The 144,179-nt window shown below is 37.1% G+C and overlaps 7 protein-coding genes across 18 annotated transcripts; 2 read left to right on the forward strand and 5 right to left on the reverse strand.

The window, feature by feature from the left end:
* Positions 1–7,791: 7,791 nt before the first annotated feature.
* Positions 7,792–13,404, reverse strand: LOC135783504 (uncharacterized). 7 transcript variants are annotated; one of them, XM_065294249.2, is made up of 5 exons: positions 13,025–13,404; positions 12,397–12,555; positions 11,821–12,106; positions 9,994–10,180; positions 7,792–9,697 (listed from the first exon to the last, which is right to left on the reverse strand). In XM_065294249.2, exons 3-5 carry the CDS (start codon positions 11,929–11,931, stop codon positions 8,502–8,504), a joined length of 1,494 nt encoding a protein of 497 aa, XP_065150321.1. In that variant the 5' UTR covers positions 11,932–12,106; positions 12,397–12,555; positions 13,025–13,404; the 3' UTR covers positions 7,792–8,501. The 7 variants fall into 7 exon arrangements, with proteins under 7 accessions (XP_065150321.1, XP_073667984.1, XP_073667983.1 ...); XM_073811883.1 differs by lacking the exon at positions 13,025–13,404 and adding an exon at positions 12,789–12,829; XM_073811882.1 differs by lacking the exon at positions 13,025–13,404 and adding an exon at positions 12,712–12,817.
* Positions 13,405–14,438: 1,034 nt separating this feature from the next.
* On the reverse strand, positions 14,439–16,264 carry saa (serum amyloid A). Of its 3 annotated transcripts, none has more exons than XM_073813512.1 (4): positions 16,157–16,264; positions 15,962–16,059; positions 15,724–15,862; positions 14,439–14,798 (listed from the first exon to the last, which is right to left on the reverse strand). In XM_073813512.1, exons 2-4 carry the CDS (start codon positions 16,047–16,049, stop codon positions 14,651–14,653), a joined length of 375 nt encoding a protein of 124 aa, XP_073669613.1. In that variant the 5' UTR covers positions 16,050–16,059; positions 16,157–16,264; the 3' UTR covers positions 14,439–14,650. The 3 variants fall into 3 exon arrangements, with proteins under 3 accessions (XP_073669613.1, XP_065105414.2, XP_073669614.1); XM_065249342.2 differs by having other exon boundaries at positions 16,138–16,245; XM_073813513.1 differs by having other exon boundaries at positions 15,962–16,064; positions 16,137–16,157.
* Positions 16,265–20,118: 3,854 nt separating this feature from the next.
* fth1a (ferritin, heavy polypeptide 1a) lies at positions 20,119–23,193 on the reverse strand. Its single transcript, XM_065249462.2, has 5 exons — positions 22,950–23,193; positions 21,282–21,387; positions 20,965–21,111; positions 20,618–20,743; positions 20,119–20,534 (listed from the first exon to the last, which is right to left on the reverse strand). The coding sequence occupies exons 2-5, from the start codon at positions 21,381–21,383 to the stop codon at positions 20,376–20,378; spliced, it is 534 nt and encodes a 177-aa protein (XP_065105534.1). The 5' UTR covers positions 21,384–21,387; positions 22,950–23,193; the 3' UTR covers positions 20,119–20,375.
* A 16,657-nt stretch (positions 23,194–39,850) lies between these two features.
* On the forward strand, positions 39,851–116,402 carry sh3gl3a (SH3-domain GRB2-like 3a). Of its 2 annotated transcripts, XM_065294255.2 has the most exons (11): positions 39,852–40,090; positions 100,965–101,033; positions 101,123–101,195; positions 101,470–101,613; positions 105,018–105,151; positions 110,606–110,764; positions 110,861–110,964; positions 111,182–111,306; positions 111,569–111,601; positions 111,839–111,913; positions 112,312–116,402. In XM_065294255.2, the coding sequence occupies exons 1-11, from the start codon at positions 40,046–40,048 to the stop codon at positions 112,515–112,517; spliced, it is 1,167 nt and encodes a 388-aa protein (XP_065150327.1). In that variant the 5' UTR covers positions 39,852–40,045; the 3' UTR covers positions 112,518–116,402. The 2 variants fall into 2 exon arrangements, with proteins under 2 accessions (XP_065150328.1, XP_065150327.1); XM_065294256.2 differs by lacking the exons at positions 111,569–111,601; positions 111,839–111,913 and having other exon boundaries at positions 39,851–40,090.
* On the reverse strand, positions 54,715–57,141 carry LOC135783713 (zinc finger BED domain-containing protein 4-like). Its single transcript, XM_065294461.2, has 2 exons — positions 56,076–57,141; positions 54,715–55,738 (listed from the first exon to the last, which is right to left on the reverse strand). Exons 1-2 carry the CDS (start codon positions 57,074–57,076, stop codon positions 55,237–55,239), a joined length of 1,503 nt encoding a protein of 500 aa, XP_065150533.1. The 5' UTR covers positions 57,077–57,141; the 3' UTR covers positions 54,715–55,236.
* Positions 116,403–116,542: 140 nt separating the features above from the next.
* On the reverse strand, positions 116,543–119,343 carry gjd6 (gap junction protein delta 6). Its single transcript, XM_065249341.2, has one exon. The coding sequence runs from the start codon at positions 118,893–118,895 to the stop codon at positions 117,729–117,731; it is 1,167 nt and encodes a 388-aa protein (XP_065105413.2). The 5' UTR covers positions 118,896–119,343; the 3' UTR covers positions 116,543–117,728.
* A 1,287-nt stretch (positions 119,344–120,630) lies between these two features.
* LOC135731466 (E3 ubiquitin-protein ligase MARCHF3) lies at positions 120,631–136,019 on the forward strand. 3 transcript variants are annotated; one of them, XM_073811885.1, is made up of 5 exons: positions 120,631–124,381; positions 126,295–126,484; positions 128,501–128,705; positions 132,795–133,001; positions 133,149–136,019. In XM_073811885.1, the coding sequence occupies exons 2-5, from the start codon at positions 126,315–126,317 to the stop codon at positions 133,302–133,304; spliced, it is 738 nt and encodes a 245-aa protein (XP_073667986.1). In that variant the 5' UTR covers positions 120,631–124,381; positions 126,295–126,314; the 3' UTR covers positions 133,305–136,019. The 3 variants fall into 3 exon arrangements, with proteins under 3 accessions (XP_073667986.1, XP_065105530.2, XP_073667987.1); XM_065249458.2 differs by having other exon boundaries at positions 120,635–124,381; positions 126,295–126,469; XM_073811886.1 differs by lacking the exon at positions 120,631–124,381 and having other exon boundaries at positions 125,720–126,484.
* The last annotated feature ends 8,160 nt before the right edge of the window (positions 136,020–144,179 follow it).

The following is a 144,179-nucleotide window of genomic DNA, read 5'->3' on the forward strand; positions in this document are numbered from 1 at the left end:
AATCTCAATTTAAACAAAATTTACCTTTGACAAATTAGGAATTAAAATGTGTAGTCTATATTTAGTGAATTGTTCTTTGATAGAGTCTGTAAACTACAATGGCTTTAATGTAGTGGCACCACAGCAAGTCTCTTTAAGCTATGCAAACAATTAATTATTGCTTAACATTTTTACAGCATGTTTCTACATACGCATTTAATCGCGCATATTAGCATGTAAATGGAAAATTTAGATAACAAAGTGCTTTTCATGTTCTTTCAAGTTGGTCCATGGTTTAAGGTACAGAATTAAAATGTGCTTTGATTTATTTGACAAAGAGTGTAACACAATAAGGTGAAAAAATAACTTATTTCATTGTGGACCTCAATGCAATAAATTAATACAATTTAAGTAAATGTAAAATGATACGGCATAAACTATAAAAAAAAAGTAAAATGATACGGGCTGCAACGCGTCTATACGCGTGAAATCATACTATAACAATATTTGATGTCGGGGTGCGTTTAAAATATTTCTATCAAATGCTGCGTTCACGCCTTATCATAATTAACGTTATTTTATGATGACAACACGTGACCTTCAACTCAAAGCTGTCCACGTCCTCAAACTGGGTAAAAAACATATAACATGAAGTTACATTTTAATCTTCTACTAAATATTATGGAACACAGAAAGTGCGTCAAGTAACAATAATAACATTCTGGAATTGTTTGCGCGTGAGTTTGCAGAGGTCAGGATGTACAAGCAGAGGCGGAAGCTGTAGGTTTGTTCGACTACATGGGGCGCCTTAAGAAATGACAGGTGGATGACGTCAAAGTAACGCGAGAGCGATTCAGGAAACCTTATGGAGAAGTCCAATTTTGACTCGTTCTCGCGGTACTTGACGTCTTCCGCCTGTCAGTTCCGTGGATACATTAAGGAATATTACATTTAAATAGTAAGTAGACGGTGGGCCTTTCCTGTCTAGCAATGTGCGTTTATATTAAAACTAAAACAAACTTTATTCTTTATGAAAGTTCTGTCGGATTTCATAAAGTGTATTGAATATTCGGTGGGAGAGCTTCAGAAAGGGTCACGTGATTTCCGGTAAGGGACATTTTTTTATTATATTATATATTGTACGGTGAACATAAAATGTCAAATATAATAATAAAGATAAAAAGTAAAAAGTCTTACAAAATTAGTCAACGGCAGCATAATGTAAAGTCTCTTTTGCTTTGTTATTTCTTTTAAGGTGTACAGGTAGTGATTTAAAATAGGTAAAATAGCTTTTTTAACAGCTCATTTACATTTATGGATAAAGAAATTTCTATATATAATTAATAAATTCATAAGGTACCAACTTTTGAAATCAGTAGAACTCTCATAAAAAAATAAAACATCATTTTCTTAAAATTGTATATTAAAGGGATGCTCCCCTTAATGTTGTTACAAACATGTATAAATTTTGTTGTTCTGGTAAACACAAAGGAAGATATTTTGAGAAATGTTTGTAACCAAAGCATTCATGGACCTCATTTACTTACTACGGAAGTGAAAGGTGTCCACAAACAGTTAGGTTACAAATATTTCTCAAAATATCTTCCTTTGTGTTCATCAGAACAAAGAAATGTATACAGGTTTGTAACAACATTAGGGTGAGTAAATAATGACAGAATAAAAATTTTTGGGTGAACTATCCCTTTAATGTTAGACCTATTTTATAAATGGGGTGTTCTGGTTTTGGGCCTAAAGCCGAGCCCGGAGCCCAAGCGAAATACACATTTCAATGACTCTATCCAACTTATCTGTAAGTGTGAACTCGTAAACAGTGTGACAGTACAAATCTTGCCTTTGATCGTTTTCTGCTATCATTTTAAACTTTTTTTCATGCAAATCAACTTGTTTTTTTTAGAAATTGCTAGCCATATAAACCATAAATTAATTTGCTAAATTCATTTATTTATTTTATGTACTGTATTTATATGTACCTTCTGGGAGATGGTCTAATGTTATTATATTATTAATATAGGTGCTGGTGGTCCACCTGTCTGGGTTCAAGAGGGGATTCTGCATGCTGTGAATTTGAGAGACCTCTCAGAGTTTATTCAGCTGATTGTTTTTGTAACATGTACAATGTTTGCCATTTTCCATAAAATAACATATACAAATTGCTTTGTTTATCATTGATAATTGATGGTTCAGTATGAAATAAATTTATAACATGTAGTAAATAAAACTAATTTATTTTAGTTAAATAATATTCACAAAATTTTCATCTACATCTAAGTAACATTTTTAATGATATCAACTCAATTTTTTGGTAGACTGAACTAGGATTTTTTATTGATTTGCTTTAATATTTTGATTCCATTTACTCAATTTAACTTGTGATAGGAAATTAATGTAATTACTGAAATCTACTCTATTTCACAGCTTTCAAATTTACTCAATTTTTTTAAGTGTAAAATGCTTCACCAAAAATATTGAGTAGATCTTAGTAATAGTTTTTACAGTGTAGCTAGATATTTACCTGATTTGTTTTTATGGTTAAAACGAGTGTATCTTAGACATTGTTTTTAAATTCTAACAGTTTATTTATTATTGCTTCATAATCATCTTTAGCTTTATTAATCTCTATGAAAGTCTGTTTATCCGGATTTTGAGAGTAACTATTATGCAGTATGTGTATTTTATTTTCTAAGTCTTTTGTGTTTATATGTAGAGTATGATATAATTTTTTCCCAAAGGGTTATTGCAGAGGTGCCGGGTATATTATTTGTTTCCATGAAGAATTCCCAATCTTTTTTTAAAGTATTCATTAAAGTCTTTGGGCTCTATCTTACACCCGGCGCAATGCACGACGCAAGTGTCTTTTGCTAGTTTCCACCCTGCGCAATGATCATTTTCACGTTTAGCGCCACGTTGTTTAAATAGCAAATGCATTTGCGCCTCCTTTTGCGCCCATAGGCGTTCTGGTCTGAAAACGAGGTGAGTTCAGGCACATTGTTGGTGTGTTGCTATTTTGAGGCAACTAAAATAGACTACGCCATTGACAAACTAAAACCTGGTCTAAAGTCTAAAGTCAATGGCGCAATATGTTTTTTGTTATTTAAAGAGTGCATTACGAATATGCGCCTATAAACGGGACGACAACGTGGGTTTGCTTATCACATACATGAATGCGCAGCAGCACAAAAACACTTTTAAATGTGAAAGATTAAAGGATTGAATGTAAAAGATTATTATTGAGTCTCTTGGACATAAATGAGGACTAATTATGAGACGTTAGAAAACGTAAAGAGCTGCTTCACCTGTAGCCTGGTAAGTAAATAAATGCTTTGCTTTAAACAAATGCATCTGTTTTTAAATGTTTTTTTAAATGCTACCTCAGGGATTTATTGTATATGATGACTCTGTACCCGTGGATATGGTGAGATGAGCAACTTTTTTAAGTAATGCTTAAAATAAACTGACGCTGTCCAAGTGCTGAAACGTGCGGAGAGACGTTTTTAAATTCTTTATCTCCTGTTTGTTACAAATAAAGTATTTTTAGAGTACAAACCTTTTCTTACATACTTATATAACTGTTAGAATCTAATTCTAAGCAGGTCTAGGAGTATGAGATTTTCTTTCAAGTTCGGTACCTAGGTTGTTAGGTGAGGATCTGAGGTGAGCAGCAGAGAAATCTGATATCAGAGGACCATGAAAGACACTGACACCGAGATGCAGTTTCAATCATAGACCAAATTTTATTAGACATCCTTCACATTATATAGGATGCAAAAAGGAAACGTTAGTCACCTGAATACAGTCTGGCACACTTCTCGTGATCAAAACATTGACGAATCCGTCTAGCCAATAATTGTATGATTAATTTACCAAACAAACATAAGGGGAAGTGATACTAAAAACAGGGAAGTAGGGTCTGACACATATTCCCAAAATATCCAACCTGCAGTTAACCAAAGGATATTTTCCAAACATAGCAAATGTAAGATCATTAATCACTGGGGAAAACTTTAACTGAACAGGCCAGAAAACAAACAGTGTGTTATACAATGGAAAAACCAGACACATTGCATTTCTATAATATGCATTGTATATATTTAACCTTAAAGACAGGATGAGCTTGTCATCAAAATATATGATTAGAGAAAATGACACCCTGAAAAGGATTATCAAAACCATGTGAACATATAATGTGAATTAAACAGGATATATAGATATATATTTGGTTTGCTTACAAGTTAACTAGTGGGTGTGGGAAAGGTACATCTTTTAGATTCTTACAATAACTAAATAATTTTTTGATGATATTGGATAGCCATACTTTTAAAGCAATTAAAAGCCTGCTTTTTTACTTCCATGACTAAAAGAAAACGGTTTTAAAGGTTTTAATAAAAAAATATCAATTTCAATACAAGTGAAAAACAACACAATTATTTAACATTAATCTTAAACTGGGGATCTTCTTCCTCCGCTTAGTTTTTCAGTTTACAAAGTCCGTCATCTAATTAGACATAGCGCCAGCGCAACTGGCTTTTAAAGGGGATGAGAGCTGAGACTCTCATTGGTTTATTGCACGTTACGCCCAAAATACTCCCATTACTCATTAAAAAAGGACCTACCCTTTTCGTCCCACAAACCATTTTTCCTGTCGTTAAATTAGCAAAAGTGGATTCGAACACGCCCATTTATAAGTTGCGCTGTGCGCTTTAGACAATGCGCTAAGATCGTTAAAATAGGGCACTTAGTCTTTAAAGCAGGGGTTCTCAAAGTCCGGACTAAAAGTAATTTTAAACCTCAACTTCTCATCTTGCATCTTCTCATCTGTTTGACGCGCCAGCAGTAAACAATTGACTAACACAAGGACATTAATTAATAGCATTCCACATACAACAATGTCAGAACGGTCCTCTTTTCCACACTTGTAAACACTGGAGCGTTAGTTTTGCATACGTCAAGCTTGACCTTTTGATGTCATAACGCATTACGTGAGGTCGCGCTGGCGCGTCACACGATTATTTGTAATTTTATTTTTCTGGGCGAAAATGACAATCGTTCGACTTATTACTAGATAAGTCCTTATTCCTCGTTTGGGATTGTTTAAAGCCCTTTGAAGCTGTGCTTAAACTGCAATTTTAAACTGCATTTAAATTGTAAAGTGTTGGGTTCCAATAAAGTCTATTAAACTGAGAAAAATCCTGGAATGTCTTTCTTAAAAAACTTAATTTCTTCTCAACTGATCAAAGAAAGACATCAACATTTTAGAAGACATGTGGTTGAGTAAATAATTGGGATTGTTTTAAAGAAAGTGGAGTAATCCTTTAATCTCAGATAAATGTATCTTCACAGAATGTGTTTGCCTTGTCTCTCCCCTAAGCTTCTTCATCTGGTTAAAAATAAAAAGATGTATAAGTATTTCGCTTCCTCGTCTTATTATTGGGTCAGTGAAAAAAACAAATGAATAATCTGTGTATCACAAACATATGATACAAAAGGGAAAATGTTTTGGCTAAGGCAATGATGAATTGAAATAACATTATACTTCCCTTTCTTTTCAGAATTTATTGTCAGATATTAATAAATATATAATTCCTAATGAGGTCAAAACATCCTGATAGCAATCATTGTCTAAATGTATTTTTATAAATATACTAGGTGTGTAACGATTAACCGTGCAAATTTAATGAATTACCGCACATCCAAAAGCCAGAGGGCGCTCTCGTGCAGAAACTCCCTTTGTGCCACAGAAGAAGTAGCATTACAAACGCTATTCCAGGAATTGTCTACATGAATATTTATATCGCTGTTCTTCAAACTGTTTCAGGCATTTTCATAATAATAAAGAATATTTGTAATTATTTTGTTTAACGAATTATTTTGCTTTTAAAATGCACATTATAAACGACTCCGACTCATAATGATTTTAGATTGATAAGGACTTCCTACTGACCAAATGCGGTAGTACACGCACAAGCTGTGCATGAAAGACATAATCGCAGCCTTGCAATTCTTGTTACAGCCCTAAAATATACACAGATCAGCCATAACATTATAACCACCTGCCTAATATTGTGTAGGTCCCCCTTTTGCCACCAAAATCAAGGCATAGACTCACTAGACCTCTGAAGATGTGCTGTGGTGATGTTAGCAGCAGATCTTGCTGCAATTTTATGCTGCCTTTTAATTTTTAAAGGTCACATAACACACACAGTTTCTGCCAATATCATGCTAATCTTGGGTACCTGTAATGTATTGAAGACAGGAAACTTCATGTGGTTGAACTGAACTGGCTTTTACTCATGTCTGCCTAATAACGCCTCACAGAGTTCACTCAATTACATTACAACATGTACACATACATGACATCTCCCTTTAATTTATTTATTTTATTAAACATTATTAGCCTCCTAAGACCCGAGCTTTGGTTTGTCTTTTTTTTTCAGATTTCTTCCAGCTATTTTGGGGGTTAGGAAGAACCAATTAATATAATAACCAATTTTTTTTCTTTGAACGTGAAGCAGTGTAATTATCCATGTTTGTGTACAACAGGTTCCAGTTACACAGAATTTAGTATTATGGTGCAAAAAAAAATTTTTTTGATAATACTTAATTCTGGTACCTGTAAGCCTGTCTGCATACCGAGCGTATTATCCTGCCTATCTGTGTCTTTCTGTTTTTGACCCGTGCCTGTTTATTGTATTTTGATTGTTTGCTGCCTGCCTCGACCCTTGGATATTAACAGTGGTGTATAGTAAAGAATTAAAAATACTCTCGTTATTATAATTAAGTAGTTTTTCTCAAGAATTGTAATTTATTAAGTAGTTTAAAGGGGCCATGGCATGAAAATCTGACTTTTTCCATGTTTAAGTGCTATGATTGGGTCCCCAGTGCTTCTATCAATCTAGAAAATGTGAAAAAGATCAACCCAGTAACTCAGTTTTGGTAAACCATTCTCTGCGAAATAGGTCGTTGAAATTTGGCTCTCCTTATGATGTCATAAGGAGCTCTTATTATAATAATACCGCCCCATAATCTGCACTATCCAACCACAGCACTGCCATTTAGTGCAGAGAGAAAAAGAGAGAGAGAAAAAATAATTCACAGCACAATTGAATTTCAATTTCAACAAACCACCATCATTGTGATCAGTGTTTGCATTTCATCAGCTCATTTGCATTTTAAAGGACACACCCTAAACGGCACATTTTTGCTCACACCTACAAAGTGGCAATTTTAACATGCTAACACAAATTATTGATATGGTATTTTGAGCTAAAACTTCACATATGTGCTTTGGGGACACCAAATATTTATTTGACATCTTAAAAAAGTCTTGTGACATGGCCCCTTTAAAAACAGTTTACTTTAACTTGTACTTTAGTAAATTTTTAGGGCTGTGTCTGTACTTTTACTGCGCTATTTTCACCTCATCGATATTAAGACGCCCTTATTGACTAGACAGGCAAACATCTGGTGTTCATAGACAAGATATGAAATGTTTTATACTACATTTTTGGAGCATCTATTGGCCGAAGTGATGAAAAACACAAATACATTTACGAAATACAGTATTCATAAATATTTTTATTTTATTTCAAAACAGGTTCACTTATAAGACTTTAGTGGACATAAGCCCATTCTCACCAAAATGCGTACAAATGACACGCAGTGTGATTATCGTGCAATAGATACGCCAATTTACGCTTTTGCGTGCATATGATACGCCAGTCCTTCTCGTTCACTTATATGGCGCGTCTGGTCGTTTTATTTATTGGTTTCTCATTTGTTTTCTGTTTTTTTTACCATTGTCGCTTGGGTTTTGGGTAAGAACAACTTTTTGTAACATCAAATGACATCCTAACACAAACCCCGATTCTAACCCCAGCTCCAAGCGACCATGATTTAAAAATAGACAAAACATGGAGAAACTTATATATTAAATTACATCCTAAAGCAAAACCCAAATCTAACCCTAAACCCAGGCGAAAATGGTTTAAAAAACAGAAAACAAATGAGAAACCAATAAATAAAACGACACGACGTGCTATATAAGTGAACAGGAAGGACTGGCGTATCATATGCACGCAAAAGCGGAATTTGGCGTATACACTGCACGATAATCACACTGCGTGTATGCACTTTGGTGAAAATGGGTTGACATGAAAGATTTACAGCTACAGGCAGTTGTCAGATGATAAATCAACATATTTAAATATAGTCAATGTATAAACATCTGCACCCGAATGCCATTTTCGACTAACCCGCTGCAACTCGGACCACAATTTTTTTTAAATATTGTACCCGACCCGCTTCCTGGCCCACATTTTTTTAAAGTAGTAATTGTTCAAAATAATTAATTGGCATCTTTATTTCAAACCACCTGACCGACTGTGACCCGAATATCATTAAAAATATGTTTTGGATGACTCGTAACCGCAGGTGACCGCAGGTGACCGCAGGTACCCATTTTGGATCAACCCGCGCATCACTGATGGATAGATAGATGAAATCTGCTATTCTCCAGTGTGAATTCGCCTGTGCCTAGCAAGGCTCGACTTAATAGTGAAGCTCTGTCCACACTCGTCACAATGGTAAGGCTTTTCCTCACAGTGAATTCGCATGTGCGAATCAAGGCCGGACTTACGTGTGAAGCGCCTTCCGCACTGGTCACAACTGTACGGCTTTTCTCCGGTGTGAATCCTCTTGTGCACGTTAAGGTCGGATGGGAAAGTGAAGCTCCTTCCGCAATGGTCACACACAAAAGGCTTTACTCCGGTGTGAAACCGCAAGTGTGCATCAAGGCTGAACTTACGAGTGAAGCTCTTTCCGCACTCGTAACATCTGTACGGCTTTATTCCAGTGTGAAATCGCCTGTGCGCATTAAGGCTGAACTTGCGTACGAAGCACTTTCCGCACTCGTCGCACGCGTAAGGCCTTTCTACAACATGAGTTCTCCTGTGCGCGGTAAGGTCGAACATATTAACGAAGGTCTTTCCACACTCATCGCATCTGTAAACGTGAATTTTCCTGTGCACGTCAAGGTCGTACTCAAAAGTGAAGCTCTTTTCACACTGGTCACAACTGTAAAGCTTTATTCCCGTGTGAATTTGCATGTGAACGTTGAGAGTGCGCTTATAAGTGAAGCTCTTCTCACATTGGTTACAGCTGTAAGGTTTTATTCCAGTGTGAATTCGCATGTGTGCATTAAGCGTGCGCTTATATGTGAAGCTCTTCTTACACTGGTCACAACCGTAAGGCGCTTTTCCAGTGTGAATCCTCATGTGATCATTAAGGTCGGACTTATAAGTGAAGGACTTTCCGCAATGGTCACATACGTGAGGTTTTAATCCACTGTGACATCGCATGTGTGCATCAAGGCTATCCTTATGATTGAAGCTCTTTTCACACTGGTCACAACCGTAGGGCTTTTCTCCACTGTGAATTCGCATGTGTGTGTTAAAGCTGGACTTGCACGTAAAGGTCTTTCCGCACTGATCACAACTGTCTTTCCAAGTGTGAATTTGCATGTGCGCATTAAGTTCGGATTGACGATTGAAGATTTTTCCACACCGAGAGCACGTACAAGAATCTTCGTCTGACAAAATCGTTTCGGTCTTCAAGCGGCTTAGAGATTCTTCTTCTTGAAGTTTAAAAAGATTTTGTTTTTCCTCGATTTCGTTTGACTGTGAACTTTCCTCCTTCATCAGATCTACAACAAACAGAAAAAATCATGAGCAATATAACACAGCACAGAGCACTTCTGAAATTGGAACGATGGCTTTACTGAGCTTTAATTTTTGTGTCTTGCTCGGCAGTTTAAATAGAATTTTTGCAGAATTGGTTGTGCCTGACTTTAAAAGAGTCATCTACCCACATAATTTGGAGTCGATTGATAAACATTTTCTTATTTACAGAAAACATAGTTTTAAACAACTTATATGTTAAAAAAAACCCCGATTATGCAGTTTTGGACCCAACGGTGGATGCAGTGAGTTTGACACATACCAGGATAAATCAAATCCCCTTTATCTGTCTGTTCTCCTTCTTCTGTGATTTCTTGTTTCAGCTCCATCCCACAGTCCAGCAGATTTACTGATGTCTTTTGTACTTCTCCATTACAGACAGAAACCAGAAGTTCTGTAGATGTTTGATCATTGAAGCTACAGACAGAGACACCAGATACATCCTGGAACTAACATAAAATCAAACATAGAAAACATTGAAACTAATCTGAAGGTCTCAGGGCTCGAAATTCCGACCATTTTGTTGCGACCTCAAAATACATTTGGAGGCATTTGTGCAAGTGGGCTTCCTTATAAAATGTGGAATATTTAGCAAACATTTCATAGAGACCAATGACACTTTACATGGATGTGCTGTTTTTTGTTTATACTCAAGGCTGTAGTTCACACGGATTGTATTGTTTCATTGAGAAAACACAGTACCACAACAGCTGGCCAAAAAGTTTTAAATGATATTTTGAGTGATTTTTGTGCCTCTGGCTTTATTGATCCATCTAAAGCTTTCGACACAGTGGATCATAAAATATTGCTGCACAGACTAAAGAGTATTGGTCTATGAAATTACGTTATTCCATGGTTCAAAAATTATTTAAGTGGATGAACTCAATGTGCACATATAGAAAGTAAATTATCTGGTTCATAGGAGATTTTTAAAGGTGTCCCCCAAGGGTCTGTATTAGGACCCCTTCTATTCATTATCTATATAATTATGACATTCAAAATGCTAACCTTCACTTCTATGGTGCCTTGTAAAGTATGAAGAGGAATCAGGTCAGTTTTGGGTTTCTTTGAACTGGAGAATACCATATACCATAACAAGTTTTAAACTGGAAAGCCATGGTTTGAATTATTTCAAAGGCTGATTAAAGCTGGACACGGCTTGTTGGCCAGAAGGAGCACTACAGTACACTATGGTATGTGTACTGTAGTGCTCCTTCTGGCCAACAAGCCGTGTCCAGCTTTAATCAGCCTTTGAAATAATTCAAACCATGGCTTTCCAGTTTAAAACTTGTTATGGTATATGGTATTCTCCAGTTCAAAGAAACCCAAAACTGACCTGATTCCTCTTCATACTTTACAAGGCACCATGATTGAATTTGTTAAAAAGTATAAATATATCTGCATTATTGTCGATGGTGCTTTATCTTTTGGCTCTCATATCACCCAACTGAAGAAAATTTTGAAAGTCAAGCTTGGGTTTTATTTTAGGAACAAGCTCTGTCTGTCATTTAATGCAAGATAGAATTTAGTATCTGCAACATTTTTACCTGTAATTGATTTTGATGACATTTGTTTTTTGTTTTGACACTTAAAGATGTTTCACTATTTAAAAGCTGCAGAAACTTAATTTTTTAAGGTTTAAATTTTTTTAAAGCAAAAATATTATATTAATAAAACACTGTAGCAGTGTGTGGCTTTTTTACTTTTAAAAGTACACTTCTAAACGTTGAATACCATAATGTAGTGCCTTATTTAGCTATAATATGGAGTAATGTTTTACGATTAATCGAAAAAATAATCACCCAATTAATCGATTATGAAAATAATCGCCCGATTAATCGATTATGAAAATAATCATTCGTTGCAGCCCAACTCTGATCTCACACTGCCTTCACGTGATTTTGGAAATTTCATAATTCCCACTTCTGAAGTTTGTTCACATTCAACTTTTAACTATGCAACACTTGTTTACGATAATTCCAATGACAGCATCAGAGAATACAAAGACAACAGTAGCCTTCGCAACATCATCTTTACAGTCGGCCAACAAGCAACAAATTTGTAAAGGTTTACATCATCGAATACTTACTTGTTCTGATTTTAAGGTTTGAGCAGGAACCGTCGGTATTGACCCCTTTTCCAGAATCAACATTGTTGAATATCCAGAATTACATCTGTAATTCCTCTCTGGCACAGACATTGTAATACTCCAGCTGCTATGGGGAAGATACAACAATAATGAACTCTGTGCTTCTCACTCAGGGTTGTATCTATGCTAACAGAACAGATATGTCACATATTGTGGGCGGGGCTTCTTCCTTAGTTGATGTCATCGTAGAGGAGAATCTAAAATGGTTTGTTTGAAGACACAGCTTCTGTTTTATGGGAATAATTTGAAAAAAAAGGGGGGGTGAGTGGATTATAAACATTAAAGGTTGGTTGTTTAAACACAATGTGGACACACATCGGTGTTCAAACACCTTATAAACTGAATTTTGCATAATTGGCCCGTCGGTACTGTGCGTTCACACCAAATGTGAAGGAAGTAGTTGGACGTTTGAACATTTTGAGTTAACTTACTTAATTCGCTCGAAAAAATCAGATGCGAGTATGCTAAATTTGCCGGCTTTAGCTACCTTGTAGTCTAAAATATGTATACACTCACCTAAAGGATTATTAGGAGCACATGTTCAATTTCTCATTAATGCAATTATCTAATCATCCAATCACATGGCAGTTGCTTTAATACATTTAGGGGTGTGGTCCTGGCAAAGAGAATCTCCTGAACTCCTAACGTCGCCTCCTTTCTTCAGCCGAGAGATTTCTGTGATAAAATCATCAACATAATCCATTATAGAGAGATACTACTGATGTACAGCACATCACATACATCTGAACAGCAGCTTTATAAATCAATAAACAACACTTTCCTGACGAAATACATAGTCTGAATGTAAGTAGTAAGAAAAACTTTGCTTACCTTAGAGAAATAACAAATACAAATTTTTATCACATAAATTATGAATAGCAAACACAACAAAACACAACACACCACACCAGTGCTGGTCCTCAAGCTGTCAAATCTCTCTCTCTCTCTCTCTCTCTCTCTCTCTCTCTCTCTCTCTCTCTCTCTCTCTCTCTCTCTCTCTCTCTCTCTCTCTCTCTCTCTCTCTCTCTCTCTCTCTCTCTCTCTCTCTCTCTCTCTCTCTCTCTCTCTCTCTCTCGGTTTATTTGGCGGATGCACACCGCCACGTACTACCGGCACATGCAACCTGAGGGCTTCATATACTTACCAAAAAAGAAAAGAAAGAAAGAAAAACCCCGCAAAATTTTTATATTCTATGATATATTCCTCAAACTGTTAGCTAATCCGCTTGATCTGATCTTCTTCTTCTTTGTGCTTGTTGGCAATCTTAGGTAGAGCATCACCGCCATCTACTGTACATGGTTAATGGGACAAATAATTGAATTTCCGGTTGTGTCTAGAAGGGGTACAGCTATGGACAAAATCTCGTAAATTTTGGCCGTATGAGCGCTGTTTTTTTATCGCTAATCCTACCCCCAAACCTAACCCTAAATCTAACATTTCACGGGATGTAGGCTTTCCAGTCTGGTCAAAACGGCTGTTTTCATCCTAATCCTAACCCTTAACCAAACATCTCGCGAGATTTGGCCGTAGCTTTATCACATCTAGCCAGAACCTTGCCGTTTCTCAATCTGAAGAAGGTCGCATTTGTAGGCTTCAAGACTACAATATAAATTGCAAAAGTTTACTGTTATTCTTAGTTAATCGGAAATTGTTGAAATATGCGTATGACTTGCGAATGTAATGCTTAGTTAACTTAAATAAACCAGGATTGATGACGAATGCAGCCTGCATATTAGACCTCCGGAGGCTGCAGCCTTTGGTTGGGAAACGGCCATACAAGACCGCTCATTGGCCGCTTTGATCAGCTGCTGCGATGGGTCAGCGGCGCCGCCATATTAGCGGTGGCAAGAGCAGCATAAACAGAGGCGAGTATGGGGGAGCTGCGACTTTTTTAAATATAAAAAAAATAAAACACTTTGTAAAATAACTTTTACATTTCTAAACAGATTATTTTTTATCTGTGTACATAAATGCTTAGTCTACAGTAAAATATATCCACCCACTGCACCTATCCAGTGACAATTTGGGAATGGATGGACATACAAAATGCAACACTTTACGTTTAGATCAAACTGATGGGATTTTCCACATGAATATTATTTTGTGCAATTTTTGGAAAAACTTGGAGTCTGGTTTCATAGGATTATTATTATTTTATTATTATTATTATTTAAACTAATAATTAAACATCTTCGAAAGTATCTGTGTTAAAATGTATTATAGGTTGTTAATCTCTCCTGTGTGAACTAAAGTAAAGACATTTGTTTCAACATGAAGTGATATCTAGTATCTTATTCTTTAAAACCAATACAGGATAATCTTAAGGGTTACCTGCAGATGGCGCAATTGCAATGCTAGATAATGGATGCAAACATCATTCTTTACATTTGCTGTCATGTACACGTAAAGAGACATGATTTATAATTCACTAACATTTCAAACTTAATGACAGATATATGACTCGTTATTGATTATTAAATGAGATAGAAAATTGCCTACATTTGTATGTATCTGTGTTTTACACCAAAAAGTTCAAAGAGACATCCACTTCAGACATGTTTGATTTGGTTACATTTTGTTTTATTGACAGACATGCAACAATACAATCATCTAAAAGTTTTAATATGTAATTAAATGAAATAATACAAATAACAAATATAACAACTATATGTTTCTCATGTGCATCTTAATATTGGTGGTAAAAACAAAGAAAAGTTATTAAAGCATCACTGATGGTTAAGGTCAAAGCTGTCTTCTGTTATGTTGATGGTCATGTTTTTAGGTCAGTACCGTTGTGGAAGTCCTTTAGGTCTGTAACGGTTTGGGTTTCCGCCATTTCTCCCCCATCGATTGGCCTCCTGGTCAGCTGCTGAATCTTGGGCTCCTCGACCAATGGCACCCATGCTTCTCTTCCATCACTGCAAACATCACAAATGCTTAGCCGTTTATTTGTGATACTTTTTGATTGTCTGTTATGTATAGATATTATTGTTTGTACACAAACTTCATAAAAACAATTGGTTGTAAATACCAAATCTGAAATACATTAAACCTATACAATATGTTGGCTATTTAACATAGTTAAATGCCTTTTAGTATAGAAGGAGTTTACATCTATTCTGGGCTCTTATTGGCTGCTTTTTCTTTCTGTGTTTTTTTTTTACTTTTGTAAAATAAAATTTTAGCTTAGCAAGTAAAAAATTTAATATAATGGCACAATTATATTTATCTCTATTTTGTTTTACACATATCTACACATATGCCTTAAAATAAACATTTTTATGAAACACTCTATTCCCATAAGGCAAAATAAAATAAATCAATTTCTCTGGCAAAAAATATATTTTAAATATATGCTAAATACATTTTGTAGAAAGAAATTCTTAATTGAATATATATTTTTGAATTTGGTAATATATTTTATATATCAACATATATTTCAAAATGTATTTCATGGGCAAGTAAATACATTTCAAATTTTACATCCCATATGGCGAAAATGTATTCTTTGCCAAAATATATTTAAAATATGCTACATTCAAAATATATTTTTTAAAGCTTTAAAATGTATTTATTTTAAAAATATATTTTAAAATATACAAAAAAATGGCTAAAAATATATTAGTGAAAAATATATTTAAATGTTATATGTAAACATTTTCCAAAATATATTTTAGCATATATATATATATATATATATATATATATATATATATATATATTTTTTTTTTTTTTTTTTGCCATAGTTGTATATTTTGAAATATACTTAAAAAATATAATTTTCCCTAACCTTTGACTGGTACTGTACATTTGCCCATACTTTAGTTTTAAATGTTCATGCACCTGATGACTTTCGCTGCCCATCTGCCTCCCGGGCCTCTTTTTGCAGCATCATAGTTCCCACGTGCATGAAAATACTTGTCTGAATTCTTCCAGTTGGCCTCCCTCATATCCCTGTAGGCACGCCACATGTCCTTTGCACCTACAATAAGACAATTAAACCAGTGGTTAATATTTTCCATGGTTTGACTTCAGTGCTATCTATGTTAAACCCCATGATGTTGATAGCAAAGTAAGTGACCTCCGATGGCTTGTCCTGGGTAACGATGCCATTGTGCACGAACCTCGACCACCAAAACCAACGCCAGCGCAGCAAGAATAAGCTTCATGTTTGCAAACCTGATCATATACAAATATAAACATCATGTTAAAGATATATGAACAAAATCTCAAAATAGCAAAAGACAAGCAACTTACTATGGTTAGTTAGTCTCACCTCTCCTGTTTCTATCAGGTACACCAAAGATGTTATATATAGAGTGCTTGGATAAGGTGGGGCATGGATTTTCCCAAATGTAATGTTTTAGACTGCACCAGGAGATTAGGTCCAGATGGGTTGTCCAATGTTGTGCAACAATTTCTGGAAAGACCACACTGTAAAAAATGCCTGTAGTTATGCAGCTGTAACTTACTGTAAACTGACAACAGTTTATTTAAAGTTATGAAGTTATGAACATTGAACATAAACAAGTCTTATTTTTACGGAATATAACTATAAAATAAAAATCTCACGCAAAGCATAGCATTCTAGGAACTAAAAATCCTCATCAACCTTTTTCTGTTTTTTTCCTTCAGATTTTGTTTCCCAGAATGCTTTGCATGAGGTTATTTTAGTTTTATTCTGTAAAGACTGAACAAACGGTTGCCAGTAAATAACATACATTAAAATCTACAGTAATTACTGGCAAACAGCTGGCAGTAATACTGTAATTTCTACAGACATTTTTTACAGTGCAGTAGGGACCAATCTTTGTATTTATGTTTAAATTTGGCATACACTTTAATCCAAAGTAACTTTCAGTGCATTAAAAGTACACATTAAAATTCCCTAAAATCGAATTTTGTCTTGCTAATGGCAAGTTTTTACATTACATCTGAAGATTTTTTATTTTGCATTTAACAAACACCTAAGGAGCGGTTTTCGGGAGAGGGCCTAAGTCTAGGCGCAGGTTAAATTGCGTGTTTGAGTTGTCTTAACTGAAAGCAGCTCACACTCGCATATCTTTAAATATATCAGTGCTATAATTTTGTCTCAAGATGCAAAAAGTTATTTGTAAGGTATGCTTGTAAATGTCCTAATACAAAGGCCTAGTTCTGCCTTAATCTAAAACCTGTCTGGGAAACCGCCTCTATATTTCTTTGTATGGTTCAATGTTATGTTTACTTCCCCATAAGGGAATCTGCTTTACCACCAGCAGTTACCACACTACAAAAACACAAACAGAACAAAGCATGCACTAAAAAGCTAACCACGTATATATTTAAAGTAAAAAATACATTCTTAAATCTATTTGTCTGGCATAAACATGCAATCTCTTTCCAGGTCAAGTGAGTTTAATGAACATGGTATGTACACAAGCTTTATCTTGTTGGTGTAGAGCTTGAACATTTCCTTGTAGAATGTATTCTTATCCTCTGTAATTATAAGGAGAACCCACGTAGCAGACTTACGTAGGCATGTGGTGCTGGGGAAGGAGGGGGGCTAGGAATGATCCCATGGGGCGCTGCATTGATGAACAGGTACCAGAAATAAATAGTTAATGTTGATAGCTGCATGGAAGAGTTTTGTTAATGAGCTTGACATTTAATCAATAAATAAATAAATAAATAAATATGAAACCTGTCTGGAAGAATGAAAGTGAAACCGAACTCACGGGACTGAAACAGATTTGTCTCTGCGTTTATGACTCAGCACACCGCACATCATGGGATTCATTTCTGCTTGGCCACATATCCTGATGCCCTCATATCTGCTTTGTTGCTATAACAACTGTTTCAGGATTTTCCAGAAGTTACTGGGCCATGTTGTGCCTTGTACAGTACATTGTGCTCTTAGGGCTCTCAGATAAATGTGATTCATTGTAATGGGTCTTCTTTAATTATTAATTGTTTAACTGAATGCAGGTCATCAATATTTAGGCCTACTTTCTTTTCTGTGCCTTGCTGCATATCATTATTTCAGGCAACTGAGAATAAAATTACGTTGTAAAAGGATGAACAATCCACAACTTTATAAAATGAAACATTTTTATGAATTCTGCCACAGCGTTGTCTAAATAAGTAAGGGTACTTTAGACTAGTGGTTCTCAAACTGGGGGCCGCGAGATGCGGCCAGGGGGGCCCCAGTTTGATGACATTTTATAAAATATATTCATTTATCATGAATTCTGTGTAATTAAACCTAAAACAAAAAAGCCAACTAACCAACAGCACAACTAGGTATAATTTAATATGTTTTGTTTAAATAAAATGTTACATTTTAGAACTGTTTTTGTCCTAAATTTTTATTTCGGGGGCCGCAAAGGAATGCTCCTTACACAAGGGGGGCCGCACGCTGAAAAAGTTTGAGAACCACTGCTTTAGACTATGACAGGCTCCAGTTTTGCATCATGTACTGTGGCTATTTCAGCACAAAATCATACCAAATCAACATACATTTTTAAAAATAATAATGTTAACTTAATTTTATAAGTTGTAGCAACTCATCTCTTGTCAAGATAAATAAGTTGAACAAAAAATTAAGGCAGCAACGAATTTTTTACATGCAGGTTGAATTTAATTTTGCATTTTGTTTTACAGTGTATAATTGGTAAATAAAAAAATATTTTGAAGTGAAGTCTTACTTTTTTTGGCAATATTTTGCATACAGTTTCAAATATACTGTTTTCAGGGCTGGTGGGGAAACAAAGTCCAGTGAATTTCAAGGGGGAACAGTTCGATTTTTCGAAATGTTGGAATTGAAAAGGATTTATAGACGGTTTCATCGGACGCACGTACGGTGACGCGATAAGCGTCTGGTCAGAACTTTATTTCCGGTGCTCTTGAACAAATACCTCGTCTAAATTTACAAATGTTTTGGTTTCCTATGTAATCTACGTGTTGTTTATTTTGCTTGTTATATAAATAAACTATGTTTTAAGTACTTTGTTGTTTACCGGAAGTCACGCGTTGACCACGAAGTCCATTTGTTTACGTTGTCACTGCTGAATCTGTCTATATTTAAACAACTTAGTCGCATTTTAAAATGTCTCTCCATTATGAGATTTTTTTTGCTGCAACTGTTATTTTAGAATGCAAACTTTTATTTAAAATGTCCATTAGCTAAATATCCAAATTTTTACACCGTAAACAATTTTTTTAACCTAAGGACACATTTATTGTTAAATTCTTAAAAGTTTGTGCAAGAAAACAAAGTTAGGAGGAAACACACAATTTTTATGTTATTGTTTTTTTAAGCTGGTCAGCTGGTTTTAGCTAGTCTACCAGCTTGGTTTTTACTGGATTTTTCAGTATAGGGAAGTCATCTAAAATTGTATTTCTGCCATTTTCAGCCCTGACTGTATGTAAAAGGAAACAGCAGGTGTTTGTGGTTCTCATTTGTGTAACAGACAGAAACAAACTTCCGTCAATTGTATATATTTTGGTGCTCACACCTGTATTAAAGTTGTTACCTGTTAGTTTTCGTATCGATGTGAAAAAATATTTTATTAGTTTTAAAGACATTGCAAGAAATTGCTTCAGATTAAAATGCTTACAGTATATGAACCCATTGGGACTCTTTGATGTTTTGATTTTCAAAATGTTACAAATTACATTTGGTGATGCTGCTCTCCGTCATTATGCCACGTGCTGAAAATATAGTGTTTTAAAACTAAAAACATATTTCCTTTGGCTTTCCAGTAATTTTGGTTTAATAGCTTTTTTGTTTCCATTTAAATCAGTTGTTTTTTCTTATGTTATATTTTAAATGGTGTCTTAACTACATGTACATTTGCTACACACACACACACACAAATAAATGTAGGCTTACCATGAAAGATAATCAAAATTGAGAAGAGGAAGTATGCATATATAATTATATATTTTACGAACACCTGTTACTTATGAAAGAAGAAATGGGATTGTCTGCTCTCCATTTTGAGTTTATTTTAAGGTGTTCACAAAACTAATGTTTTTTATGTCTATTAATAATATTTGAATGAAGCCAGCCATTGGCATGGCAACTAAAAAAATTCAGTGGGTGTCTATATCTACATTGTTTACGTAACTTTGCAATTATGCATCATAAAACCTAAAATCACCCAACTTCCAAATACAAACCCGTTAAAATGCAAAAAACCTAAATAAACATTTGAAAAGCTTCTTATTTAAACACACTAGAATAAATTCAAAGTCATGTTCAGATCCCAGAGGTTTCAGTTTTATTGGTTTGGAGTGCAACTGCATCAACAAATCACACAAGTACATGCAGGCAAAGCAAATTTAAGGATGAGCTAGAGATACAGAGCGCAATGGCTTAAAATCATGTTTCTGATAAATAAAGCAAACTGGACACGCAAGTAGATTTGTCAATCAAACAGGAAATAGCATTTGATGGCATGTAGCATAATCAGCACTTATAAAAATCTACTCGGTGAAGTATAGGATGGGATGCTTTAGCTGCTCTCTTTGCCAAGTGTGAGCTTGTCGAACAGATACTCGGCCATGCCGTTCTGAGGGGCGCCCATGCGGCGCAAGTTGGTCACCCAGTCGCCCAGCTCCTTGATGGACTTCACTTGCTCATCCAAGTAGTGTGTTTCAATGAAATCGCACATCTGTGGGAAAAAACACAGGAGTTGATCAAAACCAGAAAATTACACATTTAGTCGCTTTTATACCTACAGTTAAGTGCACTTACGTGAGGATCATTGTGTTGAGATGACAGCTTATGTAACTCCAAGAGGGAATGATTGACGCTTTTCTCCAGTTTCAGGGCGCATTCAAGGGCTTCCAGGCCACTTCCCCACTCATCCCTTTCTGGTTTCTGTCAATCATTCAAACATGGTGTTAAAACTTATTCTTTTGAATTATAGTGTCTCAATTGCACAACAAAGCTAAAACACAACCCCTGTCGGTTGAAGTTATCGTCAGTGCGCATGAAAGATAAGAACCCAGCCCAATTCTGAACTTTATCGCAGGGTCCTTACATCGCCCTACTCAACTGTAACGCTATCATTGTGCTAAAGACAGCACAAACATGTGTACCTTCACGTCCTGCAGAAAGATCCTCCCTCCTCTCTGGTTCTGAAATTTCATCAGTTTCTCTGCGTGTTCGCGCTCCTCGTGAGACTGATGGCGGAAAAACTTTGCAAAGTTGGGCAGGGCCTGATCGTCTCTGTCGAAGAAGTACGACTGTAAAAAAAAGAAAAGTCACTTCAATAGGTGAATATTTCCGTGTGTATTTCACTATCAGCAAGCAAAGGTCGTCCAAATACTGGTACAAAGGAGGCACTGAGTTCAAGAACATAAAACAGGAAAGGCCTTTGGTGGTATAGATTGCAATGACGGCTCTGAACTCTTACCATGGAGAGGTAGACGTAGGACGCGTACATCTCCATGTTGACCTGACGGTTGACGGCCGCCTCGCAGGCCTCCTCAAAGTTCTGTCTCACCTGAGAGGTCATGTTTCTGTAAGAGATGTGTAGATTATAGACACGTATACGATGATCTACTGTACTTAAGGGTTACACATAAGTGGCGGTATGAGAGAAACATACATTGTGCATGTTGTGTAATTTATCCCACACGGTTAGTTTTAAACATGTGTTATGTACCACAAACCCACTAATCATAATGCCTACTAAACGTTTTGTAAAACGCATTCTCAGGACAGGTGTTTGTTTTTACATGTTAAAGGGATAGTTCATCCAAAAATGACAATTCTGTCATTTACTCACCCTCATGTTGTTACAAACCTGTATAAATTTGTTGTTCTGATGAACAAAAAGATATTTTCAGAAATGTCTGTAACCAAACCGTACCCGGGCTCCATTTACTTCCATACATTTTTTCCTACTATGAAAGTGAATGGGGTCCTTGAACAGTTTGGATACAAACATTTCTCAAAATATCGTGTTCATCAGAACAAAGAAATTTATACAGGTTTGTAACATGCCCCCATGGTTCATCAGAACAAAGGAAGATATTTTGAGGAACGTTTGTAACCAAACCAATCGGAGGCCCCATTGACTTCCATAGTACTTGTTTTCATCAGAACAAAGAAATCTATACACGTTTGTTACAACATGAGGTCAAGTACATTTTTGGGTGAACTATGCCTTTAACATTGCACGCCATTAAAGTTTTAGCATGTGCGTATGTAATCTGTGAATCTACATAACGGATTAAAAACCACCCAACTTTTGTTTGTTTAACAAAAGATCACAGGGGAATAACGGAAAACAGTTGGCACACCAGCGGCAAAAGAACGTAAAACAAATGGTCGATTAAAAACGAATAGATGACTTAAAACACTACAATCGACCAATAAGACAAATCAGTCAGTCAGATGATTCGAATTTAAAACTCGCATTTGATTTAATGCGATTAGAAGCCCCATTGACTTCCATAGTAGGAATAAAAGAATACTGTGGAAGTCAATGGGACTTCTCATAGGTTTGGTTACAACCATTACTTTAAATTTCTTCCTGTGTGTTCACTAGAACAAAGAAATTTTGATTAAAAATGAGGGTGAGTAAATGACGGCAGAATTTAATTTTTGGGTAAACAATACCTTTAATATTACACGCAATTTCCGCTTTGCGTGTGCTTATATAAAATCCAAATTTATGTAATCCACAATGATGAATAAAAAACAGCCCGAACTTATTTTTGTTTGTTTGTTAAACAAAAGATCACAGGGCGATAACCAAAAAACTGTTTCCACAACGACGTAAAAACAACGGGGGATTAAAAACGCTGATTCTGAAATTAATCTGACTTTTTTAAATACTTTAATCCACCAATAAAACTAATCATCACCTATGTGATTCGAATTTAAAAGTTGCATTTGATTTATTTCTAGTCCATAAAAACAACAACGACGCAAACAAAGATGGCGCCTTGGAAAATGCGTAACGTTACTGGGAATAGGCGCACGTTACTGTTACACATTGTTCAATATACATAATGAACAAAAACATTTAATTTAATATAAGTAAGTTAAATGTGTAATGTAATGGAAAACTTACCTTCAATTCGGTTGTTACTGCTCTTTCGACGCTATTGATACAGATGGTCAACGACGCTGGTTCGCGTAAATATGTTTAAATCAAGCGTCTTAATCTACGTTTGGAATCAAACTGATTCGGAATTATAGAAGATGAACGATAAGCGAAGCGTAAAGACAGAAGATCGGTTGCCGTTCAAGCACTGTTGAAGCAGGTAACCTTCACTCTGTCCTAGATGATGGCTGACTCGATTATGAGATCGCGTTGGGATGCGCAGGAGTTTATTCCAACGACGTGTTACGCAAGACGCAAGGATTACAAGCCCCACCCCTGCAGTTCCACTGCGGCGCTGCGCAGACGGTACGGCGTATGATAATAAATTATCGCGAGAGGATAGATTTTGATTCTCTCTCGCGGAACTTTGATGTCGATTATGGTCAGTATGCGCAGCGACGAATGGAGTCAAACACGCCTAATAATCAGATGTTTACTCTAGACAGGCGTTGGTATATTTAAGGGGTATTAATGATATACCGGGCTTAAATTGTAGTTCTTATTAAAAATATATCGTGGAAAGGCAGGAATGTCTAGACGCTTCAACTTTGTAATTGAAATCTATAATAAGCGGTTTGAATAGCTTGTTTGGTGCTACGCCCAGGATGTCAAGATAGTTGAGTATCATGCTGACACAACTGTTGTGTTCATTAGATTATAGTATTTAAGGTGGGGTTTTAGCAAACAATCTCGAAAATATTGCTTGCGTTTTTTTCTTTTGTGATATTTATATGTCTGGGCGTAATTTAAATTGATACGCAGATTACTTTTATTTGTTTGTTTATTATTTATTTATGTAACGTTAGAATGCTCGGAAAACAATACTATCATCATCAAATCATAACACAATACAACAACAAGCAATGTTAAAGACGCGAAAGTCTTAGTAAAGATTTCCATGTACACTTTAATTTCAAGTTTAACTCCCAAAAAATGTCGAATAAGAAGAGACATTTCAATAATGACGTCATTCATATTTACTGTGCGTTTCCAGTAAAAACCACTGATGTAACAATTTACGTATGAATTTATCACAACTTACACAATGTTAGGAAAAATTTTGTTGTGCAAACGTGTCACATGAGTCAGAGACACAACTAGAATGACTCAGTATATTATTATTGATTATTGTACATCAATAATGGATGTACAAGTCATTTTAAAAATCTTAAGAATTGTCATTTTAAGATAATCCAGAATAGCTCACAGAGTAAAAGTTCTTTACCACAACAATGCTGTTTAAGTTTTAAATGTACATTTATTTATCAGATGCTTAATGAAAGAGGGTCAACAGTCAATTTATGTGTACATAGAGATGAAGCTAGAATAACATAAATAACATCTCATCTAATCTACATGTGGGAGGTTAAACTTGTGTTTTATTTGTTCTAATTACCAACTAATTAAGACGTTTTTAGCAAACACAACTTGTGGGTTTAATTCAAATATATTTTGTTTTATTCATTATGCTGTTTTAAAGTAAATGCTTTAATAAAGCCCTAGGAAATTATAAGTGTTCACAAATACATTATATTATTAAAACGTTGCATGGATCATCAAAACAAAGAAGTTTCACTTAAAGTGTTACTATTTAAGATTGAATTAACCGCACTTTTATTAGGTTTTTCTAAAAAAAAAAAATGAAAACGTGGGGCACTTTGTCAGCTTTTGCAGTATATTTTGATTTTTGTTTGGTAACAATTACTATTAACTGGTGGATTTCCTAATGGGATTATAAGTAATATACTATGGCAGATAAACTAAGTTCACATGAAGTACTAAACTGTGTGTTTTTAAGGAAGATGAAATGTATGACATGTTATTGTTTGTTATTTTGTAATGTTGAAATTCAGAAGTTTTCTGTTATGTAGAAGGTTTTGAGGTTACCATAGTGGGGAAGTGTTTGTGTTTCACTTAGGTTCAGGATGAGCATGTTCACAACGTTTTTGGCATGTATGGAGTTTTACTTAATGAGTAAATAATGTGCAAATACTTAAGCAGTAATCTTACCGGTGTTTAACAAATTCAACTAAATAAGTTAAGTGAACGTAATCTATATTTACAAATCCCCTGGCTTATGTTTAGATAAATCAATTCACCTTTGTGGAAATGTGTTATTATTTTATTAAGTTAAACCAACAAGCTATTTTGTATTGTAGGTAATTGAACAGTAAATCATTAGTAAATACATTTTTAGTGTAATTGAAAATAGTTAAATAACTTTTAACAAAGAATTATAAAACAGTCTTGTTCTTTAGGAGCAATTCAGTTTTGCACGTACACAGCTGTTCCTCACCACACCTATACAGTACTAATGCCAAGAGAGGGCAGTGCTAAATGAGTAAATAGTTATTCACACGGGATGTGTTGTTGGTTTTAAAGCAGCTGGGCAGAGGTCAAAAAACGCTCATCTGCATGTGTGCACATGGACCAACAATGCAATGACAATGCTAGAAGATTGATAATGTAATGTTACAGTATGTTACAGTACATTTCATTGGCCTTTTGCCGGTACCCAAATCCTAATCCAGATTATAATTACACAGACATGGCCCAATTGTAAAAGACAAGCTACTTTTGTCAGTATGTATGTAATTTAATACTAAAGGCACATTGTAAAAAAATTGCTGTATGCAGCTGTTTGCCAGCAATTTACCATAGATTTATGTTCCGGGTCAATTTGACCCATTTTGATTTTTAAGCTGTCGGATAAACCAGTTAACCTGTGATTTTTTTTTCTTGAAATGTTGTGAGTAGTTGTAGCGGGACGGCATTCGTCAAACTTTTATGACCCCCTCCCCCACCCGGTGACAGTTGCTATCTGACAGGTCGTTTTTATGACCCTTTGACAGGGGGGCGGGACCATCAATCAAAATCTGGACAAGTTGTCAACTTTAGACAGAAAGTATTTAATGGTTTTATTGCCGGTCATTTAGAGTGATTGTTTTTCCTGAGTGTGTTTTATGTCACGCGTATGCTGTTATGTTTAATGACGGCTCGTGTTTCGACATTTGCTGTTTATTGACATTTGATGTCAGATCTCAACCATCCTCCCTCCTGTGCTCGCCCCGTGCGCTTCTCAATACTGAATGTCACACCGCGGGTGTGTTGTTGAATCTAAAGTTTTGCAACAGCATAAGTTTATTTAAAGGCAATCACTAATCATATATATATATATATATATATATATATATATATATATATATATATATATATTAGATGTACATGGCTACGCTTAAAGCCGATGTATTCTATCGAGCTATAGTTTCTGATCAGACACAAAGTCTTAACTAAATAAAATTTTAAACGGTTCACGAAGTCCGGGAATCTTTTCATGACCTGGTCTACAGTTTCACGCGTATTAAAGATCCGGCGGTGTCTGACAAAGCGTCAGGTGATTGTTCATATCTGTCATTTAAAATAAAGTTAATAAATGTAATTCTGTCCACTATGGCAAAATAGGAATTTATTTTAGATTTAGACAAATCATGAACAATGCTACGATTAAAACATTTGTTTGTAACATCACAAGTTATTTAATGAAATATTCCGTATACGTGTATAGTTTAAGCAATGATCTGAGCCATAACCTTCGGAGCCGGCAATACTATAATCTTTAGACAAAAGTCTAAACTAAATACAATTTAAACGATTCATGAGTTCCGTGAATCTTTTCATGACCTGCTCTATAGTTTCACGCGTATTAAAGATCCGGCGGTGCCTGACAAAGCGCAGGGTGAGTGTTCATATATGCCGTTTTAAATTAAAGTTAATAAATGTAATTCTGTCCACTATGGCAAAATAGGAGTTTTATTTTAGATTTAGAGGATTCTTTAATCATGTCTATGATTAAGACATGTGTATACCTGCACCGATGGTGACAGAGACCTTATATCTGACGTTAAGAAACTTTTAAAAGATTAAAGACGTGTTCATCCATCTTAGGAGGTTTTTATTTTTAATTAAATGATTCTTAAAACCATGTGTGAAAAGGTGTATATTATACAAAGAGTCTTACATTGTCTGCTCTGACAAAAATAAAATATTATTTTAGATTTTATGTCAATTGACTGCGTGTATGACAAATATAGTTTGATATATACGATTGTATTGGCAAGAGACTTCTGTAAAGTCACGCAAGAATAAATATTTTAGTTGTAACTGGTTAACCTTAAATGTACTATTATCTATTTAACTATAAGCTATATTTTACTGAACAGCCTCAAAGTTTCTGATGCTGAACTTATGACCGTATGTGATAGATATTTCACAGCAGGGTCAGTTTGTAATCTAGGTAGAGTCTTTTAAAACTGTAATGGTAAAATGTAATATGGACACTCTGTCAAAAATAAAGCATTTGTTTGTAACAAATTATTTAATGAAATATTCAGCAGTGGTATAGCGATGAACAGTGCCAAAACCACCGGGGACACCAATAACACATTCTTTAGACTAAAGGCTATTTATTTTAAACTAAATAAAAGTTTAATCTTTTCAGACATAGTATTCTGATCACACCATTAGATCGCGCTCTGGCGTTTATAATAGAGAACATACGCGGATGAGTGTTCATATCCACAGTTAAGAAACTTTTAAACGATTAAAAACACTTTCATATCATTTTCTGAGTTTGTTTTAAATTAATGACATCTTAAAATCAACTGTGAATATGTGTTTATTACACAATAAAATGTAATTCTGTCCGCTCCGGTATAATAGGGGTTTTATTTTAGATTGGGTCTTTCTTTAACCAAAGTCTCTGATTAAAACATGTGAATGCGTGTACCAACGTTGCCAGAAAACGTACGCTGATGCGCTCATATATCTGGCGTTAAGAGCCTTTTAAACGTTTTAAGACATTTCACCCTATTCTGAGTTTAATTCATTAATGTCATCTAATATCCAAGTGTACATGTCTATTTACGATAAATGTAACACGGTACACATTTGTCAAAATAAAAGGGTTCTTGAACATGTTATTCCAGTGGGGTTTCTTGTTTTGCGAGTGTTCGACATATTTATTGATGTGGAAAAAGTTTGTTGTTTGGACGAACAGTTTCAGTCTCTCTCTCTCTCTCTCTCTCTCTCTCTCTCTCTCTCTCTCTCTCTCTCTATCACCAGTCCGCTATCAACCAACAGACAACCCCCCCAGATGTCTGGACAGAGGGAGTGTTGGTAAAATAAAAGAAACTCAGCCCCCATTGACAAAAAGTAATAGGTTTATTTTAGATTTTCAGGCTTCATTACTCAGATACAGATTAAAGCATGTTATTTCTTATTCGTAATTTAAAGAAACTTAGAAGTTTTAAGACATTTTATCACACATCCTATGATGACATAAACCCTTGTGTTAGCCCTTAGAGGACAACAAAACGGGTTCAAATATTATTTATCAACGTTTGATGTTGTTATAAACCAGGTTGTCACATACGTGACAACAATCATTGCTTTAAAGACAAAACATTTAACAAATTTGACATTTTGTTAAACATGGTTGTGTGCGTCCATAAACACAACAACAGCTAGGACATGGTTCTACATAATATTAAAATCACGGGCGTACGTTAAATAGGTAAACCTTAATTTTTACTAAATAAAATAAAAATAAACTATTTGAACATATTATCTGATATTAGGTTAGGTTTAAGATCGTAACATCGTAAAACCCCCAGCGGATATCGTGCGTGCGTGTATGTGTGTATGTGTGTGTGTGTGTATGTGTGTGTGTGTGTGTGTGTGTGTGTGTGTGTGTGTGTGTGTGTGTGTGTGTGTGTGTGTGTGCGCGCAATGGCAGTTATCACGTGGTGCGGACCAAACGACCAACGCTGCGGGGGTTGTGAAGCGAAGAATGCTCTGTATAGATGAGAAGTTTTTCCTTCTGAACACAGAACCTTTACCAAAAACGTAACCCCGGATTAACACATCACAGAACAATTTGAACAACCGTGTCGGATTCGTACACACCAGAGGTCTGTTTTATGTTTTGCAGAAACTGTGGAAACTTTTGATGCTGCCAAGGTGTCCGAATTCGCAAACAAACTATCAAACGCAACGCGGCGGAAACAGTGGACACGAGCCTTTTGTTGCTGAGAAGGCGATTGAACTCAGAAACAAACAAGCAAGCAAAGTTGTCTACGAAACTACAGATTCTTGAAAAAGATGGCACAAAGATCATTCGAACGACTACGCAATGGCCAGATGGGGTATGTGTACGGGACCGACCTTTTTAAAGATATGCTTAAAAAGAACTACAAGCGCGAGATGTCCAATCTACTATGTACTGTGATATACAAAGAGGCCAATGTGTGCATGCCTCCAAACTATTGCGAATCTAACGCCGGTCGTGTAACCAGACTCAAGGAAAAAACAGATGGTGTGAAAATTATAGATGGCTCTTTCAATAACATTGTACAGACAGTTGTACAGGCCCAAGAGGAACCCCGTGTGATTATTAGAAAGGCCCTAGAGATATTTTATGAATGTGACGAGGCCGCGTTCTACATCATCAATATCATACTTATGTCGGCCTTTGTAATTGACGTATGCATTGATATCCTTGTAAAGAAACGAGAAATTAATGTGTGTGAAATCATAGAAAATGCCGTAGATTTCATGTTTGAAAAGGGTCTTGGATCATGCATGCACTATCTATGGTATCTAGATAATATCATAACGGTTAATGATGACTAAAAAACCAAACCTGTGAGCCAATGGTATATTTTACGCAAGTTTTACAGTTGTTTTTTAGTTTTCCAAAAGTTTCATTCTGTTTTATTTTTACTCAACATTATGATGGCAAGCCATGTCCGTCAACAATTGTATACTTTAACAAAAACTACGTTCTAGTAGTTTCAATGTATGGTCACTGTTGTTTTTCATCACTGATTTTGTTTACTGCTTATGTTTTTTGTATGTTTTGATGTACCGATTTCATAAAAACAAAAAATATACAAGGATTTTTGGTCTTAATGTCTGTGTTGTTACCATTAGAACATTTAGACATCTTGTTCAGACAACGTGTGACATTGCTCATTCTTCATATGTTTTTGCAAATCCACACAGAGAAATGCGAAAGATTAATAGAAATTACATGTGGCTACATCACATGTTTTTTCAGAGGCGTAAAAATAAAAGTCAACAGTGTTAGTATGGGGATCTAAAATATCACATGCACGATATGATCCTAATTTTGTTACCTGACGTCTGGCACATAGCCAAAGATCATCTACTTCATGTCTCTACGAATCCTGACAGAGCTTTAGTTTCATATACACAACACATCAAATGTAAACCACGGTAAACTAAATACATTTGACAGTCAAGATCTCTAATTTTCTGACAAGCCCAAAAAAGATGATGAGGTCATCATCAAACATCGCTCACTTTTAAGGTACCGAAAGGTTTTTTGTTTATTTTAGTATAACTCAACACTGAAATTTTAGTTAAGTACACAGAAATGCACAGATTTTACGTTTTCAGTATACATGTGTACATCACACAGCGATTTCAGTCTCAACTAGATCGATGATCTATCAATATTAGCCACAAATGTTGTTTGTATGCGTGCTCTGATTTCACAAAACATCCATTTACATTCAAAACCTTTTGGATTCAACACCTTAAAGTCATCAATGTTATTTCGTTCACATCAAACGCACCAAAATTTTGAATGTGCAAACTGTTTTACTTCGTTTTAAACATGTTTGTGCGGTTTCGGTCTAGATTTTTATAGAAAACTTCAGAACATGACACCATTTTAACATTTACAAAAGGATGAAACATTTTACTTTTAACTGGATCCCATGAGTATGTGTTGCTGTGACAAATACCTTTGATTGTTTGGAAATTATATGAATGCAGAGAAACAACGCAAAAGTTTTGAACTTTAACATAATTTATATGCGTCCTGATTTTTAAAAACAGTAAGCTGTAATGTTTCTTACACACAGATCTAAACACATCACAAGTCTCAATGTTTAATAACATAAAAACCTGTATGCAAAGGTTTGTTGGCGTATTTTTTAGACACAAGCTGTTTATTTTCATCTTTAAACAAATGTGTATGACAAAAGATGTTCTGCCTGAACTGACACTAAGGATCGATGCCGAAATGTTAAATCTAAGTATTTGCAAAACAACCTTCACCGTCATATAGATGTTTTCAATCTAATGGTACCTGTTTAAATGTGACCATACTGCTTCAAACATTACCAAGTTGTAGATGGTTGTGACTCAAGTTACAAAGGTTTTAACAAACATTACTGTTTGTCACGGTGTGTTTCATCGCATTGCTGTTGTATGCAACAGACTCTCAAGTTTTATGTTAAAAGGATTACTAAAAATAAAAAACTAAGCATTCTGTATTATGTTGGTGCTGATGATTTTACAAGTTTACAGTTTCAAACATTTTTTTGCTATATTCGCTGTGAAAGATTTAGTAAATAAATCTAAAACATAAACAGTGTTGAAGAGTTACCGCAATCTTCTAGCAACAATTTTCAAGAGATTACCAACATGTATGATGTACTAACTGTCAGGGGATCTGTGATATTATTTTCTGAAGTAATTAGCTATCTAATGGCTACTGCACAATAACTTAAGCGATAAAGAGTTTGACAAATGTTACATAAACTATAGAAACGAAACAAGATAAATTACAAAGTCACTGGCATGAGGTTTACACTTAAATAAATCACGCAGATGTTTAAAGTGGTACATTGGAACATATGCGTGATTTATTTAAGTGTAAACCTCATGCCAGTGACTTTGTAATTTATCTTGTTTCGTTTCTATAGTTTATGTAACATTTGTCAAACTCTTTATCGCTTAAGTTATTGTGCAGTAGCCATTAGATAGCTAATTACTTCAGAAAATAATATCACAGATCCCCTGACAGTTAGTACATCATACATGTTGGTAATCTCTTGAAAATTGTTGCTAGAAGATTGCGGTAACTCTTCAACACTGTTTATGTTTTAGATTTATTTACTAAATCTTTCACAGCGAATATAGCAAAAAAATGTTTGAAACTGTAAACTTGTAAAATCATCAGCACCAACATAATACAGAATGCTTAGTTTTTTATTTTTAGTAATCCTTTTAACATAAAACTTGAGAGTCTGTTGCATACAACAGCAATGCGATGAAACACACCGTGACAAACAGTAATGTTTGTTAAAACCTTTGTAACTTGAGTCACAACCATCTACAACTTGGTAATGTTTGAAGCAGTATGGTCACATTTAAACAGGTACCATTAGATTGAAAACATCTATATGACGGTGAAGGTTGTTTTGCAAATACTTAGATTTAACATTTCGGCATCGATCCTTAGTGTCAGTTCAGGCAGAACATCTTTTGTCATACACATTTGTTTAAAGATGAAAATAAACAGCTTGTGTCTAAAAAATACGCCAACAAACCTTTGCATACAGGTTTTTATGTTATTAAACATTGAGACTTGTGATGTGTTTAGATCTGTGTGTAAGAAACATTACAGCTTACTGTTTTTAAAAATCAGGACGCATATAAATTATGTTAAAGTTCAAAACTTTTGCGTTGTTTCTCTGCATTCATATAATTTCCAAACAATCAAAGGTATTTGTCACAGCAACACATACTCATGGGATCCAGTTAAAAGTAAAATGTTTCATCCTTTTGTAAATGTTAAAATGGTGTCATGTTCTGAAGTTTTCTATAAAAATCTAGACCGAAACCGCACAAACATGTTTAAAACGAAGTAAAACAGTTTGCACATTCAAAATTTTGGTGCGTTTGATGTGAACGAAATAACATTGATGACTTTAAGGTGTTGAATCCAAAAGGTTTTGAATGTAAATGGATGTTTTGTGAAATCAGAGCACGCATACAAACAACATTTGTGGCTAATATTGATAGATCATCGATCTAGTTGAGACTGAAATCGCTGTGTGATGTACACATGTATACTGAAAACGTAAAATCTGTGCATTTCTGTGTACTTAACTAAAATTTCAGTGTTGAGTTATACTAAAATAAACAAAAAACCTTTCGGTACCTTAAAAGTGAGCGATGTTTGATGATGACCTCATCATCTTTTTTGGGCTTGTCAGAAAATTAGAGATCTTGACTGTCAAATGTATTTAGTTTACCGTGGTTTACATTTGATGTGTTGTGTATATGAAACTAAAGCTCTGTCAGGATTCGTAGAGACATGAAGTAGATGATCTTTGGCTATGTGCCAGACGTCAGGTAACAAAATTAGGATCATATCGTGCATGTGATATTTTAGATCCCCATACTAACACTGTTGACTTTTATTTTTACGCCTCTGAAAAAACATGTGATGTAGCCACATGTAATTTCTATTAATCTTTCGCATTTCTCTGTGTGGATTTGCAAAAACATATGAAGAATGAGCAATGTCACACGTTGTCTGAACAAGATGTCTAAATGTTCTAATGGTAACAACACAGACATTAAGACCAAAAATCCTTGTATATTTTTTGTTTTTATGAAATCGGTACATCAAAACATACAAAAAACATAAGCAGTAAACAAAATCAGTGATGAAAAACAACAGTGACCATACATTGAAACTACTAGAACGTAGTTTTTGTTAAAGTATACAATTGTTGACGGACATGGCTTGCCATCATAATGTTGAGTAAAAATAAAACAGAATGAAACTTTTGGAAAACTAAAAAACAACTGTAAAACTTGCGTAAAATATACCATTGGCTCACAGGTTTGGTTTTTTAGTCATCATTAACCGTTATGATATTATCTAGATACCATAGATAGTGCATGCATGATCCAAGACCCTTTTCAAACATGAAATCTACGGCATTTTCTATGATTTCACACACATTAATTTCTCGTTTCTTTACAAGGATATCAATGCATACGTCAATTACAAAGGCCGACATAAGTATGATATTGATGATGTAGAACGCGGCCTCGTCACATTCATAAAATATCTCTAGGGCCTTTCTAATAATCACACGGGGTTCCTCTTGGGCCTGTACAACTGTCTGTACAATGTTATTGAAAGAGCCATCTATAATTTTCACACCATCTGTTTTTTCCTTGAGTCTGGTTACACGACCGGCGTTAGATTCGCAATAGTTTGGAGGCATGCACACATTGGCCTCTTTGTATATCACAGTACATAGTAGATTGGACATCTCGCGCTTGTAGTTCTTTTTAAGCATATCTTTAAAAAGGTCGGTCCCGTACACATACCCCATCTGGCCATTGCGTAGTCGTTCGAATGATCTTTGTGCCATCTTTTTCAAGAATCTGTAGTTTCGTAGACAACTTTGCTTGCTTGTTTGTTTCTGAGTTCAATCGCCTTCTCAGCAACAAAAGGCTCGTGTCCACTGTTTCCGCCGCGTTGCGTTTGATAGTTTGTTTGCGAATTCGGACACCTTGGCAGCATCAAAAGTTTCCACAGTTTCTGCAAAACATAAAACAGACCTCTGGTGTGTACGAATCCGACACGGTTGTTCAAATTGTTCTGTGATGTGTTAATCCGGGGTTACGTTTTTGGTAAAGGTTCTGTGTTCAGAAGGAAAAACTTCTCATCTATACAGAACATTCTTCGCTTCACAACCCCCGCAGCGTTGGTCGTTTGGTCCGCACCACGTGATAACTGCCATTGCGCGCACACACACACACACACACACACACACACACACACACACACACACACACACACACACACACACACACACATACACACACACACACATACACACATACACGCACGCACGATATCCGCTGGGGGTTTTACGATGTTACGATCTTAAACCTAACCTAATATCAGATAATATGTTCAAATAGTTTATTTTTATTTTATTTAGTAAAAATTAAGGTTTACCTATTTAACGTACGCCCGTGATTTTAATATTATGTAGAACCATGTCCTAGCTGTTGTTGTGTTTATGGACGCACACAACCATGTTTAACAAAATGTCAAATTTGTTAAATGTTTTGTCTTTAAAGCAATGATTGTTGTCACGTATGTGACAACCTGGTTTATAACAACATCAAACGTTGATAAATAATATTTGAACCCGTTTTGTTGTCCTCTAAGGGCTAACACAAGGGTTTATGTCATCATAGGATGTGTGATAAAATGTCTTAAAACTTCTAAGTTTCTTTAAATTACGAATAAGAAATAACATGCTTTAATCTGTATCTGAGTAATGAAGCCTGAAAATCTAAAATAAACCTATTACTTTTTGTCAATGGGGGCTGAGTTTCTTTTATTTTACCAACACTCCCTCTGTCCAGACATCTGGGGGGGTTGTCTGTTGGTTGATAGCGGACTGGTGATAGAGAGAGAGAGAGAGAGAGAGAGAGAGAGAGAGAGAGAGAGAGAGAGAGACTGAAACTGTTCGTCCAAACAACAAACTTTTTCCACATCAATAAATATGTCGAACACTCGCAAAACAAGAAACCCCACTGGAATAACATGTTCAAGAACCCTTTTATTTTGACAAATGTGTACCGTGTTACATTTATCGTAAATAGACATGTACACTTGGATATTAGATGACATTAATGAATTAAACTCAGAATAGGGTGAAATGTCTTAAAACGTTTAAAAGGCTCTTAACGCCAGATATATGAGCGCATCAGCGTACGTTTTCTGGCAACGTTGGTACACGCATTCACATGTTTTAATCAGAGACTTTGGTTAAAGAAAGACCCAATCTAAAATAAAACCCCTATTATACCGGAGCGGACAGAATTACATTTTATTGTGTAATAAACACATATTCACAGTTGATTTTAAGATGTCATTAATTTAAAACAAACTCAGAAAATGATATGAAAGTGTTTTTAATCGTTTAAAAGTTTCTTAACTGTGGATATGAACACTCATCCGCGTATGTTCTCTATTATAAACGCCAGAGCGCGATCTAATGGTGTGATCAGAATACTATGTCTGAAAAGATTAAACTTTTATTTAGTTTAAAATAAATAGCCTTTAGTCTAAAGAATGTGTTATTGGTGTCCCCGGTGGTTTTGGCACTGTTCATCGCTATACCACTGCTGAATATTTCATTAAATAATTTGTTACAAACAAATGCTTTATTTTTGACAGAGTGTCCATATTACATTTTACCATTACAGTTTTAAAAGACTCTACCTAGATTACAAACTGACCCTGCTGTGAAATATCTATCACATACGGTCATAAGTTCAGCATCAGAAACTTTGAGGCTGTTCAGTAAAATATAGCTTATAGTTAAATAGATAATAGTACATTTAAGGTTAACCAGTTACAACTAAAATATTTATTCTTGCGTGACTTTACAGAAGTCTCTTGCCAATACAATCGTATATATCAAACTATATTTGTCATACACGCAGTCAATTGACATAAAATCTAAAATAATATTTTATTTTTGTCAGAGCAGACAATGTAAGACTCTTTGTATAATATACACCTTTTCACACATGGTTTTAAGAATCATTTAATTAAAAATAAAAACCTCCTAAGATGGATGAACACGTCTTTAATCTTTTAAAAGTTTCTTAACGTCAGATATAAGGTCTCTGTCACCATCGGTGCAGGTATACACATGTCTTAATCATAGACATGATTAAAGAATCCTCTAAATCTAAAATAAAACTCCTATTTTGCCATAGTGGACAGAATTACATTTATTAACTTTAATTTAAAACGGCATATATGAACACTCACCCTGCGCTTTGTCAGGCACCGCCGGATCTTTAATACGCGTGAAACTATAGAGCAGGTCATGAAAAGATTCACGGAACTCATGAATCGTTTAAATTGTATTTAGTTTAGACTTTTGTCTAAAGATTATAGTATTGCCGGCTCCGAAGGTTATGGCTCAGATCATTGCTTAAACTATACACGTATACGGAATATTTCATTAAATAACTTGTGATGTTACAAACAAATGTTTTAATCGTAGCATTGTTCATGATTTGTCTAAATCTAAAATAAATTCCTATTTTGCCATAGTGGACAGAATTACATTTATTAACTTTATTTTAAATGACAGATATGAACAATCACCTGACGCTTTGTCAGACACCGCCGGATCTTTAATACGCGTGAAACTGTAGACCAGGTCATGAAAAGATTCCCGGACTTCGTGAACCGTTTAAAATTTTATTTAGTTAAGACTTTGTGTCTGATCAGAAACTATAGCTCGATAGAATACATCGGCTTTAAGCGTAGCCATGTACATCTAATATATATATATATATATATATATATATATATATATATATATATATATATGATTAGTGATTGCCTTTAAATAAACTTATGCTGTTGCAAAACTTTAGATTCAACAACACACCCGCGGTGTGACATTCAGTATTGAGAAGCGCACGGGGCGAGCACAGGAGGGAGGATGGTTGAGATCTGACATCAAATGTCAATAAACAGCAAATGTCGAAACACGAGCCGTCATTAAACATAACAGCATACGCGTGACATAAAACACACTCAGGAAAAACAATCACTCTAAATGACCGGCAATAAAACCATTAAATACTTTCTGTCTAAAGTTGACAACTTGTCCAGATTTTGATTGATGGTCCCGCCCCCCTGTCAAAGGGTCATAAAAACGACCTGTCAGATAGCAACTGTCACCGGGTGGGGGAGGGGGTCATAAAAGTTTGACGAATGCCGTCCCGCTACAACTACTGTTGTGATTTTTTTTATTTATGGCCATGAACATGCATGGAAAGTTTGGACATGCTGATTCTGTATGTTTTGAAGTGTACCAAAATAATTTTGTAACGATTTTGAGGTTCAAAAGCAACTGTATAGACCTAAATTAAATATATATTTTTAGTGTTTGTTGCTATATTGGTGTTTTATCCTGAAATGCGGGTAAAAATGCTTCTCCTTCCTTTTTCAGTACTGAATAAGACTTTAACAGACACAGATGGTAAAAGTGAGCTATCATTTCTATTTACAATGTATATGAAATACTACTTAACTTACTGTTTTCTTCCAGTCATTTTGTGACTTTTTCTCATTTAGGGCCATGAACATGCATGCAAAGTTAGGATACACTGATGTGTTTTGAAGTGGTTTTTTTAGCACAAATAATGATTTTTGTTATGATTTTGATGTTTGCGGGTCAATTTGACCCATATTTGTTTGTTCCAAGGCAAAAACATTTATTGCGTTTATGTTGGTGTTTTACTACTCTGGCAAGGGAAAAGTGAGCTTTTCCTCACTGTTTTCAGTACTGATAAAGACTTCCTCAGACACAGAAAAGTAAATGTGAACTATAATTTCTATTTTCAATGTATATGAAATACTATGTAAAGCAGATGAATTCAGACCCACAGAAGATCCAGAGGTGAATACAGGTGATGCCAGCTGTGCCCCACAAAACATGACACCAAAATAAGCACCATTTGTGTAAAATGCAAGAAGTCAGAAAGCACATGCTTGATGTGTGCACATCATGTAAACAGTGATTTCTTGAATTTGTACAATGAGCCGCAAGAACAAAAGATGAGCCTGTTTAGAAAAGAAAAGCTTCATTTCATTTCACAGCAATATTAAATTGTTTATTTAGGATGTTTTAAACATAGGTATGTTAAAAAAAAACACGTTGAATTAAAATTTAAAATGTTAAATGTTGCAACAGTTTTTGTGCAACATTTGTTAAAACAAACATGTTAAAAATTATGGTTAAATGCATTTTTTTAAATCATCTTTTTAATTTTAAGTGTTTGTAATGTGTGAGAAATACTGATATGGTCCTGTTCATACATAATTCCTTCTTGTTTTCATAATTTGTTATTTAAGGAATTGCATTGAATCCAATGCGGGTCAATTTGACCCGCTCCATCAAAATCGTCACAAAAATCGAACACAATACAAGGGTTAAATGAATGTTGTTTACATGAAGAGCTGGTTACTATTATGTAATAGCTGGAACAGTGGAAAACATGTTACTCCTTCTTTTATTTGTCTTGGACTAAATAGTTAGGCCTACTCTTTCCAGATCATTATTACCACAATTACATTTATATTCTTGTAGACATTTTCCCCTATTTTATTGGGTGTATTGCGTTCAAGTGTTGACTACAAGATATAAAAAGGACACAAGTACTAGCTTGATTTAAATATGACATGATTGATTCACCCATTGCTAAAATGATAAGTAGACCGCCATAATGAATTATACTGAATAATATAAAATGGGTTGTAAGGTCATCTAAATGTATTCGGTGTCTGTATCTGGTATCTCTGCAGTTTCAACAGTTATTGAAAGCTTTATAGCAGTGGTCTCCAACATGGTGCCAATATATGACTGGTGTGTTATTAATGACTGACATACTAAGGAAACAGTTTATTATGAAACACACACAGAATACACTACTGAGAAGAAGACACAGGCAGGAACAACTGAAACCAAACGTCAAACATCAGTTTAGGTAGGACCTCAAGTGGTGAACTGAAGAAGCTGCTGTAAACCAAATACGTCATCCTACACACGCGCGCGAGAGAGATAATAAAGTGTCACTAGGGGGCAACAAATGGCCATTAACGTCTGCAAATACTTGAAGAGAGCAAATCACGTCACATAATTTACAACAGTTAAATAAATCAGATTTTTCTCAGATTTACCCCATAGAAACCTTTTTACAAAAGTTACGGACTGGAAAATTATGACCACAATGAAAAACACAGTTTAAAGGTTTTCCAGCTGTTGCTCTGATTTGTAGTCGAAAGATTCTCACGGCGTCCAAATTTCATTTACATGACAAACACCAACAAATCGTGGCTTTTTGTTTTTTATTAAGGGGGTTCTCCGCGATGCTGCTGTGACGTATGCACCTCTCCACCAATCACGGTCGCCGGAACACACACACAGACAGACCCGACCACCGCTTGTCAGTTGAGGAAAAAATCCCGCTACGAAATGCAGGTCCATCTTCACGCTGCGGACCAAAAGCGATTGATCAAATCGTAATTTACATCTTTATGCTCTATCAAGGATTATCTGTCAGCTCTCTTAAGAATATTTCTGCGTATCCTCCTTGTTGTTTTGCATCTTATTTTGAGGATGTCGGTCGCGGGGTTTAAGAAACAGCTGCACAAAGCCAGTCAGGTAAGGCGCCCGGGATACCCATTTTTTGTTATAAACCCTCAACTTTGTGATCATATAAGGGGGGCACTGGAAAACACAATTTATTGGTGATGTGAAGTGGTCTGGCTGGATTGATGTGTTGAAACATGCACCTCAGAGAGTTGCTGAAAACACTTTACATCGGACTTTATCGCTTAACTTCATTTCAACACTATTGTTGATGTGTTCGGTTCGCAACGCTCGTCGTAAAGCAACAGTCCGTTATTGAAACAATAGGTGCGACTTCGTGCAGCACTGCGCAGACAATTCGAGTGATGACATCAAAGTACCGCGAGAACGATTCAAAAGCGGTGTTCTCTCGCGGTACTTTGATGTCGTATTCTACACGGTCTGCGCGCATTAAACCGCCTATATCTTCAACATCAGCACGGATGTTGCCTTGTTGTGAGGCCTGCTTACCTTTCATCTCTATTTATTTTTAATAATTTTATTTTTATTGTTATCAGTTGCTGTCCAATAACAGTAAATAAAGTATGACGAGCATATAACCACTTATGTTGCGTGATGTCATACTCAGTAAGATAACGGATTGCTGTGACGTCAGGCTTGACCAGGCACCACTGAGTTCACAGTTTTTTTTCTAGAAACCTCGGTGACACATTTAAATGGCGGTTTTGTTTTAAAGAGCACCTATTGCATTTTTAAAAACAACGTTATTTTGTGTTTCCGTCAACTAATACATTTTAAATCTCTGATTAACCAGTGTATTTGGTGCCCAAACATACTGTTGAAACAAATGGACAGCTATAATTGATGCTTTTGGCGATTATGTAATTGTTTCACCAGTTATTTTTTGATTAATTTAGCAGCTCCATGAGACATCTTTTAACATTTTATACTGTAACGCTTTTTTAAGCGTTTACCATCCATAGTGATGAGAGGTGTAGCGGCCCAAAAACAGTTCCTTGGATCACACCTCGATGCCAGTAAAGGACATACTGTCGTCACAAAAAAAAACTCTGTGCAAAGAATCATGAAAGCGAAAAGTCCATCAGTTTTACCCTTCGAGATTCTACATTTATAAGCGCCCCTTGAATTTGCCCGTTTTGAGCACTTTAGTTTGGAACAAACCTTTATTATGGCAGACATGATTGTTCTCACTCCATAGTGCTCGTAGGAGGTAAATTTATACCATTTGGTATGCAGCAAAAGTATGGGAAGCATATCATGAATCTTGCAACTTGATTTGAAGTAATTTTGGTCAATATAATAGATTGTTTTGACATCAAGCTTGATCACACATCAGGGTTCCCACAGTCTTTTTTTTTTAAAGAAACCTCTGACACGTTTTAAGCATTTTTATGTACAAAGAAAGGACTGCAAAGACGTTTCACTTTCAGTCTACGATTTGTTTATGACCATAATGTCAAGTAAACCCAAACATTTGTCAAAAGGCGTGGGAACCCTCCCTGAGTATGTAACGTGATTTACTTCAAGCATGCTGCGTCTTGCTTTGCCTACAATTTTAAATTCCCCTACTGTTTTTTTGATATGGGAATGTTTACTTTTTAGTTCCTAGCAAAAGTGTATTACACACATCAAAATGCTGCATTTTATCTTTTTATATATTTTTGTAAATATAAAAAAAAATTATATAGTTTAAAGAGCACCTATTTCATTGTTAAAAAACAATGTTATTTTGTGTTTTTGGTATAATACAATGTGTTTGCGTGGTTTATAGTTAAAAAACACACTATCTTTACCATACATTTTAGCTCCAGATATACTGCTTTCCTCAAACGCATTGATTCTGTACAAAACTCATCGATCTGAACAGCGCTGTGTCCCTGATTGGCCAACTAATCTCAACATTGTGATTGGCCTCAACATTGATCAGGCTGTGAGTCCAAGCGTGAAGAATTATGATAATGTCGTTCTTGTCCACGTCAACAGGACCAGGAAGTAAACCGTTGCCTATAATCCGTGTGTTTGTTGTAGTCCATGAAAAGAAATTTCGTTTAAAAAATCGTTTACTTTGGGGTTTGTACCTTTTGCATATCGTTAACATGTACTAATACACACTTACACACCAAAGGAAATTTAATATTGTGAATCGGACCACAGTTGCTCTTTAATGTATAAATTTGCATCACTTATAATGTATCTGTTGCATCTAGGGATGTTCACATTGACCGTTTAACCGTTAACCGAAGGTAAGAATTTATGACCGATTAACATTATCAGTTAAAATAAAAAAATATTTGTTAATACATGGTGTGTGTCGCCATGAGCCGACAGACATTTCGCCACTTTAATTTGTGAATGTCTTTAATTTGTGAATGTCCTGTAAATGACACAAATAATTGCTACCCTGACGGTCTGATTAAGTAATCATTTGTATGCGTGTTTGGAAGCTGAACGGAGACGCACGCGTGTCCGCGCAAGATGACGCGGTCCGTCTCACGCACATCCGGACAGACGTTCGCTGATGGCCTCTGACCCTGACCATGAACAGCTCTCTTTTTGCACAAACGGAGAAAGACGACGCAAAAGCAAAACTTTCTGAAAAGCGTCCTGCTTTAGAAATGACCACTGTGGTAGATGAAACAGAGACAATCTGCCCTCTTTGGATATTAATAATCTGGACTGATCGCGTGCTTTTTAATAAGGTAATGTTGCGTGAATATCTGATAATGTATGAGTCCTGGTTCTGTTGTTGATCTGTCACTGCTGTTTGCACGTTCAAATGAAATGTTTTGTTTTTACTAGTTCACAGACAACCGTCAACTGTATTTTTACTCAATGACAATTTCATATTAAAATCTTATAAGTTAACGGTTAATGTTCGGTTTAGAAGCTACGGTTGTCGTTCGGGAAAATTAACTGATATGAGCATCCCTAGTAGCATCACTTAACTCCTCTCTTTCTTATAATAAACTGTTGTCAATATCAGCTATTAAAGTGTGCTTGGATGTGCACTTTGAATTTTCACCAGGCTATTCACAACAAGAAGAATGTTTTACCAGAAACATCTGGGTGCTTTAAGGTTGCTTATTTTAATATACTACAATTGAGGACCAGTGGTGGGCGGTGACTTCTTTTTCGATGTATTTCGAAAAATACACAATGTATTTAGCCCACCATGTGTATGGCTCATCATGTCAAAATTAGAGCTGCACGATTAATCGTTAAAAGAGTGAGATCTTGATTCGATCCCCCAAACGATCTTAATCCAGCATTTCAACGTTTCAGGTAAATAATTATATTTCAGGGTGGAAAGACGCAGTCTTGTCAGTTCTCTCGACAACACGCAATCACAGCAGCCGCGATGACGTCTAGACGTCACATTTATTATTACTGTATAAAGCAACGTTCACAGTAAATGTAGGTCCCTTATTGTGAGGTTAGCATTCTTCTCTGCTTATACGGCATGAAGAAATTTACAGTAAATACTCGTAATGTTTTTGTTTGGGAAACATCTTAAAGTACTTCAATTAATCATTTGCCATATCTTGAGTAGAAGTGGTTCTAGATCATTATCGTCTTAATGATTCAATTTAATAAGAACTGTATTTCTCTAATTGTAGTTTTCTTATACTGTACTGTACTTTACTTTTGCAAACCGTAACTTAAGCTCTATAATAAAACAGTATTACTTGTTGTGTGTACCTGATGATTAGTGATGTAAAAGTATTATAAAGCTCAAATATATGACGTGTAATCATGATGTGCCACCCATGAGAACAGAGAATCTATGTCTATGATGCTGGGATGTTGTGGTCACTAAGGCATTGCTATGTGGTTGATAAAGAGTGTGGAGTGGTTTTGACATGTTGCTTTGTAGTTGCTTCTGTGCAGCGTGTGGGTGGTCGAAATTCAAAAGGCCATCACCATGCATTTACAATCTTCTTGATGCTAAATACGTTTTGGTTTCCTCCTAAGGTATTTTTATCGCTCATTTTGTTTTCCGCCTGGCTTTAAGTCCAGCACTTGTTAAAGTGATAGTAGTAATTGTTAAGCACACATAAGATGTCAAAGTGATGCTTGGCTTAGTTTTCACACAGGAGGAATAACTTTCATACTTTTTGTTGGCTTTGCATTGTCAACGGTCAAGGTGATTCTTGGCTTAGTTTTCACACAGCAGGAATAACTTTCATACTTTTTGTTGGCTTTGCATTGTGGTATAGTGTTAATCTGCTTTGTCAGCAAGCAAAGCCAGGTATTTTGATCATTTTTAAGCTTATCTTTTCAAACATTATGCTCAGTGTTAATATTATGATGTTGATGATGTCGATAAGGAAATCCAGGAAGCATGCTCTGTGTTATCCCACATGCTAGATAATTATTTCATCCACAAAATCGACCTTACAAAACCAGTAAATTCATGTTATCTTTTAGTCATATGTAGCTTATCTCTTAGTTTGGCACTTGTTTGCTATTTTCTTTAGTGTGTGTTTTGAAACCCCACGCTGTGCCCACCAGCAGCTCTGTACTTTGTTTTTTAAAATAATAAAAGCGAATGGCACAGTTGTTTTTAGAGGGCTTGAAGTGGGTATTTTCCACAATGGAGCACAGTAGTTTATATATTTACTTGGCCTTGCAACAAAAATAATATTCATTCTTGTTTCTAAAAATAATAAATGTTTTATAGAGAATGATAAAAATGTGACTACAGTGGGTTACTGACAACAGATTTTAGCTGGCAACAGATTTTAACCACCTACAGATATTTGGGTAATAGATATGCAACATATCCAGTGCATGCAAAACGAAACAGAAATTTAAAACAAGTGTCACCATGTTTGTTTAACTGCTAAGTGCTTTCAAAATCTGTAAAAAAAATTTAAAGCGATACTCCAGCCAAATATCAAAATGACCCCATGATTTACTCACCCTCAAGCCATTTGAGATACATATGTACATCATCTTTCAGACGAACACATTTGGAGTTATTTTAGTAAATGTCCTTGCTTTTCCAAGCTTATAACTGTAGAAAACAGGGATCAGGGAAGAACTTCTGACTTTGAGCCATGTGGATTACCTCTGTGAAGGATGAATGCACATTTTTGGCGTTTAAAGTCAAAAGTTGTTACCTAATCCCTGTTTTCTGCAATTATAAAGCTTTGAAGAGCAAGGACAATTACTAAAATAACTCAAAATGTGCTCGACTGAAAGATGATGGACATATGTATCTCGGATTGCTTGAGGGTGAGTAAATCATAAGGTAATTTTGATAATTAGCTGGTGTATCAGGGCTCAAAATTAACTTTTTTATTTGGTAGCACTGGTGCTCCCAACTTTAAAGAGTTAGGAGCACCAGCAAAAATGTAGGCGCATCCATCCAAAAATTTAAAGGCACCAAAACTACAATGTATATGTTAATAGATTTATTTTATTAAAAATAAAACGCCACCATACCCAGCATTTAAAATTTGGTCTTCTATTTATTTTATTTTTTTGCTGCATAGATTCCAAAATTAATACCCAAATGCTGTTGAAATAGTATAGCAATAATAATTTAACAATTACAGGTAAAATGATTAAGATTACCATAGGAAATCTAGCAAACACGTAAAACACCGATTAACTGGGACATTACAAAACTGACCTTAAAATAGAAGGCTAATATATTGGTATTTTAACTGCATTACCAGGATGCTATTACTACTAAATAGGCAATGTTTTAAAAAATACTATAAAAACATACCATCATTGTCGTGTTCCACATCAACATGGACCACAAGGGTGTTTGTCGGATGTCCATTCACCAGCGCATGCGCACATACATCAAACACTCTTTGACAGACAGGTCGGTGTCTCCATCAATAATGAACACATTTATCATGACACTACTTGTGTTTTTGGCACTTTCGCCATGTTTAAGCAAGGTCTGGCGCTTAAAATGTTTTGATTCCGCCACCAACGCCGTTTTACAGGATTTACAGTAAACACAGTGAGTTACATCGAGCCATTCTCATAGAGGAGACACTCGTAATCTTTAAACCACTCTCTCCGAAAGGTTTAACGTCAAGTCTTTTTTTCCAGTGGTGGAGTCGCAATTGAATCCGGATCGTCGTCATTAATTAAAGTAGTAACATTGGCTGTAATTGGCTCGTTCTCGTCACGCTCGTGGTTCGTCTTTCACATTTTCGCGCTTCACGTACCAACGTAGCACGGCAACAAGGAATGACTGACGCTCATATTAGCCAATCTGCGGTCTTCATTAAAACGTAAGAACTTAATGGTGAAATTTGATTGGTTATGTAACGTTGGAGAGAACACTGAACCTGGGACAGCAGCACGCAGCATCACAATCTAAATCAAGTCGCACCACACAACAAAAAGGGCAGTCGCACAAATGCTCCCAAATATATTTTAAGGTCGCACAGATTAAATTTCGGTCGCATATGCGACCAAAATAGTCGCAATTTCGAGCCCTGTGTATCCCTTTGAAAAACATCCTCACAGATTATTATTTGGACGCTCTACATAGGCGGCACACAAAGTATTCATGTGAAGTGCGTGATGTCCACCATCTTGAATTTTATCCCTTTGCCACACAATGCACTATGAGATTGTCTTTACTTCAAAGCACACCTACATGTTGCCTCACAATCTGCAATCATGCAGCCTGCCCTTTGGAACAGACTTTGGGTCAGGAGCGCACCCATAATGCCTTAAAATGCTACCTGTGTAGGCAGCTTAGTTTTGGCTTGTTTTGTACCGCAGTTTTTTAAAACTGAGTCTATAATTTTCTGAATGTATATCTTTACAAACTAAATAAGGAAGAGTTCACAACTCTCTTGTTACCCGTAGGCTGCATATGCAACAAATAATTGTACACTGTAAAACCTAACAGTTAACTTAACTCAAACCATTTAAGTAAACCTGTTGCATTAGGCCATTTAAGTTTTAAAAAACCTAAATGTAAGTACTGTGAACTTGAGTCATGTGCAATTATGCACTTTTATTTAAGTAGTGTGAACTTAAATATAAGTGCATAACTGTATATGACTCAATTTGTTTAAGTTCACAGTACTCAAATGTATGTGTTTTAAAACTAATTCAACCGGTTTACTTAAATGGTTTGAGTTGAGTTAACTTTAAGGTTTTACAGTGTACATTTATAATGAGTTTTCAGACAGGGAGATTAAACCTAAACTACCCCTGATGGATGAATACGGAAAACTTAATGTGGAACTACCTAATGAATTAAATCACTAATATTACACTTTATTACACTGTAAAAAGTAAATGTGGGATCAACTTAAAAAAAAAAAAATACTTCCATTGGTAACACCCAATACTCACTCAAGCAACAAACAAATGAAACCTATTTCAGTGTCACCCTGCATATGCGCCCAAATCGCATCCATTTTAAAGTAAAAGTGTTATCACCATTCCCCTGTATGCAACAGCAGGGACCCATACTGCAAATTACAAGGAGAAGTGTTAAAGCATGATGCACTTTTTTTATTCAGCACTGTGATTTCACACTGTGACATCTGAACTTCATGCTACACAGGGAACACAGAGTCCTCTGGTTGGCACAGAAAGTGTGATACAGAAAGTGCACTTGATAATGAAACTTATCTATAGACGTGTGTACACAAATGTTTAACTTTTGCATAATTGCATCATTGGTTACGTCTTTTTGAGCGGAGAAGCCACTCCTGTTGCGAAACATCATTCTGAAAAACAGACTGATATGTGCATTTTTTCACATTACTGAAAGCTCCCACTGTGTTGTGCCACAGTAATGGTGTTACTGCAGATGGGTGAGACCAGACCCTACTCGAGTTATTCTAGCACACAAGGGAATGTAAATCACTTATATAGGGAATTCAGAAATGTTTTGTGCTTCTGGAGAACCTAGATGTTTTTGTCTTTTACTAAAAACTGCATCAGTATGGACTGGAGACCAGGCTGTATAGATAACATTTTTATCTTGTTAATAGAGAATTAAAAGGGTTTTACCCGCCTGATCGACACAAACCAAAAGACATAGGAGAATAGTCATAACAACGGTATGTACCACTACTTGCCCAGCTCTAGCACAATGTTGGGATTAGTGCATCCCAAATCAAAGTACATTGGTAATAAGATTTTAATCCACTGTTACCATATAACCCAATTTCTTTTAGTTCCTTTTCTAAGAAGATAAGAGCAAGATTTAACATGTAGAAAGGTTTGGGAATAACAGTTCTTCTTAATTGTACGTTTAAAGGGGACATTTCACAAGATTTTTTAAAGGGCAGCTAACGTAGGTGTTTTCAGCAATATAATAATAGTTTCTGGTATCCCCAGAATGTGTCTGTAAAGTTTCAGCTAAAAATACACCACAGATCTTTCATTATGATGTTTAACATGGCCATTTGCGGCTGCAATGCAGGGCTCGAGAGTTCGACCAATTTGGTCCAGATCTACGTGTGTGTACGTTTAAAAATGCGTGTGCGCTCCAGTGAGAGAGAGAGAGAGAGAGAGAGCAAAAAAAAAAAAAAAAAGTACTTTGTCATGCCAATAAAGCAGTTTGAATTGAATTGCATTGAGAGAGAGAGAGAGAGAGAGAGAGAGAGAGAGAGAGAGAGAGAGAGAGAGAGAGAGAGAGAGAGAGAGAGAGAGAGAGGTGAGTAGCCTTGGTCCGTCAGATTAACAGAGTGGATGTAGCCGCGGATGATAAGAGAAGAGGAAAAGAACGATTGACAACTTTTGTCGTTAAGAATGTTAAGTTAATGCCTGATCCGTCCGAAGATCATAACCAATGCCCTGACATCAACCTCCCGTCACATCAGCCCTGGTCCGAACCCGAAGACGGAATTAGGTAATTGATTTGATTGGCTATAAGTGTGTTTTGGTAGTCGGCCCGTCTCCTTTTCCAAAGCGTTTTTCAAACATCGTGGACTCCGCCTTTAAACTTTAAACATTTAACATTCTACTTGAGTTTTTTTGGACATCCCTTTTGGAATCACTGCAATCATATCATTAATTTATAAGGTATAAATATAAGCGCATCGCTTATCAGTGTTCAAACACTGCTGACCGCTCAGCTGTCAATCTGCCGACCCTCACAAAGTTTCACATTAAATGTTAATATATTTGTCCAGTCATGGTCCTGTGTTTATTTCTGTCAATGTTCTGCATGGAGATCTTTAAAGGTTTCTACTTACTTCACGATTTGCGGTGCGGTCGGTCGCAGTCTTTATGTAAAATGAGCGGGTATGAAATAAATTGATGCTGATGTCGGATAAGGGGTCAAGTGTTATTTTAATCGCGCGTATACGGGTTATCAAACAGGACTGTGCATGACTCGTTTAAGGAAAATGGAATGACAACATGAAAATTATAAAATAGCCTACATGTTTACATTCTGTATTAAACCACCATGGGTTCTAAACTTGCGGTGTTAAAGGGACAGTTCACCCAAAAATGAAAATTATGTCATCATTAACTCTCCCTCATTTTGTTACAAACCTGTATAAATTTCTTAACACGAAGCAACGTATTTTGAGAAATGTTAATAACCATCCAAGCATGAGCCCCATTCACTTCTATAGTAGGAAAAAATAATACTATGTAAGTGAATGGGGGTCATGAATGGTTTGGTGCCAAACATTCCTCAAAATATTTTCATTCATGTTCACCAGAACAAAGACATTTATACAGGTTTGTAACAACATGAGATTGAGTAAATTATGGATGAACTATAAATCCGATTCGGTCAAAAATTAGGGTGCACCTAACTTTTGTGCTGGTGCACCTAAGAAAAGGTGCACCAATGCAACCAGTGCAAAAAGTTAGTCTAGAGCCCTGCTACGTGTCTAGCGTTTTTCACGCGTTTTTAGGCGCGACATGTGAATGGCCCCTAAAACATGAAAAAATATAAAATATTTATCGCAACTCACATCATCATCGCAACATTAAACAATGTCACCGCACATTGCAACTTTTCCTCACATCGTGCAGCCCTACAACTAAGTTATGTACAGAAAGTTTAACTCCCGTTGTGGATGTGCACCATTTACAGCGCGCTTTAAACACGTCCAGTCAAAGCTCAAGCTTCATAACATTAAGCAGCTTTAAGTCGTTTTGCTATCATTTTAGCGTTTAGCTGTGTCGTGTCGTCCTCTTACCTCAGTCAAGATGCTTGTATGGCTCTCTGGTATCTCTTGACATTTGATGTTAAAATATGAGATGATAACCCATTGAACTTTTGACGGCGCTACATTTTGGACCTGACCGACTGTATTTCCGAAAATCACGGCATCCTTTTAAACCATGGTGCCTCAGTGATGTGAGGTGTGGCCGGCTTCACGGGATCGGCAAGATCGGTGGGTTGCCGCGCTTTGCGCGGATCGCCGGGTTTGCCGCGTGGGTGGTGCGCGGAATTATCTGTTTGTTTTTGAATCATGCATGGTAATGTTATGTCATACGCCGGTCTTCGTAGCTCAGCACGACGTCAAACACGCATCTCCAGACCCAGTCTTTACTACCACAGGCGCTTGTAACGCTAACCAGACATCCAAATGCCGCCATAACCACAATAAATAAATAAATAAACCCACATGATCATCGTTTTCATGATCGATCATCGATGCCTCATTCGAGTACTCGAGCAATCAAGTACACGTGCCCATCCCTATTAAACATGCACAGTAATGGACAGTAGTAAAACATTCTGAATTGAATCTAATACTTGATTGATGATGCTTATTTATAGAGTAATTGAAACAGACAGTTTACTATGTAAAGCACTACTTGACAATTGTTATGAATCACTCATAGCTGGTGGCACTTCATGTAACTGTCTAAAAAAGTGAAGACTTCAGTTTTTTTAGACAGTTATACGAACTTTCAAGCCTGGAGATACTTCAGTGTAAACAGCCCCTAACTGTGTTTGAAACGTTCAAAAACACCAAATATTATTGGGCTACTTTTCTGCAATTTAACAAAAACTGTTTATTGCTTTCATTGCTGGTTATCCTCATGTCTATTATTTATGGTATGCTACTTTAAAACAGTTGACATTCATCAGTAAATGTGTAGAGCGCTCCTGTTCTTGTGATCTTTTATTGAAATTTCATTGATGAATCAGTTAGTGCAATAATAGAATAGGAAATGGTACACACCCAATAAGAAAAAAACACAGTTGTTGATATTGTATTGTTTTGTTGGCTTTTAGCTGTAAAGAAACAATGGTCATTGGTCAGAGCACTGCATTGATCTTGGTGCAGTATTGTCTTTGTTTTCTAGGGAAGTAAAAGGTCAAAGCACTCGTGCTGTGAAACTCTTTCACCATCCTCAGTATTTATACTTAAGAACTCTGCAGGAAATTACTCCTCTGAAAGAACATTGAGTCTGTGACAGTCTTTTCTCAGACTGTGTAAACCAGACTCTGTTGCATGCCTTTGCAGCATGGTTATTTAAAGTGTTTTTTTTTTTTAATTTGAGCTCTCAACTAAAGTCTCAAAATGTGTTTGCTTATAGAGATAGTTAACCAAAGTGACTCATTTAACAAACATGTCTTACTAAAAACATTACTGGAGTGCATTTTGAGGCAAAAGGGCAGTGCAAGTTGTTTTCAGTTTGGACAGCTCTTACATTTATTTAAGTCTAGGACTCTAATCCCAGTCTGGGAAACCGCCCCTAATTCATAACCAGTGAACATGATTAGTGAATGCCATATGTCTTTGGATGGTGAAAAGAAAATCTCCCATCGTTCCACTCTCCTTCAGAATGTCATTAAGCTTCGCCTTTGTCTTTGTTTTAAACATTTGACCTCTTGTGGTGAAATCATATTGTGACTTTAATATTTTTTTGTTTATTTAGCAATTTATATGTAACGCGTCCATAGCGGGTGTGCCTCATAAGTCTTGAAAAGTGAAGCCTCTGGCTCTTTGATCGCCCCCTGGTGGCTGGCTGCAGTACAAGTCATAACCCCGCCCTCTCCATTCAAACAAATGGGACTCTGGTCTAAATAAAAAAATTATTTACACTTCCAATAAAAGTTTCCGAAAGATAGTTTTAGTCCTTTTAAGTAGTTGTTATCACATTGATTGATATATGTTCAAGTGTTCATTTTTGTGATAACTTTCATTTTAGCTAGTTATTTGATGCTATAGAAACGGGGCGTGACGTTAAGATTGGCGTGGTTTTATTGGTCGCGCGAACGTTTGGGCGGAAGTTTGATATCGCGGCTCCGCCTCTGGCTCCACGGACGATTCCTTCTGCGCATGCCCTGGCTGCAAACTGACGTTTTTACGTAACATGGCGGCGACCGTGGACGGACATTTTTGGCTTCAACTTATTACAATGGAGGGAGGCGACGTCGCGTCGTCCATCTTTTTTTACAGTCTATGCTCCCATCGTTCCACTCTCCTTCATAATGTCATTAAGCTTCGCCTTTGTCTTTGTTTTAAACATTTGACCTCTTGTGGTGAAATCATATTGTGACTAATATTTTTTGTTTATTTAGCAATTTATATGTAACGCATCCATAGCAAAAGGTAGATCAGTAGCACAGTAAGTTCAAATACGGGGCACATCGATAATGTTAAATCTTATTGGTTCTTATTTGTCTCGTGATTACTGTTTTGTCACACAGAAACCCAATTCACACAGCACTTTGGTCCCAGAAAACTTCCGTAAAATTGGCAGAGATGCTTCTGTGTGAACACAAACACGTACCATAATGGTGTCACGATTTCGATTTTAAATCGAAATGGATCGAAATTAAGTCACAACCTCGAACTTCGAATTAAAAAATGGGATCGTCGATACTGCCACGCCCCCATGTCACGTCCAGTCGGCTTGCCAAGCGGGGAAAAAACATCTCAGAGGTGCCTTTAAAAACATTGGTCCAGCGTAAACAAAAGGGACAGTTTGCCTCAGCTTGCATGAAATGCATAAAACTGAACAAATACGTAAGGATTACTACTTTAGTTTATGTTTAGACTTCGGACAGATGCGAGAGCGTGTGCACGTGAGACAGAAGAGAAGCGCAGCTGCTTATAAATAATAATGGCATAGCATTTTTTTGTCTTAAAAAAAAAAAGAGTAAAAATCGAGAATCGAAAATGTAATCGAATCGAGGATTTGGAGAATGGTGACACCCCTAACGTCCCGTAAATGTTCTGGGATCGCTCCCGTAAAAAGGACCCAGTAACATTGCCGTGACACACATGGAAGTTCAGGACTTTAAATACGTCACGTGTCTTTACGGTATGTGATTCCAGAAAATCATTGAGAGTGTAAATGAACCAAAAATCAAACGATCCTGGAAAATCTCGGATTCATTTTGCCGTGTATTTTCCGTAATCTCATGTGAAAAGGGCTAGATTTTATCTGAATTGTGGCTATGATATAATCTTTTGGTGACATAATCAAGGCCATATGTGCATAGTTGTTACGGAAGTGAAATGATTTACAAACGGAATTATAAAAACTGAATCCAAGGCCCATGCACCCATGTTATCTGTAAACAGATATAGAAAACTGTTAAAGGGATGAGTCACAACACATTTATATCAATTTGACTTTGCACTCATTCATCATGTGCAGTGATAATAAAGTTACGGGTGAATATCTGTCTTTCTGTTAACCACATAGGTTAAAATAGGCTACAAGTAAGGTATAAACATTGTCTTGGGCCCTGTGAACAGAAGATAATTATGCGTGCTTGGTCTCGCTCTCATAACCGCGTGGTCTCTGCAGAACCGCGTGAAGTCAAACATACTTTTTGGCACACATGTGTGGGTGTTTTTGCTGCTGCTTGATACTCAGTGCTGCACAAAGCTCAGTGTGCTCGCCGTTTATTAATTATCACCTGAAATAGTGATTTTAGGGGAATGGCTTGTATGCATATTTTGAAACAGCACAAAACTATATTTGTGCAATGTGTGCATGTCAAATGATCAAATCTGCAGGGTTCCCACAGGTCCTTGAAAAAATTCAAGGCCCTGGGAAGTTTTTTTAAATATGCATAAATTGATTCCATTAATTAATACATTAATTGAAAGTGCTTAAATCTATTCTATGCAAGAAGTTTTCTGAAGAAAAATTCCCTGTGTAGTGTAGGATAATATCATCAAATTCTAGACTTTTTTCGCACACGTGCTAAACTGTTCGCTTTAAATACTTATATCTTCTGCATCCGAATGTTGATTCATACCAAAATGCTCTTTTTTAATAGTTGTGTTTGACACATGAAAACGTCTCGGGTTACGTATGTAACTGTTGTTCCCTGAGAAGGGAACAAGACGCTGCGTCTCCCTTGCCATACTTCCTGCGTCCCTGTAACACCATCTTTGGCAATATTTCAGATAGCGATATACTACCTGGCTCCCGCGTCAACCTGTCTTTGTCGTTAAGCCTCACCATTGGTTGAATTTCATATACACATTCAGACGCACTTACCCATGGAGGTGTGCCCAAAGTGTCACCGCAGTGACGCAGTGCTATTTCTAGGGGTGCACCGATCCGACTTTTTCAGTCCCGATACCGATACCGATGCCTGGGCTTTGTGTATCTGTCGATACCCGATACCGATCCGATACTATTGTTGAATTAATAAAAAACTGTATACCTTCCACCTTACCTTCTTTGAAGAGACTAAAGGCACCATTCTTTACTAACTTAACATACCCAGGACAAAATAACAGATGTTTGCAAAGTGTTGAATTATTATTTATTAAAAAACAATTTTGCATTCAAATCTAAAATAGAATGTAAACAAACTTCTTTAAATAAATAAAATGTAGCAGTGGAAAAAAACTGTGTATTGGTCAAACATACAATAGTAATATGACAGTTACCAATCACTGTAAACATCTGAATTCTTATAAATAACAATTGTGCATTCAAATATAAAATAAAATGTAATAAAACTCTTAAATTAAAATAAATAAAATGTCGCCTCAAGAAACAAAACAATAGATTTACAATAGTAATCAAACAGTAACCAAACATTGTAAACAAAAATATAAAGTGCAAAATCCTGCAAACAGGAATTTAAAATGCAACATAGCAGCTGAACCTTAGTAATAAACAAATGCTGAATAAACAAAGTTGGCGGAACAACAACTTGATCAGACATACAAATAATAATAACCAAACATTGTAAACATGTAGTGCAGTGTCACACCACCATCATAAACATGACCTGTGAATGCTCACTTAATCAGCAATGGCAAATTCTTTCTCATGAAGACAAGCATTTCTGCTCTCTCTGCTGTAAGCCTACTTCTCTTTTCATCCACAATGTTAGAAACTGTGCTGAACACTCGCTCACTTTCCACACTAGTGCAGGGGGCACAGAGGTATTTTGTGGCAGTGGCAGCAAGGCAAGGTAATCTGTATTTGTTGACTCCCCAGTACTGGTATGGGTTGTCTGAGGTAGCAATGGTTTTCTCTGCAAGATAACCATGCAGTTGGACTGCAGGGCTTGAGCTGCTTGCTGCACCAGGATCTTCAGACTCCTCCACAATTTGCTCAAACTCTTGCATAAAGCTGCTCGGTGCTGCTGCTTCCACCCGAGGGAACTTTTCCTGTGGTTCTGCGGCCTGTGATGGTCCGGCCTGTGATGCTCCAGCTGTGCTCCTCCTCAGGTCTTCCTCTAGTTCCCCTGTCAGTGCATCTTTTGCACGCTTTGCAGATTGTGCACTTGTAAAGTATCTGAAACAGAAATAAAACATATGTTAGGCTAAATGAAACACTTGATAACACTAAAAAACCTGAGGCTGGCTAGATAGATAGATAGATAGATAGATAGATAGATAGATAGATAGATAGATAGATAGATAGATAGATAGATAGATAGATAGATAGATAGTTTTATCTATAAAATAAATTATATAAATAATTTGTATCAATTATATAAAGAATGTAAGCCTATATAATTTATATTCTAAATGTTAACATTTACAGCATGGCATCTCATCAAATACAGTAGAAATGTGGAGAGTAAAAAAACTATAATATAGACCTAATGTAATTAGTTAGGTTACATTACCTGTCTTTATATCTCGGGTCCAGCAGGGTGGCAAGTGCATATAGGGGTTCATCTTCCACAGTGTCGAAGCGTTTGTTGACAGCTTGAAGCAGGGTTTTTTTCATTGTTTTGATGCCAGTATCTGCATCGCCTTCTTTAGCAAGGATGCGTTTGAGGACCGTGACAGCTGGAATGACGTCAGCGGTGGAGGCAGTCGATGAGCTTACTTTCCGTGTTAGCTCTTCAAATGGTGCTAGAACAATGCTTGTTTTTTCTAGCAAAGCCCACTGGTTAGCGGTCAGTGTACTGGGCAGGTCATGGTCAGCAATGTAAGCACAGAGGACTCGCTTCTGTTCCAGAAGACTCTGTATCATCAAGTACGTAGAATTCCACCTCGTTTTGACGTCTTGTTGCAGGCGTTTAGGTTGCATTTGCATCTGAAGCTGGATATCCTGCAGCCTTGAATACGCAAGTGGAGAGTGTTTAAAATGCCCCACAATTTGTCTACCGATTGCAATGGCATCGCTCACACTCCGTTGTGACAGTAGTCCCTCATTGACTACGAGCTGCAAGCTGTGAGCAAAGCAGCCCAAGCTCCGCACTCCCATGTTTTCCATGGCCTTTTTCATGTTACTTGCATTGTCCCGAAGTATGACATGCACTTTGTTCAAAGGAATGTGCCACTTGTCAAGTATATCCGTAATTGCAGCCGCGATTGTATCGCTGGTGTGTGAACCATGGAAGTTTTTTGCTTGAAGCATCGCACCGCGTGCTGTACAGCTCGTGTCCAACCAGTGGACTGTTAAACTTAAAAGCGACATTGGACTCACAGCAGAGCTCCATATATCAGTAGTAAAGCTCATAGCTTGTATATCTTTAATCTCTTTCGAGACGTGTTCGCAAACTTTTTTGTACAGTTCTGGCAGTGCGGTCTCGGAAAAATATTTGCGTGATGGAAGAGAGTACCTCGGCTCTAGGTGTTCCAATAGGCGACGGAAGCCCTCATCTTCAACAACAGACATTGGTTGAGCATCTAAAACAATGAATTCTAAAACTTTCTGTGTAATTGCCGATGCTTTCAAGCTTTCCGCCGGAAACTTTTCGCGTCTTTGAAATGTATCCTGCAAAGTTAGTTGCTGGGCTGTATTTTCCGCTCCTTTTGTTTTGCTGAGCTGCAGGAATTCAGCGTGCTCCTTAGCATGGTGTTTCTGGATGTGCTTAATTAAATTGGTAGTATTGTACTTTGCAGTAATACCACCTCCCCTCGAAACATTTACTTTGCAGACATTGCAAACAGCCGACGAACTAGTTGGCGTGGCAAGCGTGAAATATCTCCACACAGCCGACTCTTTGGCTCGCTCCATGTTGCTTCTATTATGCGACCCGTATGCGACACACGTGAAGCTGAATGACGTAGATTCTGCTGCGACTGAAAAAAAACCCCGGATCGGCCCGTGGATCTGTTAATTTTTCCGATCCCCGATCCAGCTATTTTGTCAGTATCGCGGCCGATATCCGATCCTAATATCGGATCGGTGCACCCCTAGCTATTTCCCTCGAAAGGGAACTGTAACAATGTATCTTAAAGGTATCCTTGCTCTCACTTGAAATGTGTCCCCACATTTAGTCCTTGAATTTGAGGGTATTGCACCTGGAAAGTCTTTGAAAGGTCCTTGAATTTGAAGTTAACTAAGGTGTGGGTACCCTGAATCTGATTTAAAGCTTGTACCGTATAAACACGCAGATCAATCCGATCACATTATTATGTGTTCATGTAAACGCTATGATAGGATTTATCAAGAGTCACAGGCGTGTTCTAATAGCGTAAACAGCAATCACAGTATATTAGTGGTAACTAGATATTAAAGTTTGAGGACAAACTTTATGTTGGCTTGAAAAAGCGTAGCCGGAACATTTAAGACGGTTTGACAGAAGTTTATTTTAGTAGGCTATCTGGCTGTTAGTATGTTTAAGTTTGAAGCTTGCATGATTTAGCATGATGCTAGCATGATTTAGCATGATGCTAGCATGAAGCTAACATTTATTCCGTTGCTAGGGTACTAAGTTTGGTTGCTAGGGAGAAAATTGGCATCCCATAATGATTACACTTCAAGCCACAAGTCAAACGGTCCAACCCCCGTGTCTCTATGATGTTCTGAAGCGGAGATATAAGGCTTTGTTTATTCCGTTGCTAGGGTACTAAGTTTGGTTGCTAGGCAGAAAATTGGCATCCCATAATGATTACACTTCAAGCCACAAGTAAAACGGTCCAACCCTCGAGTCTCTATGATGTTCTGAAGCGGAGATATAAGGCTTTGTTTATTCCGTTGCTAGGGTACTAAGTTTGGTTGCTAGGGAGAAAATTGGCATCCCATAATGATCAACCTTTAAGCCACAAGTAAAACGGTCCAACCCCCGTGTCTCTATGATGTTCTGAAGCGGAGATATAAGGCTTTGTTTATTCCGTTGCTAGGGTACTAAGTTTGGTTGCTAGGGAGAAAAATGGCATCCCATAATGATCACACTTAAAGCCACAAGTAAAACGGTCCAACCCCCGTGTCTCTACAATGTTCTGATGCTGAGATATAAGGCTTTGTTTATTCCGTTGCTAGGGTACTAAGTTTGGTTGCTAGGGAGGAAATTGGCATCCCATAATAATCAACCTTCAAGCCACAAGTAAAACGGTCCAACCCCCGTGTCTCTAAGATGTTCTGAAGCGGAGAAATAAGGCTTTGTTTATTCCGTTGCTAGGGTACTAAGTTTGGTTGCTAGGGAGAAAATTGGAATCCCATAATGATCAACCTTCAAGCCACAAGTAAAACGCTCCAACCCCTGTGTCTCTATGATGTTCTGAAGCGGAGATATAAGGCTTTGTTTATTCCGTTGCTAGGGTACTAAGTTTGGTTGCTATGGAGAAAAATGGCATCCCATAATGATCACACTTAAAGCCACAAGTAAAACGGTCCAACCCCCGTGTCTCTACAATGTTCTGATGCTGAGATATAAGGCTTTGTTTATTCCGTTGCTAGGGTACTAAGTTTGGTTGCTAGGGAGAAAATTGGCATCCCATAATGATCAACCTTCAAGCCACAAGTAAAACGGTACAACCCCCGTGTCTCTATGATGTTCTGAAGCGGAGATATAAGGCTTTGTTTATTCCGTTGCTAGGGTACTAAGTTTGGTTGCTAGGGAGAAAAATGGCATCCCATAATGATCACACTTAAAGCCACAAGTAAAACGGTCCAACCCCCGTGTCTCTACAATGTTCTGATGCTGAGATATAAGGCTTTGTTTATTCCGTTGCTAGGGTACTAAGTTTGGTTGCTAGGGAGGAAATTGGCATCCCATAATAATCAACCTTCAAGCCACAAGTAAAACGGTCCAACCCCCGTGTCTCTAAGATGTTCTGAAGCGGAGAAATAAGGCTTTGTTTATTCCGTTGCTAGGGTACTAAGTTTGGTTGCTAGGGAGAAAATTGGCATCCCATAATGATCAACCTTCAAGCCACAAGTAAAACGGTACAACCCCCGTGTCTCTATGATGTTCTGAAGCGGAGATATAAGGCTTTGTTTATTATGTTGCTAGGGTGCTCATATTTGGTTGCTAGGGGCGTGGCTTAATACCTCAATAAGAATCCTCCGAGACTGATTGGATGCCTGAGTAAAATGAGCCCACCCCCATGTCTCTGTGACACTGTGCTGCAAAGATATCCATCTGGGCATTTTATAATGGCAGTCTATGGGATATGTTGCTAGGGTGCCCAAAAATGGTTGCTAGGGGCGTGGCTTAATAGCTATGGGGCGATCCTGAGAGACTGATTGGATGCCTGACTAAATTGAGCCCACCCCCATGTCTCTACGACCCTCTAAAGTGAAGATATTCCATCTGGGACACTTTTATTCCCTTATATGGGCATGTTCCCTGCCCCATTATAAGTCAATGGGGAAATTTGGGTGCCCCTTACACCCCAGGGGTGAAACTTACACCCCAATGTGATGTATGTTCTTACAGAGCCTGCCAGCCTCTTCAAATGTGGTAACCCACAAGTTTCTACAAATTTCTCGCTTGCAGCTATGACCCGTCAAAGTTTGTCGCAATGTTAAGTCAATGGAAAATTTGGGGTGTTTGAGCGCCCCGTTTAGGAATTCGGTAGGTCCCATCAGTTAGAAAAGTCATAGCAACAATCTACGTACCAGTCTTAAAAGTTTTGTAAAGTTTTGTGGGTGTAGCTTGAAAGCTCTAGGAGGAGTTACTGTGAGAAAAAGTTTGTACCAGAATAATAATAATAATAATAACTAGATATTAAAGTTTGAGGACAAACTTTATGTTGGCTTGACAAAGCCTGGTCTGAACGTTTAAGACAGTTTGACAGAAGTTTGACAGAAGTTTGGTTTAGTAGGCTATCTTGTTGTTAGTATGCTTAAGTATGAAGCTTTTTAAAATAAAGCTAACATAAATTAGCATAAAGCTAGCCTGATTTAGCATGAAGCTAACATGATTTAGCATAAAGTCAGCATAAAGCTAATATGTTTAAAGACCGAACCCCCATGTCTCTATGATGTTCTGATGCGGAGATATAAGGCTTTGTTTGTTCCGTTGCTAGGGTACTAAGTTTGGTTGCTAGGCAGAAAATTGGCATCCCATAATGATTACACTTCAAGCCACAAGTAAAACGGTCCAACCCCCATGTCTCTATGATGTTCTGATGCGGAGATGTAAGGCTTTGTTTGTTCTGTTGCTAGGGTACTAAGTTTGGTTGCTAGGGAGAAAATCGGCATCCCATAATGATTACACTTCAAGCCACAAGTAAAACGGTCCAACCCCCGTGTCTCTATGATGTTCTGATGCGGAGATATAAGGCTTTGTTTATTCCGTTGCTAGGGTACTAAGTTTGGTTGCTAGGGAGAAAATTGGCATCCCATAATGATCAACCTTCAAGCCACAAGTAAAACGGTCCAACCCCCGTGTCTCTATGATGTTCTGAAGCGGAGATATAAGGCTTTGTTTATTCCGTTGCTAGGGTACTAAGTTTGGTTGCTAGGGAGAAAATTGGCATCCCATAATGATCAACCTTCAAGCCACAAGTAAAACGGTCCAACCCCCGTGTCTCTAAGATGTTTTGAAGCGGAGAAATAAGGCTTTGTTTATTCCGTTGCTAGGGTACTTAGTTTGGTTGCTAGGGAGAAAATTGGCATCCCATAATGATCACACTTCAAGCCGCAAGTAAAACGGTCCAACCCCCGTGTCTCTAAATGTTCTGAAGCAGAGATATAAGGCTTTGTTTATTCCGTTGCTAGGGTACTAAGTTTGGTTGCTAGGGAGGAAATTGGCATCCCATAATAATCAACCTTCAAGCCACAAGTAAAACGGTCCAACCCCCGTGTCTCTAAGATGTTCTAAAGCGGAGAAATAAGGCTTTGTTTATTCCGTTGCTAGGGTACTAAGTTTGGTTGCTAGGGAGAAAATTGGCATCCCATAATGATCAACCTTCAAGCCACAAGTAAAACGGTCCAACCCCCGTGTCTCTATGATGTTCTGAAGCGGAGATATAAGGCTTTGTTTATTCCGTTGCTAGGGTACTAACTTTGGTTGCTAGGGAGAAAATTGGCATCCCATAATGATCAACCTTCAAGCCACAAGTAAAACGGTCCAACCCCCGTGTCTCTAAGATGTTTTGAAGCGGAGAAATAAGGCTTTGTTTATTCCGTTGCTAGGGTACTAAGTTTGGTTGCTAGGGAGGAAATTGGCATGCCATAATAATCAACCTTCAAGCCACAAGTAAAACGGTCCAACCCCCGTGTCTCTAAGATGTTCTGAAGCGGAGAAATAAGGCTTTGTTTATTCCGTTGCTAGGGTACTAAGTTTGGTTGCTAGGGAGAAAATTGGCATCCCATAATGATTACACTTCAAGCCACAAGTCAAACGGTCCAACCCCCATGTCTCTATGATGTTCTGAAGCGGAGATATAAGGCTTTGTTTATTCCGTTGCTAGGGTACTAAGTTTGGTTGCTAGGGAGAAAAATGGCATCCCATAATGATCAACCTTCAAGCCACAAGTAAAACGGTCCAACCCCCATGTCTCTATGATGTTCTGAAGCGGAGATATAAGGCTTTGTTTATTCCGTTGCTAGGGTACTAAGTTTGGTTGCTAGGGAGAAAATTGGCATCCCATAATGATCAACCTTCAAGCCACAAGTAAAACGGTCCAACCCCCGTGTCTCTATGATGTTCTGAAGCGGAGATATAAGGCTTTGTTTTTCCGTTGCTAGGGTACTAAGTTTGGTTGCTAGGGAGAAAATTGGCATCCCATAATGATCAAACTTCAAGCCACAAGTAAAACGGTCCAACTCCCATGTCTCTATGATGTTCTGAAGCGGAGATATAAGGCTTTGTTTATTCCGTTGCTAGGGTACTAAGTTTGGTTGCTAGGGAGAAAATTGGCATCCCATAATGATCAACCTTCAAGCCACAAGTAAAACGGTCCAACCCCCGTGTCTCTAAGATGTTTTGAAGCGGAGAAATAAGGCTTTGTTTATTCCGTTGCTAGGGTACTAAGTTTGGTTGCTAGGGAGGAAATTGGCATGCCATAATAATCAACCTTCAAGCCACAAGTAAAACGGTCCAACCCCCGTGTCTCTAAGATGTTCTGAAGCGGAGAAATAAGGCTTTGTTTATTCCGTTGCTAGGGTACTAAGTTTGGTTGCTAGGCAGAAAATTGGCATCCCATAATGATTACACTTCAAGCCACAAGTCAAACGGTCCAACCCCCATGTCTCTATGATGTTCTGAAGCGGAGATATAAGGCTTTGTTTATTCCGTTGCTAGGTTACTAAGTTTGGTTGCTAGGGAGAAAAATGGCATCCCATAATGATCAACCTTCAAGCCACAAGTAAAACGGTCCAAGCCCCATGTCTCTATGATGTTCTGAAGCGGAGATATAAGGCTTTGTTTATTCCGTTGCTAGGGTACTAAGTTTGGTTGCTAGGGAGAAAATTGGCATCCCATAATGATCAACCTTCAAGCCACAAGTAAAACGGTCCAACCCCTGTGTCTCTATGATGTTCTGAAGCGGAGATATAAGGCTTTGTTTATTCCGTTGCTAGGGTACTAAGTTTGGTTGCTAGGGAGAAAATTGGCATCCCATAATGATCAACCTTCAAGCCACAAGTAAAACGGTCCAACCCCCGTGTCTCTATGATGTTCTGAAGCGGAGATATAAGGCTTTGTTTATTCCGTTGCTAGGGTACTAAGTTTGGTTGCTAGGGAGAAAATTGGCATCCCATAATGATCAACTTTCAAGCCACAAGTAAAACGGTCCAACCCCCATGTCTCTATGATGTTCTGAAGCGGAGATATAAGGCTTTGTTTATTCCGTTGCTAGGGTACTAAGTTTGGTTGCTAGGGAGAAAATTGGCATCCCATAATGATCAACCTTCAAGCCACAAGTAAAACGGTCCAACCCCCATGTCTCTACGACACTCTAAAGTGAAGATATTTCATCTGGGACGCTTTTATTCCTTTATATGGGCATGTTTCCTGCCCCATTATAAGTCAATGGGAAATTTTGGGGGCCTCTTACACCCCAGGGGTACAGCTTACACCCCAATGTGATGTATGTTCTTACAGAGCCTGCCAGCCTCTTCAAATGTGGTAACCCACAAGTTTCTACAAATTTCTCGCTTGCAGCTATGACCCGTCAAAGTTTGTCGCAATGTTAAGTCAATGGAAAATTTGGGGTGTTTGAGCGCCCCGTTTAGGAATTCGGTAGGTCCCATCAGTTAGAAAAGTCATAGCAACAATCTACGTACCAGTCTTAAAAGTTTTGTAAAGTTTTGTGGGTGTAGCTTGAAAGCTCTAGGAGGAGTTACTGTGAGAAAAAGTTTGTACCAGAAGAATAATAATAATAATAATAATAATAATAATAAGCTTAGATCGAAGAACAGTATGTTGGCTTTGTCAAGCCAACATAATAACTAGATAGGTACATTTCCTGAAGAAAATGTCAGTGGTGCTTGCCGTGGCAAATTTCAGGCGACAATTTATGATTATACTCCAAGCCAAAAGTAAAATGGTCCAACCCCTGTATCTCTACGATGTTCTGAAGCAGAGATATAAGGCTTTGTTTACTCTGTTGCTAGGGTACTGTATTTGGTTGCTAGGGGAAAAAATGGCATCCACTAGTGATTACCCTCCGAGTCACGAGTCAAACGGTCCAACCCCTATGTCTCTACGATGTTCTGATGTGGAGATATAAGGCTTTGTTTACTCTGTTGCTAGGGTACTGTATTTGGTTGCTAGGGGCGTGGCTTGGGAGTGGCCAATGATGTGCCCAGTGATTACACTCCGAGTCACAAGTAAAACGGTCCAACCCCCGTGTCTCTACGATGTTCTGATGCGGAGATATAAGGCTTTGTTTACTCTGTTGCTAGGGTACTGTATTTGGTTGCTAGGGGCGTGGCTTGGGAGTGGCCAATTATGTGCCCAGTGATTACACTCCGAGTCACAAGTAAAACGGTCCAACCCCCGTGTCTTTACGATGTTCTGATGCGGAGATATAAGGCTTTGTTTACTCTGTTGCTAGGGTACTGTATTTGGTTGCTAGGGGCGTGGCTTGGGAGTGGCCAATGATGTGCCCAGTGATTACACTCCGAGTCACAAGTAAAACGGTCCAAACCCCGTGTCTCTACGATGTTCTGATGCGGAGATATAAGGCTTTGTTTATTCGGTTGCTAGGGTGCTCAAATTTGGTTGCTAGGGGCGTGGCTTGGGAGTGGCCAATGATGTGCCCAATTGTTACACCCCTAGTTACAAGTAAAACGGTCCAACCCCCGTGTCTCTACGATGTTCTGATGCCGAGATATAACTGTTTGTATTTTATGTTGCTAGGGTGCTCAAAAGTGGTTGCTAGGGGCGTGGCTTAGTAAGTCTGTAAGGATCCTGAGAGACTGATTGGATGCCTGAGTAAAATGAGCCCACCCCCATGTCTCTATGACACTGTGGTGCAAAGATATCCATCTGGGCATTTTATAATGGCAGTCTATGGGAGATGTTGCTAGGGTGCTCAAAAGTGGTTGCTAGGGGCGTGGCTTAATAGCTCTGAGATGATCCTGAGAGACTGATTGGATGCCTGAGTAAAATGAGCCCACCCACTTATCTCTACGACACTGTAAAGCAAAGATATCCCATCTGGAACGATGTTATTCCCTTATATGGGCGTGTTCCCTGCCCCATTATAAGTCAATGGGAAATTTCGGGTGCCTCTTACACCCCAGGGGTACAACTTACACCCCATTGTGATGCATGTTCTTACAGAGTCTACCACCCTCTTCAAATGTTGTAACCCACATGTTTCTACAAAATCCTCGAGCGGAGCTATGACCCATCAAAGTTGGGCCCAATGTTAAGTCAATGGGAATTTTCGGGTGGTTTTTCGCCCCCCTTTCGAAAATCCTGCACCCGATCGCTTATAAAAGTCATAGCACACCATTCCTCAATAATCCGGTCGATTTGAGCCGTCTTTCATGGGACTACGGCAAACCGTGTGGGACGAGTTACGCGCCGAAGTTTTGTCCAGATATAAGAAGAAGAAGAAGAACTAGATAGGTACATTTCCTGAAGAAAATGTGAAGTGGTGCTTGCCGTGGCAAAATTCTCGGGACAATATATGATTATACTCCAACCCAAAAGTAAAACGTTCCAACCCACTATCCACTAGTGATTACATTCAGAGTCACGAGTTAAACGGTCCAACCCCCGTGTCTCTACGATGTTCTGATGCGGAGATATAAGGCTTTGTTTACACTGTTGCTAGGGTACTGTATTTGGTTGCTAGGGAAAAAATTGGCATCCACTGGTGATTACACTCTAAGTCACAAGTCAAACGGTCCAACCCCCGTGTCTCTACGATGTTCTGATGCGGAGATATAAGGGTTTGTTTACACTGTTGCTAGGGTACTGTATTTGGTTGCTAGGGAAAAAATTGGCATCCACTAGTGATTACATGCCGAGTCACGAGTAAAACGGTCCAACCCCCGTGTCTCTACGATGTTCTGATGCAGAGATATAAGGCTTTGTTTACACTGTTGCTAGGGTACTGTATTTGGTTGCTAGGGAAAAAAATTGGCATCCACTAGTGATTACATGCCGAGTCACGAGTAAAACGGTCCAACCCCCGTGTCTCTACGATGTTCTGATGCTGAGTTATAAGGCTTTGTTTACACTGTTGCTAGGGTACTGTATTTGGTTGCTAGGGAAAAAATTGGCATCCACTAGTGATTACATGCCAAGTCACGGGTAAAACGGTCCAACCCCCGTGTCTCTACGATGTTCTGATGCGGAGATATAAGGCTTTGTTTACACTGTTGCTAGGGTACTGTATTTGGTTGCTAGGGAAAAAATTGGCATCCACTGGTGATTACACTCTAAGTCACAAGTCAAACGGTCCAACCCCCGTGTCTCTACGATGTTCTGGTGTGGAGATATAAGGCTTTGTTTACTCTGTTGCTAGGGTACTGTATTTGGTTGCTAGGGAAAAAATTGGCATCCCATAATGATTACACTCTGAGTCACTAGTCAAACGGTCCAACCCCCGTGTCTCTACGATGTTCTGGTGCGGAGATATAAGGCTTTGTTTACTCTGTTGCTAGGGTACTGTATTTGGTTGCTAGGGAAAAAATTGGCATCCCATAATGATTACACTCTGAGTCACTAGTCAAACGGTCCAACCCCCGTGTCTCTACGATGTTCTGGTGCGGAGATATAAGGCTTTGTTTACTCTGTTGCTAGGGTACTGTATTTGGTTGCTAGGGAAAAAATTGGCATCCCATAATGATTACACTCCGAGTCACGAGTCAAACGGTCCAACCCCCGTGTCTCTACGATGTTCTGATGCGGAGATATAAGGCTTTGTTTACTCTGTTGCTAGGGTACTGTATTTGGTTGCTAGGGAAAAAATTGGCATCCCATAATGATTACACTCTGAGTCACTAGTCAAACGGTCCAACCCCCGTGTCTCTACGATGTTCTGGTGCGGAGATATAAGGCTTTGTTTACTCTGTTGCTAGGGTACTGTATTTGGTTGCTAGGGAAAAAAATGGCATCCCATAATGATTACACTCCGAGTCACAAGTCAAAAGGTCCAACCCCCGTGTCTCTACGATGTTCTGGTGCGGAGATATAAGGCTTTGTTTACTCTGTTGCTAGGGTACTGTATTTGGTTGCTAGGGAAAAAATTGGCATCCCATAATGATTACACTCTGAGTCACTAGTCAAACGGTCCAACCCCCGTGTCTCTACGATGTTCTGGTGCGGAGATATAAGGCTTTGTTTACTCTGTTGCTAGGGTACTGTATTTGGTTGCTAGGGAAAAAAATGGCATCCCATAATGATTACTCTCCGAGTCACAAGTCAAAAGGTCCAACCCCCGTGTCTCTACGATGTTCTGATGTGGAGATATAAGGCTTTGTTTACTCTGTTGCTAGGGTACTGTATTTGGTTGCTAGGGAAAAAATTGGCATCCCATAATGATTACACTCTGAGTCACTAGTCAAACGGTCCAACCCCCGTGTCTCTACGATGTTCTGGTGCTGAGATATAAGGCTTTGTTTACTCTGTTGCTAGGGTACTGTATTTGGTTGCTAGGGAAAAAATTGGCATCCCATAATGATTACACTCCGAGTCACGAGTCAAACGGTCCAACCCCCGTGTCTCTACGATGTTCTGATGCGGAGATATAAGGCTTTGTTTACTCTGTTGCTAGGGTACTGTATTTGGTTGCTAGGGAAAAAATTGGCATCCCATAATGATTACACTCTGCGTCACTAGTCAAACGGTCCAACCCCCGTGTCTCTACGATGTTCTGGTGCGGAGATATAAGGCTTTGTTTACTCTGTTGCTAGGGTACTGTATTTGGTTGCTAGGGAAAAAAATGGCATCCCATAATGATTACACTCCGAGTCACAAGTCAAAAGGTCCAACCCCCGTGTCTCTACGATGTTCTGGTGCGGAGATATAAGGCTTTGTTTACTCTGTTGCTAGGGTACTGTATTTGGTTGCTAGGGAAAAAATTGGCATCCCATAATGATTACACTCCGAGTCACTAGTCAAACGGTCCAACCCCCGTGTCTCTACGATGTTCTGGTGCGGAGATATAAGGCTTTGTTTACTCTGTTGCTAGGGTACTGTATTTGGTTGCTAGGGAAAAAATTGGCATCCCATAATGATTACACTCTGAGTCATGAGTAAAACGGTCCAACCCCCGTGTCTCTACGACATTGTAAAGCAAAGATATCCCATCTGGAACTTTTTTATTCCCTTATATGGGCATGTTTCCTGCCCCATTATAAGTCAATGGGCATTTTCGGGTGCCTCTTACACCCCAGGGGTACAGCTTACACCCCTATGTGATGTATGTTCTTACAGAGTCTATCACCCTCTTCAAATGTTGTAACCTACATGTTTCTACAAAATCCTCAAGCGGAGCTATGACCCGTCAAAGTTCGGCCCAATGTTAAGTCAATGGGATTTTTCGGGTGGTTTTTCGCCCCCCTTTCGAAAATCCTTCACCCGATCGCTTATAAAAGTCATAGCACACCTCTCCTTAATAATCTGGTCGATTTGAGCCCTCTTTCATGGGACTGTGGCAAACCGTGCGGGACGAGTTACGCGCCGAAAAATGTGCAGACATAAGAATAAGATATAATAACTAGATAGGTACATTTCCTGAAGAAAATGTGAAGTGGTGCTTGCCGTGGCAAAATTCCCGGGACAATATATGATTATACTCCAACCCAAAAGTAAAATGGTCCAACCCCCGTGTCTCTACGATGTTCTGATGCGGAGATATAAGGCTTTGTTTACTCTGTTGCTAGGGTACTGTATTTGGTTGCTAGGGAAAAAAATGGCATCCACTAGTGATTACCCTCCGAGTCATGAGTCAAACGGTCCAACCCCCATGTCTCTACGATGTTCTGATGTGGAGATATAAGGCTTTGTTTACTCTGTTGCTAGGGTACTGTATTTGGTTGCTAGGGGCGTGGCTTGGGAGTGGCCAATGATGTGCCCAGTGATTACACTCCGAGTAACAAGTAAAACAGTCCAACCCCCATGTCTCTACGATGTTCTGATGCGGAGATATAAGGCTTTGTTTACTCTGTTGCTAGGGTACTGTATTTGGTTGCTAGGGGCGTGGCTTGGGAGTGGCCAATTATGTGCCCAGTGATTACACTCCGAGTCACAAGTAAAACGGTCCAACCCCCGTGTCTCTACGATGTTCTGATGCGGAGATATAAGGCTTTGTTTACTCTGTTGCTAGGGTACTGTATTTGGTTGCTAGGGGCGTGGCTTGGGAGTGGCCAATGATGTGCCCAGTGATTACACTCCGAGTCACAAGTAAAACGGTCCAAACCCCGTGTCTCTACGATGTTCTGATGCGGAGATATAAGGCTTTGTTTATTCGGTTGCTAGGGTGCTCAAATTTGGTTGCTAGGGGCGTGGCTTGGGAGTGGCCAATGATGTGCCCAATTGTTACACCCCTAGTCACAAGTAAAACGGTCCAACCCCCGTGTCTCTACGATGTTCTGATGCCGAGATATAACTGTTTGTATTTTATGTTGCTAGGGTGCTCAAAAGTGGTTGCTAGGGGCGTGGCTTAGTAAGTCTGTAAGGATCCTGAGAGACTGATTGGATGCCTGAGTAAAATGAGCCCACCCCCATGTCTCTATGACACTGTGGTGCAAAGATATCCATCCGGGCATTTTATAATGGCAGTCTATGGTATAGGTTGCTAGGGTGCCCAAAATGGTTGCTATGGTAACCTTACACCCCATTTTGGGGGACGTCCTGACAGAGTCTAGCACCCTCTTCAAATTTAGTAACCCACATGTTTCTACGAAATCCTGGCTCGGACCTATGACCCGTCAAAATTTTTGCAATGGTAAGTCTATGTGATTTTGCCCCATTGACTTTTCATTGGGGCACTTTTGGGCACCTCTTACACCCCAGGGGTACAACTTACACCCCATTGTGATCCATGTTCTTACAGAGCCTACCACCCTCTTCAAATGTTGTAACCCACATGTTTCTACAAAATCCTCGAGCGGAGCTATGACTCGTCAAAGTTGGGCGCAATGTTAAGTCAATGGGATTTTTTGGGTGGTTTTTCGCCCCCCTTTCGGAAATCCTGCACCCGATCGCTTATAAAAGTCATAGCACACCTCTCCTCAATAAGCCGGTCGATTTGAGCCCTAATTTATGGGTCTACGACAAAGCGTGCGGGACGAGTTACGCGCCGAAAAAGTGTCCAGAAAAAGAAGAATAAAAATAACTAGATATTAAAGTTTGAAGACAAACTTTATGTTGGCTTGAAAAAGCGTAGCTTGAACGTTTAAAACGGTTTGACAGAAGTTTAGTTTAGTAGGCTATCTGGCTGTTAGAATGTTTAAGTATGAAGGTAGCATGATTAACATGAAGTTAGCATGATGTTAGCATGATTAGCATGATGCTAGCATGAAGCTAGCATGATGCTAGCATGAAGCTAGCATGATTAACATTAAGCTAGCATGATGCTAGCATGATTAGCATGAAGCTAGCATGATGCTAGCATGATTAGCATGAAGCTAGCATGATGCTAGCATGATGAGCATGAAGCTAGCATGATGCTAGCATGATTAGCATGAAGCTAGCATGATGCTAACATGATTAGCATGAAGCTAGCATGATGCTAGCATGATTAGCATGAAGCTAGCATGATGTTAGCATGATTAGCATGAAGTTAGCATGATGTTAGCATGATCAGCATGAAGCTAGCATGATTAGCATGAAGCTAGCATGATGCTAGCATGATTAGCATGAAGCTAGCATGATGCTAGCATGATGCAAACATGATTAGCATGAAGCTAGCATGATGTTAGCATGATTAGCATGAAGCTAGCATGATGCTAACATGATTAGCACGAAGCTAGCATGATTAACACGAAGCTAGCATGATGCTAGCATGATTAGCATGAAGCTAGTATGATGTTAGCATGATTAGCATGAAGCTAGCATGATGCTAGCATGATTAGCATGAAGCTAGCATGATGCTAGCATGATTAGCATGAAGCTAGCATGATGTTAGCATGATTAGCATGAAGCTAGCATGATGCTAGCATGATTAGCATGAAGCTAGCATGATGCTAGCATGATTAGCATGAAGCTAGCATGATGTTAGCATGATGCTAGCATGATTAGCATGAAGCTAGCATGATGTTAGCATGATTAGCATGAAGCTAGCATGATGCTAACATGATTAACACGAAGCTAGCATGATGCTAGCATGATTAGCATGAAGCTAACATGATTAGCTAGCATGATTAGCATGATGTTAGCATGAAGCTAGCATGATTAGCATGAAACTAGCATGATGCTAGCATGATTAGCATGAAGCTAGCAAGATGTTAGCATGATTAGCATGAAGCTAGCATGATGCTAGCATGATTAGCATGAAGCTAGCTTGATTAGCATGAAGCTAGCATGATTATCATGCGGCTAGCATGATGTTAGCATGACTAGCATGAAGCTAGCATGATGCTAACATGACAAGCATGAAGCTAGCATGTTGCTAGCATGATTAGCATGAAGCTAGCATGATGCTAGCATGATTAGCATGAAGCTAGCATGATTAGCATGAAGCTAGCATGATGTTAACATGATTAGCATGATGCTAGCATGATTAGCATGAAGCTAGCATGATGTTAGCATGATTACCATGAAGCTAGCATGATTGTAGCATGATTAGCATGAAGCTAGTATGATGCTAGCATGATTAGCATGAAGCTAGCATGAGGCTACCATGATTAGCATGAAGTAAGCATGAGGTTAGCATGATTAGCATGAAGCTAGCATGATTTAACGTGAAGCTAGCATGATTAGCATGATGCTAACATGATTAGCATGACGCTAGCACTATTTGGCGTGCAGCTAACAAGATTTGACATGAAGTTGGCATGATTTAGCATGAACTTAACAAAATGTATTATGAAATTAGCATAAAGCTAGCATGAAACTAGCATGAAGCTAGTTTGACTTAGCATGGAGCTAGCATGAAGCTAACATGACCCAAAGACCCAACCCCCATGTCTCTATGATGTTCAGATCAAGAGATAAAAGGCTTTGTTTATTATGTTGCTAGGGTGTTCATATTTGGTTGCTAGGGGCGTGGCTTAATGCCTCAATAAGAATCCTATTAAGACTGATTGGATGCCTGAGTAAAATGAGCCCACCCCTATGTCTCTATGACACTCTGGTGTAAAGATATCCATCTGGGCTTTTTATAATGGTAGTCTATGGGAGATGTTGCTAGGGTACCCAAAATTGTTGCTAGGGGCGTGGCTAAATAGCTTTGGGGCGATCCTAAGAGACTGATAGGATGACTGAGTAAAATGAGCCCACCCCCATGTCTCTACAACACTCTAAAGTAAAGATATTCCATCTGGGACGCTTTCATTCCCTTATATGGGCATGTTTCCTGCCCCATTATAAGTCAATGGGAAATTTTGGGGGCCTCTTACACCCCAGGGGTATAGCTTACACCCCATTGTGATGTATGTTCTTACAGAGCCTGTCAGCCTCCTTAAATGTGGTAAGCCACAAGTTTCTACAAGTTTCTTACTCACAGCTATGACCCGTCAAAGTTTGTCTCAATGTTAAGTCAATGGAAATTTTGGGGTGTTCGAGCCCCCCGTTTAGGAATTCGGAAGGTCCCATCAGTTAGAAAAGATATAGCACACTAAGTCAGAGCAGTCTGAAGGTCTGTGGAAAATTTGGTGCATGTAGCTTGAAAGCCCTAGGACGAGTTAGTGTCGGAAATTTAGTCTCAGAAGAAAGCGGAATAATAATAATAAAAATAAGTTTAATAGCAATAACAATATATTGGCTTTTTCAAAGCCAACATAATAACTAGATAGGTACATTTCCTGAAGAAAATGTGAAGTGGTGCTTGCCGTGGCAAATTTCGGGGGACAATATATGATTATACTCCAAGCCAAAAGTAAAACAATTCAACCCACATGTCTCTACGATATTCTGATGCGAAGATATAAGGCTTTGTTTATTCGGTTGCTAGGGTACTGTATTTGGTTGCTAGGGAGAAAATTGGCATCCACTAGTGATTACCCTCCGAGTCACGAGTCAAACGGCCCAACCCCCGTGTCTCTACGATGTTCTGATGAGGAGATATAAGGCTTTGTTTACTCTGTTGCTAGGGTACTGTATTTGGTTGCTAGGGAAAAAATTGGCATCCACTAGTGATTACACTCCGAGATACGAGTCAAACGGTCCAACCCCCGTGTCTCTACGATGTTCTGATGCGGAGATATAAGGCTTTGTTTACTCTGTTGCTAGGGTACTGTATTTGGTTGCTAGGGAAAAAATGGCATCCACTAGTGATTACCCTCCGAGTCACGAGTCAAACGGTCCAAACCCCGTGTCTCTACGATGTTCTGATGCGGAGATATAAGGCTTTGTTTACTCTGTTGCTAGGGTACTGTATTTGGTTGCTAGGGAAAAAAATGGCATCCACTAGTGATTACCCTCCGAGTCACGAGTCAAACGGTCCAAACCCCGTGTCTCTACGATGTTCTGATGCTGAGATATAAGGCTTTGTTTACTCTGTTGCTAGGGTACTGTATTTGGTTGCTAGGGGAAAAAACGGCATCCACTAGTGATTTCCCTCCGAGTCACGAGTCAAACGGTCCAACCCCCATGTCTCTACGATGTTCTGGTGCGGAGATATAAGGCTTTGTTTACTCTGTTGCTAGGGTACTGTATTTGGTTGCTAGGGAAAAAAATGGCATCCACTAGTGATTACCCTCCGAGTCATGAGTCAAACGGTCCAACCCCCATGTCTCTACGATGTTCTGATGTGGAGATATAAGGCTTTGTTTACTCTGTTGCTAAGGTACTGTATTTGGTTGCTAGGGGCGTGGCTTGGGAGTGGCCAATGATGTGCCCAGTGATTACACTCCGAGTCACAAGTAAAACGGTCCAACCCCCGTGTCTCTACGATGTTCTGATGTGGAGATATAAGGCTTTGTTTACTCTGTTGCTAGGGTACTGTATTTGGTTGCTAGGGGCGTGGCTTGGGAGTGGCCAATTATGTGCCCGGTGATTACACTCCGAGTCACAAGTAAAACGGTCCAACCCCCGTGTCTCTACGATGTTCTGATGCGGAGATATAAGGCTTTGTTTACTCTGTTGCTAGGGTACTGTATTTGGTTGCTAGGGGCGTGGCTTGGGAGTGGCCAATGATGTGCCCAGTGATTACACTCCGAGTCACAAGTAAAACGGTCCAAACCCCGTGTCTCTACGATGTTCTGATGCGGAGATATAAGGCTTTGTTTATTCGGTTGCTAGGGTGCTCAAATTTGGTTGCTAGGGGCGTGGCTTGGGAGTGGCCAATGATGTGCCCAATTGTTACACCCCTAGTCACAAGTAAAACGGTCCAACCCCCGTGTCTCTGCGATGTTCTGATGCCGAGATATAACTGTTTGTATTTTATGTTGCTAGGGTGCTCAAAAGTGGTTGCTAGGGGCGTGGCTTAGTAAGTCTGTAAGGATCCTGAGAGACTGATTGGATGCCTGAGTAAAATGAGCCCACCCCCATGTCTCTATGACACTGTGGTGCAAAGATATCCATCCAGGCATTTTATAATGGCAGTCTATGGGATAGGTTGCTAGGGTGCCCAAAATGGTTGCTATGGTAACCTTACACCCCATTGTGGGGGACGTCCTGACAGAGTCTAGCACCCTCTTCAAATTTAGTAACCCACATGTTTCTATGAAATCCTGGCTCGGACCTATGACCCGTCAAAAATTTTGCAATGGTAAGTCTATGGGATTTTGCCCCATTGACTTTTCATTGGGGCACTTTTGGGCACCTCTTACACCCCAGGGGTACAACTTACACCCCATTGTGATCCATGTTCTTAAAGAGCCTACCACCCTCTTCAAATGTTATAACCCACATGTTTCTACAAAATCCTCGAGCGGAGCTATGACTCGTCAAAGTTGGGCGCAATGTTAAGTCAATGGGATTTTTTGGGTGGTTTTTCGCCCCCCTTTCGGAAATCCTGCACCCGATCGCTTATAAAAGTCATAGCAGTCCTCTCCTCAATAAGCCGGTCGATTTGAGCCCTAATTTATGGGTCTACGACAAAGCGTGCGGGACGAGTTACGCGCCAAAAAAGTGTCCAGAAAAAGAAGAATAATAATAATAACTAGATAGGTACATTTCCTAAAGAAAATGTGAAGTGGTGCTTGCCGTGGCAAAATTCTCGGGACAATATATGATTATACTCCAACCCAAAAGTAAAACGTTCCAACCCACTATCCACTAGTGATTACACTCAGAGTCACGAGTTAAACGGTCCAACCCCCGTGTCTCTACGATGTTCTGATGCGGAGATATAAGGCTTTGTTTACACTGTTGCTAGGGTACTGTATTTGGTTGCTAGGGAAAAAATTGGCATCCACTGGTGATTACACTCTAAGTCACAAGTCAAACGGTCCAACCCCCGTGTCTCTACGATGTTCTGATGCGGAGATATAAGGGTTTGTTTACACTGTTGCTAGGGTACTGTATTTGGTTGCTAGGGAAAAAATTGGCATCCACTAGTGATTACATGCCGAGTCACGAGTAAAACGGTCCAACCCCCGTGTCTCTACAATGTTCTGATGCAGAGATATAAGGCTTTGTTTACACTGTTGCTAGGGTACTGTATTTGGTTGCTAGGGAAAAAAATTGGCATCCACTAGTGATTACATGCCGAGTCACGAGTAAAACGGTCCAACCCCCGTGTCTCTACGATGTTCTGATGCTGAGTTATAAGGCTTTGTTTACACTGTTGCTAGGGTACTGTATTTGGTTGCTAGGGAAAAAATTGGCATCCACTAGTGATTACATGCCAAGTCACGGGTAAAACGGTCCAACCCCCGTGTCTCTACGATGTTCTGATGCGGAGATATAAGGCTTTGTTTACACTGTTGCTAGGGTACTGTATTTGGTTGCTAGGGAAAAAATTGGCATCCCATAATGATTACACTCCGAGTCACAAGTCAAAAGGTCCAACCCCCGTGTCTCTACGATGTTCTGGTGCGGAGATATAACGCTTTGTTTACTCTGTTGCTAGGGTACTGTATTTGGTTGCTAGGGAAAAAATTGGCATCCCATAATGATTACACTCTGAGTCACTAGTCAAACGGTCCAACCCCCGTGTCTCTACGATGTTCTGGTGCGGAGATATAAGGCTTTGTTTACTCTGTTGCTAGGGTACTGTATTTGGTTGCTAGGGAAAAAATTGGCATCCCATAATGATTACACTCCGAGTCACGAGTCAAACGGTCCAACCCCCGTGTCTCTACGATGTTCTGATGCGGAGATATAAGGCTTTGTTTACTCTGTTGCTAGGGTACTGTATTTGGTTGCTAGGGAAAAAATTGGCATCCCATAATGATTACACTCTGAGTCACTAGTCAAACGGTCCAACCCCCGTGTCTCTACGATGTTCTGGTGCGGAGATATAAGGCTTTGTTTACTCTGTTGCTAGGGTACTGTATTTGGTTGCTAGGGAAAAAAATGGCATCCCATAATGATTACACTCCGAGTCACAAGTCAAAAGGTCCAACCCCCGTGTCTCTACGATGTTCTGATGTGGAGATATAAGGCTTTGTTTACTCTGTTGCTAGGGTACTGTATTTGGTTGCTAGGGAAAAAATTGGCATCCCATAATGATTACACTCTGAGTCACTAGTCAAACGGTCCAACCCCCGTGTCTCTACGATGTTCTGGTGCGGAGATATAAGGCTTTGTTTACTCTGTTGCTAGGGTACTGTATTTGGTTGCTAGGGAAAAAATTGGCATCCCATAATGATTACACTCCGAGTCACGAGTCAAACGGTCCAACCCCCGTGTCTCTACGATGTTCTGATGCGGAGATATAAGGCTTTGTTTACTCTGTTGCTAGGGTACTGTATTTGGTTGCTAGGGAAAAAATTGGCATCCCATAATGATTACACTCTGAGTCACTAGTCAAACGGTCCAACCCCCGTGTCTCTACGATGTTCTGGTGCGGAGATATAAGGCTTTGTTTACTCTGTTGCTAGGGTACTGTATTTGGTTGCTAGGGAAAAAATTGGCATCCCATAATGATTACACTCTGAGTCATGAGTAAAACGGTCCAACCCCCGTGTCTCTACGACATTGTAAAGCAAAGATATCCCATCTGGAACTTTTTTATTCCCTTATATGGGCATGTTTCCTGCCCCATTATAAGTCAATGGGCATTTTCGGGTGCCTCTTACACCCCAGGGGTACAGCTTACACCCCTATGTGATGTATGTTCTTACAGAGTCTATCACCCTCTTCAAATGTTGTAACCTACATGTTTCTACAAAATCCTCAAGCGGAGCTATAACCCGTCAAAGTTCGGCCCAATGTTAAGTCAATGGGATTTTTCGGGTGGTTTTTCGCCCCCCTTTCGAAAATCCTTCACCCGATCGCTTATAAAAGTCATAGCACACCTCTCCTTAATAATCCGGTCGATTTGAGCCCTCTTTCATGGGACTGTGGCAAACCGTGCGGGACGAGTTACGCGCCGAAAAATGTGCAGACATAAGAATAAGATATAATAATAATAACTAGATAGGTACATTTCCTGAAGAAAATGTGAAGTGGTGCTTGCCGTGGCAAAATTCCCGGGACAATATATGATTATACTCCAACCCAAAAGTAAAATGGTCCAACCCCCGTGTCTCTACGATGTTCTGATGCGGAGATATAAGGCTTTGTTTACTCTGTTGCTAGGGTACTGTATTTGGTTGCTAGGGAAAAAATTGGGATCCCATAATGATTACACTCTGAGTCACGAGTCAAACGGTCCAACCCCCGTGTCTCTACGATGTTCTGATGCGGAGATATAAGGCTTTGTTTACTCTGTTGCTAGGGTACTGTATTTGGTTGCTAGGGAAAAAAATGGCATCCCATAATGATTACACTCTGAGTCACGAGTCAAACGGTCCAGCCCCCGTGTCTCTACGATGTTCTGATGCGGAGATATAAGGCTTTGTTTACTCTGTTGCTAGGGTACTGTATTTGGTTGCTAGGGAAAAAAATGGCATCCCATAATGTTTACACTCTGAGTCACGAGTCAAACGGTCCAACCCCCGTGTCTCTACGATGTTCTGATGCTGAGATATAACTGTTTGAATTTTATGTTGCTAGGGTGCTCAAAAGTGGTTGCTAGGGGCGTGGCTTAATACCTATGTAAGGATCCTGAGAGACTGATTGGATGCCTGAGTAAAATGAGCCCACCCCTATGTCTCTTTGACACTGTGGTGCAAAGATATCCATCTGGGCATTTTATAATGGCAGTCTATGGGAGATGTTGCTAGGGTGCCCAAAATTGTTGCTAGGGGCGTGGCTTAATAGCTCTGGGATGATCCTGAGAGACTGATTGGATGCCCGAGTAAAATGAGCCCACCCACTTATCTCTACGACACTGTAAACCAAAGATATCCCATCTGGAACTGTTTTATTCCCTTATATGGGCATGTTTCCTGCCCCATTATAAGTCAATGGGAATTTTCGGGTGCCTCTTATACCCCAGGGGTACAACTTACACCCCAATGTGATGTATGTTCTTACAGAGCCTACCACCCTCTTCAAATTTAGTAACCCACATGTTTCTAAGGAATCCTCACTCGTACCTATGACCCGTCAAAATTTTTGCAATGTTAAGTCTATGGGATTTTGCCCCATTGACTTTTCATTAGGCATTTTTGGGCACCTCTTACACCCCAGGGGTACAACTTACACCCCATTATGATGTATGTTCTTAGAGAGCCTACCACCCTCTTCAAATGTTGTAACCCACATGTTTCTATAAAATCCTCGAGCGGAGCTATGACTCGTCAAAGTTGGGCGCAATGTTAAGTCAATGGGATTTTTTGGGTGGTTTTTCGCCCCCCTTTCAGAAATCCTGCACCCGATCGCTTATAAAAGTCATAGCACACCTCTCCTCAATAATCCGGTCGATTTGAGCCCTCTTTCATGGGACTACGTTAAACCGTGCGGGACGAGTTACGCGCCGAAAAAGTGTCCAGAAAAAGAAGAATAATAACTAGATAGGTACATTTCCTGAAGAAAATGTGAGTGGTGCTTGCCGTGGCAAATTTCAGGGGACAATTTATGATTATACTCCAAGCCAAAAGTAAAACGGTCCAACCCCCGTGTCTCTACGATGTTCTGATGCAGAGATATAAGGCTTTGTTTACTCTGTTGCTAGGGTACTGTATTTGGTTGCTAGGGAAAAAATTGGCATCCCATAATGATTACACTCCGAGATACGAGTCAAACGGTCCAACCCCCGTGTCTCTGCGGTGTTCTGATGTGGAGATAAAAGGCTTTGTTTACTCTGTTGCTAGGGTAATGTATTTGGTTGCTAGGGAGAAAATTGGCATCCACTAGTGATTACACTCCGAGTCACGAGTCAAACGGTCCAAACCCCGTGTCTCTACGATGTTCTGATGCGGAGATATAAGGCTTTGTTTACTCTGTTGCTAGGGTACTGTATTTGGTTGCTAGGGAAAAAATGGCATCCACTAGTGATTACCCTCCGAGTCACGAGTCAAACGGTCCAACCCCCGTGTCTCTACGATGTTCTGATGCGGAGATATAAGGCTTTGTTTACTCTGTTGCTAGGGTACTGTATTTGGTTGCTAGGGAAAAAAATTGCATCCACTAGTGATTACCCTCCGAGTCATTAGTCAAACGGTCCAACCCCCGTGTCTCTACGATGTTCTGATGCGGAGATATAAGGCTTTGTTTACTCTGTTGCTAGGGTACTGTATTTGGTTGCTAGGGAAAAAAATGGCATCCACTAGTGATTACCCTCCGAGTCACGAGTCAAACGGTCCAAACCCCATGTCTCTACGATGTTCTGATGCGGAGATATAAGGCTTTGTTTACTCTGTTGCTAGGGTACTGTATTTGGTTGCTAGGGAAAAAAAATGGCATCCACTAGTGATTACCCTCCGAGTCATGAGTCAAACGGTCCAACCCCCATGTCTCTATGATGTTCTGATGTGGAGATATAAGGCTTTGTTTACTCTGTTGCTAGGGTACTGTATTTGGTTGCTAGGGGCGTGGCTTGGGAGTGGCCAATGATGTGCCCAGTGATTACACTCCGAGTCACAAGTAAAACGGTCCAACCCCCGTGTCTCTACGATGTTCTGATGCGGAGATATAAGGCTTTGTTTACTCTGTTGCTAGGGTACTGTATTTGGTTGCTAGGGGCGTGGCTTGGGAGTGGCCAATTATGTGCCCAGTGATTACACTCCGAGTCACAAGTAAAACGGTCCAAACCCCGTGTCTCTACGATGTTCTGATGCGGAGATATAAGGCTTTGTTTACTCTGTTGCTAGGGTACTGTATTTGGTTGCTAGGGGCGTGGCTTGGGAGTGGCCAATGATGTGCCAAGTGATTACACTCCGAGTCACAAGTAAAACGGTCCAAACCCCGTGTCTCTACGATGTTCTGATGCGGAGATATAAGGCTTTGTTTATTCGGTTGCTAGGGTGCTCAAATTTGGTTGCTAGGGGCGTGGCTTGGGAGTGGCCAATGATGTGCCCAATTGTTACACCCCTAGTCACAAGTAAAACGGTCCAAACCCCGTGTCTCTACGATGTTCTGATGCCGAGATATAACTGTTTGTATTTTATGTTGCTAGGGTGCTCAAAAGTGGTTGCTAGGGGCGTGGCTTAGTAAGTCTGTAAGGATCCTGAGAGACTGATTGGATGCCTGAGTAAAATGAGCCCACCCCCATGTCTCTATGACACTGTGGTGCAAAGATATCCATCCGGGCATTTTATAATGGCAGTCTATGGTATAGGTTGCTAGGGTGCCCAAAATGGTTGCTATGGTAACCTTACACCCCATTGTGGGGGACGTCCTGACAGAGTCTAGCACCCTCTTCAAATGTAGTAATCCACATGTTTCTATGAAATCCTGGCTCGGACCTATGACCCGTCAAAATTTTTGCAATGGTAAGTCTATGGGATTTTGCCCCATTGACTTTTCATTGGGGCACTTTTGGGCACCTCTTACACCCCAGGGGTACAACTTACACCCCATTGTGATCCATGTTTTTACAGAGCCTACCACCCTCTTCAAATGTTGTAACCCACATGTTTCTACAAAATCCTCGAGCGGAGCTATGACTCGTCAAAGTTTGGCGCAATGTTAAGTCAATGGGATTTTTTGGGTGGTTTTTCGCCCCCCTTTCGGAAATCCTGCACCCGATCGCTTATAAAAGTCATAGCACACCTCTCCTCAATAAGCCGGTCGATTTGAGCCCTAATTTATGGGTCTACGACAAAGCGTGCGGGACGAGTTACGCGCCGAAAAAGTGTCCAGAAAAAGAAGAATAACTAGATAGAAAAGTTTGAAGACAAACTTTATGTTGGCTTGACAAAGCCTAGCCTGAACGTTTAAAACAGATTGAGAGAAATTTAAAACAAGTTTAGTTTAGTATTATAACTTTCCGTAAACATGATACCAAAAGTTACCATGTTAGCATGTTTAGCACTAAGTTAGCATGATGCTAACATGAATTAGCATGAAGCTAACATGATGCTAACATGAATTAGCATGAAGCTAGCATGATGCTAACATGAATTAGCATGAAGCTAGCATGATGCTAACATGAATTAGCATGAAGCTAGCATGATGCTAACATGAATTATCATGAAGCTAGCATGATGCTAACATGAATTAGCATGAAGCTAGCATGATGCTAACATGAATTAGCATGAAGTTAGCATGATGCTAACATGAATTAGCATTGTGCTAACATGAAATAGCATGAAGCTAGCATGATGCTTACATGAATTAGCATGAAGCTACCATGATGCTAACATGAATTAGCATGAAGCTAGCATGATGCTAACATGAATTAGCATGAAGCTAACATGATGCTAACATGAATTAGCATGAAGCTAATATGATGCTAACATGAATTAGCATGAAGCTAGCATGATGCTTACATGAATTAGCATGAAGCTAGCATGATGCTAACATAAATTAGCATGAAGCTAGCATGATGCTAACATGAATTAGCATGAAGCTGGCATGATGCTAACATGAATTAGCATTGTGCTAATATGAATTAGCATGAAGCTAGCATGAATTAGCATGAAGCTAGCATGATGTTAACATGAATTAGCATGAAGCTAGCATGATGCTTACATGAATTAGCATGAAGCTAGCACGATGCTAACATGAATTAGCATGAAGCTAGCATGATGCTAACATGAATTAGCATGAAGCTAGCATGATGCTAACATGAATTAGCATGAAGCTAGCATGATGCTAACATGAATTAGCATGAAGCTAGCATGATGCTAACATGAATTAACATGAAGCTAGCATGATGCTAACATGAATTAGCATGAAGCTAGCATGATGCTAGTATGATTAGCATGAAGCTAGCATGATGCTAGCATGATTAGCATGAAGCTAGCATGATGCTAACATGAATTAGCATGAAGCTAGCATGATGCTAACATGAATTAGCATGAAGCTAGCATGACGCTAACATGAATTAACATGAAGCTAGCACGATGCTAACATGAATTAGCATGAAGCTAGCACGACGCTAACATGAATTAGCATGAAGCTAGCACGATGCTAACATGAATTAGCATGAAGCTAGCACGATGTTAACATGAATTAGCATGAAGCTAGCACGATGCTAACATGAATTAGCATGAAGCTAGCACGATGCTAACATGAATTAGCATGAAGCTAATACGATGCTAACATGAATTAGCATGAAGCTAGCACGATGCTAACATGAATTAGCATGAAGCTAGCACGATGCTAACATGAATTAGCATGAAGCTAGCACGATGCTAACATGAATTAGCATGAAGTTAGCACGATGCTAACATGAATTAGCATGAAGCTAGCACGGTGCTAACATGAATTAGCATGAAGCTAGCACGGTGCTAACATGAATTAGCATGAAGCTAGCACGATGCTAACATGAATTAGCATGAAGCTAGCACGATGCTAACATGAATTAGCATGAAGCTAGCACGAAGCTAACATGAATTAGCATTAAGCTAGCACAAAGCTAACATGAATTAACATGAAGTTAGCATGATGCTAACATGAATTAGTATGAAGCTAGCATGATGCTAACATGATTAGCATGAAGTTAGCAAGATTTATTATGAAATTAGCATAAAGCTAGCACGAAACTAGCATGAAGCTAGTATGACTTAGCATGGAGCTAGCATAAGGCTAACATGACCAAAAGACCCAACCCCCATGTCTCTATGATGTTCGGATCCAGAGATATAAGGCCTTGTTTATTATGTTGCTAGGGTGCTCATATTTGGTTGCTAGGGGCGTGGCTTAATACCTCAATAAGAATCCTCCGAGACTGATTGGATGCCTGAGTAAAATGAGCCCACCCCCATGTCTCTGTGACACTGTGCTGCAAAGATATCCATCTGGGCATTTTATAATGGCAGTCTATGGGATATGTTGCTAGGGTGCCCAAAAATGGTTGCTAGGGGCGTGGCTTAATAGCTATGGGGCGATCCTGAGAGACTGATTGGATGCCTGACTAAATTGAGCCCACCCCCATGTCTCTACGACACTCTAAAGTGAAGATATTCCATCTGGGACGCTTTTATTCCCTTATATGGGCATGTTCCCTCCCCCATTATAAGTCAATGGGGAAATTTGGGTGGTCCTTACGCCCCAGGGGTGAAACTTACACCCCAATGTGATGTATGTTCTTACACAGTCTGCCATCCTCTTCAAATGTGGTAACCCACAAGTTTCTACAAATTTCTCGCTTGCAGCTATGACCCGTCAAAGTTTGTCGCAATGTTAAGTCAATGGAAAATTTGGGGTGTTTGAGCGCCCCGTTTAGGAATTCGGTAGGTCCCATCAGTTAGAAAAGTCATAGCACCCATCTACGGACCAGTCTTAAAAGTTTTGTAAAGTTTTGTGGGTGTAGCTTGAAAGCTCTAGGAGGAGTTACAATTGGTAAAAAGTATGAACAGAAGAAGAATAATAATAATAATAATAAGCTTAGATCGAAGAACAGTATGTTGGCTTTGTCAAGCCAACATAATAATAATAACTAGATAGTAAAGTTTGAAGACAAACTTTATGTTGGCTTGAGAAAGCGTAGCCTGAACGTTTAAAACGGTTTGACATAAGTTTAGTTTAGTAGGCTATCTGGCTGTTAGTATGTTTAAGTATGAAGGTAGCATGATTAGCATGAAGCTAGCATGATGCTAGCATGATTAGCATGAAGCTAGCTTGATGCTAGCATGATTAGCATGAAGCTAGCATGATTAGCATGAAGCTAGCATGATGCTAGCATGATAAGCATGAAGCTAGCATGATGCTAGCATGATTAGCATGAAGCTAGCATGATGATAGCATGAAGCTAGCATGATGCTAGCATGATTAGCATGAAGCTAGCATGATGCTAGCATGATTAGCATGAAGCTAGCATGATGCTAGCATGATTAGCATGAAGCTAGCATGATGCTAGCATGATTAGCATGAAGCTAACATGATGCTAGCATGAAGCTAGCATGATTAGCATGAAGCTAGCATGATGCTAGCATGATTAGCATGAAGTTAGCATGATGCTAGCATGATTAGCATGAAGCTAGCATGATGCTAGCATGATTAGCATGAAGCTAGCATGATGCTAGCATGATTAGCATGAAGCTAGCATGATGCTAGCATGATTAGCATGAAGCTAGCATGAAGTTAGCATGATTAGCATGAAGCTAGCATGAAGTTAGCATGATTAGCATGAAGCTAGCATGATGTTAGCATGAAGCTAGCATGATTAGCAGGAAGCTAGCATGAAGCTAACATTTATTGCGTTGCTAGGGTACTAAGTTTGGTTGCTAGGGAGAAAATTGGCATGCCATAATGATCACCCTTCAAGCCACAAGTAAAACGGTCCAACCCAAGTGTCTCTACAGTGTTCTGATGCGGAGATATAAGGCTTTGTTTATTCCGTTGCTAGGGTACTAAGTTTGGTTGCTAGGGAGAAAATTGGCATCCCATAATGATCACACTTCAAGCCACAAGTAAAACGGTCCAACCCCCGTGTCTCTATGATGTTCTGAAGCGGAGATATAAGGCTTTGTTTATTCCGTTGCTAGGGAACTAAGTTTGGTTGCTAGGGAGAAAATTGGCATCCCATAATGATTACACTTCAAGCCACAAGTAAAACGGTCCAAACCCTGTGTCTCTACGATGTTCAGATCCAGAGATGTAAGGCTTTGTTTATTATGTTGCTAGGGTCTTCATATTTTGTTGCTAGGGGCGTGGCTTAATACCTCAATAAGAATCCTAAGAGACTGATTGGATACCTGAGTAAAATGAGCCCACCCCTATGTCTCTATGACACTCTGGTGCAAAGATATCCATCTGGGCTTTTTATAATGGTAGTCTATGGGAGATGTTGCTAGGGTACCCAAAATGGTTGCTAGGGGCGTGGCTTAATAGCTCTGGGGTGATCCTAAGAGACTGATTGGATGCTTGAGTAAAATGAGCCCACCCCCATGTCTCTAAGACACTCTAAAGTGAAGATATTCCATCTGGGACGCTTTTATTCCCTTTTATGGGCATGTTTCCTGCCCCATTATAAGTCAATGGGAAATTTTGGGGGCCTCTTACACCCCAGGGGTACAGCTTACATCCCATTGTGAGGTATGTTCTTACACAGCCTGTCAGCCTCCTTAAATGTGGTAAGCCACAAGTTTCTACAAGTTTCTCACTCGCAGCTTTGACCCGTCAAAGTTTGTCTCAATGTTAAGTCAATGGAAATTTTGGGGTGTTTCAGCGCCCCGTTTAGGAATTCGGAAGGTCCCATCAGTTAGAAAAGATATAGCACACCTCGTCAGATCAGACCGAAAGTCTGTCTAAAGTTTGATGGCTGTAGCTTGAAAGCTCTAGGACGAGTTAGAGTTAGAAATTTTAGTCTCAGAAGAAAAAGAAGAATAATAATAACTAGATAGTAAAGTTTGAAGACAAACTTTATGTTGGCTTGAGAAAGCGTAGCCTGAACGTTTAAAACGGTTTGACATAAGTTTAGTTTAGTAGGCTATCTGGCTGTTAGTATGTTTAAGTATGAAGGTAGCATGATTTACCATGAAGCTAGCATGATGTTAGCATGATTAGCATGAAGCTAGCATGATGCTAGCATGATTAGCATGAAGCTAGCATGATGCTAGCATGATTAGCATGAAGTTAGCATGATTAGCATGAAGCTAGCATGATTAGCATGAAGTTAGCATGATTAGCATGAAGCTAGCATGATGCTAGCATGATTAGCATGAAGCTAGCATGATGCTAGCATGATTAGCATGAAGCTAGCATGATGCTAGCATGATTAGCATGAAGCTAGCATGATGCTAGCATGATTAGCATGAAGCTAGCATGATGCTAGCATGATTAGCATGAAGCTAGCATGAAGCTAGCATGATGCTAGCATGATTAGCATGAAGCTAGCATGATGCTAACATGATTAGCATGAAGCTAACAGGATGCTAGCATGATTAGCATGAAGCTAGCATGATGTTAGCATGATTAGCATGAAGCTAGCATGATGCTAGCATGATTAGCATGAAGCTAGCATGATGCTAGCATGATTAGCATGAAGCTAGCATGATGCTAGCATGATTAGCATGAAGCTAGCATGATGCTAGCATGATTAGCATGAAGCTAGCATGAAGCTAGCATGATTAGCATGAAGCTAGCATGAAGCTAGCATGATGCTAGCATGATTAGCATGATGCTAGCATGATTAACATGAAGCTAGCATGATGCTAGCATGATTAGCATGAAGCTAGCATGATGTTAGCATGATTAGCATGAAGCTAGCATGAAGTTAGCATGATTAGCATGAAGCTAGCATGAAGTTAGCATGATTAGCATGAAGCTAGCATGATTAGCATGAAGCTAGCATGAAGCTAGCATGATTAGCAGGAAGCTAGCATGAAGCTAACATGTATTGCATTGCTAGGGTACTAAGTTTGGTTGCTAGGGAGAAAATTGGCATCCCATAATGATCACCCTTCAAGCCACAAGTAAAACGGTCCAACCCCCGTGTCTCTACAATGTTCTGATGCGGAGATATAAGGCTTTGTTTATTCCGTTACTAGGGTACTAAGTTTGGTTGCTAGGGAGAAAATTGGCATCCCATAATAATCACACTTCAAGCCACAAGTAAAACGGTCCAACCCCAGTGTCTCTACAATTTTCTGATGCAGAGATATGAGGCTTTGTTTATTCCGTTGCTAGGGTACTAAGTTTGGTTGCTAGGGAGAAAATTGGCATCCCATAATGATCACACTTCAAGCCACAAGTAAAACAGTCCAACCCCCGTGTCTCTATGATGTTCTGAAGCGGAGATATAAGGCTTTGTTTATTCCGTTGCTAGGGTACTAAGTTTGGTTGCTAGGGAGAAAATTGGCATCCCATAATGATTACACTTCAAGCCACAAGTAAAACGGTCCAACCCCTGTGTCTCTACGATGTTCAGATCCAGAGATATAAGGCTTTGTTTATTATGTTGCTAGGGTCTTCATATTCTGTTGCTAGGGGCGTGGCTTAATACCTCAATAAGAATCCTAAGAGACTGATTGGATGCCTGAGTAAAATGAGCCCACCCCTATGTCTCTATGACACTCTGGTGCAAAGATATCCATCTGGGCTTTTTATAATGGTAGTCTATGGGAGATGTTGCTAGGGTACCCAAAATTGTTGCTAGGGGCGTGGCTTAATAGCTCTGGGGTGATCCTAAGAGACTGATTGGATGCTTGAGTAAAATGAGCCCACCCCCATGTCTCTAAGACACTCTAAAGTGAAGATATTCCATCTGGGACGCTTTTATTCCCTTTTATGGGCATGTTTCCTGCCCCATTATAAGTCAATGGGAAATTTTGGGGGCCTCTTACACCCCAGGGGTACAGCTTACACCCCATTGTGAGGTATGTTCTTACAGAGCCTGTCAGCCTCCTTAAATGTGGTAAGCCACAAGTTTCTACAAGTTTCTCACTCGCAGCTATGACCCGTCAAAGTTTGTCTCAATGTTAAGTCAATGGAAATTTTGGGGTGTTTCAGCGCCCCGTTTAGGAATTCGGAAGGTCCCATCAGTTAGAAAAGATATAGCACACCTCGTCAGATCAGACCGAAAGTCTGTCCAAAGTTTGATGGCTGTAGCTTGAAAGCTCTAGGACGAGTTAGAGTTAGAAATTTTAGTCTCAGAAGAAAAAGAATAATAATAATAATAATAATAAGTTTAAGTGCAACAACAGTATGTTGGCTTTCTCAAGCCAACATAACTAGATAGAAAAGTTTGTTGACAAACTTTATGTTGGCTTGACAAAGCGTAGCCTGAACGTTTAAAACGGTTTGATAGAAGTTTAGTTTAGTAGGCTATCTGGCTGTTAGTATGTTTAAGTATGAAGCTAGGCTGATTTAGCATGATGCTAACATGATTAGCATGAAGCTAGAATGATGCTAGCATGATTAGCATGAAGCTAGCATGATTCTAGCATGAGTAACATGAAGCTAGCATGATGTTAGCAGGATTAGCATGAAGCTAGCATGATGTTAGCATGATTAGCATGAAGCTAGCATGATGCTAGCATGATTAGCATGAAGTTAACATGAAGCTAGCATGATGCTAACATGAATTAGCATGACGTTAGCATGATGCTAATATGAATTAGCATGAAGCTAGCATGATGCTAACATGAATTAGCATGAAGCTAGCATGATGCTAAAATGAATTAGCATGAAGCTAGCATGATGCTAACATGAATTAGCATGAAGCTAGCATGATGCTAACATGAATTAGCATGAAGCTAGCATGATGCTAACATGAATTAGCATGAAGCTAGCATGATGCTAACATGAATTAGCATGAAGCTAGCATGATGCTAACATGAATTAGCATGAAGCTAGCATGATGCTAACATGAATTAGCATGAAGCTAGCATGATGCTAACATGAATTAGCATGATGCTAACATGAATTAGCATGAAGCTAGCATGATGTTAACATGAATTAGCATGAAGCTAGCATGATGCTAACATGAATTAGCATGAAGCTAGCATGATGTTAACATGAATAAGCATGAAGCTAGCATGATGCTAACATGAATTAGCATGAAGCTAGCATGATGCTAATATGAATTAGCATGAAGCTAGCATGATGCTAACATGAATTAGCATGAAGCTAGCATGATGCTAACATGAATTAGCATGAAGCTAGCATGATGCTAACATGAATTAGCATGAAGCTAGCATGATGCTAGCATGATTAGCATGAAGCTAGCATGATGCTAGCATGATTAGCATGAAGCTAGCACGATGCTAGCATGATTAGCATGAAGCTAACATGAATTAGCATGAAGCTAGCACGACGCTAACATGAATTAGCATGAAGCTAGCACGACGCTAACATGAATTAGCATGAAGCTAGCACGACGCTAACATGAATTAGCATGAAGCTAGCACGACGCTAACATGAATTAGCATGAAGCTAGCACGACGCTAACATGAATTAGCATGAAGCTAGCACGACGCTAACATGAATTAGCATGAAGCTAGCACGACGCTAACATAAATTAGCATGAAGCTAGCACGACGCTAACATGAATTAGCATGAAGCTGGCACGACGCTAACATGAATTAGCATGAAGCTAGCACGACGCTAACATGAATTAGCATGAAGCTAGCACGATGCCAACATGAATTAGCATGAAGCTAGCACGATGCTAACATGAATTAGCATGAAGCTAGCACGATGCTAACATGAATTAGCATGAAGCTACCACGATGCTAACATGAAATAGCATGAAGCTAGCACGATGCTAACATGAATTAGCATGAAGCTAGTCCGATGCTAACATGAATTAGCATGAAGCTAGCACGATGCTAACATGAATTAGCACGATGCTAACATGAATTAGCATGAAGCTAGCACGATGCTAACATGAATTAGCATGAAGTTAGCACGATGCTAACATGAATTAGCATGAAGCTAGCACGATGCTAACATGAATTAGCATGAAGCTAGCACGATGGTAACATGAATTAGCATGAAGCTAGCATGATTTATTATGAAATTAGCATAAAGCTAGCACTAAACTAGCATGAAGCTAGTATGACTTACCATGGAGCTAGCATAAGGCTAACATGACCAAAAGACCCAACCCCCATGTCTCTATGATTTTCGGATCCAGAGATATAAGGCTTTGTTTATTATGTTGCTAGGGTGCTCATATTTGGTTGCTAGGGGCGTGGCTTAATACCTCAATAAGAATCCTCCGAGACTGATTGGATGCCTGAGTAAAATGAGCCCACCCACATGTCTCTGTGACACTGTAAAGCGAAGATATTCCATCTGGGACGCTTTTATTCCCTTATATGGGCATGTTTCCTGCCCCGTTATAAGTCAATGGGGAATTTTGAGGTCCTCTTACACCCAAGGGGTACAGCTTACACCCCAATGTGAGGTATGTTCTCACAGTGCCTGCCAGCCTCTTGAAAAGTGGTAACCCACAAGTTTCTACAAATTTCTCGCTTGCAGCTATGACCCGTCAAAGTTTGTTGCAATGTTAAGTAAATGGGACTTTTCCGAAGTTTAATGTCCCGTTTTAGGAATTCTGTAAGTCGGATCCCGTCAAAAAGATATAGCACACTTCTTTAGACCAGTCAGAATGTCCGTGGAAAATTTCGTGGATGTAGCTTGAAAGCTGTCGGACGAGTTAGCCGCAGAAATTTTAGTCTCAGAAGAAGAAGAAGAAGAATAATAATAATAAGTTTAAATACAATATCAGTATGTTGGCTTTGTCAAGCCAACATAATAAGTTTAAGTGCAACAACAGTATGTTGGCTTTCTCAAGCCAACATAATAATAATAATAATAATAAGTATGCAAGATAGTAATAGTGATGCTTTGCATAAATGCAAGCACCACTAATAATAAGTATGGGGAATAATAATAGTGATGCCTTGCATAAATGCAAGCACCACTAATAATAAGTATGCAAGATAATAATAGTGATGCCTTGCATAAATGCAAGCACCACTAATAAGTATGCAAGATAGTAATAGTGATGCTTTGCATAAATGCAAGCACCACTAATAATAATAAGTATGCAAGATAGTAATAGTGATGCTTTGCATAAATGCAAGCACCACTAATAATAATAATAAGTATGCAAGATAATAATAGTGATGCCTTGCATAAATGCAAGCACCACTAATAATATCCAGGGACAATAATAATAGTGATGCTTTGCATAAATGCAAGCACCACTAATAAGCTTAGATCGAAGAACAGTATGTTGGCTTTGTCAAGCCAACATAATAACTTAAATATTTTATTAAAATTTTTTGTTTATTTCTGTACTAAAATTGTGACCAAAGTCTAGACCTAAAACCCTAAACAAATTCCAGTTTCAGAACCTCTGGGTGTTTTCACTGATCAAATATAGCACATAAAAATACCTACAGTATATTTTCATGATCACACTGGCAATTTAAAGTTAAATTAAGTTTTCGCCACATCACCATATGCCTCCCACAGTTTTTGCGAAAACACCCTTAGAAAGCGCACACCTAGTTGTTTAACCGTCTGCACAAAATCACACAAAATTAAGTAAGACGTTATGCAGGTACAAAATAAGGGCTTCAAATGTATTGTGTTCTATGATGTAGAGATGCTTCGATCAGCATTTTTGGGGCTGATCACCGATTACCGATCACCAAGATCATGATCTGCCGATCGCCGATCAGTGCCGATCACAGAATGGCAGTGGAATGGGAATCTTTTATCTATAATCTAGCAGAGTTTACACCATTTGTAGAAATGAAACTAACTATAAATTAGGTATATTATTGTTTTAATAGAGAATCAAATAAATAAGCACAACAAATATTTCTTCTTGCAAAGAGAAATTTAATATGCCTTTAAAAAGGTTTATGTCTGTTAAAAGTAATTAAAATAAAACACTTCACAGTCTTTACTGTATGAATTAAATATACACGCATTCGTATGAAGTACAACAGTTTTTCACTGATGAGCAGAGAGTAATTTTATTGAGAGATGAATTAGGATACTGTAGCTTTAAGACGTGGGAGACATCGTTCTCTTCACGTGCACTGATGACCGGCTGCTGTGTATGCGTGCGGCGGGTGTCCGCAAACAAGAGCAGCTGTGAGGAAAATGGAAGTTTAAACTTTCAAAACTTTAAAACGAATGCAAGTAATAAACTTTCGGCATGAGGATGCAATTGTCCACGATAGATATGTGTTGTATACGCTGTTTGATAGGGATGTGAAGACGCATCGCGCTGAGGACCGGCGCGCGTCCTCATAGAAAATACGCATATCTCTGTAAAGGCAGAGAGAGAGATCCAAATCTGCGCATCACACATGAGCAACGGGTTACAAAATGCTTGCACTGTCTAAAATGGTCTCTCATTGCAGGTGCATCAGGAACGCTATGATGACAAAAGTAAACAGAAAGATCGGCTCATGAGATCGGCAAATTTAGCGAGTGCCGATCGCGTCATTTAATGCCGTTATCGGCCGATTACGATCGGAGCATCCCTACTATGATGCCATATGACATCTGCTTGTCTTCATTTCCAGTCTTTGTATACAATGACTTTACTTCAAGAACACAGCATGAAACCAACATTAGCTGTTTTATCTGTTTGCTATCTGTTCTTTTAGGTCACCACAGAATAAAACAGAGATAAATTCATAGACCCCAAGACCCTGGGTTTGATTTAAAGCTTTGTGTGGCGTTTACCAAAGTTTACCATTTTATGTCTGTGACCACAAGTTAATGACAAAGTTTTTGCTACGGGCAGCTGCCATGTTTATTAGATTGCAACCATTGCACTCTAACAATGGCAAAATTCCAAAATGACATTTTGGTTATGACATTTGCTGCTTAACTCAATATTTCTACACTGCACAGTGAAATGGAGAGGGATGATGGAGTGATGTCTTAATATAGTGCTGTTTTTTCCCCAATGTATTGCTTTTATTTTTAAATTAATATATACCTTATTTTTTTAAGCTACATTTGCATTGTTTGATTTTCTTACATCTAATTGGCTGAAATGGGTTCACGATTTTTTTTTTATGTACAAAAGAACATGGTGCAGGCTTGTATGCGTGATAAAACAACATATATTAATTTGTTGCCATTAACTCTGGATCGTATGCAATCACCAGTTTGGCATGTATGTAATGTTTTGTGGATTTTCTCTGTGTTGCCACAGAACTGAGTGTCGAATGGCACGCAGGAGTATTATGGTACTCATTATTATTTGATCTGTTGATTACCGCTAATGGCATGCTCAGAATCATCCTAAATGATGTTTAGTAGAAAGCTTGTGTCTCAATAATCTCTTACATTATCTGCTGGCTGTGTATCACCACAAAAGATTGTCAGCATCGACCAATAATCTGACTGCCTTGTGTTACATTATTTACCCATTATCAAAGCAAGATCATAATTGATTAATGGTACATGACAAGTGCAATATATGCAGGATGAAGTTTTAAAATCACACAGAGAATAGGTAGATTAAAAGTTTAACAGCATTTTTTCGGTTATTTAACAAATTATTTAAAATGTGCACCACCACTTTAAAGAGACAGTCAATACATTTTTGTTTAAAATATCCAAAGCATAACAATCTGTTAAAATGGGCTACTTATATCCCGATTTGCAATGGTAAAAATATAATTGTTTTATAATTTAAGTTGATGGATTTATTGTGCAAGTCAGTTTGGTCTTATTTGACATTCTGTTATTTAATTTTTTTAAAGGATTATTATTTAGGATGTTAGTAGTGAAAAAGTTTTTTTCCTTGAGTTTTTGATGTAAAGGAGGTTAGGGCTGTGACGGTCATTATATAACCGTGAGACAGACGGTTATAGTTGAACACCGTCATTAGAACTCTATAACCGGCAAAACCGTGTTATTAAAATATAAAAAAAAAATGTATCATACAGAATTTTTAAATACTATTTAAAACAATTGTTAACAGTCTGTGTTATACGCACCCTCGCATTCTCACGCAGTGAAAAATACAGAGCGGAGCAACACTGACAACGTGCTGACATACAGGACAGACCAGGTTACTTTTCGGTTACTTTTGAGATTAAACATATTAAACAAAGTCTCACCTTTCAAATCATCTCTTCCTTCTAGTTAATTTATAGCATCAAATAAACATGAATGACCATAAGAAGGAATGTTGTTTTAACCGCGGAAAGACGTCAGTACACTCCGCTTTTCAAGTTCAAATTCTCCCATGCTAATCTACTAGGGATGTAACGGTATTATAAATTTCGTGGTATTGCGGTAGAAGATTTTCCCGGTACCACCGTGGTCACATGATAGGTAAAACGTAAGGTCTTCCGGGCAACACGTGTAGTTTTTTTCCGGTCAAGTAAAGCGAGTGGAGGGACGCGGGAACTACAATTCCCATAATCCCATGCGTGCTACTCTGACGCCTCTCTACAAGTGGAGCGGCAATGGCGGAAGCAAAAGAAACACGGATTTTAAATCTGATGTGTCGAAAAAGTTCGCGTTCGCTGTGACAAGAAACGAGGAAGGACAAAATGTGATGGACATTCAAAAAACGAGTGAGTAAATCCGTGAATGAGCAGAGTGTGTATGCCGTTTCTCAATTAGAAGGTTGCAGCCTCCTTAGGTCACATATGCAGGCTGCATCCGTCATTAAACGCCTGGTGTATTTAAGTTAACTGAGTATTACATTCGCAAGTCATAAGCGTGTTACAATAATATACGATTAAATAAGAATAATAGTCAACTTGAAAAATGTTAATATTTTGAAATAAGACGGTCTTCGTTACGTATGCAGCCTACAAATGCGACCCATAGAGGCTGCAGACTTCCGATTGGGAAACGCGCCCCTGTATCAAGTGAGCTGACCTCAGCTCTAAGTCCAGCTACAATAAGTAAGCAATTTTCTTTTTTTACTGGGTTGTTTTTGTTTTCAGGAATTGACCCATCTTAAAACCCATCATCTTTTCTTAATTCTACAATCACAACCGTTGCTTTCATAGGAGTACCAAGCATTAGCATTAATTTTAATAATAATTAAAACTAGGTCAATTGAGGGAGTCACTCAATTCTTAAAACCTGACTGATTGGGAGTTGTTTAAAGTCGACAAACTAAAATGAAACTTAATTTTTTTGTCCTTTTTATGAAAATTGTAAACACATCACTACACTTTGTACATTGTAATGTTCAGTCTTGTTTAATAAACACTTATGGGAGTTTTTCCAAGTCTTCATTTGTTTTTTTCTTCTTCCTGCAAATGTTTCAATAATTACCGTACCGTGGGCATCATACCGAAATACTACCGTACCGTGAATTTTTGATACCGTTACATCCCTATAATCTACTAACTCTCCTGAAAGCACATTCACTGCTTGTCTTGCTGTTAATTGTAAATAAACGTAGAGTAAGTAGCTAATCAGTGTCTTGTTTATTCAAACGCCGGTTTACTTCGCAAGTGTGAGCACTGAACAGCGCGTACTGTATGTGGAGAGCGTTTGCCGCGCGTGGCCATTGTCGGCTGCGTTTGCTGCGCATACTGTGCAGTTTAGTAACAGTATAAAAATTTCAAGTTCATATTACTTTACTTTACATGCATTTATGAGCAAAACCTCTTCAAGATGCTTTTTAACCCACATTCTGGTCCATGTAATGACAGATATAGACACAATTAAATCTGTTTCTCTGAAGATTATCAAAATAGATGAGAGAGGATTCATTTATGCTGAGCAGAGAGTGACAGCGCAGTCTTCTGTCAACAGTGTGTTTTTAAATATTTCATTGCTTTCTGTTAAATTGCTTAAAGTCATTACTGTTAAAAACACACTTGGCATCACATTCATGATTTTATGGTAAAATGACACTTTCGCGTCAATCCACAAGCATTTAAACGAGCAAAACGCCCCCCCCCCCCCACAGACGGTTATGTTATGAACCGTCACATTTGACTCACGTCATAACCGTCATCACCAATTCTGAAACCGGCACACCCCTAAAGGAGGTCATAAAACATCCTTTAAGTTTTTTGTTAGTGCAAAAACAGCATTAATTGAAACCAAGCTCCCAAAATCATATCCGATTTTGTCTCAGTATGACATCATAATGTGACAAAAGATTGCCTCGGCAGAACGCTTGCTTCTACATCAATGACACTTTAGTCCCGCCCACCAATTTGTGCATGTAGTAGTAGATTAGCCACGATATCAACTAAGTGTTTGAAAGAGAATCAAAAACAAGATAGAAAATATTTATAAATTATGATAATTTTGATGTAAAATCTTGATAACATTATAAATGGAGAATATTGTAAAAAAAAAAAATGCAGTACATGACACCTTTTACATAGCAAGTCTGTGGTTTAACCCTTATGTGTTGTGTGGGCCATTTTTGTTATTTTTTAGTCTTAATTTGGCCACAACTTTCTCTGTGTTTCAGCAGATGGAATGATTTTTGGTGACAAATCTTATATTTACACATATTTTAAGAAAATGCTTTGAAATTTTGCAAAAACTCAACAATATACCGTGGGCAAATTTACTACCCTTTCGTTGTGTTAGTGGCCAAAAATGGCCATTAAATTAAACTGCTGTAAAAAATTATCGGATGAATTTGTTTTCCAAATTTGTTTGCATAAATCTGTTAATCAACCTCATTACTGATCAAAACCACCAAATGTTTACAAAAAACCATGATTTTAACTCTTTGATTGCCGATTCATTTATGGTTTGTGGCCATTTTTGCCCCATTGACTTCCATTATAATTGCATTCTTGCTTGTTGGTGGTTTTTCCTTTTGCAAAGAGGTCAAATTTGTCATTTTTACTTTTGATCACCAATGGGGCAAAAATGGCCACAAACCATAAATTAAATCTGATGCTGCACAAAAACTAAAAATGCATCAAAGCCAATGTTTTTACTAATCTTTGGCATGCCCAAGACTGTGAAAAAGGTAAAAAAAAATCCAGTTTACCATCACTTTTTATATTGAAAATCAGTCATTTTGTGTCCCCCCCCCCTCAAATCAGTGACATCACTTATGAACTTGGCAAATAAAGAGTTAAAATCATGAAATTTTTGTAAACATTTGGTAGTTTTGATCAGTACTGAGGTTGATTAACAGATTTATGCAAAAAATTGAAAAAAAAATAAAATAATCATCTGATACATTTTTACAGCCATTTTTGGCCACTAACATGAAAGGGTAGTGAATTGTAACAATGCAAAAGGGTTAACTGTCTGTGTTTTAGTTTTTTTATACACTGTATAAAAAATTAATTATACTGTGTGTGTGTTTGTGCATTGCGGTATGAGTTTAGGGTTGTTTTTACATCTGTCTATCTGTAGCATCTCTGACCTGAATTTAATGAGATGTTTGTAAGAGAAACACAGCCAGAGTGGTTGTCGTCACTGTCTGGAGTTAGGTTGCAATTTCCTTCCTTATTTTCGTGTCGCTCATTCCTTGGTAAATTAATCATTTGTCCATGAAGAGGAAATGAGAAATGTATGTGAGACTTGGCTTGATGTAAATGAAAATCTCACAAACATCACAGGGTCATTAGACAGTTATCCATAATGTTTTAATTCGAATGTAAAGGGGTCATCACAAACTCATTTACTTTGATATTTATTACTTTACTGTGACTTTTCCCTAGAGATCAAAAGAATTTATTGAAATTGACCTGCCAAAATAGGCTATTCTGAACCTTCACAAATGATTAATAACACATTTGCACATCAACAATTCAACATTTATATAACATTTATCTATGATGCATAAATGTACAGTAATTGTATAAAAGGAAACTCTTAGAATTTTTTTGTCACAAAATATTTGACATAACATTGCAAGTGGTCCATATGAAAAATATAAAACAATAACAAAGAAGTTCAAATAGAAGGATATCCTGCCAAGGTCACGTTCTTGCACCTTGACCACAGCAACGCAGCATTGTGGTAAAAAAAATCATGCCAGCAGACTATCTATGGCATCATTGAGGGCTGGTGTCGGTGAACCAGGAGTGAGACAAAAGTAGGTCAATACCCAGAGTATATACCAAGTGTGTTAGCATGAATGTAGGCCACTTCATATAGCCATGGTGTAAATAGTTTTTGGGAAACAGATAAACTTGTGAGCTTAGATATCAGATATATGTGAAGCTGGTGATTTATCTAGATAGATAATGTGAAAATAACAATATCTCATTAATATTTAAATTGACCAGAATGGGTCACATATCGGCATTAATGCAAAAAAATTCATCCTTTATCTTCCCAACCAAGAAAAAAGTTTTGATTTTGTTGTATTTTCTCTACTGATGCAAGATTTCAAGATAAAGATTTGTTGTGCAGATACATCTCTGTATCTTACTTATTTTAAAATGATTTGTCATGTATTTGTAATGCTTTGATACCTTTACAACATTGCCAGTCTATTTCCACTGACCCACTTAGTAAAACTTTTTAACTTTTTTGTTCTGCTATGTGAGCTATGCTAATCCTCTTAGTGATTATAAGTGGATACCTAGCTAGTTTGTATTTAGCACTTACTGTCGGTTCAGTTTGCCAGTAGCCATGTTTCCATCACCTTGATTTTATGCATATTTTGAAGTATCTATCAAAAATGCGGCTGGAAATGCTGAAAAATCCCTTAATTTGCAAAAATTAATTAATTAATTTTTGACTTGTAGGGCACCTATTTCATTGCTAAAAAACGTTATTTTGCGTATTTGGTATACTACAATACGTTATTTTCCACATACCGCACATTTTTGTAGCTCCAGATATCCTGCCTTCCTCAAACGCTTTGATTTTGTACAAAACGCATCGATCTGAAAAGCACTGTGTCCCTGATTGGCCAGATAATCTGTACGTTGTGATTGGCCTGAATACCTCAGCAGGAAATGTGACGCTCCTTACCATGTTTGAAAGATTCGCTCACAATGCAATGCTAGCAGCAGTTAACTTACAGGCTGTATTTCAGAAGCGGAAGGAATTATGAAAATGTCGGTTTTGTCCACATCAACAGGCCCAGGAAGTAAACTGTTGGCTCGAATTCGTGTGTTTGTTGTAGTCCAAGAAAAGAGATTAACGTTGGAAACAATAACTCGCGTCATCTTTACTTTGGGGTTTGTATCTTTTGCATATCGTCAACATGTACTAATACACACTTACACACCAAAGGAAATGTAAAGTCCATTGTTGCTCTTTATGCGAAAAAGAGTTACTGTGAATAATAGGAGATACAAACGCATTTGCCAAATAAATTCTGACGTAGCGAACATTAAACCCACGGGTCTTGCTGTTTCTGCTGACGTTGCCTTCACCATACATGGGGCTCGACGTCATCGCTATGCCCTTGCTGCCAGTGCGTGTGTCAAAAATGCTTATTTTGTTCTTATGTGCACAGCATTCAGTTTGGCAAATTTAAGCTGCACTTCTAATAAATTAATAACTTGCCCAGTCTTGACTACATGCAGTTGTGTCTCTGTGCCTTGTTTTATTTACTGTTGGTTACTAGGTTACAAATACCACCGTCATTCGGTCGAACAACTTGATGGGAACACACCTAATTCACATTTTTTTTTTTTTTTGCGAATTTTGAAAAGATTTGTTTCACCTTTGGATAGAAACCCAGCTAGTAGCCTAAAGCTTACACACAAACTCATATAATGATGCTTTTCGCCTCAGCAAATCTACTCACAGACAATGTTACACCATGACAGCTTTGGGCTGTGGCTTGTTATTGGAAGTTGAAAAATCCTTCAGTGTGTAATACTATATTTCATATAAAATTTTTCAAACAGCGTTTATTTAAATGTGTTCATTTTAAATTTTTTATGCATTACATTTTTATGATGTCATATAAAAAGAGAGTAAAATGCGTTACGAAATAATTGTCTCACTTCATACAGATAAATTGAAGAAAAAAAAAACAGCACAAAAGAGTTTGAAATGACATAAGGGTGAATAAATAATAGGGTTGCAATTAATGATTATTTTCATAATTGATTAATTGTGTGATTATTATGATTTTCGATTAATCAACTAATCGGATAAAACATAAATATTTACTAAATTAGATTTTTCAATTATTATAGCTATAAAGCACTAAATTAGGGTATTCATATGTAAAAGTGTACTTTTAAAAATGCAAAAGACACACACTACCACAGAGTTTTACTAATATAATTTGAATATTTTGAATATTATGATTATTCACACCCTAAATACCAACAACTAATGAATCAAATCCTTCCATCGCTTCAGATCTCTACCGAAAGGACCTGGCAACGCTACCTTACTTTTAAACAAACTGGTCATTGACAACAATTTCATTATGGATTTTATTTGTTTTAGTTGTAGCAGGCCTAATAAATGATGAATTTAACCATTTAACCCAACACAGGTTGATGTTTATAAGAAGAACAAAATCTTAGGAAGATGTTATGCATTAGCAATCTGAACAATTGCGGTTCTCAAAAGGTTGAGGCACAATAAGCAATCCTGAAGGACTAATTATATAAGCCACTTTATTCCAGCATATTGTAATTGCTAGTTCAGATTAAGGTAAATCTGATCCATTTTAAAATAGAGGCCGGTTTATTGATTATCACTGCCACACACCATATTGTGTGCACAGAGAAATATTCACATCCTGCTTAATGTCACCACTTCCTCTCCCAGATCTAATTTCTCTGTTTTCTCATGCAGTTACTGAGCGAGAAGATAAGCGGCGCTGAGGGGACCAAACTCGATGAAGACTTTATGGAAATGGAGCGGGTAGGTCTAGCATTAAACCTTCATGTAACTTGATTTATGTGACTGGCACATCCACCTTCTCCATCTAACTTGCTTTTTCACCTTTACAGAAAATAGATGTCACAAACAAGTCTGTCTTTGACCTTATAACTAAAACCACTGAATACCTCCAACCAAACCCAGGTATGTAGTTTTAAACTACAACAGTAGGGTTGTGAATAATAATATAAATGCCATAAAAATTGGTGGCACTGGCTGACAACAAAATCAAATGCTGGCGTGGAAAGAGTTAAAAACTAATATTGTGTGTTTGTATGGGATGAGCTGAATCATAATTTAAAAGAATCCCGATCCTTTGAGATTCTCATTACACAATCAATGAATCATTTTCAGATTGCAGTGTTGTGATTTATGATTCGCTCATGACAGCGTGTTTGTCACGTATGTTTCCACACAGCGTCGAGAGCGAAGCTGGGAATGCTCAACACCGTGTCTAAAATGAGAGGGCAGGTGAAAACGACAGGTTATCCTCAAACCGAAGGCCTGTTAGGAGACTGCATGCTGCGATACGGACGAGAGCTCGGAGAGGAGTCGTCTTTCGGTAAACGCAGCTCACACATGCACAGGCATGAGCCGCAGGCGGACCGTAACGGAAATCCTGCAGCAATGCAGAGGAATGCTCCCACTTTCTCACAACCTCTCTCGCTCTCTCTCCCTCACTCACTCCGGGGATTGTGAAATGTGTTTCCTGTAATGTGTCCGTCCTTCTGAACACAACTCTGACACCTTGTGGTGTTTTTTTATTAGTTCAACAAGGTGTTTCTGAGCTGTGTAACATGACATTATGTAGTAAGATGGCACATACAGTAGGGGAGAGCGGGGCACAACCTAACGCTTTTTGGTTTTGGCTCAATCATTCAAAAAATATTTGAGTTTGATTAATTATATTTTACACAAGCAACACACACATCTCTGCTACAAATGAACATTTGAAGTTTGTTTCTAGTACTTACCATTCTTGGACAATTACACCAAACGTGACAGAAGTGCAAACGTTACAACTTACCCCATTGGTGGGTTTAATTGTAACAGGCAGGGGGTTAGTTTGCAGACAAATATTTCAATATTATTTTGTCTATAGTGGATATTGTTTATATATCTGTCTTTAATAGACAAGTATCCACACTGTGTTTATTCATCCAGCCCTTTTCTAACAATAGTTCAATTATAAATGGATACAAATGTCTAAATATGTGATAGAAAGCAGCACAATTATGACAAAACATTTTTTATATGTGACCCAGTCTGTAATAACCATACTACAGTTTCAAAAACCAAATTCTGAGATAATGAGCATCAAAGTCTGATTTTAGCAGGGTGTCAGTTTGTGTTGAAAAGTGGTGGGGACAAAAGATCAGATGAAAAAACATTACAGCAGGACAGGAAAAATATTGAATAACGATGCATCAAAAATTCATTACATATGTAAAAGAAAACACACCATAAGCACACAACGCAACATATTTGACCCTGGACCACAAAACCAGTCGTACACTGCAAAAAATCATTTTCAAGAAAAAATGTTCTTAGTATTTTTGTCTTGTTTTCAGTAAAAATATCTAAAAATTCTTAAATTAAGAAGCTTTTTCTTGATGAGCAAAATTACCTAAGAAAATATGTCTAGTTTTTAGACCAAAAATACCAAATGTGATTTTGTGCATAAAACAAGCAAAAAAATCTGCCAATGGGGTAAGCAAAAAAATCTTGAACATTTTTCTTAAACACTAAATTCAAGAAAAAATTGCTTACGCCATTGGCAGATTTTTTTGCTTGTTTTTTGCACAAAATCACTTAAATTTGATATTTTGGGTCTAAAAACTACATTTTTGCTCATCAAGAAAAAGCTTCTTAATTTAAGAATTTTTTGATATTTTTACTGCAAATCTGACTTCTTACTTAGTAATTTCGTCTTGTTTTCAGTAGAAAAATCTAAATATTCTTAAATCAAGATGTATTTTCTTGATGGGAAAAATGACATAAGAAAAAAAGTCTAGTTTTTAGACAAAAACTATACAATTTAAGTGAATTTGTGCTTAAAACAAGCAAAAATATCTGCCAATGGGATGAGAAAATTTTGCTTAAATTAAGTGTTTAAGAAAAAAGAAATCTTATTTTTAGATTTTTTTCTCACCCCATTGGCAGATTTTTTGTATGTTTTAATCACAAATTCACTTAAATTGTATATTTTTTGTCTAAAAACTAGACTTATTTTCTTAGGTCATTTTGCTCATCAAGAAAAAGCATCTTAACTCTTTCCCCGCCATTGACGAGATATCTCGTCAATTAAGAGAAAACGCTTCCCCGCCAATGGCGAGATTTTCCGTCTTTCCGCAATACCGCTATTATCCACCAGGTGGCGCCCTTCCGCAACTTTTTAAAACCGGAAGTATTGCCCTATGGCAAGCTGCTGCATGTCCGTGTCTGTTTTAAAGATCGCTCTGAATATGATCTCTATGAAAACTCCGTCATAAAAATGGAATTATCTCTGCTTTTTGCTCAAAATATGGTGTTTTTGCAAAAACCTACCCATATTCAAAAGCTGATTGCAAAAGAACCACTAAAGGTAGGATGAAACGTTTTTTTTTGTTTGAAAGCAGAGGGTCTGTTCTTTCATTTGGTATATTGTATGTTTATATATTTAAAGAAGAACATTTTCTGGAAGGCATTAAACTTTGGTGAAAATCATGAAAAACGCTGGCGCTGGCTGGCAACTTTTTTTAAAAATGCTGGCGGTGAAAGAGTTAATTTAAGAATTTTTTTATATTTCTACTGAAAACATGACAAAAATACTAAGTAAGAAAGTCATTTTTGCAATGTAAGTTGCACATGTATTGCTTGATTTTTCAGAAAATTTTAACCAAATGCTTTCAAAAAGTGGTGGGGACAAAATCAGCCATTTCAAAAAGTGATGGGGACATGTCCCCAGCGTCCCCCGTGTAAATGACACCTATGGATTTTAGCCATTCATTTCATTATGATTTCAATCTTTGACGTGACCTTATTCAATCAATATTAAAGATATGAACAAATATACATTTGACGCACAATTTTGATAAGACAGGCACATTTATTTTGTTGGCAGCCAGCAATCATTTGTGTGTAGCCTATTTAAAACAACAGCAAGAATTACGCTAACGTTAGCTGTTTTCACATCGTAAGTGCTGAGGGGTTTGTTGTAACACAGTGTTACAATTAACACCGCTGGTTCAAAATATTTTCAAGCCCACCAAAAAAGCTGCTAAGAGCTGCAGACATATTTCAAAACGATGCTATGTTTTAGTCAACATGACACTGATTAATATGACATAGCATTGGATTTGGTATCTTACATACCCAACTTAGAAACCGAAAAAAACGTATGAAGAAAAAATTTACTTACATGCCACCAAAACACTCGTTAATCAATAACTATCTGGAAAAACATTATACATTTACAATCATTTGCGGGAGATCGTCTTTTGGCAGCGCGATAAAAATACAGAAAAAACTAAACGCTCAACCTTGTGCAACAATGTAAACAGTCCGTGTTACAACTAACCCCGCGTTAGTTTTTGCCCTGTGCACTCATACATTTCGAGCATTACAAAACATTGAGTTTGGCAAAATGTGAAGATTTTGAAGGTTTTAAAAGTTATCAGTAGTTTTTGGCTATCGAGCTTCATAGAATACAAAAAGCAACACATGAGATGACAAATATTGTGTTTTGACAAATATTTATTACATTAATATATATTTTTACATTTATATTTATTAAGTTAAATCTTTAATTGAGCTAAAAAAAACTGTATCCTGTTTACTATTTGACCTACAACTTGCAATTTTAGCAAAACTTGCATCCTTTTTTTTTTTTTTTAAGGTTTTATGAATTTCAGTTCTGTCAGTGACTGTCTGCTGTTATGCTCAAAGCCACATAACATGGTGCTATTGTGTGTACTATTTTCTCAGGATGTGCGCTGGTGGACATCGGCGAAGCCATGAAGCAGATGGCCGATATTAAAGACGCCCTCGATATCAATGTGAAACAGAACTTTATTGACCCACTGCAGACTCTTCAAGACAAAGATCTCAGAGAGATTGTGGTAAGACACTTATTAACATTGTGTTGTTGTGAACATAAAGAATTATTAAAGGTCCAAGAACCCCTGGACCATGTTTAAGATTTGCAATGATTACTCACGGGTCTGTGTCAAGGTTTTAGTGAGCCATTCAGTTGAGTTATATATGCCACACGATTAATTGCTCTTAGGCAGTGATGTCATGCTAACACTGATTGGCTGATGGGGCCACAAGGGCGTACTCAGTCCCCAACCCTTCACTGTCAATGGTCCTGAACTGTGACATGAAAGGCAATATTCAAGGACATTTAAGTACATGTTTTTAATAGCCAAAACATCTACAATGAAGTATTTGTGATATATATGTATGACAAAAAACTTATTTTGTCAAATTACAATGCTCATTATTAGGACTGCAACAACTAATCGATAAAATCGATAATAAAATTAGTTTTCAACAAATAATCAGCCAAAGTCTGCATATTTGCGGGGGCCGCATTTTTTCAAATACGCCGCACTTTCGCAGCATAAATTTATGAAGGTATATTTGGTGCAAAACAACTGCACACCTGTGACAGTGGAATTTGTATTTGTAGAGATTATCCACACATGTGTATCAGTAAACTTGAAGTCGCAGAGGACGTGATGCAAACTTGTAGATTTTTTATCTTTCCCTCAAATACAACACAACAGTTACACATTCACAAATCCTTCAGTGCAGCTGCACAAATCCCATTTTACAAATCACAGACTAAGAAACTCACAAGTTCACATTTTTTGCTACAATTGATGCAGTAAATATGGTGCATAACCTACTTGAACGCCTGCATCAAATAATGTGAAGTCACACACAAATTTTGTACATTTGCAAAATCAGTTTGTGCATCTGTGCGATGAGACTTGCATGTGTGTACAATTTATTTTTCACAAATATTTTTTTATTTTTTTTATATTTCTAGCCCAAACACAAGTACATAAATACAACTGCTTGAATCTGCTGCTACGAGTTTCAAATACTCTTTTTCATGTGCTCTCTCTTCTGCACCAAATATCTCGAGATAAATGGTGCGAAAGTGATTTGTATACCTGTAGGCTTTGGCGAGCACTGTTCAGCACTGCCCACCAGGTGGCGCCCCAGACACTCACTGAAGCAGAGTTTATTAATTACCACCAATGTTTCAGCAAAGTAAATCGCCTTTATCAAGGTATTACTTTCACCAAGTGGAGAACAATATAAATGGGAGTGCTAATTATACACACATGAAGGTAATTACATACAATACTCCAATGATTCATTAGTAAACAAAATATAAGTTTCCTAAATTTCAAACCATCAATATAAGTAGATAATAAAATACAAGCAGCAAATACACACATTTTAACTTTAAATAAGATACCAAATGATGTAAGTCCCATTCATTTTTAATATCATAATACCTATAAAAACAACCCAAATCAAAATCTACTTTTAAACCATGTGTGCCAATGTTCACATTTAATATACCTAAAAGGCCTTCTGTCTAAGTAAAAATTGGTCAAACTCACCTCACCTTCTAGATGGAAATTCCCTCTCAATTCCTATACACAATAATGAAGTAATAGGATGATTAAGTTCAACAAAATGCAGTGCTATGGAAACAGATGGGCAGTGGGTGGAGTATGAATTAATGTCCATGTCAACAAAAAAGGGGGCGGGGCAACAAAGGAATAAGAGGGAAATAGGGCAGACACAGACAGGACTCTTGACCTTGGCCGTACCCACCATTGAGGTCCGGACTGTTTTAGTGAGTATCATAGTAAACTACTGATTATGTCTTAATATGTCTTCCGAATGTAAACATTTTATTACATTCTGTCTTAAAGTCTGAAAAACAGTTACTTAAATTACAAAAGAAGAGAAAATCACTCATTGGTCCTGACTGTAACTTCGTAAAAAAAGATTAATCCATATTTAATTTTAAATAAATATCTTTTTTTGCCAACAATCCTTAATGTTGAGCTCTGCTCTTTGAAGTAAGTTGGTTTATTATTGGTTTATTATGCAAGTTCAGCCTTGCATTATGTTTGTATCTTACAGTTAGTATAATGCATGTAATGAATTCAGGGCAAGAAGAATATTGATCTAATATGGGGTAATGTGAAGTATTATAATAATTACATATCCTTTTCTTTCATGGGATATGGACCCCCTAAAGTAGCCTTGGCCACCCCATTTATAAAATTCTAGTTCTGCCACTGCAATATTGATGTTGTATTTCAGCATATTAAGTGTATAATAAGTGTGTGCATATTGTGAATGAATTTAATAAACAAATTCTTGATAGCCTTTGGTTAATTCACTAAACTGATATATTCAGTTAGCCTATGTTTACTTAACTGACAGTGCCCAGGATGGTAACATAATTATTTCAATGTCTTACTAATAAACAACACAAGTCTTGCGCATACTGACATGGTTTGAAATCTATATTTATTTGATTGTTTTTTTTCTGATGTGTTAGAAGTCATATATGTAGAGCAGAGAAATAAGAATTTTTTTCCTGGGGTGCATGCCCTAGAAAAATACATATGGACCTCGGTATTTATAAAATCCTGCGTATGGCCCTGCTCACGACAATAAGAATCCACTCTCAATAGTGTATTACGAGCTGTAGGTTTTTTAATCGGATCCCTATATAAACAATTACGAGCTATCCACAAGTCTAAAAAGCTGATTTGATTTGGGTTAGCATCCAAAGTAAATGTTAAGAAATCAGAACAACTGTTTATATAATAATAAAAAGAATTTAGTTGTTCAGTAACCCGATTCAAAAAGACCGAAATAATCATCCAAATTAGTATATTAGAAGAAAAAGCATGATTTAAATACACATATTTTTCTTCAAAAAAAAAGGTTATTTTGCAAAAGAAATCACAAACGTTCTTTCCATGGCCCCACTTCCTGTTTGAATTAAAAATTAGTCTGAAAAATAAAATAATTTGTTTTATGATATTAAAAATGAATGGGACTTACATCATTTGGTATCTTATTTAAATGTAGGCCTATGTGTGTATTTGCTGCTTGTATTTTTTAATCTACTTATATTGATGGTTTGAAATTTATGAAACTTATATTGTTTACTAATTTACTAATGAATCATTGGAATATTGTATGTAATTACCTTCATGTGTGTATAATTAGCACTCCCATTTATATTGTTCTCCACTTGGTGAAAATAATACCTTGAAAAAGGCGATTTACCTTGCTGAAACATTGGTGGTAATTAATAAACTCTGCTTCAGTGAGTGTCTGGGGCGCCACCTGGTGGGCAGTGCTGAACAGTGCTCGCCAAAGCCTACAGGTATACAAATCACTTTCGCACCATTTATCTCGAGATATTTGGTGCAGAAGAGAAAGCACAAGAAAAAGAGTATTTGAAACTCGTAGCAGCAGATTCAAGCAGTTGTATTTATGTACTTGTGTTTGGGCTAGAAAATATAAAAAAATAAAAAAATATTTGTGAAAAATAAATTGTACACACATGCAAGTCTCATCGCACAGATGCACAAACTGATTTTGCAAATGTACAAAATTTGTGTGTGACTTCACATTATTTGATGCAGGCGTTCAAGTAGGTTATGCACCATATTTACTGCATCAATTGTAGCAAAAAATGTGAACTTGTGAGTTTCTTAATCTGTGATTTGTAAAATGGGATTTGTGCAGCTGCATTGAAGGATTTGTGAATGTGTAACTGTTGTGTTGTATTTGAGGGAAAGATAAAAAATCTACAAGTTTGCATCACGTCCTCTGCGACTTCAAGTTTACTGATACACATGTGTGGATAATCTCTACAAATACAAATTCCACTGTCACAGGTGTGGAGTTGTTTTGCACCAAATATACCTTCATATAAATTTGCTGGTTTCCGTGTGCAAAAAATGCGGGCTTATGTGATTTCATAATCTCTGCATTTTCATAGCAAAAATCACATATATCTTAGCAGAAAGTTGAAAAATTTTGCATTAAGCGCAGCCATGTCCACTGTTGCCATGGGAACATTATGAAGTGAGGTAACTATGTCACGTGAACTTCATTGAAAAGCTGCAAAAGCTGAAAACAGTTTTTGCAAGTTCCCACAATTTCATCGCATAAAATTGCATAAATATCCTGCATATTCCATCGCATTTTTTAAGAAAACGTGCCGTCTCTTTTTTCCACTTGTGAGTTGTTTAAAACGCAAGCGGGATAATTTTTTTATCCACTAATATCTGTATCGGCATCAGCCCAAAAAAAATGCATATCGGTCGGGCTCTAACCCTGACAGGACAATGATGGAAGCAAAAGCGCCAATGAACACTTTTTAATAAAGGATACATTTAGTCCTTTAATATAAGTGAGTTTATATTTGTTTATTTGTTGTTGGGTTTTCATTAAAATAGTAATGAACCACATATAAATAGAACCACAAACTAAGCATCTGTTTTAAAGTAAGAGGGAAATCCATTTTTTTCATCACTTTCATATCATAATGGCTCATTTATTTAGCTAATAACCAATAATGTTAATTCTCATCAAGTTGAAGATTAAAATTAGTTTATTTATCTGTGGCAAAATTTCCTCAATAGCACATCCCTAAAGACTTAATTCATTTTTGTTTATTTATATTATGACATTTAAATGTGTTAAACTATTTAAAAGCTGCACAAATTTGTTTATTTAAGGCGTAAAATATCAAAATCAAAAAGATTATATTAGTAAAACTCTGTACTAGTGTGTGGCTTTTGCACTTTAAAAAGTACACTTCTACACTTGTGAATAGTACCTTAATTTAGTGCCTTATTAAGCTTTAAGAAGTAAAAAATCTAATTGAGTAAATATTGGATGTTTTTATCCGATTAGTCGATTAATCTGAAAAATAATCGCTCGATTAATCGATTATGAAAATGATCGTTAGTTGCAGCCCTACTTGTAATATGTAGCTGTCATAATATCACATGACCCTTCAGATACCATTTAATCTTTCTGTTGTTTTATTAGCCAGTGTAACACAAATCGGTGTATGAATGTAGCTTCAATCATTTAAAGGAATAGTCTACCCTTTTGCCATATTAAACTATGTTATTACCTCAACTTAGACGAATTAATACATACCTATCTTTTTTCAATGCACAGCGCGTTGTGAATATGTTAGCATTTAGCCTAGCCCCATTCATTCCTGTACCAAAAAAAAAAAGTGTTTGGTGGCTTCCCTGTTTGGTACCATAGGAATTAATGGGGCTAGGCTAAATGCTAACACATTCACGACGCGCTGTACAGTGCACGCATTGAAAAAAGATAGATATGCATTAATTCGTCTAAGTTGAGGTAATAACATAGTTTAATATGGCAAAAGGGTAGACTATTCCTTTAACAATTTTTGTTTAAAGTTACAATGACAAAATATATGTCGCAACATATCAAAATGTAAGTGTTATATATGCATACATTTTTGTTAGCATCATCTGAAGAAACTGGAGGGTCGACGGTTAGATTTCGACTATAAGAAGAAGCGTCAGGGCAAGATTCCCGATGAGGACATCAGACAGGCTGTGGAGAAATTTGAAGAGTCCAAAGATCTTGCGGAGAGGAGCATGTTTAACTTTTTGGAGAATGACGTAAGAAGTGCAAACTTAAACATGTTTGAATATCATTCTGGTGTTCCTAAACATACTAGATCCTCTTACAATGCCATGTCTTTCATTCACCTCTAGGTGGAGCAAGTGAGTCAGTTATCAGCTCTGATTGAGGCTGCACTGGATTACCATCAACAGTCCTTGGAGATCCTGGTGGACCTAAACAGTAAACTACAGAGCAGGTACCATTATACAAACTGAACACACACAAGTGAAAACAAAATAAGTATTGTAATGCACAACTGAAAATGCTGTTTATTAAAAGTCAATGAAATTGGCAGAGTGAATATACATTAATCTTCATTAAAATGAATTACCGGTAGTCAACATTTTGTGAGTGTTATAAAACTAAGGGTTCTTCACTGATATATAAATGAACACACATACTTGGTCTTACAGGATAGTTACAGCAAGCAGTCGGCCCAAAAAAGAGTTCAAGCCAAAGTCGATTGTGTCCAGTCTGGAGATGGCCGAGATCAATCAGCACAATGAACTTTCTTACACCTCATCAGTCAAGACCACAGGTATCAGTGTTGACATGAAGAGAAAGGTTTATGTACACTGATATATTGTTTATGAATATTGCAAAATTTAGATCATGGCCAATAAGAAACGAGCCCTTGACCATTTTCCTCAACACTGATCTACTGCAATCCATTTTGTTGTTTATTTCTGTAGTTTTCATCCATGCATTATTTTGTCTTGATTTACAAACGAGGTTCATGTTTTACATCTTCATGTCCCACCACCAGGTTTTCTTACATAACTCCTTAATATTCTTTGCAGATATTCAAGTCAACCACACTGTAAATGGAAAAAGTAGGTGTTGATATTTTATTATGGACATTTTTTTGGGACTTTTACTATTTTAGCTGTTTGATGCATCATATGCTTTTGGATCTCTGGAAGTTAAACGTAATGTGAAATAATGATAGAATCTGATTCATACAGAAATCACATTACATTACATAACATTTTTGTTATCATCTGAGTGTGTGTGAATCATGTGTAGCTGTATCTGTCTCTCATGTCCGATCTCATGTTTTTTGCGATCAGCTGATTATTTCACCAACAAATCACCATTGAGTCAAACATGGCCTGAAAGCCCCAATGGTAATACCTGTAGCACAGGTAAGTATTGTCCACATGTCGCCTGAATCCGCACATTAAGTCTGCACACTGAGTTTTTATACTGAATATATTATGTCTTAAATATAAGAATAAATCAAGATAGTTTTATTTATATTTATTAAATTTATATTTCATCAATTTATAAAATAATTATAAAAAATATAAAAAATATATAAATAATTTTTGAAGAGGCATTTTTATTGAGAAAGAACTAACAAACACTCAAATTGTGCACTGACATCATACATTAATTATTAATAAATTATTATCATTAATATTTTTTTCTCATACATGCTCATACATGAAGTTTTCGTCTCACACACACTTTAAAAGCACAATTACTCTTGATGTAGATGTAGAAATTACAAATAATAATTCATTGTATTTTCTCATTTCAGAAATAGAGACACATTTGGATCAGCCCTGTTGTCGGTCTCTTTACGACTTTGAGCCAGAGAACGAAGGGGAGCTGGGCTTTAAAGAAGGTGACATCATCATCCTCACCAATCAGATCGATGAGAATTGGTATGAAGGCATGATTAACGGCGAATCGGGCTTTTTTCCCATAAACTACGTAGAGGTTTTAGTGCCTCTCCCTCAATGAGCCGAGAAGAACCGACCACCACACGCCAAACCAGACTGTATCGAGTATCCTCTGTATCACCCAACATCCCCTGCTGCATTCTCACCGATGAAAGCCTTGCGTGTCACCACAGACAATTTTAAAACCATTTACTTTCAGTATTTATTTTTTACATTTTGTTCTACAAGCCTCATGGTGCAAAATCTTGATGTTTACACTGCAAAAATTTCTATGTTAGTTTGTATTTTGCCTCATTTTCCAGTTAAAAAATGTCTAAGGTTAAAGTTAGATATGTTCACTGAATATATCTTGAGCTAAAGTTTTTTACATTTATATTTTTTATATTTCAAACAAAAATACCAAATGGGAAAATTCTTGAAAACCAAAACCGAATTATTTAAATATAACTAAATAATATATAACGATAAATAATAAGTAAAATATCACATAGTACATCTTGTGATCGGACCACAAAACCAGTCATGAGCAGCACGGGTATATTTGTAGCAATGGTAAAAAAAAAGATTTTTATGCCAAAAATCATTAGGATATTAAAGGGGTAGTTCATTGAAAAATGAAAATTACCCCATGATTTACTCACCCTCATCTTTTAGACAGACAAAATCAAAGTTATATTAAAAAATGTCCTGGCTGTTATTAGCTTTATAATGATAGTAAATGGTGCCACTGATTTTTAAACACAAAAAAGTGAATTTCTTATTCACAGAAGTAATCCACACGTTAATAAAGGTCAATGCAATTTTGTAATAAAAATGTCCATATTCAAAACTTTATAATGAAGATATTTCCTAAAATTCATTTCTTAATATTTCAATTTTTTGCAACCTCAGATTCCAGATTTTCAAAAAGATGTATCTATAAATGAAGAGTTTTTTATTTTATTTTTCAGAAATCTAATTTTTTGGGCGTGCATTCCAATTAATATCAATTCAACTGCAGTTGGTTTGTTTTGATTTAAACCTTCAAAAGTTAAAAAATACAGCTAAGTAGGACCATAAAACAAAATAATAACATGATAACATAATAATAAACAAGTTTTGACAAAAATGTTAAAAACTGAGTTATCTCGTTTTGCAACAAAACTCAATTACCCTTATGACTGGTTTTGTGGTCCAGCACTGTAAAAAAATATAAAATCTACATATATTTAACAAATTAAGTTAAAGCAACACTATGTAGTTTTTTTTACCTTTAATTAATGTCTTCAAAATTGATTCAGTGATAGAACAACTTTTAACTGGACAAATTTTACTGTTGCTGCAACCCGAGCAGCCTCCTAGCTGCTACAAGCACACTCTGAAAGTGGCGGTGGAGGGTAGGAAACACAGCCCCGCCCCTCCCCCTGCCTGCAAAAGAGTGTCTGATACCAGGCACTGTTGCGCTTTTCAACCACATGGGGGAGCTGTAAGTCATTTTTACATCGAAACTACATAGTGTTGCTTTAAAGAATTTCAACTTGTTTTTATAAGTTATGTCAACTTATCAAATGTCAAAACTTCAAATAGTAGGTAGAATTGACTTGCTAAACCAATATTTTTTTACAGTGAGGGTCACCTATATAATTTTTAGGCTGTTATAATATTATAACTGGAAAATGATGAAGCAGATTTTTTGCAGTGTAATGTCAATGTACATTTTCAATGTTTTAGCTTCAACACAACATTCACTTTGTTCTTTTCAAAATGTGATGCATCCAATGGGGTGTATAATGTACGTCCCTCCGTACTTCATTTCGGTGTAATATGGGGTTTACATGCCTGCTGTGGTCTTACGTGTTTTTTGAAACACACTTTTTCTATAAACTGTGACTATCTTGACTGCTAGTCGTATGAATGTCCTCCCTCTCTCTGTCTTTGTTTACATATGACTTATTGTGATCTTGGGTATCATAGTAAGTATCGCAAGTGTTCGCCCTCTCACGCCTTCAAGTGCTTTTTTTATTGGTGGCTGTATTGCACTAACGCTTTCGAATACACACCCATGGATGTGCACATTTTATTTTTGCTTCATGTTTTCGTTTTCGAACATTGCACTTTCTACTGTATCTTTTTCTGTCGTGTTGAGAAATACGAATACAAAAATCTGTCTGATTTTATGGAATGGACTTTATGCTAAGTATATATATATATAGAGAGAGAGAGATGATTCATAACTTCGTACTGTATGTAAGGAAACCTTTGTGCTTGCCTTGTCGTACAAAGAATGATATTTAAAATTTTGCAGATGTTAAGTCTGTCCTCGGTCGAACCATTGTGCTTATCGATGGCATAAGACAGCTTTCGAAGCTTTATATCTGGACCAATTATGTTTAAACTGACAAATCGTTTTCGTCTGCCAGAACATTTTTCGACAATATCAAACATTATTTTTGTTACTATGAGCAGTATGTTTCTCATGCATGAGAGGGAACTTTTGTGTTTGTATTGGCCGGATAACTGCGTTGGCCATTAAAAATCTTAAAAAATGTTATATCATTCCCTTTTTGCCTTCTCTCTGTTTTATTTTTCTGGTATTATTCTGGCCAAACGAAGCGGTCAGAGAGCAAAAAGGGAAGAAGAGCCATTTTGACACCAATTGTATGTAAAGCCACAGTGCGCGTTTTCTGTAGCACTGAAATTCAAAAAAGCCTACTTTTCTAATGTAGTCACGTAATAATGCCGTATAGTAAGTATTGCAAACGTTAGTACACTGTAAAAAGTTGAATAAACTTCAATTGGTCAAAATTCACTTTAGGTGAAAATTTTAAGTTGGAAAAAATGACCAAACTGTTACCAATTAAAGATTTTTTGAAGTTGATCCAACTTCTCACTTTTTAGTCACATGACTTTCTCACAATGCACAAGAAAATTGTGTGTTTGACTTCATACGATGCTGCGCAGACCGATCACACGCTGACTTGAAGCAGTGCATGCCGGTTAGAAATTTTGTCCGACTTGAGCTGGTGCCGACGTCATGCATTAAAAAATTATTAATTCAATTTACAAAATTGTTTTACGGTAAGTAGTTGCAATAAATTTATTTAAGCTACATTTAAACAAATTTTTTTTTTGATTTTTGCCAATTGTTTAAATGTAGCTTAGATAAATTGTTTGCCAGCACTTACCTTAAAAAATTGAATTTTCAGTGTGTGACTGTGACAACTCATCCCTCGACTGCAAGCGGCAAACTTCGCCGATCGGTCTGCAAAGCGGCGCATGAACTCGAACACACTTAATATCAGGTGTGTTGCATTAAGGTATACAGCTTTCAGCTAACATGTGTCATTCTATGCATACAGGAAAATTTGCATACTGTGTACAGTATACATACACTCTAGAAATGATTAGTTGACTTTACTTAAAAAATTGAGGAAATCGTTTGTGTTAAAATACGTTTTTGTTATGTATCCTCAAGTACGTAAGGATGTTTTAATGTATGTTGTTGCATATGTGTACAAGAGGATACGTAACAGTATGGAAAATACTTAGCTAATTTTTCTAACGCAACAACATTTTTTAAGTAAAGTCAACAAATCATTTTTAGAGTGTAGTATATATTGCAAAAAGTAGTGTGATAGGGACATTTTCTAACAATTATTGTTTTCGAATAGTTTTCCTAAATGCTCCTTCTACCTGCCATTATAGTCCTACCTCAAACTCACTTTATTTATTTTTTTGAGCAGAATTTGAGATGTCCGGTCTCTCAAACTTACAGTAATGTGTTGAAAGTATCTACACTGTTCAAAACATCCTTAGGTTTAATTAACTTGAATTTGCAATTAATTTTCTAGTAAATAGTTGCTATAAATTTAAAAATTAAGTTGAAATAACACAAGCTAATTCAACTTTATATTTATAATTTAAAGCAACTCCTCACTTATTTTATAAGTTTTTGCACTAATTTTTTTTAGAATAATTTTAACACATATGGAAATTAAGTAATTTTAAGTGATTTTCATTGTGTCACAGTCTAAACATAAGCACAACTTCTCTGAACAATGGTAATTACAAAGAAAAAACAAAAACTCTTCTAAATCTTAAAAATAAATGAACAATTTTTTTTAAAATTTAAAAAAATTCCAAATGCAGTCACAGTTAGTTATGTCTACAAAAATCATTCATGTAGTTTCAACATAAAAGTATAAAGCTAACTTTTTTTCTTACAATTTTAAGTGGATTATACATGATACAATTAAGTTGAATTTAGTCAATCATTACAAAAATTTTGGTTAAAAACAAGAATTAAAATTTTTTACTCATTTTATTTCATTAAATCTACTAAGGCACATAGTCATTTTATAATGTAGTCAATAAAGTTGAAATAAATTGTAAATTCAAGTTGATTCAACTTAAATTTAGTGCAACAAGGACATTTTTACAATGTACAAATGGTTTACTAATAAGTAATCAAACTGGGAAAAGAGTAATAGAATAAATGACACAAAGCAGCTTTAAATGAAAGGTCAAAAGTGAATTTATATGATACACTTGTTACATTCAATGATTTCATTCCTGCGGTTTTCCTCCGACTTCAGTGGCAGCATACAAAATAAAGGTGCTTAAAAGGTTCTTCAGAGCGATGCCATAGAAGAACCATTTTTGGAAAACCATTCAGTCAAAGTACCGTTTCTATCTGACCTTTATGTACTCTAAACAACCTTTCATGAAACAAAAAGGTTATTCTATGGCATCGTGAAGCACCTTTATTGCTTAAAAATTGCTCAGCACAGTTTTCGAGTTATGATTATGAAAATATGAAATGATAAAGACCTAATACCGCCATTGTAGACTTTAGTTTGTGAATCACAGATGTTAGATGCAGAATAGCTGACTGTTCACTTTCAAACACTATTACTAACCCCTAAACCGATTCAACAGTGTTCATGCCAAATTCACACAATGCTTCTTCTCTAACGTCTATCACTACATCATGGAGTAAGAGGATGTAAGGCTGTGAATATTTGTTCTTTTTTGCTCTCTGGCGTAATTTATACAAAAAGTGGTTTATAGGTGTTGTAAATGAATATATTATTACACAATGTATATTATGAATAAACGATGTGGTAATATTAAGCGTTGTGGCTGTACATTTTTTAAACTTGAATGTAGAAATGACATTTAATAAAAAGCAGCAGTCTTTAATAAACAAATCAATTACGACCAACACAACTAGTATTCTGTCACCAGTATAAGACTTGTCAAATTGTCCGTAAGTCCAAAATAAGGATTGCTTTTATATCCAAACCTCAGCGCTCCTTTGCTTTGTCCCTCTTCCTTTGCTCAATTTGCCCTTAACCGACTGCGTTCCTCGATGGGCATTCGATCGCCCAGAATCCTTTTCTTTGTTCGCCGAGCAATTCCCAGCGCAGGTCCAGTCTGGCTGGTGGTCGACCACTAGATCTAAAGTTGGTAGAGACGCAGTGCTGGTCGCATCTCTGAAGGTTAGAGAAGCTATGGATTGAGTATCTTGGTTGATGGCACCATATCCTCCTTTCCAGGCACTGTTTTTGATGCGCATGGATTTCTTGATCATCTTCCAGCCCAGATGATTGAGCTCTAAAAAGTTGAGGAAGATGCAGAAGACCCCTACGCAAAACATAAAGATGAGGAAGATGGTTTTCTCAGTGGGGCGTGAAACGTAACAGTCGACCCTTTGCATGCAAGGAGAAGCCGTACACACGAAGTGAGCGGGGACGTAGAAACCGAAGAGGAGCCACTGAGCTACGACGAAGCCGACCTCTAAAATAGCGCGAAAGCATACGTGGAAGACGTAGTACTTGGACAGAACCCCCAAGGAGCCTCTGGCGGGAGCGTGGGTTTCCCTCAGAACGACAGAACTTTTTTGGGCGCTCTGGTTTGCGATGCCCTCGAGAACGTCAGCAAGACTGTGGCCCAGGTGCCTGTGCGCCTTTATGGAGCAACTGTCCGAGTCGCAATTGCGGTCGTACGTCTCCCTCGCCGGCTCGCCGTCCGACTGCTTGGACAGATTGTGCCACGTGTAGATGATGAAGCAAAGCGAAGGTGTAGAAACGGTGATGATTTGGAAGACCCAGAATCGAGGCTGCGAGATGGGGGCGAAAGCGTCGTAGCAGACGTTGGGACATCCCGGTGTAAGGGTGTTGCAGACGAACATCTCTTGCTCGTCCGTGTAAACGTCCTCTGTCGCCACGGCCACGATGAGCAGACGGAAAATGACCATGACGGTGAGCCACAGGCGTCCGATCATGGTGGAGTGCTGGTGCACGGCGTCCAGCAGCCTCTTGAGCAACGTCCATTCTGTCATGTCTCTGCGCACCAGCCTCCCGAAGTACAGCACCTGAAATAGATCCGCTTTAGCTCTGTTGCCAGCGAGGACAGACGTTTTCATGTTACAGCTCTGGCCAGAGAGCGAAGGTGCCATCACTGCTCCCAGCCATCCTTTTCTCCTTCAGAGATAAGGTGTCCGCTCGGAACCGCTGCCGGCCACTTGACAGCGGTCACATGGTGCTCTCGCTTGTCTTTAGAGTCCATTTACAATCCGCTGGAGAGACGGCACTCTTCCTACTCTGGAGAGCTTCTGATAGTGACGGCAGATTACATACTTTTCAGATTACCGCCAAAGTGATTCTGAAGGCAACACTTTTAAAAATATGCCTTAGATTGTGAATACTTTCATGTGCTTGTAACCTGCCTGTTGTTGCACACTTTGTCACTCATTTTTGAAGCTGTTTTATGCATGTGTCAACCAGATCGCGCCAGCTGGATTTTGAATGCAACTTTTGCAAATAAGTATAAGTTTCTTTCTTTATCTTTGTTTGTTTGTTTGCTTACATTATTAAAATGTCTGATTTGTTTTATGCAACAGCAAAACATGGCTGTTTACTTTTTTCCTGAAATATGAAACATGTTAAAATTAATATATATATATATTTATTTATTTATTTACTTATTTATTTATTTATTTATTTATTTATATACAATATTGTGCAAAAGTCTTAGGGGACCATCACCAAACTTGTTGTTTTAGAAGTTTTAATGTCCATCCATATTTATTTCATCTATTTTATTAAGATACAAACAGAAAATACAGGAAATATGTACAAAAAAATAAAATAAAAATGTATTTTCAGGACTAAATGACTTCTTTAGGCATCGTGTGTGTTTCGTGTGACCTCTCTTGGCACTAAACACATCTTTAGCAGAATGAAAAAAAGACTAATTTCTTTAAAATTAGAAATTAGGATATTATTTTATTTAGGTTTAAGAGATCCTGCAGTTCCCTGTTATTGCTAAAGTGGAAAGGGATCGAGTTTACCCTAAAAACTTGACACATCAGTTTACATTTTTATACAGTTTTCAGCACTATATACACATTTTCTGTATTTTTGGGATGTATTATATTAAAGAGACTTATTCTGTTAAATTATATATATATATATATCATCACTATAACATTGCAAAAACAACAAATCGAATTCTGACATGGTGGACTTTTACACACACACACACACACAGATATATAGATATATTTCGATAACTTTACTACTACACCTGCCCATCTTAGATGATTTACTAATTTGTCATTAACTTTTGACCCATGTCTTGTTATTTTAAACAAAAATAGGCATGGTGGCACTTATCTTCATGTTATCTACTAACTGGACGTCGTTGATTAATATGATCCCCTAAAAGGCCTGACACCAACAGACGCTAAAGAAAAACCAAGTAACCATCTGGGTTTTGACGACCAGGTCATGATAATGTTAAACTTAGTTCATGAAGTGCTAAGTGCATGACAAAAATACGCAAGTGGCCACGAAAATATTTGGATACAAAGTGTCATACCAAGTTTAATTTCAAAGATGTTTGTTGGGTTTCCAACAATGAAAATAAAATACTTTTCACATTCATTAATAGCCCTTTATGTCAAAAATCATTAAGATATTATTTGAAGATATTTAGTAAATTTCCTACAGTAAATATATCAAAACTTTATTTTTGTTAGTGGATGCATTTGCTAAGGACTTTAAAGGTGATTTTCCCAATATTTAGATTTTTTTGCACCTTCAGATTACAGATCTTCCAATAGTTGTATCTTAGCCCAGTGGTTCTCAAACTTTTTCCGCATGCGGCCCCCCCAAAGAAAATGTTACATTTTAATTAAACAAAACATATTAAGTTATACAAAGTAGTGTTGTTGGTTAGTGGCCTTATTTTTTTTAGGTTTAATTACACAGAATTCATGATAAATGAATGTATTTTATAAAATGTCATAAAACTGGGGACCCCCTGGCACCATCTCGCCTGGGGGCCCCGGACCCCAGTTTGAGAAACACTGTCTTAGCCAAATATTGTCCTATCCTAACAAACCATACTTCAATGGAAAGCTTATTTATTAATTTATTTATATGATGTTTATATCTCAGTTTTAATGTACCCTTATGACTGGTTTTGTGGTCAAATTAAGGTACAAAAGATGTCACAACACTAAAAAATTGTGCTGAATAGCACCAAAAGCTCATAATCATAGATGAAGCATATATCAACTATAAAGCACCTACTGTATGAAGAACCCGGGGGTGATATAGCACCATATGGTTCTATATAGCACAATATGGTTCTACAGAGGTACTGCATAGGTGCTATATGGCATTTAAAATGGTTCCCCCTGTGATTACGAGCCAATGAACCACTTTTAGTGCTATTTAGCACCATTTGTTTTTAGAGTAGGGTTGTGCCCTTTCATAAAATACACCTTTGTACCTAAAGGGTGCATATTAGTATAATAAAGGTACATATTAGGACCCTTTTAAAGATTACCATCTTAGTGACAACTTTTGTACCTTGTCTACAACACTTTTTGTAAAAGTGTGCCGGTAATGTGTTTTCTATTGGTTTACTTGTGATAAGTTGACATATAAAAACGAGACTGTTTGACTTAATTTGTTAAAGTAATATAAAGTAATATAAAATATTTGAAGAGTTTGGTTCCAAAACGCAATAAATCCTTTTTGACTAATTTGGGTAAAAATGTGTTTTCTATACCAAGAAAGGGACTTGATCAAACCACTATTTTCTGTTACAAACTTTCACATAGCATCTTTAGGTTATAATAACATTAAAAATTCAAATCCATAATTTGATTTTCAAAGATTTATTAAATGCAATAAAGCCATTATTTTATTTTCGTTTGTTTTTAGATCGAAGTACAAAGTTGATGCGAAAAACTAGGATTTTGTGTGTATTCAAATCGCCGCCATTGTTGTTTACAGTGCGTGGAATGGTGCACTGTGATTGGTTAAGTAGATTTATTGCATTTTGCAGAGAAGGAGTGCTGGCGTTTGTCACGTTTTGGGGAAAAAAGGGAGAAAAGATGACAGAATAACACGGCGGATATCGGATTTCGCGTAAATTTAAGAATGTACTTTTTAATACTGACCTGATACAATACTGATTTTGGTGGTAACGCTTTTTTTAAAATGGCGTTTATCACGTTTGGAACCAAACTCTTCATATGTTGATTTGATGTCATTTTTTACACTGTGGCGAACTTTACAAGACTTTGTAATGGCTTTAATCACCATACCAAAATGTAAAGAACATTCTGTGAAAACATAACCTTGATGTCTTGATGTCTAATTATTCTTTGAAAAGTATTTATGGTTATATAATAAAAATGCCCAATAAACATATTGAATGATAAAGAAAGAAAAAAGAATAAACCCTGGTATATTGAAATCCTGTAAAAAGAAGAATAAGCTTTATCGGGATTTTGTAAAATATCGATCAGTAAAAGCAGAAAAAAATATAAAGCCTATAAAAATAAGCTGACTACTATAATGAGACGTCCAAAGAAAGATCATTATACAAACTTGTTGATGGAAAACAAAAGCAATATCAAAAGAATGTGGAAAGTCTTAAGGGAGGTTATGGGCATTAAAATGACTTCTAGTCAGCCATTATATTTAATGAATGAACGGAACATTGAGATAAGCGGTGAAAAAATGGCTGATGAATTTAATTCATTTATTGTTAATGTTGGTCCAAATCTTGCCAAAACTATACCTTTACATAATGAAAATAACAGTTTGAAAGGTGAAAGCAGAGTCATGCAATCATTTTTCTTGATGAAGTCAAGAAATTATTTCTGCTGTCTCTAGATTAAAAAGTAAATATTCATGTGATAGTGATGGCTTAGATATGTAAATTGTCAAAGAAACTATACATTACATTATTGGACCTTTAAAATATATAATTAATTTGTCTTTTAACACAGGTTTTTTTCCAGAAAAAAATGAAGGTGGCTAAAATTATTCCTATTTTTAAATCTGGGGATAGGCATAGTCTTATGAATTCTAGGCCTACATCTTTGTTTTCCCAATTTTCAAAAATTCTAGATAAGCTTTTTGTTAAGAGATTTGATCATTTTCTTAAAAAACATTCCTTGATACATGATAATCAGTTTGGGTTTCGAAGCACTGGCTCAACAGCTATGGCTTTGATGAAAATCACAGAGGACATTATTACAGAATTGGAGAATAAAAATCATACAGTTGGTGTTTTTATTGACCTCAAAAAGGTCTTCGATACTCTTGATCATGATATATTGATATCTAAATTACAGACATATGGAATAAGAGGTGTAGTATTGAATTGGATTGTTAGTTACTTAAAAAATAGACAACAATATGTGGAGTTTATAGGTCATGAATCTAAGTTGAAAACAATACAGTGTGGAGTCCCTCAAGGCTCTGTGCTGGGGCCTAAATTATTTACTTTATATATTAATGATCTCTTTGATGAATCAAAGATTTTATGTTTTGTTCTTTTTTTGGACGATATCAATTTTTTTTATCGGGGAAGAACTTATTGGTATTAATTTATAAAGGATACTGCCCCTGTGACAGCTTTGTACCTTAATTTCTGAGAGTGCACTGTAAATAAAATGCAGCATGAAGTTAAAACAACTTGGTTTAGCAAGTCAATTTAATCTATTTTATTAGAATGTAGGATCACATTAAATACCTGGGTTGCAGATTTTGTGGTAAAATAGTCTCGCAAATGTGGTGCAACCATTTAGTGAAGTCTCGCCTCACTGCATCCCTCAACATTAAAGAGGAAGTTCTGTTTTATTCCCGGGATAATCCCTGCCCGTCTGGGTCTCTCCTGGGAACGTCTAAGAGTTGTCAAAGGAGTTATTCACCTCTTCACGAGGTTCATGTAGGAATCCACATTGATGTCCGTCCCCGCCGGCCATTCTTGCCAGCTGCTGGGGCATGAATAGTAGACGGGATTAGAGCCAACAGCACAGACCGAAAAGAGAAGAGCCAGACGGGCCACTTGTCTACAGTGTCTCTCTGCCAGACTTTCATCAAAGATATACCTGACATATGAAGAGAGATCAGAGCTTGAAAATGAATGGAGATGGATCATATATTAACCCTTCCTACTCTTATCATGTATTTTTCACAGTAATGCTATTTTTGGTGTCCTAGTCAGACAAGTGAACATGAGGAGTGAGGCGAACACACAATTGGATGAAGAGGCATTTTTTTTACATGCTCAATCTGAACAAGATGAAACGTCTTAAAATTAGACCTCTAGTCTAGGGCATGCTACTAGACCATTGTTATGTCTGCAAGAGCCCGTTGGATTAGCATATCCTCATGAAAATGAAAGCGGCACCTAACTGGATTAAAGAAACTTGAATAAGGAGTTGCCTGCTGTGTAACCAACGGTGATTCGAGAGAGATTTCCCATTGTCTGCTCTATGCTTGTGCTTTCCTTCCAGCTAATCCTCGGCTATTCTCACCGACAACCTTGAGCTCACTGTTAATCTGGCCGTGAGGAGAGAAAGTGTTTGTCTGTGTTATGGAGAGTTTTTGGAAGTACAGTGTCTGTCTGATGGTAAGTTGCAGTTACTTTATCAAAAACTATACATTTCTTTCTTGTATGCCATTGAATGATGTTTTCAGCATCATTTGTATGAGTAAGGTTATTATTAGGTTGCAGGTGGGATGTGTAGATGGTTGGTGGTCTGTGTTTATAAAGTATCTATAGGAGGGAGTTTATGTTTAAAAATAGGCATAGTGAAGAATCGCAAGAATGCAAAGGTAAAGGTGTTTGGTTAATGGATGTTTAAAGTGAATTGCGTTAAAGAAGCATTGAAGTTTAGATCGTATGGTTTACATGACAGCATGTTAATTTCACAAAATTTTTAAGAGGTATTCATATTTGTTGAATATGTGGATGTATTACAGTTTATAACCCTGGACAAAGCCAGTCATAAGTCACGCGGGTATATTTGTAGCAATAGCCAACAATACATTGTATGGGTCAAAAGTAGGAATCATTAGGAAATTAAGTTAAGATTAGGGTTAGATATTTTGTAAATTTCCTGCTGTAAATATATAAAAAAATGTATTTAATAGTAGTAATATGTGTTGCTAAGGACTTCATTTTGACAAATTAAAAAAAATTAAATATTTGGATTTTTCTGATCTCATCTGGGCCAAATATTGTCCTATCTTATCAAACCATACATCAATGGATAGCTTATTAATTCAATTTCAGATGGTGTATAAATCTCTTTTTTATCCTAAAGACCTTATGACCCTTATGGTTTTGTGGTCCAGGGTCACACATAGATGCTCATCATATAAGAATTATTCAATCTAAACACATTTTGTGTAGTTTTTAACTCCCCACCATATACTGTGTTAAAGGATTACTCCACTTCATAAAAAACCCTGATAATTTACTCGCTCCCATGTCATCCAAGATGTTTATGTCTTTTTTGTTCAGTCGAGAACAAATTTAATTTTTTGAGGAAAACATTCCAGGATTTTTCCAGGAGCTTTTATTGAAGCTCTCGCCGGTGGCGATGTAAAAGCACAGTAAGACAAGAAGTTGTGGTTTAAAAATACTTTATTTGTGGAAAATGATTATTATTTCGCTAGATAAGACCCATATGCCTCAATTAGGATAATTAAGAGACCGTATGTTGAAACTGTGAACTGTTAAGGTCCACTAAAGTTCACTATATGGAGAAAAATCCTGAAATGTTTTCCTCAAAAAAACATAATTTCTTTTCGACTGAACAAATAAAGACAAACATCTAGGATGACATGGGGGGTGAGTAAATGATCAGGATTTTTTATGAAAGTGAAGTAATCTTTATTGTTTAATAAAACAGAGTTTACAGACTAAAATCTTATTGGATGAAGTGATGAACTACAATTTAAGCCCGTGTAAAATATAGATAAATGCACATTTAAATGAATTTCTATATTTTTATCCACCAAGTGTATAAATGTAAATAAAATATAGAAAGGTGAAAAAGTTGTTATTTTTTGTCCGAAAGGTCATATCTGTCAAAAATATTTTTTGTACATATATTTTACATTTTTTGGGTATTATTGCAGTGTGCCTGTCTTTAAACCAAGGGTTCGTTTTAGGGTAAACAATTGATCCCAAGATCAAATATGGGAAAAATCTGTTACGCATATACATTATGTACTGATCACCTTCTGTTCCTGTCTGAAATTGTTGCAGAACCTTTTGAGATTTGATCAGAAAGTCTTGACTTAAAGTTTATTACCTCAGCTAAGAAATCATGTTTGCTATAGATTGTATGTAATGTAAGATCTTATTATATCTTATATTATTCAGTTTACACATTATGTATAGCTTTTTACTGTATCTTCCATTTTCACACCTGAAAAATGTATAAAAATGACAAGAGTAAATAATTCTCTCTGTCTCTCTCTCTCTCTCTCTCTCTCTCTCTCTCTCTCTCTCTCTCTCTCTCTGTCTGTCAGGGTGCAGTTGAACTCCAGGTATGAATGAGCCTCATGTGCAGCAGTCAGCTGGGCTCGATGGGAATCTGGCTCCTGTGGTTTTGGTGAAACCTGAGACCTTCACAGATCCTGCACAGGAAGTCCTTCACAGTAATTCTTGTGTCTGCTCTGTGATTCCTGCACACGGCGACAACAGGTCAGTCGAAACTAGGTCAGCCAAATTTCTAAACCCCAAATATCCACATTAGTGATGCATGAAACACGTGGCTTGTTATACCTGGGTAAAGTTGGCCCCTTACGGCAAAAAAAAAGATATTTTCAAATATAATTTAACCAGCATTTTTTATGATTTTCACAAAAGTTTAATGCCTTCCAGAAAATATATACAAAACTTTTAATGAATACATCTGTTATCTTATGTCCTACTCTACAAAATGAGTCCATTCACAGCTTTTTCTTTGGTTGTGTGCATATAAAATCCCTTTCTATTTATTGTATGTGCAGAACAAAGACAAAGTACTTTTATATGAAAAATGTATTTTCGCACCCTTCAGTAAAATGAGAATAACTTTTGCATGCGACATGCTAAAGAGTTCATTCTTTTTTTGGGTGTTTACTGTCTGCTGCTGGTAACAACCAGAACCTGCAGTCTGCTAGAGCACCCAGAACCAGAGTTATACACTATCAAAGACAAAAACAGCAGCTTTTTATGTAACTTTTCTGTAAAATGAGATAAAGATATTGCATTTGAAGAGTTTGGTTCCAAAACGCAATAAATCCATTTTGACAAATTTTGGTAAAAACATGTTTTCTATACCAAGAAAGTGTCAAGATGAAAACCACTATTTTCTGTTACAAACTTTCACATAGCATCTTTAGGTTATAAAAACATAAAAAATTCAAATCCATAACTTGATTTTCAAAGATTTATTATAAAAACTGATTATTTTTTCCACAAAATGCAATAAATCCATGACAAGTTTTTATTCAAAATGCTATAAATCTATTCAATCAATAGCCTATATAAATGTGCATTCATCTTTGCCATGTTATATTCATTTAGTTGACTAGTTGTACACACTAATTAAAAATATAAACATTAATGTCATTAATCAAAACACTTACTTTGTCATATTAAGAACACTGTCATTGCTGCGGTTATACTTGACGTCGTGGCTTAATGTTTTTCACAGCGATCAGCTGTAAAATGTTTTGGTCCTGCTCGATTTTCATTGACTTTGAGTAAAATTATGGAAAGTTTTTCATAAGATCTCCTGGGGTCAATGTGTTATCATGACAGAACCTTGATGCTGTCGGCCCGGGCAAACAAGCACCCGTCTCTGGCGTAAATTATTAGATGTTGATGGCTTACGTTTCTTTCCCGTCACAGAAAACCATCACAGGTTTATCAATGCTATTAAAGTATTATTTTGTTTTTGTTTGTTTGTTGATCACGAAGTACAAAGTAGATGAGGATAACTAGGACTCCGTGTACTCAGCGCGCCGCCATTGTTTGTTTACATTGCGTGAATGGTGCGCTGCAATCTGTGGAGTGGATTTATGGCATTCTGTAGAAAAGGGGGAGTGGCGTTTATTTATTTTATTTTGGAACCAAACTCTTCATTTATTCCACTGTATGTGGTTATGGGGACACTTCAAATGTTTTTAGGCAGAAATTGTATACAAAAAGGGTATTATTACTCCCATCAGATGGAGTAAAATAACTTCTGCATAGATTAAGATAGAGAAAAAATTCCTTTTTCCTCTGTAAGCTGATAATTCCTGGAATCAAACAAAACTGTCTGCAGGTTTTGTTACCACTCAGGGCCAGAGTTATACACTTTTAAATACAGACTTTAGAAAAAAAACATCAAAAAGCGCCTATTTATTTTTGTGTTTATTAGAGGAATGACAACACATACAACCATGTTGAGCACTTTCAACAGTGTTTTATGTCATTTCAAAGGGTTTCCTGTAAAATGATACCAAACTTTTGGATGTGCACCTCTACATGAGAAGCTTTTTAAATTTGGTAAGCCAAATCCAGGCATAAATACCAAAAATAACCTCAGAGAGTGACTGGTTAAGAAGACACCGCGTTCTACCTCAGGGCACCTTGTTATTCTGGAATTAAATAATAATTTTAATTGAATAAATAAATGCGGATAAACCGCATACTGCGCGGGTGAACCATTCAAAATCTAAAACCCTATTTCTTTCTCTTTAGTCTGCCTGTAGATGAGCCGTTTTGTCGTATCTGTCATGAGGGCAGCGGTGGGGGCGATCTGTTATCTCCCTGCGATTGTGCCGGGTCTCTGGCGATGGTTCATCGTGTTTGTCTGGAGCACTGGCTCATGGCCTCCGGCACCAACCACTGTGAGCTGTGCCGCTATCAGTTCGCTCTGGAGAAACGTCCTAAACCATTCATTGAGGTAAAATTATTAATACTGCTCTTTAAAGATCTCCAAACAGGTTTAATAATTCTCACAGTGCCAACTTGGAAGGATTCAGTTGTGCACACTGTAAAACAATTGTAGTGAGTAGATACACCAGGCCTTTACATACTAGGCAATTTTAAAATCTTAACCAATTTTAAATTCCTGGGAGACCACAGACTAGAGGTCTTTTCAGGTCCAAAAAAATGTACCCTACCTAAAATGAATCACTTTTTACCCATAACTATTTTTTTTTTTTTAAAGAAAACCCAGAGACAAACCAGAGAAAATAAGACTTGAGTCCGACCCAGTGGCAATATTTTTAACCCAACTGGACCAGGATGTAAACACCATCGATGTGTGGATTTTTGGCCATGACATGAAAATCTGACTTTTTCCATGTTTAAGTAATTGGGTCCCCAATCAACCTAGAAAATATGAAAAAGATCAACACAGTTACTTAGTTTTGGTAAACCATTCTCTACAAGCACGTGAAAAATTTTTGGCTCTCCTTATGATGTCATAAAGAGCTGTTATTATAATAATACCGCCCCCTTAATCTGCACTATCCAATCACAGCACTGCCATTTAGTGCAGAGAGAAAGAGAGAGATAGAAAATAATTCACAGCACAATTGAGTTTCAATTTCAACAAACCACCATCATTGTGATCAGTTTTTGTAATTCATCCGCTCATTTGCATTGTAAAGGACACACTCCAAACGGCACATTTTTGCTCATACCTACAAAGTGGCAATTTATGTTATAAAAAATATTTATATGGTATTTTAAGCTAAAACTTTACATATGTGCTCTGGGGACACCAAAGATTTATTTGACATCAAAAGTCTTGTGACATGGCCCCTTAAAATGTGTCAAAAATATATATATAAACTTGACGGGCAGATATAAGGTTTTCTTCAGTGAAGTCAGTGGATGCTCGACTGTTGCAGAATTGAGATGGGTATACGCAGGTATAAATACACATAGGTACGGCAGACAGCATTAGATGGAAAAAGTACTTGCCGTATTCTTGTATCGACATGTCTTCGATTTGGGATTTTGACGTGAGCAGCAGCAAAATAATCATCGAATAATTTTTTTGGAATAATATATCAATTGAAAATAATAAATGGGTTTGTGACAAGCCCCTAAAATGACCATACCCCCTGATCGCCACTTGACTGTTTAACAAAGTGACCAAAACATTTCTAAACCAGCCGAAGAGCAGATCAAATCAGCCAACCAGCTTAGGTTGGTTTTAGCTTTTGATTGCTAAATAAGCTAAAAATATTAATAGTTGTCTGTCTCAAACCCATTGTTTTATTTGAGAAGATATAAATATTTAATGTTACGCTATGATTTTCTCTTTTTATTAATTTACACGGCTCATTGGAATGCTGGATTCTGATTTGCCAATTCAGACATTTGCAGGTTTGTTATTCCCAGATAACAACCGCTCAAAGCTAATAACACACGGTAACCCAGATGCTGCAAATCATTTTGACAGGTACAGTTTAATATTACACAAAATATTTGTCTTTTAACTCATTCCCCGCCAGCCATTTTTTTGAAAAGTTGCCTGCCAGCCGTTTTTGTGATTTTCACAAGTTTCACAAAATGCCTTCTAGAAAAATGTCTTCTATAAATATATAAACATACAAATATATCAAATGAAAGAACAGATCCTCTGCTCTTAAACAAACAATAAACAAACAAAATGGGGAAAAAAAAAACATTTCATACTATCTATATTTTTTCTGTACTTTTAAACTCTTAAATATGGGTATTTTTCTTCAAAAATTAAATTTTTTTAGCAAATAGCTGAAATAATTGCATTTTTGTGAATGAATTCTGTTAGAGATCAGATTCCAAATAATTACGACATACACAGAGTTTAAAATTAGTAAATCAATTTTTTGATTCAGTTTTTTTATAAATTGGGTAAGAGCACCATATAGTGCATAATCGGTATTACATATTAACATTAAAATCATCAGAAACGTAATTTTTTTTATGAAAATGTTTTCTCTATATTGACGAGAAAACAGTTAATAGTGCTGTGACAGATCGCAGTTTATCCGGGATCCGTACAGATCACAACCCACGCTTCGACTCGCAAGCGATTCGCGGATTAATATGCAAATTTAAATCAGGAAAGTTTATCATTTGCACGTGTTTCTAATGTTTGCAAATGTTAACATTCAAGTGATTTAAAACAATGTAACCGCAAGAAAGCGTTAAGTGAGCAGATTTCTGTACGCACATGCGGTTTAATGTGTCCGGTCCAGCTCCAGTCAGATCATCCTTTCAAAGATCAGAACTCCTCATATGTAAACTATAGAGAGAGTTGCGCTACTGTGTCTCATACTGTAGTCCATTAACATGCATTCGCTGAATAGAGCAATGAAAACCAACGTAACGTTTTTATGAAGCAAAGCGACAGTTTATGCTGCGTCTTCTTCCTGAAGCGCCGTTTGGAATTCACCTGTGTGTGTGTGCACGCGTTTAAGTGCCCTCACTAGTGCGTATACATATACTTCAAGAAAGTAAGCCAACATAAAATCTTTCTGTTCTTGACAGGGCACAAAATGATCTCACAGTATTCTTTTTCTAATAAAAACATTTGTTTATGTCTTAAGTGAATTATAGAGTCAGAAACCAGTCTGCTTATTTGGTCTTAACTCTTTCACCGCCATTGACGAGATATCTCGTCAATTAAGAGAAAACGCTTCCCCGCCAATGACGAGATTTTCCGTCTTTCCGCAATACCGCTATTATTCCGCAACTTTTTAAACCCGGAAGTATTGCCCTATGGCAAGCTGCTGCATGTCCGTGTCTGTTTTAAAGATCGCTCTGAATGGGATCTCTATGAAAAGTCCGTCACAAAAATTGAATTATCTCTGCTTTTTGCTCAAAATGTGGTGTTTTTGCAGAAACCTACCCATATTCAAAAGCTGATTACAAAAGAACCACTAAAGGTAGGATGAAACAGTTTTTTTTTTTTTTGAAAGCAGAGGGTCTGTTCTTTCTTTTGGTATATTGTATGTTTATATATTTAAAGAAGAACATTTTCTGGAAGGCATTAAACTTTGGTGAAAATCATGAAAAACGCTGGCGCTGGCTGGCAACTTTTTTTTTTAAACGCTGGCGGTGAAAGAGTTAAAGAGACAGTAACCTCAATTAACCTCCTTAAGTCTGTGTCATTAATGTTAATCAAACAACCCAAGACAAAGAGAAAATCACTTCTGTGGCTCTAAAATAATAATAATAATTATTAATTTGTACAATAAAGAGAGTGTTATTATTCATATAATTCAATTTATGTACCATCTAATGCTAATTTTAGACCTTACTTAATGTGCAACTTTGTTCTTTTTTATAAATGTTTGTTATTAGATTTTTCCCACCCTTTTTTTTGCTGATCCGATCCGTGCCTCAAAAACCGTAATGTGATCCGAACCGTGAGTTTTGTGATCCGTCACAGCCCTAAGAGTTAATAACATGACATTATATTTACAATTAAACCACATGGTGTGCTCGTGATGTCTTGGTTTTTTCTCACAGAAACTCTGCATTTGTTAAAAAAATCTATTTCAAATCAATATTTAATGTTCCTCACCTTACTATGAGGTAAATACCCGTGTAATAAGCGGGATAATGTAAAGGCATCCGTTTGTTATCTTGAAATAATCGCTGATACAAGATAACACTTATTACTGCGATTAGAACCGGATGCCTCTACATTACCCCTAACACAACAGTTAAAGCCTTGGAAGTGGAAAAAGTCACTAAATGTTTTGAAAATTTCTGTAGAAATTACAGTTTTTCTGGGTATTGCCAGTAACTTACTGTAGATTTTACATTTATGTTATTTACTGGCAACAGTTTGTTCAAAGTTAAATGAACATGAAACATTTTCAGTCTTTATCTTCTACAGTAAGTTACTGGCAAACAGCTGCATAATTACAGCAATTTTTTTACAGTGTACAACAAACAATTTTTAGGTGGTGAACTTTTAAAAAGGACTAATTTTCTTTATTTAAACGTACTAACCCTCTAATCACTGTTGTCCTCTGGGTTGTAGTGGCTCACGGCACCTTCGTTGCAGCACCAGAGGAGAACCCTGTGCGGAGATGCGATCTGTTTCCTGTTTATCACGCCCTTAGCCAGTTTATCTGGCTGGCTTTGTGCGCAGGGAGCCGTGGATCTGTACTACAGCAACAGCATTGAAGCTATTGGACTTATTGTTCTCACACTGACCTTGTTCACTATTTACCTCTTCTGGACTCTTGTAAGTTCACTCTTGGTTTTAGTGCAATTAAATGTAGGTGTACACTTGCAATGCATTCGGTGTCTTTCATCTTTGATGGAATTTATTTATGTACATTTTTTGATGGAGTCTGAACACATAACCCAACTTTTCTTTTTGTTACCGCAGGTGACTTTACGTTACCATGTTCATCTTTTCAGGACATGGAATACAACAAATCCCAGCGTCCGACTCCAGATTCCCCACCCCAGAAAGACCCCCCAGAAAAAAACATATGTAACAGTGCACTCATCGTGCAAAAACAAGAAAGAGACAGTGGTGTAGCTTCAAAAGACAATGGCTTAATTGTCATTATATCAGACACACACTCTTTGGAGCAACACCCAATATAGTGAGTTGGAATGACACAGAATTGGATCTAAATCCTGATTGGGAGCAATATTGGGATTTAATTGGACACCTTTCTTATTTCTTTAATGTTCTGATCTGGAGAAATACCTTGATTTAGAGCGACACGTAATTCAAGTCCAACATCAAATGTATTTAAGAATGATGATTAAATGATGATGCAACATTGTTTTAAAGGGGTCATATTATGATTTTTAAGATGAACAATAAATCTTTGGTGTCCCCAGAATACATATGTGATGTTTTAGCTCAAAATACCTCATAGATCATTTATTATAACATATTAAAATTGACACTTTGTAGTCCTGGGTGTGTCCTTTTAAATGCAAATGAGCTGATGAAATGCAATGGTGGTTTGAAACTCAATTGTGCTGTCAATTATTTCTCTCTTTTTCTTTATACTAAATGGCAGTGCCGTGGTTGGATAATGTAAATTAAGGGGTGGTATTATTATGATTAGATTGCTCACATAGGGAGTGAAATCTGAATGACCTAATTTTTCCCATGCTTGAAGAGAACAAGTTACTGGGTTGTTCTTTTTCATTTTTTCATGATTTTATTACCATGTTAAGTGCCTTAGGGTATACAAATAGAGTAGGAAGTGTGAAACAAGTAAATAAACATTTATGTTCCGGCTGGTACGAAAACCTGAGATGTTCTTTCCTCCTGAGATCTGAATCATTCGGAGAGATTTGTGATTGTAATGCTAAATCGCTTTTCTCCTTTAAAACAACATCAGAATGCAAATGTCTCAGTTTCAGAGGCAAATAAACTGCAGTCAGTAAAACACTGGCATCTCTTTAACTAATAAATCTTCACCCAAAAATGTATTCCTTATTCATTCCAAATCTGTAGACTGTTTTTTTAAGATGTAAAATAAATCTTTGGTGTCCCCAAAGTACCTATGTAAAGTTTTAACTCAAAATAAACCACAGATAATTTATAATGGCATGTTAAAAGTAACAATTTGTAGGTGTGATCAAAAATGTGCCGTTTTTGGGTGTATCCTTTAAAATGCAAATGAGCTGATGAAATGCAAACACTGATTGCAATAATTCAATTGTTTTCAAGTATTTTCTCTTTCTCTCTGCACCAATTGGTAGTGCTGTGGTTGGATAGTGCAGATTAAAGGTGCAATTTGTAAGATATTTGCAGTAAAATGTCCAAAAACCACTAGGCCAGTGTTATATATTTTGTCCAGCTGATTACTATCAATATCTGTAATGTTTTCAACTACTTGTAAATCATGAGAAAATTGCCATTCAAAACATTGACACGGGGCAGTGCAGTCTCCTGTCAATGACGTTAATATCCATGTGACCCTTTGTCACCGCCTTTACTGACGTAAACCACATGACAACAGTGGTCGAGCTCGAAAAAATAAAATGGCGGCCAAGGAAGCAGCTGGAGCACAAATTTAGTGAAAATAAACGTATATTTTCACTTTTTAAGCATTTTAATTGCATTTCTAGCGAGAAATTAGTATTGTAGTTTTCAAATATGTGATTAGTTATCACAAAGGCGCTCTCTGTTTATATTTCAAACACGCTGCCTTTGAAGTGCGTCGGAAAGCCTTTCTCTGAGCGGCCTTCAGGCCTCCGAAGCCGAAGTCATTTCCTCAAGAGGCAGCGAGGCAACAAGTCCTCACTGCCTTGAGTTTTCGGACGCAGCGAGCCAGTCTTGTGGACAAATGCGGAACTATGCGATAGCGCCTGTCGGGCTACGCGCTTGCTTATGAACTTATGGATATCTCTGTACCGTCTGCCGCTGGTTGTGTCAGCTCCTGTAAGCGTACGGGCCAACCAAATGACCCAAGAAGAGTTTGGAACAAAACGAGGGAGGATCAATTTGTTGTTGCATTATCTGGATGGAGAGAGCTTCACAACAACATTTAACTAGACCGAGATTCTGATCCTGCTTGTGTTTTACGCGATGGGTGAGTTGTTTTGATTCGTAACCCTTCAAAAAACGTATGCTATTATATTGATCACAACATTAGTGTGTAGATTGTAATCAGCGCGTCTTCCCGCGGACGATATGCACATCAAAAGGTATTGTACAGCAATATAAATGGTCATTTTAAGACACTTCACAATAAGATTTGTACTGTCAATACATTATGTCAAAAATCATTGTAGATTGTAAGTTGAAAACTTAATTCTGTGCTGTGTTTACCATCGAATTTGGACTAATACTGTAATATCAATATGACTAACAATTTCGTTTTGAACATCACATATAAACTTACATAATGAAATAAACTATGTCATCAAACGCAACATTTATAAGACTTGATTACCTTACGTGATTTCTCGTTCGCATCTAATTGATGGCCATCAGTGGTTGAGTTAAAGACTACAAATCCCATAATTCCACGCTGCTTCAAAGCGTCAGTAAACAACATCATTGTTATTGTTTGATCTGGCGCCATCTAGCGGCGAAAATAATACAAACTGCATCTTTAAGGGGTGGTATTATCAGGGACGGTTCAAGATATTTGGAGGTCCTAGGCAAAATGTAGTGTTTTTTTCTACCCTGTAAGAAATAATTTAACCTCTTACACTCTGAGGCTATTTTGGGGATTTCCGCCTGGATTTGGCCTACCCAATTTCAAAAGCTTCCCATACCCACATGCAGAGGTTTACATACAAAAGTTTGGTATCATTTTACAGGAAACCTTTTGAAATTACATAAAACACTGTTGAAAGTGCTCAACATGGTTGTATGTGATATCAGTCCTCTAATAAACACAAAAATAAATAGGCTTTTTGATGTTTTTTTTCTAAAGTCTGTATTTAAAAGTGTATAACTCTGGCCCTGAGTGGTAACAAATATCTTTATATCATTTTGCAGAAAACCCTTTGAAGTTACATAAAAAGCTGCTGTTTGTGACAAATATTGTTATTTATGTTGTGTTTCATATGATGAAACACCAAATTGCCTTTTTTATGTTGTAAACACTGTCTTTGAAAGTGAATAACTCTGGTTCTGTCTGGTCTAGCAGACTGCAGACAGTTCTGGTTGTTACCAGCAGCAGATAGTAAACACCCAAAAAAGAATGAACTCTTTGGCATGTCATACTCAAAAGTTATTCTTATTTTACTGAAGGGTGTGAAAATACATTTTTCATATAAATATTAATTTTTTAAAGCAAGGGATTATATATGCACACAACCAAAGAAAATGCTGTGAATGGACTCATTGTTTAGAGTAGGACCTAAGATAAAGATGATGTATTATTTGTGGCTATCAGTGCTATCTGAGGCAGTTCACACTCAAGTTTCCCATATGTTTACAAAAGACCATTTTTTACCTCATTATTCATTCGACGATTGTTGGATATGTGTTGATAATAGAACAAAAATAACGCTGTATTATTCCTGAGAATGAGAGCTTTCATTTGATATAAGACTTGCCCATGTTTGTCATACTTGAAAAATATGAAATATGTGAATATTAAATCATATAATAAATTGTCGGGGGGGTGATAGTGTAAATTAAGTGTAAATAACTTTCTTACAGTGAAAGATATCTCAAAATGATGCATATCTGCAGAAAGTAGAGAGTCTAAGCTTTCACACAGTATCTCATATGTGGTACTGGGTCCATGACGGACCATTAAAAATTAAAGGAATATTTTATATTAAGTCAAAATAAGATAATTCTGGACCCGGTACAGGGTCCACAGAGTCAAACAAGTTAAGCACTGCAGTTATCAATTGATCAAATGATCGTACAAATGATCAGTTTAGTTAGTTAAGCTAAGTTAGGTTAAGTTAGTTTAAAGTTAGTTTAGTTATGTTAAGTTAAGTTACATTAAGTTAGGTTTAGTTAGTTAAGTTAGTTTAAGTTAATTTAAGTTAGTTTAGTATGGCAAGTTAGTTTAGTTAGTTAAGTTTAAAGTTACTTACGGTTAAGAAAGTTTACTTGGTTAATATATTTAGGATAAGTTAGTTTAGTTAGTTAGTTAAAGTTAGTTTAGTTAACGTTAGTTTAGTTAAAGTTAGTTTAGTTAGCTTAAGTTAGTTAGATTACTTAAGTTAGTTAATTTATTTAGGGTAAGTTAGTTTAGTTAGGATAAGTTAATAAGGATAAGTAAGTTTAGTTAGTTTACTTAGTTAGCTTGAGTTTACTTAGTTTGTTAAGTTAGTTTAGTTACTTAATTTAGTTTAGTTAGTTAAGTAGTTACCTTAGTTTAGTTAGTTAGTTTGAGCTAGGTTAGGTAGGTTTGGTAAGTTAGTTTAGTTTAGTTAGTTAAGTAGTTAACTTAGTTTAGTTTAGTTAGTTAATGTAAGTTATTTTAGTCAAGTTAGTTTACTTGGTTAGTTTAGTTAGCTAAGTTGGTTTACATAGTTTAGTTAGTTAATTTGGGTAAGTTAATTTAAGTTAGCTTAGTTAGTTAGCTGAGTTAGTTAGTTTTGTTAGATAAGTTAGTTAATTTATTTAGGGTAAGTTAGTTTAGTTAGTTAGGATAAGTTAGTTTAGTTTAGTTATGTTAGTTTACCTAGTTAGCTTTAGTTAGTTTGGTTAGTTAGGTTGGTAAGAAAGGTTAATTTAGCTAGTTAATGTAGTTAAATTGGTAAGTTTGGTTAGGTTAGTTAGTTTAAGTTATATTAGTTGGCTTAAGTTAGTTTTTGTTATTTTAGCTTAGTTTAGTTAGTTAGCTGAGTTAGTTTAGTTACATAAGTTATTTAGTTAATTTATTAAGGGTAAGTTAGTATAGTTAGTTTAGTTAGTTAGGATAAGATAGTGTAGTTAGTTAAGTTAGTTTACTTGATTTACTTAGTTTAGCTAGTTAGCTCGAGTTAGTTAAGTTAGTTTACTTATTTAAGTTAGCTAAGTTATTTTAGTTAGGATATGTTAGTTTAGTTTGTTAAGTAGTTACCTTAGTTTAGTTAGTTAAGGTAAGTTAGTTTAGTTAGTTTAGTTTAGTTAGTTAAGTAGTTAACTTAGTTTAGTTAGTTAAGGTAAGTTATTTTAGTCAAGTTAGTTTACTTGGTTAGTTTAGTTAGCTAAGTTGGTTTACATAGTTTAGTTAGTTAATTTGGGTAAGTTAGTTTGCCAAGTTATGTTAGTTTAGGTAGTTAATTTAGTCACGTTAATTTAAGTTAGTTTAGTTAGTTAGCTGAGTTAGTTAGTTTTGTTAGATAAGTTAGTTAATTTATTTAGGGTAAGTTAGTTTAGTTTAGTTATGTTAGTTTACCTAGTTAGCTTTAGTTAGTTAGGTTGGTAAGAAAGGTTAATTTAGCTAGTTAAGTTAGTTAAATTGGTAAGTTTGGTTAGGTTAGTTAGTTTAAGTTATATTAGTTGGCTTAAGTTAGTTTTAGTTATTTTAGCTTGGTTTAGTTAGTTTAGTTAGTTAGCTGAGTTAGTTTAGTTAGATAAGTTAGTTAGTTAATTTATTAAGGGTAAGTTAGTATAGTTAGTTTAGTTAGTTAGGATAAGATAGCGTAGTTAGTTAAGTTAGTTTACTTGATTTACTTAGTTTAGCTAGTTAGCTTGAGTTAGTTAAGTTAGTTTAGTAAGGATATGTTAGTTTAGTTTGTTAAGTAGTTACCTTAGTTTAGTTAGTTAAGGTAAGTTAGTTTAGATAGATTAAGTAAGTAAATGTAGTTTAGTTAGTTAAGGGTAAGTTAGTATATTTAGTTTAGTTAGTTAGCTTGATTTAGTTTAGTAAGTTATGTTTGTTTAGTTAGTTAAGTTAGTTTAGGTACTTAAATTAGTTTAGTTAGTTAAGGTAAGTTAGTTTGCTAAATTAGTTTAATTAGATAAGTTAGTTTACTTAGTTAGTATAGTTAAGTTGGTTTACTTAGTTTAGTTAGTTAAGGTAAGTTAGTTTGTCAAGTTAAGTTAGTTTAGTTAGTTAATTTATTCAAGTTTTTTAAGCTAGTTTAGATAGATTAAGTTAGTAAAAGTAGATTAGTTAATTAAGGGTAAGTTAGTTTACTTAGTTTAGTTAGTTAGCTTAAGTTAGTTTAGTTAGTTAATTTAGTCAAATTAATTTAATTTAGTTTAGCTAGATTAAGTTAGTTTAGTTAGTTTACTTAGTTTATGTTAGTTTAGTTTGGTAATTTATTTGTTACTTAAGTTAGTTAATTTATTAAGGGTACTAGTGTTTTATGCACAAATTCACTTAAATTGTATATTGGTTGACTTATTTTCTTCATTTTGCTTATCAGTAAAATACATCTTGATTTAATATTTTTTTTAGATATATCTACTGAAAACAAGGAAAAAAATACAAAGTAAGAAAGTCATATTTTGCAGTGTAGCAGGTAGTGCCTATATGTCATTTTAACACATTATGTGTCATTTTGTGTAGATTTTGTGTTAAAATAAAACACAAGTTGTTTTAAAAGTAACACAAATTGTGTTATTCCAATAATTATAATAACAGTGTGTTGTCCCTAAACTAACCCTGATTGTGTTGTTTTTAACACATCCGTACTAAGAGCGTATAAGCATTAGCAGTTAATCCCCAACCGGCTAGTATTAGGACATTAGTGTTGTGATTAATGCATTCGATTCAAAGAAATAATCCAGCTGCGATTCACCACAACATCCAAAAAAATCCTTAATTGAGCTTCAAATGATTTCTGCAAAGTCTCACCTCTCTGTTTCTTCCTGGAATAGGTGAATGTGCTTGAGTCATTCAAGTTCTTGGGAACGCACCGGTTCACCACATTATTGAGAGGCTTTGAAGAAAATACCTGTCATATGTATATAACTTGCCCATCCTGAATCACAGTAAAGTTAAAAAGACTTTGTAGAAATTGTTGCTGAATAATGGCTTAAATCTCATGTTTTTAAACAAAACTGCTTTTGTCTCATGAATTGTTTTGGTGTTTTGTAGCTTTTGTATCTTGACATGGTCACAATGAGCCACAAAGTGTTGTTTTGCAGGAAAAAGCTGCATACAATTTTTCACTTCTAGGTGTATTTGAACATAAGGTCCAAATAATAACAGTTTTTATTTAATAAGCTCACACTACAGCTATAGTTACACTTACTCCAGTATACGATACATAATTGGTTGTTTCAGCTTCAATAATATGTATATATTTAAAGTGCATCTATTTCATTGCTAAAACAAGGTTATGTTGTATATTTGGTATAATACAATGTGTTAAATGCGTGGTTAATGGTTAAAAAACACATTATTTTCCACATACCGTACATTTTTGTAGCTCCAGATTTCACCTTCTTCCTGAATCGGACAATAGGTGCTCTTTAAAGCCTCTTTACAAGTGTTAAATTAGATCGTTATTAGACAGGAATCAGCAAAGAAAGTAGGAGTGCTAAGGGTGCTGCAAAGAAAAACATCAACATTTTGGATGACATGGGGGGGAGTAAATTATCGCGTATTCCTTTAAAAACAAAAGTATTTACAGGTTAGGCCGGGGATTGGTGTAGGTAAGGATTTCATTCTCCCAATAATGTAGCATGCATCAAATAATTGTAATAAAATTTCAATATGTAATCATTTACATTCTATGTTAGTATTGCATATGTGCAGAAACTAATTATTATTGATTCAGAGATGATGAATATTTACAGTGGTCCAGACTTCGGTGATACACACAGCATCCCCCCAACATAAAACCTCTTTCTGCGCCCCTGGGAATCATACAGTTATGTCATATTTGACTAAAGATATCATTATTACCGGCAATGCACTTTATGCCATCGTAAATGTCCAGAACATAATGTCCCTCAGCCTCAATAAACAGCTATCCAAATATCAGGTGGATACTTGTGTGATTATTTGCGCATCCCATGGATTTTTATTTTGAATGGACCATGAAGCAGATTTTTTTCACACAGAAATTTCAACACAATGACAATTCACAGACACCGCAACATTTACCAAAGTAACTCAAGCTTTATATTGTTAGTGATCATCCATACTGTTTTTCTATCCAAATTGGCACAATGCATCATTATTTGATCCCAAACAAAATGAGATTTGAGAAGATTATTAGAGGATCAGAAATGAAATAGTGGTCTGTTTCTCATATGATGCAATTGTATGCTCTTATTGCACTTTTATGTAATTTGTTTGTCCCTTTCTAGGACTTCATGTATATTCATTTGAATACATGCCATTATTTTGCACATTCATTGTGTGACATGAAAAAGCTAATAATAAATATTTCAACATTTGTTTTCTATGGATAAAACAGCAACAACACAAAAGTAAGCAAATAATGACAGCCTTTTTGGACATTTAAAATCCTTTTTTCAAATAATCCATAAGTAAATTGTATAATTAATAATAACAAAATTTTCATAGAAAAAAATGAAGTTACAATTTATCACCAGCAGTGTCACATATTTCTCTTACATTTCCTTAACAGACACATGACACAGGTGAGTATGTTAAAAATTACATCACATTGACAATGACTTTAATAATTGGTAACACTACACAGCAAACACTAAATAAACACTACTAGTACTGTAAATTGTTTTGTATAAATCATCATAACAGAAATTTGTACTTTTGACTCCGTGTCCCATAACGCCACCATGTGGATGGTTAAGTAATTACAATCTATAACGAATGTCAACATCACTTCAAGTAAAATGACAGGTGGCTTGTATACAATATACTCATAAGATAATCTATAGAAGAAATGTTGTTAGTTACATTTCTGTTAATAGTGTATAGACTGAAATAAAGCTTGCCATATTGTCAAACAGTTGCAGGAATGAAAACCACTGCATTTATTTCTTTAACAGCAGGTGGAGATAAAAGTCCATGCAAGTTATTCTGACTCAAATTATTATTGTTTGTAAATCCCATAATATAAAGAAAGGATATTTCTTAAGCACATTCTAGATATATAGCGTAGTTTGCTGTTCAGAATGAAAACATGTCAATTTGGATGTCCACAGTGTTACTGAACTATATATAATTCAGTGATTTCGTGCATAAAACACTAAATTCAAGAAAAATTAGCTTACCCGATTGGCAGATTTTTTTTGCTTGTTTTATGCACAAAATCACTTAAATTTGATATTTTTGGTCTAAAAACTAGACTTATTTTTTTTGGGTTGTTTTGCTTATCAAAAAAAATTAGTAATCTTAATTTAAGAAGTTTAGATATTTTTACTGAAAATCTTTTTTTGCATTTCATGTTCATTTACAACCCTACACTGCAAAAAATGACTTTCTTACTTAGTATTTTTGTCTTGTCAGTACAAATATCTAAACATGTTTAAATTAAGATGCATTTTCTTGATGAGTAAAATTACCTTAAAAAAATACAGTACATTTATAAGTACATTTGTGCCTGAAACAAGGAAATAAATCTGCCAATGGGGTAAGAAAAAAATCTTGAAATAAGTTTATTTTTTTAACACTTAATTCAAGAAATATTTTCTCACCCCATTGGCAGATATTTTTGGTTGTTTTTTTGCACAAATATTTTTTTTGTCTAAAAAAATTATAAACTAGACTTAGGCCTTTTGCTCATCAAGAAAAAACATCTTGATTTAAGAATTTCTAGATATTTGAACTAAAAACAAGACAAAATACTAAGAACGTCATTTTGCAGTGTAGGATTTGCTTTAGATTGAAATGGCTTATTATTACCTTATTTGAAAGGGTCATGAATAATAATATTGAGTTTTCTCTGATAGGCTGTTTCACAGAGCAGTTCAGTTCAGTACGCTGCAAAAAATGATTTTTAAAGGTGCAGTATGTAATTTTTTTAGAAGGATCTCTTGACAGAAATGCAAATTAATATACAAAACTATATTATCAGGGGTGTATAAAGACCTTTATATAATGAACCGTTGTGTTTTTATCACTTTAGAATGAGACGTTTTTATCTACATGCACGAGGGGCCCCTTTACGTGGAAGTCGCCATTTTGTGCCGCCATGTTTGTACAGAAGCCCTTAACGAACAAACTTTTTTTACTAAGTTCTTTGTCGAGGACATGTTTTTTCGGTGGCAGCTACCATAGCTTCTCTTTGCGTTTCAAAGGTGTGAGGTGAGTAGTGGCTTGAGCCACTGGTTGCAATTCGCAACCTCACCTACTAGATGCCGCTAAAATTTACACACTGTACCTTTAAGAAAAAAATTCTAAAAAAAGACAAAAATACTATCTAAAAATTCTTAAATTAAAATGCTTTTTCTTGATGAGCAAAACGACCCAGGAAAATAAGTCTAGTTTTTAGACCAAAAATATAAAATTAAAGTGATTAAAACAAGCAAAAAATCTGCCAATGGGGTAAGCTAAATTTTCAAGATTTTTTTGCTTGTTTTATTCACAAAGTCACTTAAATTTGATATTTTTGGTCTATCGTGCGTTTAAGGCTCACGATATGTCATTGCTCTGTACATAACTCTTATTATTCATCTATGCCTAGGTAAATACATTCAGCACCTTTAAAACTGAGCTTTAACCATTTTAATATTCTAGTGGTTGACCCATATGGGATATTCAGAGGATTATTATTTGCTTCTAAATAACGAAAAGCTCTGCCATTTCATTGCTCTGTTTGACTTCAACCGTAACAGGTGAAAGCATATCAAAGCTTCTCACTGCCAACCCTACTCTGCACTTCATAATAAACAGATAAGCTTTGGCCCAGCGTGCGCTTTGATCAGTCGCAAGAGCATAGAAATGATAAAAGCTGACATGAAGTACTCGCCCGCCATCTGGAATTCCTCCAAATACTATAATGATATAAACTGATTCACTGTTGGATCTAAAGGTTTGAATCATGTCAGTGTAAAAACACTATAGGCCCTGTTCCAAATGTACCCACTTCATGTGGA

The sequence above is a fragment of the Paramisgurnus dabryanus genome, chromosome 2 (assembly GCF_030506205.2).
Source record: "Paramisgurnus dabryanus chromosome 2, PD_genome_1.1, whole genome shotgun sequence".
NCBI classification, from domain to species: Eukaryota; Metazoa; Chordata; class Actinopteri; order Cypriniformes; family Cobitidae; genus Paramisgurnus; species Paramisgurnus dabryanus.

Excerpts from the sequence above, each read along its gene's own strand:
- LOC135783504 (XM_065294249.2), bottom strand. The coding sequence starts at position 11,931 with ATGTCTGTGCCAGAGAGGAATTACAGATGTAATTCTGGATATTCAACA. Across the intron at positions 10,181-11,820 it reads AAACCTTAAAATCAGAACAA|TTCCAGGATGTATCTGGTGT; the intron begins GTAAGTATTCGA and ends ATTTTATGTTAG. Across the intron at positions 9,698-9,993 it reads AGGGGATTTGATTTATCCTG|ATCTGATGAAGGAGGAAAGT; the intron begins GTATGTGTCAAA and ends TGTTTGTTGTAG.
- saa (XM_073813512.1), bottom strand. The coding sequence starts at position 16,049 with ATGAAGCTTATTCTTGCTGCGCTGGCGTTGGTTTTGGTGGTCGAGGTT. Across the intron at positions 15,863-15,961 it reads CCCAGGACAAGCCATCGGAG|GTGCAAAGGACATGTGGCGT; the intron begins GTCACTTACTTT and ends GTCTTATTGTAG. Across the intron at positions 14,799-15,723 it reads TGGGCAGCGAAAGTCATCAG|TGATGGAAGAGAAGCATGGG; the intron begins GTGCATGAACAT and ends TGATGTTTGCAG.
- fth1a (XM_065249462.2), bottom strand. The coding sequence starts at position 21,383 with ATGACCTCTCAGGTGAGACAGAACTTTGAGGAGGCCTGCGAGGCGGCC. Across the intron at positions 20,744-20,964 it reads TCTTTCTGCAGGACGTGAAG|AAACCAGAAAGGGATGAGTG; the intron begins GTACACATGTTT and ends AATGATTGACAG. Across the intron at positions 20,535-20,617 it reads CTCAACACAATGATCCTCAC|ATGTGCGATTTCATTGAAAC; the intron begins GTAAGTGCACTT and ends TTTTTCCCACAG.
- sh3gl3a (XM_065294255.2), top strand. The coding sequence starts at position 40,046 with ATGTCGGTCGCGGGGTTTAAGAAACAGCTGCACAAAGCCAGTCAG. Across the intron at positions 101,034-101,122 it reads ACTTTATGGAAATGGAGCGG|AAAATAGATGTCACAAACAA; the intron begins GTAGGTCTAGCA and ends TCACCTTTACAG. Across the intron at positions 111,602-111,838 it reads CCACACTGTAAATGGAAAAA|CTGATTATTTCACCAACAAA; the intron begins GTAGGTGTTGAT and ends TTTTGCGATCAG.
- LOC135783713 (XM_065294461.2), bottom strand. The coding sequence starts at position 57,076 with ATGTCTGTTGTTGAAGATGAGGGCTTCCGTCGCCTATTGGAACACCTA. Across the intron at positions 55,739-56,075 it reads GACCCGAGATATAAAGACAG|ATACTTTACAAGTGCACAAT; the intron begins GTAATGTAACCT and ends TTTCTGTTTCAG.
- gjd6 (XM_065249341.2), bottom strand. The coding sequence starts at position 118,895 with ATGGCACCTTCGCTCTCTGGCCAGAGCTGTAACATGAAAACGTCTGTC.
- LOC135731466 (XM_073811885.1), top strand. The coding sequence starts at position 126,315 with ATGAATGAGCCTCATGTGCAGCAGTCAGCTGGGCTCGATGGGAATCTG. Across the intron at positions 128,706-132,794 it reads GTCCTAAACCATTCATTGAG|TGGCTCACGGCACCTTCGTT; the intron begins GTAAAATTATTA and ends TCTGGGTTGTAG. Across the intron at positions 133,002-133,148 it reads TTTACCTCTTCTGGACTCTT|GTGACTTTACGTTACCATGT; the intron begins GTAAGTTCACTC and ends TTGTTACCGCAG.